At 35.8% G+C, this 144179-nt stretch overlaps 5 protein-coding genes across 14 annotated transcripts in view; 3 read left to right on the top strand and 2 right to left on the bottom strand.

Annotated features, from left to right (window-relative positions):
* LOC121410942 overlaps positions 1–6191 on the bottom strand; it is a 9091-nt gene extending 2900 nt beyond the window's left edge. The window contains exons 1-3 of one of the 2 annotated variants that reach the window (XM_041603345.1): positions 5769–6191; positions 5639–5736; positions 1–618 (exon numbers count right to left, since the gene is read on the bottom strand). The exon at positions 1–618 is cut by the window's left edge and continues 1587 nt beyond it. In XM_041603345.1, coding sequence (XP_041459279.1) covers positions 1–618; positions 5639–5736 — 716 coding nt within the window. In that variant the 5' untranslated portion in view covers positions 5769–6191. Of the gene's footprint in view, positions 619–5149; positions 5737–5768 lie in introns of those variants that run through there. The other variant, XM_041603347.1, reaches the window with a different exon arrangement.
* A 16410-nt stretch (positions 6192–22601) lies between these two features.
* Positions 22602–44974, top strand: LOC121410941 (abl interactor 2-like). 2 transcript variants are annotated; one of them, XM_041603343.1, is made up of 6 exons: positions 22602–22806; positions 29923–30090; positions 30413–31307; positions 31869–31997; positions 39329–39364; positions 42011–44974. In XM_041603343.1, exons 1-6 carry the CDS (start codon positions 22690–22692, stop codon positions 42172–42174), a joined length of 1509 nt encoding a protein of 502 aa, XP_041459277.1. In that variant the 5' UTR covers positions 22602–22689; the 3' UTR covers positions 42175–44974. The 2 variants fall into 2 exon arrangements, with proteins under 2 accessions (XP_041459277.1, XP_041459278.1); XM_041603344.1 differs by lacking the exon at positions 39329–39364 and having other exon boundaries at positions 22603–22806.
* Positions 44975–53618: 8644 nt separating this feature from the next.
* LOC121410939 (carbohydrate sulfotransferase 11-like) lies at positions 53619–79242 on the top strand. Of its 5 annotated transcripts, XM_041603342.1 has the most exons (5): positions 53619–53914; positions 60290–60421; positions 61963–62024; positions 62800–63405; positions 74735–74808. In XM_041603342.1, the coding sequence occupies exons 2-5, from the start codon at positions 60304–60306 to the stop codon at positions 74747–74749; spliced, it is 801 nt and encodes a 266-aa protein (XP_041459276.1). In that variant the 5' UTR covers positions 53619–53914; positions 60290–60303; the 3' UTR covers positions 74750–74808. The 5 variants fall into 5 exon arrangements, with proteins under 5 accessions (XP_041459276.1, XP_041459272.1, XP_041459275.1 ...); XM_041603338.1 differs by lacking the exon at positions 74735–74808 and having other exon boundaries at positions 62800–64016; XM_041603340.1 differs by lacking the exons at positions 60290–60421; positions 61963–62024; positions 62800–63405 and adding exons at positions 75271–75338; positions 77721–79242 and having other exon boundaries at positions 53623–53914; positions 74735–74924.
* On the top strand, positions 64335–74808 carry LOC121410938 (carbohydrate sulfotransferase 11-like). Its single transcript, XM_041603337.1, has 3 exons — positions 64335–65344; positions 66052–66098; positions 66883–74808. The coding sequence occupies exons 1-3, from the start codon at positions 65227–65229 to the stop codon at positions 67876–67878; spliced, it is 1161 nt and encodes a 386-aa protein (XP_041459271.1). The 5' UTR covers positions 64335–65226; the 3' UTR covers positions 67879–74808.
* A 5738-nt stretch (positions 79243–84980) lies between the features above and the next one.
* Positions 84981–143835, bottom strand: LOC121410937 (carbohydrate sulfotransferase 11-like). 4 transcript variants are annotated; one of them, XM_041603334.1, is made up of 7 exons: positions 143367–143835; positions 128665–128783; positions 119337–119445; positions 115725–115846; positions 96065–96212; positions 91915–91997; positions 84981–91479 (listed from the first exon to the last, which is right to left on the bottom strand). In XM_041603334.1, exons 5-7 carry the CDS (start codon positions 96186–96188, stop codon positions 90514–90516), a joined length of 1173 nt encoding a protein of 390 aa, XP_041459268.1. In that variant the 5' UTR covers positions 96189–96212; positions 115725–115846; positions 119337–119445; positions 128665–128783; positions 143367–143835; the 3' UTR covers positions 84981–90513. The 4 variants fall into 4 exon arrangements, with proteins under 4 accessions (XP_041459268.1, XP_041459269.1, XP_041459267.1 ...); XM_041603335.1 differs by lacking the exon at positions 128665–128783 and adding an exon at positions 104919–104987; XM_041603333.1 differs by lacking the exon at positions 128665–128783.
* Between the last annotated feature and the right edge of the window lie 344 nt (positions 143836–144179).

The following is a 144179-nucleotide window of genomic DNA, read 5'->3' as shown; positions in this document are numbered from 1 at the left end:
GATCCAGAAGATGTCATGACTGATCGTGGGCCAGACGGGTCATCATCAAGTCCTGATTGTTCATTTTTCATCCAATCGGAGTTCTGCTGAAAGCCATTCTCTGATCCTGGATGGGAGATTTGTGCCGTCTGCTGACTGGCAATTACATGCGAGGCCGTCTCTACTTCACCTTGCAAGAAACCTAGGATCTCTTTCGTAAAGCTTGTAACATCCTGGCTCTTTTCTCCATGATCCTTTACCCACTTTTCAAGAGAGGTAAACAGGGAGACTTGCTGATGTGCTGCAGAAAAGATGTCATTGATGCCCAGTTTTTCAAGGAATTGGTTGACCATACGAAGATAAATGATGGCTAGATCAAGAAGATCAGCCTTGTCAACTCTTCTGTGCCTTGGTAGTTGATGACACAGGGGAACAAGAGAACGAATAGTATCAAGGCATGTATTGATGCGGTCTCTCCTCCGCTTTTCCACATCTTTGTGACTATCTAGATATTCTCTGGACTTCTTTCTTGAGCTTAGATCGAGTGGGTTTTGGTCCAAGTTTCGGCGCTTACCGAGGATGTGTTGGATCTGTGCAAGCTCCGACTGGGTAGCCATAGTATCAGGTTTTGGCAACTTTCTGTAAAAAAAAATCAGTCAAAAATTTAATTCAATCATAATCCAAATTTCATTTTTCCCTAATCAATATTTCTACCAGCTAGGCCTATAAATCCTATAGTGTAAAGTGAAAAATGTGAAATGTAATACACTATCAAAACAGTTGAGCGAATAAATCCCAAATTTTAACCAACACTGGTCAATATACTGTTCACACAACTATTGGGAATAATTTGCCCAAATGATGCGGTATAGTCAATCAGTTTGCTACGTGGCTGGACAAACCGAATTGCCAATCAGTCGGTAACCCATCAGATTTTACCCAACTCTACAATTGCCAAACAGTTAAAGTTCAGATCATTTCCAATTAAAAAAAAAAACTATAGGGCAAGAACAAATGCTCGAGTTTCCAAATATAATTAGGCAATAGTTGTCCCTAAACTAGCTGGTTAAATCATTGTAACTTGTCTTCAGCCATTTGATCAGACTTATATACAGACTGGATAACACGAGAATATGGCCACGCCCTAGCCTAGTCTGCTGTGCAAACCCCTCAATCTATTTTACGGGTCTGAATGCAAAGCCTACAATGACTTGTGTAGTGAATGTCCTCTATGTGCTGGCCTTTGTATATGTATCGTTCCCAGGGACCTGAGCTGCATTACCACAAATGATACCTATCACGATTTTAAGTTTTAATCTTGTGAATCCTTTTTAAATATTGTGATTTTTAATGATTAATTTTAATAATATAGGATATTATATTGCGCACATATCCACCTTGTTAGGTGCTCAAGGCGCTCCTATATTACCCGGCTAAGCTAGGCGTTCATAGCGCACACAGCTTTTTAAGGAATTACTTCCTACCGGTACCCATTCACCTCACCTGGGTCGAGTGCAGCACAATGTGGATAAATTTCTTGCTGAAGGAAATTACGCCATGGCTGGGATTCGAACCCACGACCCTCTGTTTCAAAGTCCGAAGACTTTGAATAAAAACTTTAATATAAAAAAAAAGAAACGGACTATTTACGCGAGTCTTCTTTTGATGTAAACATATAAAACACCAAACCGAATCTGACCGAATACGGCCTGATTCGGATGGTTTCGGTGGATTCGAATGCTTCCGAATCTCTCCCGAATTTCACTCACGGATTCTAGGGAGGGCAGACTATTCCCGAAACCACCGAATGCGTGAATTCGGATGAATTCGCATCTGATTCGGTTCCAATGTAACCCTATAAAATAGCATTATCACGACCCAGACGTAGGCTGTTTTGGTCGGAGGTAGTCCGTCTCGACAGAGGGCACTACTCCGACCAAAACAACCTTTGTCTTGGTAGAGCAAGAGAAATATCTTTGGAATTCTAGTCCATGCATAATAGAATTTTACACCGACTCGGATCTCACGTCTGCATGATAAAGGCTATAGCCTTCGTATCCTGATTACATGCATCGTAAAGAAAAAAGAACACAGATGTTTTGACAATAGCAGCTACCAAGACGAATCTGATCATTAAAGGACAAGTCTACCCCAACAAAAAGTTGACTTGAATAAAAAGAGAAAAATCCAACAGGCATAACACTGAAATTTTCATCAAAATCGGATGTAAAATGAGTTATGACATTTTAAAGTTTTGCTTAATTTCACAAAATACTTATATGCACATCCTGGTGGATATGCTAGATAGGAGACTGATGACGTCATTAACTCACTATTTCTTTATTATGAAATAGGGAATATTCTATTTTTCTCCTCATTGTCAAGTGAAACAACGATTAATTTCTCCCTGAACATGTGGAATGAATATGATTCCGTCAAGTTGGTCGTCAATCTGAATGAAATATTGAATAATTCAAACGATAAAAAACAAAAGAAACAGTGAGTGGGGGACATCATCGACTGTCTCATTTGAGTTGTGCATATCACTGTTTTGTGGAAAATAAGCAAACCCTTAAAATGTCACAACTTTCTTGGTTTACATCCGATTTTGATAAAACCTTCAGCGTTTTGCTAGTTTGATTTTTCTCTCTTTATTGAAATCAACATTTTTCTGCATGGGGTGGACTTGACCTTTAAGAAAGGAGCATTTTCCTGGGGCCTATTGCATAAAACTTTTTACCTGAGAAAACTCTGGTAAAAACTGAAAACTAAGGTTAGCCTGATCTCTGCCATTGACTTTAACACAGGGCAAAAACTCCGGTAAAACAACCTTAGTTTTCTCAGGTAAAAAGTTTTATGCAACGGGCCCCTGGTCTTTTGCGTTTGTTGTCCATGTTGGCTGATGTCATGTTTCAGAAAATACATTTTTAACGACATGCTGCAGAAATGGAGCACAAAAATTCGGCAGCAGACAAAATATAAAATTTGTTATAATTCGATTTGCCCCGACTTGCACAAGACTGCAAACGCATAATGGCCAACGAGAGAGACACGACATCTACAAGCTATTTGTATTTTTTTCTCTGGAACCCCCCCCCCCCAAAAAAAAATGGGATTATGAATCATACCAATCACAATTCAGCCTCTACCTTGAAATTTGCATACATTTCCCCGAACAAACTCATGGAATTAGATGCAAACCAGAACTACACATTATTAATTTTCACGGATTTAAGTGATGCAACATCGATGTCTAATCATGGAAGGCTTCTGTTAATTCATGGACTAACCGACAGCGACCATGATAAAAATATATGAATATGAAGAGAATGTTTCTTCAGATGATAACGACAGTCGGTGTTCGTGAATTTATTAAATAATTCATGAATATCCATCTCTCAGAGGTCCATGGTGTGACCGTAGACACGACCAACCCTACCATCCCTAATTCGTATTCCCCAACCATAAAATCTACCATAAGTAACCCCATGTTGGTAAAACATTGTCCAATATTCGAGTGAACATATTCGCCCAATAATGTTAACAACTGGAAATGCAAAAGTAAATTGAATAATGATTGCCCGTATTTTGACCAACCAATAATTAACCAACTTTAGATGAACTAAATATAGTGAAATCTTTTAACATTCACTCAATTATTGATACGAGCACCCCTTTGACTTTCAAGAATTACGAAATTGTTCTACGGTACCTATTTACATCTATTCTACAAAATGGAAAATCACAAGTTGTCTTCCTCTGTATATGGTTAATAACTGGAGTCATGTCATCAGAAAAACAAAGTTCCCAATTTAGATGCTTTATAAATTTCCCTTGTTTTAGACCACAAATAGGCAAAATCAGGTAAGGGTTGCAGCCCCCCTCGTCGTTGCAACCCCGGGGGGGGGGGGCACTTCCATTAACGAGTGGATAAGAGACAGTGGAAACAAGTACACTCTAAAAACAAGAAATGTTAACTTAACTTTTGAAAGGTTGGAGGAGTGACAACATTTTCTAAATGTTGCATTTACCACTTTAAGTGGTTCTACCCAACATTTAAAATGTTGGATTCAGCTTTATACAAGGTTGGATTTAACATTTGGAAAAGGTTGTCACTCCTCCAACCTTTCAAATGTTGATTTAACATTCGAATTTTTAGAGTGTATTTTCCATATTCTGAAAATGCACCCCTTAAAGGTCAAGTCCACCTCAGAAAAATGTTGATTTTAATAAATAGGGAAAAATCCGACAAGCACAATGCTGAAGATTTCATCAAAATCGGATGTAAAATAAGAAAGTTATGACATTTCAAAGTTTCGCTTATTTTTAACAAAATAGTTATATGAACGAGCCAGTTACATTCAAATGAGAGAGTTGATGATGTCACTCACTCACTATTTCTTTTGTTTTTTATTGTTTGAATTAAACATATTTCAATTTTTACGAATTTGACGATTAGGACCTCCTTGCCTGAAGCACAAAATGTTAAATAATGGAATTCCACGTGTTCAGGGAGAAATGAAACTTCATTTCACATGACAATGACGAGAAAATCAAAATATTTCATATTTCAAACAATAAAAAACAAAAGAAATAGAGAGTGAATGACATCATCGACTCTCTCATTTGGATGTAGCTGGCTCGTTCATATAACTATTTTGTTAAAAATAAGCGAAACTTTGAAATGTCATAACTTTCTTATTTTACATCCGATTTTGATGAAATTTTCAGTGTTATGCTTGTTGAATTTTTCTCTTTTCATTCAAATCAAGTTTTTGTTGGGGTGGACTTGTCCTTTAACAATGCAGCCAACGTTGTAAACTTTTATTGCAAAATAGTATGAAAATTGAAAATACCTTTACGAATACATTAAGGCAGCTTGCAGTACATTTTGATGCAACTCTTGTAGGATTATGGCTACATTGACATTACATCCACAGGCGGATCCAGGGGGGCCCGACCCCCCCCCCCCCCGGCATTGGCGGGGCAAAAAAAGGAAAGAAGACAAAATGAAAGAAAGAGAGGGGAAAAGAAGAGAGGGGAGACGAGAGAAAATAAGATGTGGAGAATTGGAAAATAAAAAAATAGAATAAATAAAATGAATTAATCAATAAATAAAAACTAAAATAAAAATGTGATTTTTCATGTCATTATATGAAATTTTTCTTACCTTTCTTGATAAAGACTAGAGACACATGGACACCACTATGTTCCTTAAATATTGTCGAAGACGAAGTGATCGAGTCCCAACGATTTTTACAAATCAAGTCCTTTCTATCAAATCAAGTGATAATATTGAGACACACGAAAGACAGGCCGTGTCGTCCAATTCGCATGAGATCTGAATGATGAATGAGGATAATCTGTCGTGTAGAGTACATGCAACGATTGATGTTCAGTGTTCATGTAGAACAACAACAACAAACATGACATGGAACAGAAGTGGGCGAGTCCCCTCCCTACATCATTCTCCTGGGTCTATATGAGTGTGGCGATCAGTCTATAGGAACAGACCTTTGGTTTTCGCAATAACAGTCATAGTCTGACTGTATTTGACACAGACAGTTTTAGAGTCTATAGTCTTCACTGTAGACAGGATAAACTGGTAAAAATTGTCAAAATACGCGTGCTTGCTGACTACAAGGGAATGTTCACTAACCTTGAATATGTGCTATTTCGATCGTTGATTGGATCGATGGATGACAAGTAGGCGGTGCATCTATGATCCAGCTCTTCTAAATGTACGTTTGCACTCATCACCTCGCAAAGGTCCTGATTTTCAGGTGTATGTTATCGCTTGAACTAAGAAAAGAATGATCCAAGTGTCAAAACAAGTGCAATCGCGCCCGGGATATAGGCATATACATTTTACACTGATGTGCCTACGCTGACCCGATTTTGCATGTGTCTCGTCACGTGTATTATATAATCACAGATTCCTGTTTCATTTCTCTTTCCTTCTCTCTCATCTATTTCCAAGGTATTCAATCATATAAGCCGTCTTGAAATAATCAGTATGGTGTTCCTTTCCCTGCTTTGTCTAGATCTGGACGTTTACAATTATTGTTTGGAAAACCCGACACCATAGAGATATATTATAGGCCTACTAATACGATATGCAATGAGTGAGTGTCGGGCATAGAGAGAAGGTGAAAAAAGAGGATTTGTATATTGGTGTGTTTTCGTTATGCAATCAGTGAGTGTGTAGGGTTTTCCAAACAATTATCTACGAACGTCCAACTCTAGACTACTCTCTGCTCGGCATACAATGGGCTCACGTGGAAGCAAAATATGTCACGTGTTTTTATGCGTGAACCAGACCTACTTCGGAACAGCCGAGGACACAGCGTTTGAGCAGCTCAGCGTAGTCTACAAACGGAGGCGGTGATCAAGCTTAGCCGAGAGTTCTCAGTCTACATTCAGGATACGAATCACACAAGATTGAAAAGAAGCATTCTTATTTATGAAACTATTTGTGGTAGGGTCCACTATCACACAATTAAAAATGCGCGACTGAAAGACACCATTCTGCTAAAAAGCAGCGTCAACCCGGGCTACGCCATCCATGACTACACGCAGCCGGGGGGGGGGGGGTCCGGGCAGAAGGAAATTGATGTAGGGTCTAAAAATCGAAGCTGGCCTATATTTCGTAATCTATCCCTCTATTCTAAATGAATGAATAAAATTTGCCATCCCTTATATTACCTCAATGATGACTAGAATGATTAGTTCATTCAGTGCACAGTGGGTGGGGGCAAAAAAAAATTCGCGTGAGTCCATAATAGCCAGGCATACAGACCTTCTGATCTGAAAAAACAGGCATACCTGATTCAAACATATTTTTAAAAATATTATTTAATGTATAATATCATATCCCTTTTCCGTTTCCCAAGATCTATCTCCCCCCCCCTCACCCTTTTTAGGGGAGGGGGATAGGGAAGTCAATTGGGTGCACGAGCCCATCCCAATACATATATTCGCCATTTTACGTCAATCACTCTCCTAAAACCGCAAATCATGTAAATTTATATAGATCTTTATATAAGTGAATGGATTCTTTCTCATGAAGACTTTTGCTCTCAACTATTTGCTTTCCTTTTCAGCAAAATTTCAGAATAATATTTATTAAAAAAAAATCTGCGAGTACTTTCAGTAACATCACCTTTCTTTCGTCAAAATGGGGTGACAATTAAAAATAAGAGCACCATTTTCAAGTGTTTGCGTATGTATGTGAGAGAAGGGGTAGCCTGGATCGCTTTTTCCCCTGAATTCACACCTGATGGTATTTTTTATGATCATCATTCTTTAATAATCATTAATAATAATATCAATAATTTCAAGGTATAATCAATAATTAATTTCGCTCCCATCCTTGGATAACGCGAAGGATTTACATTAGACGAAATGGCTGTTGGACCATGGATCTAGCTCAGTCGGTAGAGCGGGGTTTCGGATTCCGATGACCCGGGTTCGATTCCCAAGTGGTACGCTAGTGTCCTTTGGTAAAGCATTTATCCTCATTACCAGGTCCCTCGGAAAGGACTTTTGGCCGTTGGTCCCCTGGTTGCTCGCTCACAGGTATTCGTGCTTTCTTAGCAGTCAGGTAAAAAATCTCGGTATAACATAACATCTAGTAGGTAGGCTCATGATTGGACCGATTGGCTATTAAACTAAATGGCTATTTGGCGATTTGGGAATTGGACAAAATGGTTCTTAGACGATTTGGTTGTTACAGACAAACTTATCATTGGACCTAATAGTTGATGGACGAAATTATAATTGGACAAAATGGCAATTGGACGAGTTGGACGATGTGGATATTGGACCAACTGAAATTGGCCGACGTGGCTATTGGACCAAAAAACGTTGGGCTAACTGATTAATGGATGATTTGGAGTAATACGAGCTTGGATTTAGACAAAATGGTCAGTGGTAGACGAAGTGGTTGTGGACGAATTGGTTTTAGAACAGCAAAATGATTAGACAAAATGGCTATTAGACAAAATGATTGCTGAACGATATGGCTGGTAGACGAAATGGTGATGGACGAAATGGCATTAGACAAAATAAAGGTAGACCATGTGGTCAGTGGACGGGAGGGTAGGAGACGAATTGGCAATTTACCATTCTGACGGGGGGGGGTGGTCATTCCGCCCCCTGCCCCAGCTATAATGATATTGGAAAGGAGCGATATCTAAAATCTGTAATAAAAATGACATCATTCTTTCTATTATATACCACTTGGAGACTTCATCTATTCTATCAATATTCAGGAAATGGCTTTCTGATAAAACGCCGATAAATGCTATACTATAGTTTCTTATACTCAAGGGCCTACTCTAACTTTTCAATTCAATTTAATGTAAATAACAGTTTAAAGTGTATTGCAATTCATTATGAGACCAAACCAAGGAAAGTGCTAACGTTGATGGTCAAGTTATGATTTTGACAAAAATGTAAAGAATTATTATGATTATACAAAAATAAATGGCTATTGGACAAAATGATGACTGAACGAAATGACTGGTAGACAAAATGCTGATGGACGAAATGACATTAGAAAATTATGAAGGTAAACCATGTGGTGAGTAAACTGGATTGTAGGAGACGGATTGGCCATATACACTCGATTGGTTACAACATTTTAGTGACAGAGTGGGACAAAATTCTATATTAAAAGCATAGGCCTATATACAATAAAATACGGTGGATAGCACATGTACATTCAGCGTGACTGGCACAGTCATGCTGGTCTTCCATGGGATCTAAAACATGTAACATTAACATATTACAACTAAACCAGATTGAAATAACAGATTCTAAACAAACATGTACAGACGATAAATGGACACAGTGACGAACATAAATGATTAAAAATACAAGTATCAACAGAAACCGGCCATTTTTAGATAAAACGCAAGAAAGCAGAAAAAATGTGAAGGGGTGCAAACCTAACAGGGAAATGGGGAGGGGGTACCGGAGTCCATGTGCTACAGATCAACAATTTTAGATTTGAAAATGCTTATACTTGGGGATGATTTAATGAGAGGAATAAGGGTATTATAAGCTATTGCGCCCTTATAGGGGTCCGACCACTTGACCGAAGGTCCGCGAGGCCGAGGGTCCGCTAGACCGAGGGTCCGCAAGACCGAGGGTCCGCGAGACCGAAGGCCCGCGAGACCGACTTTTTTCCCTTCATCGGTTGCCGCGGTCAAGTGGTTTAAAACGCCTCGTTGCAGCGGCGTAAAAGGTGCCTGTTATCGGACCAGGGGGTTAAATAATTCCCGGTAACTAAATAGAATCAGTGGCGTTGCTATGATTTCATTTTGGGGGCGGTGGTGAGCACGCGAATCGTGCGAAACACTACTGCGCGCACGAAACGTCTCTCGGGGGGGGGGGGGTGCAGGGAGGGGGTGCATGTTTCTGCTACTTACAGTATAAACTAACGATGCCTTATTTCACTGACACTACTTAATCATTAACTCTACTTATTTAACGATTTTTATGGTAATTCTGCTTCATGATCTTGTGCATTTAATGTTTAACAAGAAAACTGGAAATATTATGGAAACACAAACACCTGGAACATTGATTCTTCATTATGGGCAATCTTATCTTAGCTTTTTTTTCATTTAAACAGAATAATAAGAAGAACAAGAAGGTGAAAGTTCTAAAGAAAAGAACGTACATTAATACCTGTCCTCGGGTGAATGGTCCTTCGGGGGAGTTATCATGGGGGAGTCGCCCTCCGGAGGAGTAGTCCTCTGTGGGAGTTCTACTATAAAACCTATTTTTTATTGGTGTTGTTACTATTTTTGTTATCATGATATCAGCAGCTGCAGCAGTAGTAGAAGTAGAAGTCATAGTAGTAGTAGTTGTTGTTGTAGTAGGAGTTGTAATCATATTCGTAGAAGTAGTAGTGGTAGTAGTAGTAGTAGTATTAGCAGTTATATTATTACCGTTGTTTTTATAATCATAATTATTATTATTACTATCATTTAAATTGTTAACATTATTCGGCATTTTTGTTTTGTTTTGTTTCATTTTGTCTCCTTTATTTTATTCATCACTTTAGTTTATTCAATCAATTTTTAAAAGCGACACTCCAAATAAATGGATGAATATTTTTCTAATACCAGACAACGTTTTATAAACAGTCCTGTATGTTAAAGTTATATGTTATGATTTCGTAAGACGATAAAGTAAGAGAGGGGATGGGGTGTCCGATTGCGTAGTATTATGAAAATCATTTTTGCAAACTATTCCCAGTCTAATAATACTAATTCGGCAGAAGCTGAAATGTTATAAAATTGATATGAAAAAGGGAATCTATTAATGAATAGTTGAATAAATGAATGAATAACAAAAAATGAACAATTATATGTATTAATTGATTTCAACTTTGTAGCAAAAAAAGTCACCCCCCCAAAAAAAAAGGGGGGGAACGTGAGCGAGAAAATAGGAGAACGTAAGACGAGCGAGAGCAGACAAGGAACAATTCGAAGAAAACGTCACAGCTTCCGTGCTTCGCGCGGGAAGGGGAGACTCCCCTTATGGATCGCCCTTCGCGCGCTCATTATTAAGTAATTCTCACACTTCGCGTGCTCACCACCGCCCCTAACATGCCTAAAATGAAATCCTAGCAAAGCCACTGATTCTGGACTTTGTTACCGGGATTTTTTTTCTGCCCTCCCCCCCCCCCCGATAACAGGCACCTGTAACGCCGCTGCAACGAGGCGCCTTAAACCACTCGACCGCGCCAAACGATGAAGGGGGAAAAAGTCGGTCTCGCGGGCCTTCGGTTTCACGGACCTTCGGTCTCGCGGACCTTCGGTTTCACGGACCTTCGGTCTCGCGGACCCTCGGTCTAGCGGACTATCACCCTTTTATACTTGAAGGACCTTTTGAGGTAATTTGTTCTTGGTTTGGGTAATTTAAATTTGGTTCCAAACGGGAGAGATACGTGATGTGATACTAAAAATGATTTCTTAAATTATTTTGGGGACAGATTATTCATGATTTTATACATGAGAATAAAGAAAAGATCGTTTCTCCCTTTTTCCAACAATTGCTAATAAAGTATTAATACATTTCACCCCATTTCACGAAATCATTCATTTGACATAATATAATACAAAGAGCATTGGTCTAACAAATGAACAGTGTACTATACTGTATACCAAGCACGCGCTTAATGCGACTTGAAATGTATACAAGCTTTGGGCACAAATCATTAATTATTCACAGTTATGACGCGATGAAGTAATTCCTCAAAAAGCTGTGTGCACTGAATAGGTAGCCTAGCTTAGCCGGGTAATAACAGCAGGGCCCGCTGGGAGAACAGTTTTCGGAACTGAAGTGGCTACCCTGGGTAAATATACCTTTATTATTATTATTATAAACACAAACTATTATTTTTATTATTTCAGTGACATGCTGAAAATAAAAATAAAGGAAATCCTCGCACCAAACTCCCATTTCCCTGCACAAACAAAACCCTTCAGCAACATTATCGGTTATACAGTTACAGTTTTATCATTCATGTTCATTCCATTCGAAGACCCGGGGAAAACCCCTTTCCGAATACCTTTTGTGTAAAATAGTACAGCTGTTGCCATGAGCTACTTTTTACAATTAAATAATTGATAAAATAACACCTTATCGGTGCAGGCCTGAATGAAATTTAATCATTGATGGGGGGGGGGGGCATAATACCGAGCATGCAGGCTAGGCGTGATATTTATTATTTGTTTATGAATGAAAGACAGGGAAATTGAATAGGCCTCTACTGTGAGAAGTGAAATGGATACAAGCTTTGGCGCATACATTCGTAATTCCGAAGCTTCGTTATTCCGAAGGTTCGGATATTCCGAAGGTTCGTTATTCAGGTTCGTATTTCCGAAGGTTCGTAATTCCGAAGGCTCGTTAGTCCGAAAACGAAATAAGGTTCGTAATTCCGAAGGTTCGTTAGTCCGAAAACGTAATGATTAACGAACCTTATTTTGTTTTCGGACTAACGAACCTTCGGAACAACGAACCTTATTTCGCTTTCGGATTATTGAACCTTCGGAACAACGAACCTTATTTCGTTTTCTGACTAACGAACCTTCGGAATATCGAACCTTATTTCGTTTTCGGACTCACGAGCCTTCGGAATTACGAACCTTCGGAATATCCGAACCTTCGGAATAACGAAGCTTCGGAATTACGAATGTATGCGCCAAAGCTTGTATCCATTTCACTTCTCACAGTAGGCCTATTTAATTTTCCTATTTGCCTATTTAATGTTCGGATTAACGACCCTTTTACGTTTTCGGATTAACGAACATCGAGGTATAGGCAATTTACGTGTTTCGGAATTACGAACCTTCGGAACTACGAAGTGTAACCAAGCTTTGGATATAATTTGATTTTATGTGATTTTTGTTTTCTCCTGCATTCATAACATTCGTATATAATACATTTTTCATCACATAACAAACATGATAGATTGGTTATCGTTTTTTCCAATGAATCACAACGAAAAATGGACTAGGGCCTAAATAAAATATTTTTCTAAACAGATAACTACTACTAAAAGAATTTCAACATTTACAATTTACAGGATAAGGATCTCTCATTACAAGCAGATTGCTTGAAAAATTACAACCCCGGATTAAAACACATTTAATAAATTAATGCAATTATTAAGCAGAATGGTGATATTTGTTCATAATTTTAATGATGAAGATGGAGATGATAAGGATTAGGATGATGGTTAACGTTCGCCTTAAATGAATAAAGAGATGGAAATCTTTTTACACTCTGTATGGTAGAGAGTTTCTTAAATCGGTATCGTGGTGTCGATCTAAGTGCAATAAGCAATTAGGGGTACTAGATATAAATGACTTTATTGACATGCCCCCTCCTAATTTGACCCAGCCCTTTCCCGAAGGAAAAAAAGAAGAAAAATCGGTATTCAGACTTCGGGGGAAGAACCAAAGAGAATTATTTGGTGATAAAAATAATATTCAAGTTTTTTTCCCATTTGATATTCTGGCATGCGCACCCGGCGCAGTGGTGCAGGCCGGTGCAGGCATTCAAAGACGGTTAATCGGTTGCTGGCGATCACAACGCGGGGGTGTTCTCCATTGGCTGCACCCTCTGAATTGTTCTGATAGGTGTGGCAAAGTGGAGAATCGTTTAAAAAAATATTTTGTTTTTATATTATTTTGCTTGTCAAATTTACATTAGCACCCACCGATATATGTCTTGTAGTTATTATTCCGGGGTCATTTAGAAGTTTCTATGAGAAAAGGTGACATTCATAGGCGGATCAATAATGGGGCCGCCCCCCCCCCCCATCCTTACTGGCGGTGCATAAAGAGTATAAAAAAGGAAGGAATAGTATATAATAAGAGGAGGAAGGGAAGTGAATGAAACAATTAATAGGATTGAAGCTATACTGGAGAAAGAAAAAAAAAACTCTCGTTGCTCTTATAATTTATTATAAGGCTATATAAAACAAAATTGCTCGCACTCTCGTCACATAGAATGGTAATCTGCTCAAGGGGATTGTAAGAGGTGGGCTCAAAATATCCCCTTTTCAAGTCAATATGCATTAATAATTCTGCTCGCGATTCGAGTTTCCATCGTTTTGTTTTAAGTAGCGAGTTACACATCCTAGTCCTAATTACAAAAACTTCTGAAAAAAAAATAACTCGCACTACGCGCTCGCATTAAAGTGAAACACTTTCACGAGTTCCTGTAAACAGCTCTTCAAAAGTCCCTTTTACACTGGCGTGAATCTGGTCTGAGCGGGGCGGGGGGAGGGGGGTCGGACGATAGCAAAATCTGGGTTGAAAATTCAAAATTTTGGCGTTACTCCCGTGTCAAAGGCTATACTGGGGTACAAACGTGTAATATTACTCTCTATCACTTTTTGTGATGACGGTTAAGGCCTATCACAGTTTCTTCAATTACTATTTTAATGATAGTGACATTAACTATGCCGTTGGGCTGACTATCAATATGAATATGCGAGCGGGCGAAGCGAGCAAGCAAAATTTTTAGTAGTTGGAAGACTGAATGATGTCCAAAATGTCTTTCAAGGGGTTACTTAGTATATGAGAGAAATTCTTCAATAGAACGAGCGAGCGTGGATTCGAATAATATGCACATGTTAATAAAGGAATGATTGGGTCACTTATCAATATGAAATGATACTTCAGAAGAAGAAAAAAAGGAAATAGAAAGTGATAACGAGTAAATGAGGATTTAACTGTCTAATGAAAACTCATTTAGTCATTTGTTAGAATTGAGGTGAGATTTGAATAAGATTGGATCAAATGCAAGATGAGAATCACAGTTATCAAGAATAAGAGTGCATTATTATGACAGACCACAATATAATCATCCCGAATCGTGGAACCACCACATTGATGCAACTGAAAAAGAAAATATTGCAGAAAGAAAATATTTTGATTATCTTATCAAAATTTTGTTTATAGTTTATTGGTTTGATTCATTACTTTATCAATTTTCAACATGCCAGTAAAAAAGATAGAAAAATACAAATCAATTATGAATTTCAAAACAACAAAATATTACTATACGGAAGGCGTTGCGTGTACATGTCATGAGATCCCATACAAACCAATTGTTTATCGACGATAAAAATTTTAAAAAAATAAAAATATTATACCAATACAACCTGGGTCCATTCATGTATCAATTAAACAATAATAAAATATGCTACCAGCAATTTTTTATTCTACATTTAACAATAACAAAGCTATTCATAAAATACCCTACGCGTCAATCCGACGAATTCCATCTACCTCTACCATGTCTACCCGGACAATTCTTGCAAAATCAATATCCACTTTCGAAGGCCATAGACTTTGGAGCACTATTGATAATACTATCAAAGATTCCCCTATTATAGCCTAAATTCTATTAAAGATTCCCCTAGAAAAGGTTTCTCCAGGATACTCGTCAGTTGATTATAAACCCTTCATCACTCAAACATTATATAGCATTACGAACATTTTGTGAACGCTTTTCGTTTCCTGTTGATCCATGAGATTCACTGTGAGTGCTAGGGCAAGAAGAATCTGGAGACTTTCATTTTCTCTTTCTTTCATTTTTTTTAAAAACTTTACTTTAAGTAGATTTATGCTCGAATTCTCACCATGTTGTACTTGTTTATGTTTACACTGTTTATACGAATATTTTATTTCGAGGCTGCACTTTACAGGCTCTGCTTTTTAGCAGCCAAGAATAATCAAGCATTCTTAAAAGTAATATGAATAAATGAATACATGCTTAAATAGTATAGAAATGAATAAAAAAAAGTTAACTAACAGTCCATAGCGCTGATCCCTCGAATATGTAAAATGCACATTAGTTGAATAGAACGCAAATATTAAATCAAACAGGAATGTAAATAGGAGAGTAAGGAGTGTATAGGCATAACAAATACGGAGAGTGGATTTTTGGGGAAGTATTGTATGGTCATGGAAGATAAAAAAAATAATAGAACAATAAAGTATGGGGGTTGCTTCACGAGAAATAATGCTTCTTTTAACATTCTCAGTGTTTTCATGTCCTATAAAATTTAAATGATTTATGTAAATTCTTCTCTCTATTGAATGAAGCATCACCATAGTAACTCCTATTATTATAATCTGAAATTTTGACAATTGTGCAATATATAGCTGCGGTATTGATAGCTTTAATCCATGTGTTAAAATAAGACACCTGCCTTGAATTTAAAGCCTCTTTAAAAAGCTGTCTTATATTTTTAATCTTTCATTATGTACTGAAAAATTCCATCGGATTTGAAAATTGTAAATTACACTAATACAGAAAAAGGATGCTATTGGGAATTATATACCCATATCTGTACTTCCATATTTTTCTAATATTCTTGAGGTTGTTTATAATCGTCGAGAAATATTTTAAACTAAACATGCAATAGTGAATTCTTGCGAGTATAGTTTTGGAAAAAAAATGTATCTACTGAGATAACTCTTGTTGATTTACATACCGGTATTTATATAATATCAATGAAAAATTGCATACTCTAGGTTTATTTCATAATTTAAGCAAAGCCTTTGATTCAGTCATTATGTTTGAAACAAAATATTCATAATATACCGCACAAGAGATGGAATTGTTCAAAAGATCGAACTCAAACTGTTTATCAGACCCAATGAAGGTAAAGTGTGGTGTGGCTCAATTACTACTACTACTACTACTACTACTACTACTACTACTACTACTACTACTACTACTACTACTACTATTATACTACTACTACTACTACTACTACTACTACTACTACTACTACTACTACTACTACTACTATACTACTATACTACTACTATACTACTACTATACTACTACTACTACTACTACTACTATACTACTATACTACTACTATACTACTACTATACTACTACTACTACTACTATTACTACTACTACTACTACTATTACTACTACTACTACTACTACTATACTACTACTACTATATACTACTACTACTACTACTACTACTACTACTACTACTACTATACTACTACTACTGCTACTACTGACTATTACTACTACTACTATTACTATTACTACTACTACTACTACTACTACTACTACCACTACTACCACCACCACTACTATACTACTACTACCACTACTATACTACTACTACTACTACTACTACTGCTACTACTTCTTCTTTTTCTTCTTCTTCTACTGCTGTTGTTAATACAGCTACTACTACTACTACTATACTACTACTACTACTACTACTACTACTTCTACTACTACTACTACTACTACTAATACTAATACTAATACTACTACTACTACTACTACTACTACTTCTTCTTCTGCTGATGCTGCTGCAACTGCTGCTGCTGCTACTATACTGCTACTACTGCTGCTGCCGCTACTACTACTACTACTACTACTACTACTACTATACTACTACTACTACTACTACTGCTACTACTACTACTTCTACTACTTCTATACTACTACTATTACTACTGCTGCTGCTACTTCTACTACTGCTGCTGCTGCTACTACTACTACTACTGCTGCTGATGCTGCTGCTGCTACTACTACTACTGCTGCTGCTACTACTACTACTGCTGCTGCTGCTACTACTACTACTACTGCTGCTGCTGCTGCTGCTGCTGCTACTACTACTACTGCTGCTGCTACTACTACTACTACTACTGCAGCTGCTGCTACTACTATACTGCTGCTTCTTCTATTAAAACGAATAGGGACAGCTGATGCACAATCTATAGTAGGTTCATGCCCTAACTGATTCCAGTTCGTTGTAATTACAAAATCGAAATTACACACCCGCTGTGCAAACCCTCCACTAGAGTTAAGTGGTCTGATTACGCAGCCTACTTGTACAATGACTTGTGTACAGACACTGACAGAAGGCTCTCTCGTTCGGGAAATTGAAACAGGAAAGTTTGATGTCCTAGTCTAGTGTAAAGACCCACATGTTCATCAAAGTTTCAATCAGGGCCTGCACATTTTCTTTTCCTGCGTTACCTTTCAAAATCTCTTCTTTTTTTCTTATTCTTTCTTTTTTTTTGTCTAGTAGTGTCATTGGCCCTAATTTCGGCAGCGATGATTTACTGTTCTATATAAATGATAGTAACGAAAACAAATACCATCGTCGTCTGCCTAGGTCAGTATGCATAGCACGTGATGTTCAGCCAGAAGACACTCCAATGACCACTCTCACGTGTTTCCTCACATGTCGTGTATCAAAGCTTGACAAGAACAGAACAGAATTATCAAAAAGGACTATACGAGGAAGAATGTTATATTATTTTGTTTCATGGGGTTAGCGATGTCATCAGGCTGACTAACAGCCACACCTTACTACTGGTCGGCGACCCGATTTGGAATAAAATTTGATGCCAATATTACTTGAGACATAGAATATCTTACTGTGTACTAAATCAAGCAATCTGTGGATATTATGCTATATCATCCCTATAGAATAAAAGCAGGTTCAATATCTAGCCATAATGACGTCATAGCAATTGTACGATGGCTACGATTTGAAACTAATTTGGCCATTACTCAAAAAATAAAGGCCTGCCATTATCCAAATTGTCATATTAGTATTCTTTCAGTTGATATAAAAAAACCAAAAAAGACACCTTTCATTCGTGTTCCAAAAATCGGACAGTGGACCAATTAAGCCTTGAAATAAGCAGCTGCAGACCGGGGGCAATTTTTCAAAAAAAATTGCCCCCGGCTCACGGGCTTTTTACAGGAACCGGGGGCAATTAGATATGCTATAACGGAGGTTTACCTTGAATTCTATTATGAAATATGGCGCTTTTAACATTTTGTTGACGAAGATGGCGCTCTTTAATATTGAAGCAGGGCACACACCACTAACTATTTCCCCATAGACTCATGTGTTAATAATGAGATTTGAAAAAATCGCCAAAAATCAGTCTTGATAACGACATCATCCACACCTTCATCATTTGGTAGTTCATCCAATATCCTTCAAACGCTAAAGATATGAAAAGGTGTTTTTCAACATTTTTTCGCGCTACAGGGGCTCGAACCAAGACTACATGCAAACTTGGTTGCAGTCACAGTGCTCACAGGGTTTCTTGGGCAACTAATTAAGGTCCCATAAAATCCAGCATTGACAAATTACTGCTCTCCCATGGGACTGAACAGATCCAGTAGTAATCCCTCTCTATGCCCATATGAAAAAAATTGCCGAGATATGCACCGTTGATTTTATATGAATATTTTTCCAACCATTACGTCAGGTACGGGTCTAAAGGGGATTCCCAAAATTGCCGGATCCTATTAGTGGTGTGCGTCCTGAACGGATAGCAAATAAAAAATAATTTTAAAAATATTTAAAAAAAATCTTGCCATCCGTTGAGTACTCATTGCGTACGTGTTTCCATCGAGAATACGCTCGCCCTTTTGCAATATTGATATTGAATGATTCGGAGCACCAAGGGGATTCAAAATAGAGATTGAGTAAAGCAAACTAATTCCCTTTGAACCAATTTCGAACCCGCCAGCAGAAACTGTCAGTCGCGTACTTTGTCAGGGGCGGATCCAGGATTTTGAAATAGGGGGCGCCAGCGGCGAGGGAGCGAAGCGACCGAGCGGGGGAGGATGTGGGAGGGGGGATACCCCCCTCCCACGGCAGGACTTTTTAAAAAAATCATGTCCAAAAGTCGTATTTTGAGAGCACCTTTAGAAGAAAAATGCACACTTCACTGTAACTTCATGAATAAAAGACACATACTGACTCATTTAGGAGCTGGTTTCCAGTCACACACCGTATAAGCGGTCATTCAAAACATACATTTGGCAAAGGCTCTTCACTTGCTTGCACGAAAGTATTTTTATTCTCCCCACCCCAACCCCCACCCCCCCCCCCCCCCCGTCACATAAAATCTTCGCTCCTTACGCTGACATTATAGCTGCCTATACACAGCAAACGCGGAGTGGGGTCGACTGGTGATTGAGAATATACAATTTTGCTCCTTGATAATTCGTTGGAATGATTGCTTCGGCGAAACTTAGTTGAGGCGCCCTGGATAATATGCCTCTGAATCTACCAGAAAGTGTAAAAGTTAGTTTACATTAAATACAAATATGTCTGACCTATACATTTCAGTGAAAACGTACATGACCAAGGCAGAATGATAATGCTGCGCACGTGGCGCCCGATATAGGGCTTCATCTTTGAGTGAAGAATAATCTCGGGGATAGACATTATCATTCGCATCGTTGACACTTTCTCTCGCGATCTGTTACTTACAATTTACATGTATTTGCCATAAAGACGGACAAACGCATGTTACAAAAAACACAAAATTTCGGGAAAAAATGATATCCAATCCAACATCTTCACACTGGTCACTGCACTGCAACTCCCGATTACAAGTGGTGCAACTTTCCAACCAATCGACTTGCGCGCCCTGGAATTCCGGAATTTTCATATTGCAATACAGTATGACAGAGGTGCATTTGTGCGAACACAAAGGCCATGAGCGTAAGTTAAAATATAGTTTTGACTAGATCTAGCCCTTGAAATTGACTACATCGTACCAATCCAGTAAATATAACCATAAAAAAAATCCGGCGAAAATAGGGGGGGCGCGCGCCCGGGGCGCCCCCCTCTGGATCCGCCACTGATTTGTGGTACATCTAATTCCTTGCAAATGAGTAGACAAAAGATCCCTGCATAACTCCACACCAACAGGTCATGTAGAAATAGAAATGTGGTGATAATTAATTATTTAGCTGCATATCAGTCTGTTTATAATTATGATAGTCCATTCTTATGCTACCGTCACAACTACAAATACGAACAGCTTACGAACGATTTCATACCGTATTACATCGCCCTTTTCAGGGGGATGCGACAAGAAATGGTGCGCTATATTTTCTGAAATAATTATGGATCAAATTTACTTGACTGTAATATACACTAATCTGACATATAACGTCATTAACAAAAAGGATCGAATTTTAATTTATATTTATCAGGAGCGTCAAAATCTGGTTTCTATATTCATGATAAAGGTCAGATTCTTACCGTTTTCACTTATTAAAGGTGACTTGATATAATCTGGCAAAATATCTTAGCACAATATGGCTTGGGAAATCGTGTTTAATCATAACTTGTGATCAAATGACAGTTTGTTTATTGATACAAAAGATAAATTATATGAATACAATTATCTATTTAAAAATAGTGATTCCCGGTTTTCTCCATGAAACTGACAGCTTCGAACGGCGAACATCGAAGGCAATATAACTGCCGTAGTTTTTTTTGTTCTTCTTTTTTGTATGTTTAGAAATGAATAGCTGCTTGGATAAATTTGTTGCCAATTGGAACTCCAGTCATCAAAATTTCTTAGGTGAACGATTTGAAGAATTTCAAGGAAATGTGAAAGTTGCCTTATATTAATGTTTATTTTTTTGTGAGAAATGCATCTGCCCTCTTCTCCCTTTTCCGGTGCTGGATATAACCATATAAGGGGCCCCAATTATGTCTTATCGACATTCGGACCCATCGTTTAAACAAGAATGATCCATGCTCTCTTTAACATACACATAAACATGATAAATGCACGTTTCTATGAGGGTTGGGGGGGGCTTCTGCCCCTTGCTACTGGCGGATTGCTGAATAGTTATCATATACCCTTCAGAAAGATACAAAACTGTTGAATGCTTCATTATTATGTCAGTCTGTTCTCGTGGACGCATGGTGAAATTTCCAAGCTTTGTTTATGCATGCCCCTATAGGGTTAACATAGGCACCCCTTCCCAGATTTTTCGACGTGATGAATAACCATGTTTTTGCGAATACTAAAAAAAAAAAATATAGTCGCTACCCGACCCCCCCCCCCCTTGCCAAATCCAGGATCCGCCTATGACTATGGTCGTCTTCCCCCAACCAGAATTTCCTTTCATTGCACCTGGTTTTTCCCTAACATTGGAGGGCAGGGGCGATCCCCACCCCTTCCATAGTGCCCCTGCCTGATTAGAAGTTTTCATATAGCGATGCAATATTTTAATTCCTTGGTGAATTTGATAAGAGCCGAAACTTTGGATAATTCTTCTAATATGTTATACACATTGAGGGCACGCATGGTTAGGGGGAGCTTTGTGCATGGTTCAAGCCCCCCCCCCCCTAAAAAAATGGGGAAGGGGGTAATCTGAAAACAATGTAAAAATAAATTGACGCGTTCTGGGCGCCAAATTATAACAAAAAATTTTGTGCATGAACAGATGAAGCGCGCCGAAAAATAACAATGACAAAACCTCTTAAAATGAGAATCATAATCCACTTCAATACAGCAAACTGCCTTGCAGCTCTTTCTTTCAAATTAACCTTATTAGTTCCACCCCATTAAAGCAATTAATACTAATCCTGTAAAACTGAAGTTTTCACTCTATTTTGTGGGGCCGCCAACGTCAATATTTAAAATAAATGTTTGTTCAAAATATTTCCAAGATATGTATATACATTTACTGTTTTCTTGAAAATTCAGTGTTCTTCTCCAAGTTTGTTTTCAAAGCACAGTGTGCAAATTTCCTAAAGAAAAAAATTTCCATATTGAGGTTGATCCCGGGGGGGGGAGGGGTGATCGGATCCGGATCAATCGTTGCAAGTCGGGGCCCTGAGCACTAGCGTACCTTAGGGGGGCAGTCTGCCCCCCCCCACCCCTGACGAGCCAAAATTGGCCCCCTCTTTTGAACTTGATGACCTTTTCATTATTATTTTTTTTGCTTGTCAGTTTTTTTTTCCTGGTGCGAAATGTCCTTAATTTGCGGTTAAAGCCTTTTTTTATGCTTGTCAAGTTTTTGGCGGACGAATTTGCCCTCCCCCCCCCCCGGGCCCTTTGAAAAATCCCGGGTACGCCACTGGCCCTGAGTGTTAATTCATCAACGTTTTCGTCCGACATATTTTCAGATCTAACATCTTTCTTTGATTTTGATTGGGTGCAAAGCAATGTCACTTTGGTACTGTCGGATAAAAACCATAAAACAGGACCTGTCGGAAAAAACGTCCGACAAGTCCTTTCGCTCCGCTCCCCAAATACCGGAAGTGAGAGTGACACTCCTAGATTACCCATAATTCCATTTATGAACACGGAAGCTTCAGCGAACTTGGAGTTGGACAAAATTGTACAAAATGTCAACGTTGGAACTTCTTTTCGAAAATGAAATACCTGCTGGAAGACAGGCTTTACAAGACAGTCATCACAACTTGCAAGATGTGGCTAATTATTGCGAAGATAATTACCGGAAGGTAGATTTAGTCAATTTTATATTACCTCGGTCCCACTCGATGAATTTTAAGTTGGTCATGTTATTGTTGGTCGAAATTGAATGAATGATAGTGGTCCCCATCTAACAATTTGAGTTAAGATTTAACATGTATTTCTTTTTATTTCACAACATTTTTCAGTTGATAATTTTCATTACATCATTATGAGTTAGTGTGCCAAATATCTCATGAAAATTTGAATGGAAATAGGCCTATATCCTTTTTGAGTTTTTCTCGGGAAAAACTGCCTTGGCTTGGCTTGGGTAGTTTTAATTTCAGATTGAACAAAAAAATTGTGCCCCAGGCCATGGCCATGTCTGCGCACCCATTCACTTTGCACACGATTCATGGATTTTGATGAGAAAGGCTGCATTTTGAAGCTGTCACAAGAAATAAGACCTTATCGTCATCCAAGTCACTGGGGACAAACTTGAGACACAACTCAAACTCAAAATCAGCAATCTTTCATTCAATAGAATCCACGGTTGGAAGATTTTCAAAAGAAATCTATTGTTCGCGATGCAAAACGGTGCAAAGCTACTCACTGAGCGTGGACTTCCTACCTAGTCTTGAGGACGCAATGATGATGATTTTTTTAAATATGTCATATATTTCTTCATCATTGACGTCTTGACACTCTCCATAGTGCCTTCAGCGAACGACCAAAACAAAGATGGATTCCCAAAAAATCCATCTTTTAAACGAATTAAAGAGCATTCATTTAATTTATTAATTCTTACACCTTCCTACGCCTAATGCGTAGGAAGGTTTTAAATATTACTATTTAAAAATGTAAAAAAATGAAGATTTCTTACCTAACTGATGCCGCGTAGACCCCTCGTTCCACATGTAAACAACGGAAATACAATAGCGTCGACCCTTGAACCGCTTATGTATGACGTACTTCCGGAAAGCAATGCCGTCTTAACGAACAATTTAGAGATAACAAATCTTATTTAACAAATATTAAAATTTATTTTGTGATCATAAATAATTTATATCATATAAATTATTTATGATCACAAAATAAATTTTAATATTTGTTAAATAAGATTTTTACCACCACACATTTTCCCATTGACACAATAACTACTGACTCAGACACTTTTTCAAACGACAAAAATAGTCTTTTTCTTTTCTCTCCTGTGGCGGTATATTTCAAGTTGATGAAACAATGATGAAAAACACTAAATAAGACAAAATAAATCACACTAAAAACACTATTTAACTGTCTGAATACTCCCTGTGATCCGAGTCCCCTTCCCGTGTTGAGTTTGTCCAATTTCCCATAGGACTACGAGGGGACTTGGATAACGAGGAGTACTATTAGTCGTTATCCAAGTCCCCTCCTATGGGAAATTGGATGAACTCAACACGGCAAGGGGACTCAGATCACAAGGAGTAATTAGACACTTGAATAGTGTTTTAATGTGATTTTCATTGATTTTATTGATTTTTATTATCGAAAGTATTCATAAACCATATCTGGGAAACTGTCTAAAAGTGGCAGAGTGGTTTTGAAGAGGAGGGAAATGAGGGGTAGATGAATATCAACGGGTTAATTGCCGTTTTGTATTTTTTAGGAGAGGGGACTTGGATCACGAGTAATAGAATTTCCTAGTTATCCAAGTCTCCTATGGAAAATTCGACATTTTAACACGGGGAGGGGACTCAGATCATGAGGAGTATTTAGACAGTTAAATAGTGTTTTTAAATAAATATGATTTTCATTAATATTAATGATTCTTATCGAAAATATTCATTTCATCTCTAGGAAACTGTCTAAAAGTGGCAGAGTGGTTTTGAAGAGGAGGGAAATGAGGGGTAGATGAATATCAACGGGTTAATTGCCATTTTATTTCAGAGGGGGACTTGGATCACGAGGAGTAGTATATAGGCCTACTGTTTTAAGTCAATTCTATTGATAATTCATCATCAAAAATAGGAAACAAGTGACACAGTGGTTTAATTCTGATGAAGGGGGACTTGAATCACGAGGAGTAATTATACAGACATTTGTTTTACCTGACGAAATAAAGATATGGAGACGGATAAGAGGGAGATATGCAATTTGATTTATTTAGTAAAAACATGATAGACGAAATAAAGCATAATCATGACAAACATATATAATGAGATTTATTTATAGCATATACTGAAAAGAAGTAGACACAATTCTGATTTATTTAGGAATTATGAATCAATGAAATAAAGCGATGGAGACTGAGGAGGGATAGGGCCTATTGATTTATTTAGTAAAAACGCAGACGAAATAAAGCAAATTTTCTTTTGAGAAACATAAAAAAGATGAATATAATCCTGATTAATTTATATGAAAAGTGCTAGTTTACGAAATAAAGCAATAGAGATTGAAAAGAAGTAGATGCAATTCTGATTTATTACGCCAATAAAGTGGAGCTAGACCAAAGAGCGCCGCATACGCTGCACTTTACAATCTTTGGTGGAGACTGAAAAGAGACAAGTCACACACAACTACGAGGTAGGTTGGTAGAAACGGGTAAGACATGTTTTACGTTGTGAAAAATTGTCTGTGGATCCGAGTCCCCAACGATAATGCCAGAAATAATTATTTTTCCACCATTTTGAATCAGATTTTTTTATGAATATCTGTCTATGTATTGCATGGACATGAGTAAAGTTTGTGTTCTTTTACCATAAATACTAAAATTACGCAGATACGCGTGTGTGTAGACATATTTCTAAAGGACAAGTCCACCACAACAAAAAGTTGATTTGAATAAAAAGAGAAAATTATAACAAGTATAACACTGAAAATTTCATTAAAATCGGATGTAAAACAAGAAAGTTATGAAATTTTAAAGTTTTGCTTAATTTCACAAAACAGTTTTATGCACATCCTGTTCAATATGCAAATGAGGAGACTGATGATGTCATCAACTCACTATTTCTTTTGTATTTTAATATACGAAATATGGAATGTTCTAATTTTCTCCTCATTGTCAGGGGAAACAAAAAATTATTTCCTCCCTGAACATGTGGAATTAGCATTTCTAATACTATATGGTTCAGTCAAGTTGGTCCTTATTGTCAAATCTGTAAAAAATGAAATTTTATATAATTCAAACAATAAAAAACAAAAGAAATAGTGAGTGAGGGACATCATCGACTGTCTCATTTGCATGTTACTGAGTGATGTATATTACTGTTTTGTGAAAAATAAGCGAAACTTTAAAATGTCATAACTTTCTTATTTTACTTCTGGTTTTGATGAAGTTTTCAGTGTTATGCTTGTTGGATCTTTCTCTTTTGATTCAAATCAATGTTTTGTTGTGATGTACTTGTCCTTCGACATTTTTCGTGATAAATCCGCCGCACAAGATTTTTTTACTGCGTCGCTCACTGACTTTTTACATTCAAGTCTCACGCAACTTTTGAGGCCAAATTTGTGACCCCCGGGTACGCGGTTCCGAAATTACGCAACATTTTGTAAGTGCATGCAGACCCAAAATTGCACAAAAACATGAATTTGTGTACAAATCCAATGGAAATAGAGTATCATTATTTTTCCTTTACTGTTTGAAATCAATTAATTCCATCTTATTTATGGTCCAAATAAAGTCCCTGACAATTTCCATTGAAAAAAAAACAGAAAGTCAAAAACAAAGAAATACACAAGAAATTTAGAAAACTATAAAATACATAAGAAAATAAATGTGATTTTGAATTTTTTTTTAGTACATTTGATCAGATTCATATAAAGTGTCTGTGTACCAAAAATTAGCATTTTAGGGGCATTATTTAGTTAATTAAAGCAAAATTTTGATTTTATGAATAAATCAACATAATTAATTAGCAATGAGATTTTTCGCAGAATTTGATATTGTAGTATTGTAGATTAGGCCATGGGTAACGCGCGTGCCAAGTTTCGTCGTGATCGACGGCTGAGATCATAAGGGGGGGCTGAATCAGCCCCCCACCCCCATTCTTCTTAGGCATCGAAATAGTCCAGTCTATTTAGGTTTAAGAGTAAGAGTGCCGAAAGGCAAAATCTCATCATAAAGTGAGAAAAATATATTATTTTCTTGGAAAATCTCTGTCTACCAGTACAAGTGGCACTGGCAGTGCCCGCACCAGTTCAAATTATGAACAAAAAACTGGTGCCCCTGTCGTGTCTGCGTACCCATTCACTTTACACACAATACTGAGATTCTAATAGAAATGGCTGCATTACATGAAATGCCTTATAGTCTTTGCTTTCACCATTTTGATTCCGTTTTTTATTGAATGTCTGTTAATAAAAAATTATAAAGCGGTCATCATCTGATCGTAAATGATTAAATGAGCCGCAAATATTTCATAGATTCTATCATTCATAGATCTAATGTTGACTGCAAACTTAATGCAAGGGCACTGCACTAAATTGGCTTAGGGCACAGGTCTTAGACCCAAAAAAGCTTCAGTCTCTGTCATATATTGCACTCACACGTATTACACAATGCCAATGGATTTTTGAGTTGTCGGTTAACATCGCTTCATAACACTACAGGAATAATGTTTGCCGAACCTTGTTCCATTACTCACTGGGGCTCTTTCCGTTGAGTATCTATCCATTTTTAATTTTTTGATTATTTTTTATATAAAAAGCACATTAAAAAAGGGCAAAATTTCTTAGGTCTACACGTACCTCAGCCTGAAAAGGTGCTTCGCATGTCTCTTCCACGGAAATAAAAGAAAGCTCGATGGTGGCGCTAATACAATTCACAACCTTACATGTAATTTAGCTCTTAGGTATTTTATGATTATGTCTGAATTCATTAAATGCGCAATCCCTCTAATTGTTTGATAAAATCTAGACACCAATAAATGCAATAACTTAAAAAACATACTTTTCTATGATTATTGCTGACGATAACACTTTTTTTAAAACATTCCAAGCGATGAAACAAAAAATAGAAAATTCTACGTGCCTTGAACAAAGCGGTGTTAGCCTATATTCGTGTGTCAATAAACATTCCAACAAAGTCTATACAATAAAAAGATTGGACACTTTGCCGACTTTGTGCAATGCTTTGCATCGATTTATGTGTACAGTATGAAAAATGATTTTAGTGCCTAGTCTTTCCTTTGTATTTTCTTTGATATGGATATACATGTAAACCATGTGCCCTCTTTAGATTAAAAATTCAGAAACAGCGAGTCTTCACAATTGTCCAGACCATATTTCGTCAAGAAGAAGAAAAATGAGCAGTTAAATAAATATATTTGAGGGATGTTCATGATATGAGGGGAAAGTGACTTCACATCGTTCAGTAAGTTTCGTAGAAGGACTTGATTTTATTAAAGCTATTCTTAAATTAGTGCAAGTGTTGCATGCGCCATGCCTTCAATTTTCCTGTGCATGGGGGCATATAATGCACCCATGGGTGTTATATTGGTTGCTCTGCTGAACTGCTTGGCTCCATTCACCAGTTACAGAGACCAAAGGTCTACCGGTAACTTGATCTGTACAGTAACTCAATGGCAGAAATAAGCCAAGTTAAAACGAACCCCCACAAACAAGTATAACATTATTATTTCCAAATTACAGCATCTATTACGACGGCCATATTTACATGTATATCGTACACTTGGACTAATTTCTTCCCCTATATTCCCACCAGGAAACTGGTTAACATCAATTTCTTAATGAAATTATTACTGTTCGTTGGAATCTGGAAACTGCCATCTTGGTTCTGAATATTCGACGACAAACTCCACCCCTTGACCCTTCTGTCATTTACAGTGCCCGGATGTTTCCTTGAGTTGAACGTTTGTCGCTTGCGCATAATCAACGAGCAACCCAACCCGACAGAGGAGGAATGATGGAGGCAGCGTAGCTCAGTCAACCAGAGCGCATGTTTCGGATAAGATCATAGATCTCATCTCAATGTGAGGGATTTGGGTCCTGCTCATGCTGAAATGCATCTAACAAAAAATCTGATGCTATAGCATTGTGTTTAAGCATGCCTCACCACTGTATTCAGTACAGGTGTGAATGCAGTTGGAAAACACTCTGTCCATAGGAAAGGACCCAAATGTTGGTCCCGTGTATAGGAGAGTCACAAACTATGCATGTTAAAACTATTCGTCAAAGAGTAGGGTGTTCACCCAGTGTATTGTATCTGCCATTCCCCGGCAAAATTCAGTTCAAGTCTATCTTGGCATTCATATGACATTGACTGTGCTTACTTTCTCGCGCATAACGTTTGTTGGTTTCCAAAGATGTAATTGATATGTGGTGAACTCACTATACCTGTATGTGCAGATAAGGGCAGGGGCACTGCAGAGACATGGGGTACCATGACATGGGATTGTCAATTTGACTGGTAATTGGACTGCAGTATAATTTGTGGTGCGTGGCTGGATTATTGTCTATTATTGAGGCATGTTTCGTTTTATGGAATATAGTTCGATGGATACTAATAATGCTAAAAATGGAGTTTTCATTGATGCAATACAGATAAACCAAACATGATCAAAGCAGGCAGGCACAGTTGTAACGTCAGACCATCTCCTGTACAGGAAAGGAGTTTTAGGGTTGGATAAAGTTTATGTGAGAATGACTTCATGTATAGGTTTGACAAACAGACTCCACAATGTTCAATGAAAAAATGAAACTCAAACTGAAAATGTAAGGTTAAAACTAAGTCTAAACGAATGAACCAGTCACATAAAAATTGAAACAGGATATTAAGATAATGCCTGTGAAGTGATAAACCACCCAAGACCAAGTGATTTTAATGAAATGGTATTTTCCCTGTCTATAGAATATTATCACATTGAAAAAGACATATTTTGTCTCTGACTGTCATCTTCCCTCAAAGTGGTAATGATGTCCCCAATCTAATGTGGACTTCAAATGTACAGTAGCTCAGCCCTTTTCACGTAGGTGAAACATAGGTGAGGCGATTAGTCTCACTATTTCTATGAAAAACATTACTGAGCTTTGTTGCTTTAATTCTGAATAAGGCATCAACAAATCATAAGATTATCCCATCCCATCCCATCCCATCCTACCATACATTACCACACAAATCAATCTCATCATATATTTCCTTTTCTTTCTTTTTGATAAAGGCCTCTGATAAGAGGAGAGCACTTGAAGAAACAAAGAACTTCACCACTCAATCTCTTGCCAGTGTTGCATATCAGATCAACACACTTGCTACCAGTATGTTGCAAATGCTAGATCTTCAAGCTACACAGCTGGCCAACATGGAGTCTAGTATCAATCACATAGCACAGGTAAGCTCAATCTTTCTCCTCAGTTTCAACTTGGTAAAGACAGTGTGGAAGCAATTTAATTTCTTCTGGGTAAACTACTGTACATGTTGATTTTGATTCATTGAGAATTCACACTGTCTGATATGTTTCAGGCCCTACCCCCAACTTATTCCATTAAATTGTTATTGTTTCTTTATACACCATAGTAGTTAGTATTGGAATGATAAAATGTGTGATTGAAGGTACAGCAAATTCATTTAGCTGAGCCTGGTGGTTATTCGACTAATCTGTGGAATTGCCAAAGTACAATTTTGTAAACAAATCTCTCTTTTTTTTCTTTCAGAATGTTGCCATCCACAAGGAGAAAGTAGCACGTCGAGAGATTGGTGTGTTAACCACCAATAAGAATTGCCCTCGCACTCATAAGGTTGTCACACCACCCAATCCTGAGAAGCAGCTGAAGTATAAATCCACTCCCATTGATTTTTCAGCTCTGGATGACGTAGGTCATGGTCTCAAACTTAGTTCTCCTTCGACAACATCAGGTAGACCACGAACAGATTCACAAGCAAGCACTTCTACATCTAACAGTGGTGGTGGTGGAGCATATGAAGCATTGCCAGTTTACCAGCCACGACTGGATGACCCGTACAACTCCATGCGTAGACGAATGCCCAATCACCCACCAGTTGCACCGACTGTACCACCACAGTATATGTCTATTGGTAAAGTGGGCATGCGGGATTCTCACCACGGGGCGCCACCAAAGGAAAGGCCATCGATTCCAGGATACATGCAGGGACAACCAGACCCAAATGTACCCGCAGCCCCACCCCCTCCACCAAACATGCCAGGTACACACCCTGGTATGGCACCAGTCGGCCAAGTGCCACCTCCACCACCTGTCATGAGTGGGCCTCCACATACTAACATGGGCCAACCACCACCACCTAATATGGGACCTCCTGCCCCTCCTGCACCCCCAATAGGAGGTATGATGCCCCCAGCACCATCACCTGCACCAGCTGTACATCAGCTACCTCCAGCCTCACACCAACCACCTCCAGCAACACACCAACCGCCCCCAGCAGCCCAACAACCACCCCCGCAGCAACAGCCAAATTTTGCTGCCCAGCTGAACCAAGCTATTGGAATGAGGCCAGGTGCAGGAGAAGCGCAACGTAACTCGATTAACCCGTATGGGGATATTGGTATGCCTCCACCACCTGATATGGGAGGTAGGTTCCGGACATCTCAAGTGCTTTTGGAAGTAAAGGCCAAGAAATTCAGTCATTTCAATTCCTTTTTCACTTTAATCATGATATATGGCTGCATAAATATTTGCATGATTTATTTAATGCTCATGTATCAAGTCATATTACAATCACTTGGTGAGAATCGGGCTGCATGAAGATCATGTTAAACCAGGCACCCTCAGATATAAAATGAGGAACACTAATAATATCTAGAATCACCATTCTGTATCTTTTCCAGATGTATTTCATCACCTTGTTTATGATGATTTCCTGCACATGACAACATTCAGTACTATGGCTCTGCTTTAAAATATGTATCATCAGTGCTTTGGTTACTTTTCATTAATAGTTACTATCATGGTAATACTACTACACTTCCAATCACAATCAAGGTTTCCATGGAACTTATCATTAATTACAAAGTACTGTTGCCATCGATGATCAGTTTGTGCAACAGAGCCCTGGATGATGAAGAAACAGAATGGAATAACTCTGTTAATGTGGTTTTTTGGCACCATTTTCACCCACCCATTTTAACCACAGCCTCAGATCTGCCACCTCCCCCTATGGATTCTATGGTATATGGCCAAGACAGTGTGGCGATGCCTCCACCTCCAGAGTTTGAACAGGTGGATGATGACCAGTTTGTTCCCACGCAGTACATTGAGAAAGGTAAGTGTCACTCAGGAACTGTTAGGTCCTTTGCCAGGTTCAGATACTGATTGTATATGCTTTTTTGTAGATGTTGTGCAATCTTTCTAGTGCAAATTGTGCGTGTTGTTAACCCATTGCATACTGGAAGTAGCCAATGGGTTAACTAATCGTCAAGGAAATGGGCAGTTTATTATGAGATTCACCTCTAATCCAAGCGGAGGCTGCAGTTATATTGTCTGTGCTGTTATCCTGAATGCAAGCAATACGTCTGATGTGGCAAAGACTACAAATTGTGTATGCAAAAGCATCCACCACCTATAGACTCCTGTCTTTCTTTGGATGTTGTTTTATTATCGACAATGAAATGAAGCCTGTTTTTCATATGAAAAATTCTTATGCATATGTATGAAGAAGAAATAAAACGGACCAATCAGAAATATGTTAGGAATTAGAAGGTAAGGCATATCTACAATTATTTTAGCGATCATGGCTATTAAGATGGAAATGTCTCAAGTTGTTGAATAAACATGAATATTGATTAGGCAGATAGGAGTCTATAGGCAGTGGATGCTTCGCTTCCACAATTCGTAGTCTTTGCCACATCAGACGTATCGCTTGCATTCAGCATAACGGCAATGACAATAATTGAGGTCATGTGCATTGAAATGTCTCATTCTCATTATAACTGAAGAAACTTATGAGGGGTCAGCTGCAAATTTGGCTTTTGCATTCATGGGAGTGATGAGGATCTGATTATTCTTTGAGATAATGGGATAAAGATAAAGTTTGCAGAGGGGCAGTTCCATAAAATGTGTTTTTTCGACCTCTATGTGTGGGACCTTCATGAAATTTTCCATATCTGATTTATTGTTTTCTGACAGTCTGTAATGTATTCAAAGGACCATGATTTGGTCAGTTTATGAAGTGAAGTAAGACTTGAGAAAATGGGGGTCAGACTTACAAAAGGTTGATCATTTAATAGAATTGCTCAGAGGATGTTACATTGAAATGTCTTGTTCTTGTGATAACTATTTAAGGGATTAAATTCAAACCTGGTTTGTATCACATATTGGATGGACATTGTTATTAAACTTTGGGGTTACATGTATGACGTCAGAGGTCACTAGGGTAATTTTACATGAAATTACTGAAAATATTTCTTTGTTGTGATAACTGATAATCATTTGATTAGTCGGGTAGATATCAAAATTATTGCATGACCGTCAAGTTTGGTATGACTGCAATTTTTTTGCTGGAAGTTGTAGTATGGGTGTCTACTTCAAGAATCCAATGGGTGCCACATTGGCACCCATTGGGCATTTTTTTTAATTGATGCCATAGGCCATGCCCACTTTTTCATCTACCTTTTCAATATTTAAGGAATAAACATGTAATGTTTGATATCAAATTAAAGCCAATGATAAATCAAATCTAAATTTATCGATCAATGTACATTTAAATCACACATAGGTCAGTTAAAGTTCATTTAAGGTCATTAGGGTTCAAATTGCCTGACAAATATAAGTAATACATATGTGGAACGTATCATGTTTTAAACACAAGTTGGATATTATGTGAATTTATTGGCAAAAGTTAAGCTGAGGGTGTGCATATTAAGAATCCGACCGGTGCTACTTTGGCATCTCGAGGAATTTTATCTTAGTGACGTCATAAACCACACCAGCTTTTTTACATTCATTTTAGATATACAGCGGAATAAACATATCATGTTTAATATCATATTAAATCAAATTCAAAATGAAATCCACATAATGAATCACTATAGGCATATAAAACATTTTTCCATGGCAATTAAAGGTAGTTTTAAGGTTATAAAAGGTCAAACAGGGTCACAAATGTAATTAATGCATTATATAATGTGGAATAGCTCATGTTAGATTGAGCGTGTGTATATTAAGGATGTGATGGATTCTACCTCCTCTCCGCTTGCAATTTTCATTTTTTGATGTCACGAACCACGCTCACCTTTCACATAAGCCTGTAAGTAATTATGACAGAATGTGACACCTAACAAAATGACTTCTACAACACAAATTCACATTTTTAGACAAGTATCCAATTAGACATATTTGACATTTTACATCATCCTAACTTTACTACATTTTATATTTTTATAATACATCTTCCAGACTGATTCCCCCCTCTTTAGTCTCAACTGCATGTTCAGTTTACATATGATACACGATAAGTGGCAAATGCTTAATCTAGAGCATGGTACGCAGCCCTGATTTAAATCCACATGGATCAAGTTCTGATAATTCCTTGGGAGTACAGGAGAGACCTCCTAACTTATACTTCCCATCCATACATGGGAGGCAAGTTGCAGGGGAGTCATTTTGATCAGTTGCTCTCCAGATATAGCCCTTAAGGAAGAGCACCTTTGGTAATCATGCTCTTTTGCTGACTTGTCAGTTGGGGGTAGGCTCATGATCTGTCTTCTTGCTAAATGATGTGAAGTAGTGCTAAGTAATTTTAGAAAGACCGTATTTTGCTATATAAGTTAAGATTAAAAGTATAAATATTACACCTTTAGTTGATCCAGTCCACTTCTTCTGCATCGGACTCTATAGATTAAGATCTTATTCGAGCAGCAGGTTTAGAGTGGGAAACTTTCCCTTGCAAAATTGACAGTTTGGTATCACAGAATTATCTATGTAAAGCTAGCTTTTTTCTACAAACTCCAATGCCATACCTTTAATGTCAATTACTTTCCCATCAGTATGCAAAAGATTTGTAAACCCAAAATGAGAACACTGACAGAAATGTCAGTGTCGTCAGAGAAAATTTATATAAGCTTCTACTGCCATTACATATTCAGAAGATAGCTGATACATGTAGTACATGGAACAGGTCATTGGGCCTTCCCGTACTTGTTCATGACACAGCGGTTGTTCCCATGGAATTAAAAGAACTTCCTTGTCAATACAAGTCAGTGTCATTCTGTTCTATAGCTTTTAAGGATTAATTAATGCAGTTGCTGGTCGGCAGTCGAATCATGTATTTCACACTTCACAGTTCATACTGCAAGTGTGAATCGAAGTAACACAGCTCTGGCAGAGGCATGTAGTTGAGATAGTTGGTAAAGGGAAATCCTATGTGCATCTGATTGAAGATGAATGGTACAGAGGGTAGTTGTGAGAGCAATATAACAGGACATGGTGTAAAATGTTAAATTGGTGTAGATTATTTTAGATTATTTGAATTCACATGAAATGATTTGATATAAAATGATACGTTTGGTTTAAAGTCCTGTTTAACTTGTGCGATCATCAACCTTTCGTGCGTGTAAATGACGCAAAGGTCACCTTTACAAGTTCTTCATTTTTTTCTAACCTTGAAATGTACATTCCATTTTCCATAAGCTTTAATTTGATACCAAACATTATTTTGTACACTAGATAATAATAATTAAGAGGTTGACCAATGTGAAAAGGATGGTGTGGTTTATAATGTCAGAAAATGATGTTGCCCAAGGTTGCCAAAGAAGCCTTCGTCAGATTCGTAATCTGCACATCCTCAACATAACTTTCAGACCAAAATAGACCTACATAAATAATGCCCAACTTTTTTGTATTCCAAACATTTATATTCCACATTGTCGCATTACTTACATTTGTGACCCAATTTGACCTTTTATGACCTTAGATGACCTTTAATAATAACCCTGGACAAGTTTTAAATGCGTAGCGATTCATATTAGGATCCTACATGTATGTGGAATTGATTTTGCATTTTACTTGATGTGATTTCAAACAATTATGTTTATTCCGCTAAATAGAAAAGTCACTTAAGAAGAATGTAACTGAAAGTTGGTGTGGTTTATAACGTCAGAAAATAAAATTCTTTAAGATGCCAAGGTAGCATCCATCCGATTCTTAATATGCACACTCTCAAACTTAAAGGGGAATGAAACTTTTGGAACAAAGAGGCTTGTGTAGAAACAGAAAAATCAAAGAATAAGAATAAAGAAAGTTTGAGAAAAATCGGAAAAATAGTGAGAAAGTTATGAGCATTTGAATATTGCAATCACTAATGCTATGGAGATCCTCACATTGGCAATGCGACAAGGATGTGTGATGTCACTGATGAACAACTTTCCCTTTGGTGGATTAAAAAATACCCTCAAAATGTCTCTTTTTGCTTTTTCTTGTGATGATACAAACTCTTTATCCATGATGTATTCTTAAAAAATATGTATTACATGCCCTCATGTAGACAGCACACATAATTTATGGATAGATGTGATAAAAGAGGCAATTCAAGTGAAATATATAATAAAGTAATGGGGAGAGTTGTTCACAAGTGACATCACACATCTTTGTCGCATTGCCAATTTGCTATCTCCATAGCATTAGTGATCGCAATATTCAAATGCTCATAACTTTCTTATTATTTGTCCGATTTTTCTCAAACTTTCGTTGATCTGTTTCTTTGATTTGTCTGTTTTCACACAAGCTATCGTGTTCCAGTGGTTTCATTCTCCTTTAACCTTTGCAAAAATACATTAACACCTAACTTATTTGTATTTAAAGCATGGTATGTTCCGCATCATATGTCTTACTCACATACCTATGCTTGATTTGAATCCCCCGTAATCCAAATATTTGCATTTGATTTTTCATTGGCTTGAATTTGATACCAAACATGACATGTTAATTCCGTAAAATATGAAAATCATATTTAAGAGGTATGTGAAAAAATGGGCGTGGCTTATAACGTCAATTTAAAAAAAATGCCCAAGGGTGCCCAAGTGGCACCTGTCGGATTCTTGGAGTAGACACCCTATACTACAACTTCCAGTCAAAAAATTGCAGTCATACCCAACTTGACGGTTATCTTGGGGTTCTACTTGACTAGATGGATCATTGTCAGATTTGGATCAACAGTGTGGCTTGAAATCACAGGCGGTTTTTAAGACCATCAGTTGAATCCATGAATTATGCAGGTATTGAAAATGCCCAATGCTGAGGAGCGCTTTTCTGACGGTGCGCCAAATTGATGCCAGTTGCCGTGGTTATCCATGCTATTTTATTTATGAATCCACTGTTTTGAATTAATGAGTCCACTCTTAAAAACAGTTGACTCATGAATAAAATAGCATACATGTACTCAAACCATGGCAATTGGCATCAATTATGCGCACTATGACAACAGTGTGCATCAGCATTGAACATTTTTTAATATATGTGGTAAATAAGCATAATTTAGAAAGGAAATCTGCATAAACCATGGGTTCAAACGATGATTTGGAAAAACCACCTTTGCGAATTCGGGTCAATGTGTTCATGTAATACCCCTTTCATAAACCCAATTACTATGAATTAGGCGGCTAACAGCATTATAATTTGGTCGTAAAATTGGAGGAGGACAAGAGTTATCCGCATTACTCTGATGCTGCTATTTTCCGCATTATAGCAGCATCGGGATAAGATTTTGATTTTATGAACACATTTCCAAATAATGCGGATAATTGCCATGGTGCGGTCACAAGGTCACCCTTTTCCAACACAACCGCATCAGAGGGGGCGTGTCCAGTTGTCATGGCGATTATCCGCCTTTTTCAGGACGGGTGCTCGTAAAAATAATGCGGCTTATTTTCGGAATTTATGAATGCAATTTTTATTGAATTATCCGCATTACTCTTAGGCGGCTAATTGGAGGATAGGTTTATGAAAAGGGTATAAGTAAGGATAATCTGAATGGTTTTGGAGGTCACAATTTCAAAGTTTTATCACATGAAAATTTTAGAAGTAAGGTGTACATTCTTGAGCTTGCAATGACAGAGGCATAAATTTCAAATGCATGCTTTCGATAATCCAACATTGGTTGGATTATAGAGAGTATCCTATATCCAATCTAGGACACGTGTGGAGTGCATTTTGTAATCTTAAATCAACTTCATATTTTGGACCCACTCATTGGTTTTGAAAAACTTAGCTGATAGGAGATTGGGATGAAATCCCAGGAGTTTCAGGCCCTGAGATGGTTCTGGGTAAGCTCCCAAATCTATGCACTGTGACTGTATCCCAGCTGGAAAAAAACCCATGCATCTTCTTTTGATAGTCAAAATCCTGCCATTCGCTGATCTATTCTTCTACCCAATCCAATCCAATGGAAGTTGATATAGCGCCTTTTCCTTTCGGTTACAAAGTGCTTGCATACACAGTACTTGATGTTTGGGCCATTAAACCTATACTTCAACATGTCAGAATGATCACCTTAGACAGTCCATGCAATCTGTTGTCATCTTAGCAAAACAGATGGGTTACAATGGATTCCTTGAACTGGTCAACAGAGGAGGCCATCTGCATGTACCGGTATACCCTATGTATACCCTATGAACAAAACAATATAAGAAAGTAATAATTAACACTTGATTTGTTACCAATTTAACACAATAACAAGCACTATGTAGCATTCTCTACAGCACATGATCACCCTATAAAACTACCAACTTGGCAACCTATACTTTGGTTGGTCAGTTTATAGGGATTGTAGATAAAGGTCAAGTCTATCCCAGAAAATGTTGATTTGAATCGATAAAGAAAAATCATGGAAGCATAAATTTCATCAAAATGTGATGTAGAATAAGAAAGAACTTTACGACATTTTAAAGTTTCCCTTAATTTTCACAAAACAGTGATATGCACAACTCAGAGACATGCAAATGGAACGGTCGATGATGTCCCTCACTCACTTTTTCTTTTGTTTTCTATTGTTTGAATTTACAATATTTCATTTTTTACAGATTTGACAATAAGGACCAACTTGACTGAACCACTGAACCATATAGTATTAAACAATCATAATTACACATGTTCAGGGAGGAATTAATCATTATTTCACTTGGCAATGAGAAAAATTTGAATATTTCATATTTTATATAATAAAATACAAAAGAAATAGTGAGTGGGGGACGTCATCAGTACCCTCATTTGCATACCGAGCAGGATGTGCATATAACTGTTTTGTGCACTTAAGCGAAACTTTAAAATGTCATAACTTTCTTATTTTACATCCAATTTTGATGAAAATTTTAGTGTTATGCTTGTCGGATTTTTCTCCCTTTATTCATTTCGTTGGGGGTGGACTTGTCCTACAAAATGAGATCGAGATAGCACCCAAATCCAATGTAAAGATACGAGACTGAATTTTGATGATGAAAAATATTAGATTTTTGAAATGAATCTAACTGAATTTGTGGGAGCTGAGATATGCATTCTTGTTGGATTATTTTGCCATCAGAAATGCAAGTAAAGTAAATGTAATGCTATATGTAGATTTGGGTCAGAGTAATTTATAACTGTATGTATTCTTGACATGTTTAGATGAACAAGGAGATCCAGTTTCATTTATTGAGAAAGGTAAAGTCTAGACCCCATTTGAAATATCTGTCAACTGTTTCATTTTTATAACTGTTTTCCTACATCTACCAAAAATGTCTGTATCAAGTAAATTTTTCATCTGAATAGACCAAACATTCTCATGTATTTCAACGTTTTTTCATGAATTTTATTACAATATCCACCCAGGTACAACTTATAACTTTTAGTTTGTAAGTACAAACATGTACAAAGATATATATGTCTTCCAGTATGCATTTATTATATTTAGATCTGAGGACCATGTTACATATTTTCACCATGTAAATGCTGTATTTTATGCTCCAAATCATTGTGCACCAAAAACTCTCCATAATTAATCATGTACATGTAGCTCAACTCCATGTGCTTAAATCTTTCATCAAATACAGCTTTATTCAGAGTTCATTGGAGTGCATTGCTGTTACAAAGACAGATTTGAGAGGGAAAAGATCAAATATTAAACTATAAGAGCAAGTGCCTTTTAAAAACCCTTTAAGCTTTCAAATAGAGCTGAAATTATGTTTAAAAAAACAGGTCGAAGGGATAATTGAAGAGAAGATTGGAGGATGAAGAAGTGAAAGAGAGAGAGAATGAGAAATTGTTGTCACTGTCCCCTTTCTCGTTTTGCTATAAAAAAAAATCAAAGAAAACTTCAAATTTTTAGAAGAAAGATTGAAAATTGATGCATTTACATGTAGCAGCTTATTTTCTCATTGTTTTTAAATAACTCCCTTTATGGTAGATTTGTGTTCATTTGGAATCATTATCTGATATTTCCATTAAGTCTCCATGTCGAAATGTAAATCATCTTTTTTTTTCCTTCTCTTGCTCTCTCTCTCTCTCTTTATACAATGTACATACATGTAGCTCACGCTCTTTTAATTGAATACATGTATAGTATATTCCATATGCCCAGCCTTGCTCCTTGTGAGGAGAATAAATTTTCGTTTAAAAATGATTGAATATCTTTGCCCCTTCTTATCCTCATTTTAGTGAATCCCCTTATTACTGGTCCAAAGGCTTACAAAGACATTACCAAGCAACTTTTTTTCCCGTTGGCTACTTTGGCAACTTGCTGCCTAAATCTGCAACATGGGATAAGCTTTAACATTGTGATCAATGGAGATTTCCAGTGATCCTTTTTTTTTAGTTTCCAGGCTCTTTTTGAGCATTTTGGGGGCTTAATGGCCCCCTGCCCTCATGTAATTTTTTTCCCTGACGTGTACTATATATTTGTTCTGAATTTTGCAATCAGATTAGCAAATGGTTTGTAAATGCAAGTTTGTAGTCATGAATGATACTGGGACTCTTTTTTATTTAGGGGGGGGGGGGGGCTCTCTCTTCTGCTCCTTATGTAAAGTGTTATTCCCTTCTGTGCCATAGGGCTTATGAAATAAAATATGCTTTTGAAATTGGACTAAAGCAGTATGCACCCGACTTGGAGAGAATGTTTTAAGTGCATTGTACTTTATGAATCATTCATTTTCATCTGCAATATTCTCTTATTCTCCTAAATCAGTTTCATCGTGTAATTTCTAAAGCTGTTGTGTAAGATTCTTTCTGTCTGGATAGCCTTTGATTTTGATTTGATATAATATTTTTTTCTTTTCTTTTTTTATTTCCTTTGACAATTTACAATAAATCGCACATATAAGGAAGTAGGCAATTATTATTAAAAAGAACATTTGCTTTAAAAATTAATGAAATTTAATTTTATCATATGATAATGTATGAACCGTTTGAATATTTTCCTCCTGATATGGAAAGGTTGGTTTGACTGTTGCCTGAATAGATGAAATTACCATTGTAACTTAATACAGTTAGATAAACAAACTTCTGTATTCAATCTACAAAAATTGAAATATTTTATATTATATTTCATGTGATAACAAAAAGTTATGTGTGTGCTGTGCATGTATACAAGTATACAAATGAGTCTGCCAGAGTCAAATCTCTTACATGTACATGTAGGTCTATAGAATTATTCTCTTTGACATTGTAGAAATGCGATCAACATATATATGTTTTGCACAATCTGCTCTAAAAAAATGCCTTTGCTTGTGTATTGACTAAGAGAAGGTCAAATCATGCAGGCTTGTCTGCAATTGTTCTGTGTAAATCAAGCCAAACTCTAAAATGTCATCACTTTTATACATACATGTAAAAGATACATCTTTCATGTGCTGTATTATTTTTTTTCATCATTTTCCCCCACTTGTTCTTTTTACATTGAAATTACAATTACAGGAATCTCATTTTCTGCTCCTAGAATATTAAACAGGGTACACATGTATAAATAGACTCATTTAGTGTATGAGATCATTGTTGTAACTTTATTTTGTTTTACATTGGAGATATTTTCACAAATTGTGTTAGATTTCATATAATGGAATAAAAAAAAGATATTGGCAATGTAACATCATAAAGACCATTAATTGTAACTTATGACATGCTTACAATTATTTGACAAAAAAATAATCAATTTGACAATTCCATAACTTTGTGTAATTGTTATTTTGATGATTATTTTGTGTGTTTTGCCTGTTTGATTTAAAATACATCAAAGGGAAATATTCCCTTAAACTTAAATTTTACATTTTTAATCTCTGTAACCATCTTGTAATTTTAATTGTCATTGCCTTGCAGTTGTTGCAGTGTTTGACTACGTTGCAGACAGGGAGGATGAGCTTTCATTTGAAGAAGGAGCAATCATCTATGTCTTGAAGAAGAATGAAGATGGCTGGTATGAAGGGATCTGTCAGGGTTTAACTGGTCTCTTCCCGGGTAACTATGTTGAACTTTGTCCATAGACAGACACACTCTGCCCCAACAGAGATTCTCAACACCATTACAGAGATGGATGTATCATGTAGGGCAAACTCACAGTGGCTCCTGTTCGATTTGCTCATACTTTATTTTTCTGATGATGTACGGCCAGGGTTGTAATAGTGTTTTTCCAGAATACTGAGGAGTTTTAGATTAAAGGTTAAAGTTTATTTTGGTTTAATCATTAATGTATGAACTTTCCAGCAGGGTAGTTTTCACTTGGAAAGATGTCATGGAATCTGGGGTGTGTTTCACAAAGAGCTAAAATTGCTCTTAAATCCAAGATGTGTGTTAAAGAGATGCCCATGGATGATGAAATTACCCTTATGCGCATTGTTGATTTATACTACACTCTGTGAAACAGTCCGTAGGTGAAGGGTTGGGGACAAGGGGGGGGTAACTAATGATATATTTCATATTTCATTGTTCCCTTCTGAAGAGTCTGATTTTACAGTGTTGGCTATTTTTCTTCAAAATTATGTATACTTACATTGTAATTATTAAGGTGATGGATCATGGTTATTATGTATATATTGTATATTTAACTAAAATGTACATGTATTTAGCTAAATCAGCTCATGTGTGTCCCACATGAAGATATGCAATTTTAATAGTCCATGTATTTATCATGTACATGTACAAAAATACACATAGAGGTTGATGACTTCCTGTAGGCATGGAGTTGCAATGATCAACTGGTAGCCAGGATTTAAGTTTGGAGGGGGCGGTGAGTGCAACATGCCAACACTTACGCCTTCAAGGGGGAGTTTTTGGTAACCACAGAGTCATGTGGGGCCTTTTCTGGATACTTCTATGTCACATGTTTAAAAAAAAAGTTTTATCCCAGTACCAAGTGTATTTGAATAAAAAGATAAGATTAACAAAAATATGACACAGAAATCTTCATCAGAATAAGGAAGGTGCCTTGATCCCACTGCATATAATATCTCCACGATTATGTTCTAGTGCATATACTGTACATATATACAGCCTGGATTCTTCTGTGTACATGTATAATAATGAACTCCTGTGTTACATGTACATCCATTTTGTCATTTTGTACTATCATTAGGTGTGTTTCCTACTAGAAAATATATCATGTATACATGTAGGTCAGATCAAGCCAAACAAAGAATTTTATAGTTTATAATCGAATAGTAATAAGTTTATAGCTGTGTTTTGATTATTATATATACATGTAGTAATGTACAATATTATTCATCCTTGTAATTACATGAATAGAGAATGGCAAGACGCCATGTTTTTACCATTATGATATAGTTGCAATTCGTAATTTTATGCAAGACTGCATCAGTTAAATCTTGAAAGTAAGAGACAAGTTGGTTCATTCAGAATATTTTTGTCTGTATGTGAATACATGTGATCTGAACATTATGTAGCACTTCTTCATGTATAAACATGCTTAAAGCTCTTTATAATATAACATAATTCAGTGAATAATGCTACTCCTCAAGTTCTTGCGATATATGAAGTGGGTGTTACAGAGAAAACAGATATATATGGTTTAGCTTGTTTTGAATAGTTGTACAGAAGGATGTGAATGTATGTTTCTTGGGATATGTATGCACCTGCATCCTTTCCAGTGTGAAAATATATTGCTAGCTAAATCAAGAATCAATTATACCATTCTTTTTATAGCAGTTTTACCTTTCTGCACTTGGTGGTGTTTTATGTTGCAGCTAATTATTCAGAAAGTTTGCTATTCCAAAAGTTCTCCGAAAGTTTTTTATTCTGAAATTCCATTAGTCCAAAGGTCCATCATCCAAAATGTTTGTTATTCCAAAGTGAAATATGATATGCCATTCCACTGGTTGATAGGCAGAAAATGAAGTAAGACTTCTAATAGTTTATTAATTCTTTTTGTACCAACAAAACCTTAATTCATTTTAGGACTTACTCAACCTTTAGAATAAGAACTTTTTTTTTTTTTTTTAGTTACAAACCTGATTCCATTGTCAGGTCTACAAACTTCTGGAATAATGCCACAAATATTTGGAGTAGCAAACCCTTTTATTGTTGGACTTACATGTACAGCATCTCCAAAATACTGTATACAGATTCATAGAGCTGTGTGCAATCTAAACTGGGTTCCAAAAGAAACTTGTTAAACTTCACAAGTGCACTACACAAATTCCACTCAGTCAAAATGAACAAAATTTTGACATAGGCTAGCTCTACTAAGCATGTGTCAAAAATTAAGATCTTGGTTTAATAACAAAGAGGCTGTAGCCCCTCAAATCAATTGGCTCTGGAACCCAAAGTCACAAAGTGACAAAAGAAAGACCAATGAAAATGAGATGGAATTAAACCAAATGGTCATTCTTTGCTTGACTGCTATTCGAGTCCATTCATGCATTATGCTTTTTTGACCTCTAAAGGTGTGTTTAAAATGTTAATTTTAACTTCCTCTAACTTAGTTATTGAGGTGATCAATTAAACATGCTGATGGTCATACTGTGAACTTTAATTAACTGGTAAGATGGTTTAATCCCATCTCAGTTTCCTTGATCTTTTGCCATTTTTGTGACTTTGGACTCTGAAATCATTTTATTTGAGGGGCTACAGCCTTTTTTTTTAATTAAACGAATCTCTGAATTATTGACATTTGCTCAGTAAGGAATATTGAAGCTAGACTCTCAAAATTTTGTTAATTTTGACTGAGTGAAATTTGTGAAGTGTGCTTGTGGAGTTTGATAAGTTTCTTTTGGAAACCAGTGTACATGGCTTTTTGCACAACTGATGATCTGTTCTTGCACTGAATAAGATAACAAAAAGATCTAACAGTGAGTGAGTGAACTTCCTACAACCCAATCAAATTTTGAATACTTTTAACTATGCATCAGATGCTATGAATTTAAATCTAAAAAAATATATTTAAACATATGAAAATCGAAATGATTGAGTCTGATTTAAGAAAGGGTCATGCTGCTTGCGAAAAGTTTTTTGCCATTGCAAAGAACTTATTGAAACACTACTCAGGTTACTGATCTTAACACACTGAACTGACAGGTTTTCCCTCATTTTACTGCTTGCCATTAGGAATGCTTTTAATTTAATTGTGAATCAACTTATTGGAACATATGAATCCACCGTATGCATTAGTTTAAATATCATAATCCAAGTATAGATTAAAATTTAATCTTGTAATCTCTTCATATTCATACATATTTCTAATTGAGTGCAAGATTAATTCTACCCAAAAAGATATCATATTTGAATGAATGGGAAATGAGTTATGAGTTCCTCCTTTCATTAACATTTCCATAGTAGGTAATGTTGCAGGTTTTACAGAACACCTCTTAAAATACGTAGCAACATAGTTTTAAAGTGGTACATTGTACACTCCCTCCAAAAGTTTGGGAACACCTGCCTTCAGTGTGTGTTTTTCAAACTTTGGTAGACTTTACTGAAGTTAAGCCTCATAGTACAGCTGTATTTTTCTTTTAAAGTGAAGGCTATACACCAGCGTACATTTTATCATTGATTCAAACAAATTCAAAGGTCTTAAGAGACGTGCAGCTGCCAAAGAGGGCAGGCTACCAGTCAAGATGGCATTCTCTAAAAAAATGCTAACTTCCTTTAACATTGTTCTGTTTGTGGTTCTATTCTGAAATTCTTCCCATTATTTTGTGAATGTTACAGCAGATGTCCTCAGAATTTGTTGCTCAGTATTGTTCATAAGACAGATGAATTATGGCAATCTGATTTTTTTATCCTGGAAAACATCTGAACTTGACAAATGCCTAATCCTTATTTAAAGAAAATGCATGGAAGTGGAGTAGACATCAGTGCAATTTGAAATTCATGAATTCAAAAGTTATTCAGAGTTTTTTTTACACTTATTCCAGTGCACCTTCATTTTGCCTATTCAGTTTTTCTTAGTCAGAAGTCAGTCACAAAATTAAAATGGCTAATACAAGACAGTTTTCTTTGGAAACCCGTCAGTCAATTGTAGTTTTGAGGAAAGAAGGCTACTCCATGCGATAAATAGCCAGGAAACTCCAGATCAGTGTCCATGCTGTTCACTACAGCCTGAAACACAAATTAAGAGGCCACTGGGTCTAATGGGGACAGGAGACGAAGTGGTAGGCCAAAAACAACATCTCCTGCTGAAGATAAATACATTTGGGTGAGCAGTGTGCACAACCGTTGTCTGACTTGCCCACAGATTACAGCTGACCTCAACAACACCCATGAGATGCCTGTATGTTCTTCAACTGTTAGAAGACGTCTCTGTGTAGCAGGGCTGATGGGCCATGTGGCTTCAAGGAACCACTCTTCAAAGAAAAGAACCGGAAGAAAAGGCTTGCTTGGTCTTTGGAGCAGTGGCAGAAGGTTCTTTGGCCTGAAGAATCAAAGTTTAAGATGTTCGGCAGCAAGCGACATACCTATGTGAGACGGCGAAAGGGAGAAAAGATGATACCCCAGTGCATCAAGCCAACTGTGAAACATGGTGGTGGTAATGTCATGGTTTGGGGTTGCTTTGATGCAGGAAATGTAGGCAGCTCGCACAGAGTAGACTCGGGTATCCTCAACCAGCATGGCTATCATTCAATCCTACAGCAGAAGGCCATCCCTTCAGGGAAACGCCTGATCGGAGAAGGGTTCGTTTTCCAGCAGGACAATTACCCAAAACACACGTCAAGACTATGCAAAGACTACTTGAAGAAAAAGGAAGAGAAACAAGTCCTGGAAATCATGGATTGGCCGCCCCAGTCCCCAGATCTCAATCCCATTGAGCTGGTTTTGGAAATATAGACAGGAAGGTTCGAGAAACTCGCCCAACAAGTGAGACTCATCTGTACGTGGGAGATACTACAGAAGGCATGGCAGGGTATTTCAAGTGACTCCCTCAAGAAGTTGACCAACAGGATGCCGAGAGTGTGTCGTGCTGTTATTGCTGTCAAAGGAGGATTCTTTGATGAGAAGGCAGTCTAATTGGAACACTTTGAAAAAGAAAGACATGCCTTTAAGTTAAATTTCATTCTAGATTTTATTTTGTTAAAGTATCACAAAAACAAAAGAATAAACTGTAAAGTCTTTTTGCAATAAATGAGTTTCCATGATCAAGAATAAAAAACTGATGCCCTTTTGATTGTTATTGTGGTTATTTAAAAGAAATATATGATTTATTGTCTTTTATGTTTATTCAATAGAATTTATTTTAAAAAAAAGTTTTCCATATCAGTGACACACGTTCTTAGTTTTGTTTAATTTCATTTTTGTGTCTAACTTCTGACTAGGAAAAGGAAAAATGAATGAAGTTGCACATGTATTAGTGTAAAAGCTCTGAATAACTGCAATAACAAAAGAAGTTAGCATTTTGAGAGAATGCCATCTTGACTGGTAGCCAGCCATTTAAGAGAGTATAAATTTGTTTGAATCAATAACAAAATTTACACTGCTGTATAATCTTCACTTTAAATCAAAAATTCACCTGTGCTATGAGCCTGAATATCAATAAAGTCTACCAAGTATAGAAAAACACACACTGAATGCAGGTGTTCCCAAACTTTTGGAGGGGAGTGTACATATTATGAGTGGAAATGTGATAATATAGTGGGCTATTTCAATATTAGATCTGATATTCAAGAGAGACGCGATGCGATGCAGGTAATTTTGTTTTTTTAATTGTGTGCAGATATTGTACCTGCACTAAAAAAAGGCCCTGCATTAAAGTAAAGTGTACCTATGCACCTTATTTACACTACTGGTGTTTGTTTCTTTGCTATTTTAGAAGCTACTAAAGTAAAATCTCCAAATATGCATATGAAGAAAATGAAGTTTGGAAAACGGTAACTATAATTGAATTGATAAGTATTGCATCAATATGTGAAGATCATGTCAGATATTCTAGAAATATAAATATTAAATGATTTACTCTAAATATAGATTTATTGAAAATATTTCTTGCTTGTATTCGGAATAAATTTTTTGAAAGTTGTGCAAGCACTGAAAGAGGTCAGTCAGCTAAACCTGAGCACCTTTATTAACACCATTTTTTTATGAATATGTGCACTGTATTATATTCGAGAAAAAAAATCAGCCAGGATTTTGTTATTCCTTCTTAATAAAAATAAATGATTTCATCGTAATGTTTCCTTTTTCTTTTTTATTTTCTATGCCTGATGTAAAAAAGTTTATGCATAAATGAGCTAGAATATTTTAAATCTTGAGTTCATATCAATCAAATTGTGCAAACAAAATGGTCAGATGTGTCAACCTTGTGTAAACAATGGATAGCTCATCAGCATTTTGTAGATGTTCTCTGTGATGTTTTATTAACTAAATTAGTAAAAGCAGATTTACTTGTAAGGCGTTAATTTGTATATAGTGAGTCATGAATTTTGGTCTCAAACCAAGAGATTTTCTTTTACTATAAATGCCAAATTTGTAATAAAAATATATCAGATTATTGTCATATCTATCTTTGAAAATTGATTCAATCTTTTCTAGGACGAACTGTATAACTATCAAATCACTATTTTTATTACTAGTTCATCTTACCAATGTTTAATTTTTCCACTTAGTAATATAATGTTGTTATGGATTAGTAATCAAAGGTGTAGTTTGTTGCAGGAGAGATAGAGACATTCGGTGTGAAAGAGGTTTATATGAGGGTCATGTCACACAGTTATTTCAACTTGTAGATTCAAGCTTGATTCAGAGCACAGGGGCATATTAATTTTTCTGTTTTTCTTTTCTTTTTTTTGTTAATAAAAATAATGGGGGAAATGAAAACAAAGCTAAGGAAGAGTTGGAAATCGAGATGATTTGTTAATTTGGTTAATTGTCTAATTATTCAATACCATATTTATATTTAAAAAATGAATTAGATGCCAATTTTAACAAACTTGCCTCCCTGCCCCACTCTTCCATCTCCCATGTCAAATAACTTGACTCTGCCTATGGATTTAATGAAATGTGACAATTTTTCTTTTTAACAGATGACATTACCCTTTCAATGGTATGGTTTCAATATCTAGAAAAAAGAGCAAGATTCAACTTTTATAAAACAGATCTAAGACTAGATTATGAAATAGCTTGAGAGTTAATAAAGTTATAATTTTACTTTTAAATAAAACAAGCAAATAAAACGACAAGAGCATATGCATGAGCGGGAGTGATAATTAAGGAGAAGGGATACGATCAAGAACAATGACTTATTTTGAGATTAAACATAATTTCATATTGTACAATCTTTCCAGAAATCTGAGTATTGAACAAGGAAATGCATGATTAGTATCAGGATTTCTGAAGAGAAGAAAGATGTAAATTACAACTGTTCGCCGTCAAAAGTTCAAGGGTACTCTGCATTTAACCTAGTTTTTTCTACAAAAATGTATGAGGCAAATCATGTCAAATTCATGTCCTTAAACTATTTGGGACAGTCTATAGAGATGCCAGTCTTAAGATTTTTACTTTTTTTTAATTAAAGCAAATCCTTGCTTATGTTTAAGCCCAGAGAACTGACTGGCAACTATATCATTATACTTAGTGATATTTGAAATGTGCAATTGTTCTCATGATTTCTTGATTTGTTGTAATTTTGCTTATTTGTCCATTTGAAGTGTATTATCATTTTATTTGGGAACAATTTGTCAATCAAGTTGTCAGGCTTTGATTATGTTTAAATAAGTCTTGAACCCTGACTTTAGAGTGGAACTCAAAATTATAGGCTGATGTTGTACTGTGTATCAAGTAAAGTTCATACATGAACTTCTGATAGCTTGGTTAATGAAATGCAGGAGGAATGGACCATACATTTGAATTATACAGTGCGTATCAAAATAAAGTTTACACTTAGAAAGAATCCTGTAAAATTATACATTTGTAATATCTTGAAGATTTTTCCGCATTTTAACATTGGTACAGGTCCATTTAAGCAAATGACGATAAAACTGTCGAAAAATATTTCCGCTTGAGTGAGCACCACTTACTTTTGAAAAGTTAGTGAAAAATGATTTGCGCAGAACTTTGAAATACTTATGCGAATAAAAGTAGACCTTAATCATGAATAACACGTGGAATTTAGCTAGTAAAATTGATTTGAAGATATCTTTTACCTATTTAACTTGTTTCTTTGCCCAAACCACTTCGAGGAGTGCATTGCGCCACACCCCACTCCCCCACACACCAAGGCCATCGGGACGATATTTGCTTTACACTGAGCTGTGATTTACATGAAATGGCTTAGGCTTGATTTTCATGTTGTTAATCATTGTCAAGCTTGGAAAAGGTGTGGAGAAACAGGTATTAAATAAAAAATGAAATGTAAACCCACTTTAAATGATGAAAACTGAGTGAAAAAGAGCTAGAGATGTCTGATATAAATTTTGGTTCAGATTCAGTTATGTCCTCAAATCCAGCAGGCACAAAAAGGGTAAAAGTTGTGTATACTAAGTGATAAAATTTCAATTTGGGTGGCAAAATTGTTAGAAAATGCTTGAATGTATCCGTTTTATTTCAATTGACTAAAAGTGCAAGGGAAATGTATGAGAAATGTTTCGTAAGGTAAGTTTGATTTCACCCTTTCCTCTCGACATAACGTACAAACGGGCATTTCTGCGCAAACAGATTTCTGTGAGCTTTGCAAAAATGGAGAGTGCTCACTCAAGTGTAACATTCTTTCAAAACTTTTACTTTCATCGGATAGATGAGACCCAATCCCAGGATTGTATGTGAAAAAAATTACCCACATGTTGTATATTTTTAAATTCCCAGAGTTTTTTCAAAGAGTAAACTTTTTTTTGATACGCACTGTATATAGGCCTATATGTAGTAATGTTTACCAATAATTGTATTAAGCGTTTAGTGGGGAAATTATCATGATATAATATGTAAAGCCTGCACCTTTATTATGCTTATTATTATCGAGTTATTTTTTTTCAACCCGCGCGTTTCCATGACCACCACATGAATGCATCTATTATTTCAAAGTGTTGTCATTGTAAGTTTCGTATCCCTGAAGGAGACGCGCGGTTGCTTCGAAAATTCGGAATATTCATAGGAATAAACTTTTTTATTGGATCTTGAATGCATTATCTTGCAAAGATGTACTCTTTTATCGTGTTTGTGTCTTACATCGACATACATAAGATATGTACATTTATCAGTGATTGCGGTCTCGGATGGCCATTTCTCGGTCTCGGCTGAACCGGCCTCAGATGCAACTCCTGGTGGTGTTTCATCAATATTTTTGTCCGACAAGTTGTCAGATCTGACAACTTTCCTGGATTCTGATTGGTTGAGAAGCACTGTTACTATAGTAACTGTCGGATAAAACAGGACTTGTCGGATAAAACGTCTGACAAGTCCTTTCATGAAACGCTCCCCTGGTGTTAAAGGACAAGTCCACCCCAACAAAAAGTTGATTTGAATAAAAAGAGAATAACCCAACAAGCATAACACTGACAATTTCATCAAAATCAAGATGTAAAATAAGAAAGTTATGACATTTTAAAGTTTCGCTTAAATTAAAAAAAAAATAGTTATATGCACATCCTGGTGGTATGCAAATGAGGAGACTGATGACGTCATCCACTCACTATTTCTTTTGTATTTCATTATATGAAAAATGAAATATTCTCATTTTCTCCTCACTTTGATGTGAAACAACGATTAATTCCTCCCTGAACATATGGAATTAGCATTGTTTAATATGATAAGGTTCAGTCAAGTTGGACCTTATTGTCAAATCTGTAAAAAAATGAAATAATGTGTAATTCGAACAATAAAAATCCTAAGAAATAATGAGTGAGGGACGTCATCGACTGTCTCATTTGCATGTCACTGAGTTGTGAATGATAATTATTTTTGGAAAATTAAGTGAAACTTTAAAATGTCATAACTTTCTCATTTTACATCCGATTTTGATTAAATTTTCAGCATTTATGCTAGTTTGATTTACTCTTTTTATTCAAAGCATCATTTTTCTGGGATGGACTTGACCTTTAACATACAAATAATAATTAGTTGTAGATGTTAGTATTAGCACAATGACATTCGTAAGCAAAAAAGGGAAAAATCACAGTGCTTTTATCTTTTATGTCAGCTCCATTATTTTTTTGTCTAGTTAAAAAAGGGCTTTCTTCGAAATAACATTGAAAACTTCTGTGACTGTTCGAGGTTCCGTCTTATAAAGCATATACATGTTATCCATCACAAATTTGAATTTTTATTATAAAAAATTTGCTTTTATCCAATCAAATGCATGTAGGCCTACATTATATTTCAGTAGTATTGAACATAAATTTGTGATTGAAGACAAGCAAATTTGACCCTAGTTTGCCATCAATTTTTTATTCCCCTCCAATTTTTTATTTTTTTTATACGATGATACGAATTGACATTAATTTACATTATATATGTAATGTTATGGAGTTATATTTATTATTATGGGAGCATGATCTATATTTCAAATTAAAATAAATGATTTGAAATAAATTTATCAAGTAGAGTATACTGTGTTATATTTTCCTAACATTCTTATATTGTATGTTTCTTCTGGTGTTTCTTTTTTGTGTGTTTTATCTTCAAACCAGCAGGACTGAAGCCAGCGGGGAGGGGACCGGGCACTTACCTCGGGCGCCACTTTCAGGGGGGTGCAAATAGAGAAAAAAATGAAGAGAAAAGACAAAGGAATAAAGGCGCAGAAAAGGAACACCACTAAAGGTGATACCCCAGCATCTGCTATTATACCATGGTAATGCAGTTTAGAAAATGAATCGTGCTTGTCTCTACACAGTGATGAATATTCGTGCCAAAAATTGATGTGATATACTTATTCTCTAGAAGAATTCCAACAAAACTCCTCATAAAACATTCCTTTTTCAAATACATATTTTCTTCTGGTTTAAATTGTCAAAGCTTTTCATCACGCACTGATTAAGGGAGACAAAAATCCTCTTGATTAAATGAAATGTTGTATAATTTAAGTAATAAAAAACATAACAAATAGTGAGTGAGGGACATCATCAACTGTCTCATTTGCATGTCACTGAACTGTAAATAAAATAGAACTGTTTGCGAAAAAATATAGGAAACTTTTGAAATGTCATAACTTTCTTAGTTTACATCCGATTTTGCTGTAATTTTCAGCATTATGCTCATTTGATTTTCTCTATTTATTCAAATCAACATTTTTTCTGAGGGAGCCCCTTGCTATTCCCCATTTTCATTTAACACTTACAAAATCCTGCTTAGTCTTCGCCCAATGTGACAACCGTATACAGACATGTCAAATGCCGAGCTCGAAAAAATATATATATCGATCCTCTTATCTTCTATTGTAAGGTGTGTTGTTACGTAATCATATTCAAAGGCGTTTTAGGAAGATGCAGGCCACGCAGTGTACGCTTCGTCTATACCAGAATCACTGGAGTGAAAAATGAAAGCAATCAATCAATAGAACATTGTGTTCAGAGATAGTCAAGATATTATGAACCCACTTGTTAATCACAAGGGCATCTTGGTGAAAACTCCCTTTATATAGCTGATTGGAGATCGATAATGACAGATCCTAAAGGAGCAATATATTGTACAGGCATTTTAGTATAACACAGGCTGTGTGGTTCATTTGCTATTTTGTATCATAATAATGATAGTTTTTGGAATAGAGAGGATTCACGGAGATGCGAGTGTTTTGAAGTAATGTGAAACATGCAGGAGCTCGGACAGACTGACTTGCTGCGTGGAAATAATGTAAGTTACATGCCCTCTGAATAACTTTCATTATGATCTTTTTTTTTCAAATGACTGGGTCGATTTATTTTCCCTATGACCGAGGATAAATGGTCAAGTTCTTAGTCAGGGATGTCGATCCATTTTCCGGATGGGGGAGGGGTGAAACAATGTCTACAACTTTCCTAGCGCTCTGCGCCAAATTATAATACAGAACTTTGAACATAAAGCGCGCGAAAAAATTGGCAGGTTTGTACGTTGGTTTTAACGTGTTTTTCGATGCCCTTTTCTAAACATATTTTTGCAATCCATGAATATTATGATTCATCCAGTAATCTTGAAATAACAGTCAAAAATTGAATCATCTACTGAATTTGTTGAAAATTGAAAGTATTAACTTACAATTCTTTGTCGTCGCGACGTTTCACCAACCGCTGTTTTCATCACCAACAGCGGTTATCGCGACGAAGTTAATACTTTCAATTTTCAACAAATTCCAGTAGATGATTCAATTTTGACTGTTATATTTTTGCAATGCATGTTGCAAATTTTCAAGTTGTCAAAATTATAGGGGGGAATCGATATGTTTGCCCCCTCTTCAATATTTTCGTGACGCCCCTGCTCCCAAGATCAATGCCTCTGCTTTGAGTGATTTGACTCTATTCCCTTTACTACATTGCATAGACTAATAGTATGCCATACAGACTGCCAATCCTGTGGTCATGTTCTTTTACATCCTATCTGCATGTTGAGTATCCCATTCAGGATCTAAAAAATATGTAAATTTATTTGGAAGTTCAAAATGAAGTGCTCTACATAAGCCTACATGTTTCTGCAGTCTTGACCCCCCCCCCCTTCCCATGATGTGAATTCTCGTGCCAATCACTATCAGAACATGAGGAGTGTTATGTAGACATGGTAGATGAAATGGTTATGAAAACAGTATCGAGCATTTTGAATAGGCGATTTTTTTTTTATTTTTTTTTCTCGGTCGCCTCGATGGCATAAGCCAACCTCGAAACTTTCTCAAGACTCAAGAAGCCCCTCCAAAAATATGAGTTTAGAACTTCGCCTAACTGTGCACTCTTGTCTTAATCGACGGAATCGTTTCATTTTTTACATAGAAGATAAAACGTGCAGGGAGCAATCCTGCCAGGTTACTAATTTGCTCAAACCATGGACCTACTAACATAAAGTCCATGCCCAAACCCAATTCGTTGTGCTCGCATTGTCTGTTTGAGATAAATAAAAATAAATGGTACTAAAACGATCCGTTTTCAAGTCAATATACACCAAATATATTTCCTCACACTTCGAGCTTTTATTGTTTTATGTAGTAACATATGCTTCTTTTTCACGACTATTGAGCGCGCTTCGTGCGCCCACTAAGTGACTCAAAATGTTTATATCAATTTATTTCCATCTGTTGCTTTTTGACTTAGGGCCTACTTATACATAGCTTTATTTGATATTGCTTTAAATTCATTTATTGATTTATTTGCTTACTTCACTCTCGTAACAGCTGTGCCTAAAACGAGGCTGTTTGGTGCATTATTGCAATCTAAAAAAGACTGAGTATATTACAACCCAATATTGGGTAGAAAGGGAACATGCATACATGTATGTTTGCTGTGTACCCCCCCCCCCCTCATAATTGGCAAAATGCATGTTTTAAGGGTAAATTTCATCACAACATTGCGCAAAGTATTTGGTATCATTTTACCCAGCAAACATACATGTGCCTAAAACGAGGCTGTTTGGTGCATTATTGCAATCTAAAAAAGACTGAGTATAACAACTCAATATTGGGTAGAAAGGGAACATGCATACATGTATGTTTGCTGTGTACCCCCCCCCTCATAATTGGCAAAATGCACGTTTTAAGGGTAAATTTCATCACAACATTGCGCAGGTATCATTTTACCCAGCAAACATGGTGTTCCCATTTTACCCAGCATTGGGTAAACCTTTTTAGAGTGTGTAGAGCGCTTATAGAGACTTCTTGTAAAAGGAAAATAAGAGCTATAATAAGCAAGTATGATGGCTGTTATTGTTCATTTATTCATCCATTCATTATTGATATATTATTCATATTTTTAATCATTCCGTTCAGGATTTAATCAGTGATGGGATGCAGAAAAACTGTTCTATTTTAATTGACATTTTGCAGAAGCAAAATAAACAGGTTCTCGTTGGGAAGAAATTTCCTACATGTTTGCCCCTCAATGACAAGCAAAAAATATAATTCTGTTCCGTTTTTAATCGTTGCAATAACTGCTCATTGGCACCCCCCTCCCCATCCCTCATCCACCATTAACGAATAATGATCTGAAACACCCATCTGCATGGTGCACATAGTCAAGCTTGACATAGTACAGTGGCGTAGCTACGGGGGGGGGGGGGGCAGGGCCCCGTGCCCCCCCCCCAGGTCCCCCCCCCCTGAAAAAATTGGCGGAGCAAGAAAAAAAAGAAAAAAGGGAGAAAAAAAGAAAATAAAAAAGGAAAAGAAGAAGAAAGACAGAAGAAAAAAAAGAAGAGGAAAATAAGAGGAGGAAAACAAGTGAATGAAATAATGTGAGGGGAAGAGGGGAAGACTTGCAAAAAAAATCTTTCATGTTACTATATCAAATTTTTGCTTGCGCTTCGCGCCAGAATTGCCTGTTCGATGAGATTTATATCTTGAACAATAAGCTGATATGGAGCAAGTTTTTAAGTCAATATACAAAACATATTTTAGCTCGGATATTGAGCTTTCATTAATTTTTTCCTTTACAAATTTAAGTGCTCTGTAAAATGTACATTTTATAGTCTACATATCGGCATTTTAAGCCCACGCTGCGTGGTCACATTGTTTGATTTGCCAAGTTCATATTGTCTACGTGTATTCCATAATGTTCCATTAAACAAATGTATTCAGAATGCCCCGATTCTAGGTCTAAATCTAAAACATGCGCGATAACCTGCATGTTCTTTATGTAAAATGTACTTAAATTATCCAGTTTCACATCAGAATATCAATAATTGTCTGCACACGTTTCACGATCGCATTATTAATGATACCCAATTAACTATATCCTATTTATGATTTACAGAAATGAATAGAGTGTCCCGCTTCTAGGTCTAAAATCTAAATTTTCTTCCTCTCGCGCTTCGCATCAATTGTTTAATTACATACCTATCCCATTTATTAATACGAAAAGTGCTTAGAATTACCTTTTTTTAGGTCGAAATGTCAAAGAATATTTGCTCGCGCTTCGCGCTCGCATTATTGAAATGTATACCATCTTCGTGGGTAACTGACAGGTCCCTTTTCAATAATGCTATAGGACATTTAATAAAAATTTCTGCTCGCGCTTGGCGTTCGCAGTAAATAGCTAGTTACATACGAATCTTGTTCAGGATCACACATAACATTGCCCAGAATATTACATTTTCAGGACAAAATACATTAAAGTAAAAAAAAAATGGCTCGCACTCGCACTTTTTATAAAGCTTATGAGATTATTTCATGTTTATGTTACTTTATAAGAATAAAACTAAGAAGTGACTGATGGGGTAAAATATAGGTGAAGGTAATTTCGGGCCCCTTCCCCTATTGGCGAAAGTCGGATCCGCCCTAGTGACACATACACACCGGAAAAAATGGCTCTTGCCCCCCCCCCCCAGTGCCCCAGGAAAAAAATCCTAGCTATGCCACTGACATAGTAACAGCTTAAACAACGTAATATAAGTCTAGCTATAGTCATAAATAATTGTTTCGAAATTCGAATTTCTCTTAAATATTCTTTCATGGGATTTCAACTGAAGTTAGAGAGGGTAGCCTTAAGACACATGCATTCCGAGAAAAAAAATGAATAAAAAAATTATGGTCAAAGAGGTGTGAATGCACATCAGTGCCCATGGCCATACTGATGGCGCCGGGTCTCCTGCGTTCACAGATAACCATTATTTTTTTTAAATTATCATCATTTTATGTATATGATATTGTTAATCTTCATTTATTTATGCCAACTTTTGCTATTTTTTCTTTTCTTAATTCTGTCCATAATTTGTAACATGTTGGCAAAAAGCTATAGTGGGTAGACATGCACAAAACTGGCAACCAAGAAAAATATTTTGTCCATAGGTGAATTAGAGCTTAAAATGTTGCATGCCGTCCGGGACATTTCTGCGTCCCGTACGGCACCCAATATTTTCACCTATTTTTTTACCAATCAATTTTTTAGGATTGGTTATTATTTTTTCACATGACTACCCACTATAGCTTTATCATTGACAAAAAAATATTTTATTGTTCAAGCATTTGGCTAGGAAACTTGAAATTGTTGTCAAAATGTCCCGTACGACGCGTATGGAATCGCCCAAACGCAAGTTGTTATAATTTTTGTCGTGCTTGCCGTGAGCGGACAAAACTTTTAATAATTTAACATCACCACCCCCATGACCCCCCCCCCATGATGTGTGTATACAGTTTTGTTCACATTTGAATAGATCATACCTTATAGCGAAAAATTTGCGAACAAAGATAGAGTATAACAAGCTACCGGCGCAATTTATATGCAGATGTCTTTCCATCATCAATGTAACGATTTTTTTTTAAGTGGGGAGCACCAAATACAATCTGTTACAGAAGCAAACATTTACCACTGACAAACTGTTACACCTGTGATTAAACATACATGTGTCCTGCACGCCGTCTGAGGATTCTTATTCTTATAATCATAAAGATTTTTTTAGAGCAGCTTCGCAAATCAGTGGCGTAATAAAACAAACTAATTAAGGTGGCTGGGTAGTATGCTGCACTTTTCGCGAAAAAAATGCAAAAAGCAAAGTTAGCGAGAAAAATATATTTTTTTAATAGTAAATTAGTTTAAATTACTATTCAAAGTATTATTTGGGGCTAACCTCGATTAGCATTATGCTATTATTTTTGCCATTACGTCAGCTCCAATTACCAAATGTGTTTTGATCATTTTTTTAATTAAGTGATTTACCTTTTTCATGTAAATTTACTTGACATTGGGATTCGGTAGTGAATTCAATCTAAATGAATTCAGTCCTCGACGAATTAAATAGGTTACTTGATTACTGAAATTATCTTTAAAAAAAAAATTTTCAACAATGGCGTACTTAGATTTATTTTTGTTAATAATTGTATTGTAATTTTTCAAAACTATAAGTGTATTTTCAGCATGGAAAATTTATTGAATTTAAAGAATTTGTTTGTCGATAATACTTTTTACTGTTTTAGATAATTAAGCGACGTATTTACACTATTTAATAAAAATCAATCAATAAAACTACGCGGCAACCGATTATCACACAAATCGTGCATAAATACGCATATGAAATTTTGTTATTGTTTGAAAATATGTAAAGGAGCTATTACGGTTGAATATCATTTCTCTATTATAGCATTTCTTTTTTTCATCAATAATAATAGGGTTCATGATTTTTTTTGCATGTCCCACCCAAACTTCCAGGCTACATGTATATGTGGTAAAATGTCTTTGTAAAATAATTCCGCAATCTATTAAGCATTCCAATGTTTTGCTTTGCACATAGAAGGTTAGCGTGTTTTTCCACGTCAGATTTTTGTCAGTACATACCGAGAAATAATGTTCCTTCCTCACACTATATTAAAGTTTCCTTCCATGACAAGTGTTCTCATATGAAAATTTCGTTTACGCTACATTTATTTGTTGTTATTTTTAGCATTATTCTATATTTGTTGGCATTACACCTTGCTTTTATATATCTTTATTCAATTAAGGCGTATTTCCGATAAATCATCACAAATTAAATCATGAAATAAACTTGAGTCATCCTAAAAATTGAAATTGAAATAATATGAAGAGTTTGCTAAATCGTTTCCATACAACAGAAATAACATTTGATCCAAAACTGATTATTGTAGAATACCACATGAAATAGACCTGTATTCATTTAACATCATAATTAACAAACTGTTTGCTGTTTCGTGAATAATCAATAAACCATTCTAATGCCATACCACGATTTTTTAGCTTTAGATAAAATAACCCTTTCTAAGTCATACCTATGAGATAGTAATTTGCTATTTATGATTTGAAATTATTTTCTAAATATATTTTGATGTTGCACAATGATTGTAGAGTGACTCCCAAAACACACTTAACAGTACACCTTCCGCTCGATAACAAGTAACAGAATTAATAAATTGCAATGAATCAACGATATTGATTTAAAGCTCTCATCAATGCACATTATGGTTTATCATTCAATCTATATATTACTAACGTGTAGTATGAACATTATAAGAGTTAATACAAAGGGAACGATTGCTGATGGGAATTACATTGCACTACTGATTGTATTTCTCCTTTACTCTACCTGCTGTCCATGGATGTCTAAAAGTGTATCTTTAAAAGATGGTTGTGTTGACCATAATGTTAACGAACAAGAACACCATTGTTTTCTGCATCATCGTTTCGTTGATCATCGTCAATCTCGAGTTCGTTCTTCGGAGACTACTTGATATTCCACCAGGTGTGTATTATCATACCCCACCCACTCCCTCTCTTTCCGTGTCTGCCTCTACGATTGTCAAATTTCAAAATATAATCTTTCGATAACATAAAAAAAAACAAATTGAGAAAATCACATGATAATAATTATTGGACATAATGATTTGCCCTTTTTAAAGAATCAAACAGCATAACTTCCTTTTTCCAGTAACGGGATTACTCGGAAACGAATGTATGTTTTTGAAGGGTTTGTTGTTGTTGTTGTTTTTTATCATCCAGTGATTATTTTTATTGATATGATGGGCTTAGATTTAAGGAAAAGATTTGGGGATCTATGATAATGATGACAGTTCTAATAGTTTATCCCTACCGGAAGCGGCGGAACCGGGGGGGGCAGGGGGCACTTGCCCTTTCCCCCGATATTCCCAATAGGAAAAATAACCTTTTCCAAAATGGAAAGTGCCCCTTTTTCAAAATGAAAGTTTTTGAGGTGAAACATAATACATTTTAGGTTAGAAAATCACAAAAGTTTTGGCGTGCGCTTCGCACTCGCATCATTTATTGTTTACAAAGGTACTCAATCTGTTCTTGGTTACAAAAAGTGCTTAGAGATCTCAAGTTTTTAGGTTGTAATATCACAAATTTTCAGCTCGCGCTGAAACAGTCACTAAATGCAGTCCTTATCAGATTTTTCTGGGGCCCGTTGCATAAAAGTTACTATTATGGTAACATTGCCATCCAGTGGTAACTACCATGGAATCCTTGATTTTGATTGGCTGCTGACCATTGTAACCATGGTAGTTACTGTCGGATGACAAAGTTACTATAATAACAAGTTTTATGCAACGGGCCCCAGGTCAGTATATTAACAATTTAAGCTCGCGCTTCGCGTTAATTCTTTGATTAGATGTACATCATTTTCATGATAACAAATACGGCTCGGAATGTTTAATTTTCATGTCTTTACATGAAATGTCCACAAGTTTGAGCTCGCGATTTGCGCTCGCAACATCTCACGAGCATGTCCTTTATGAGTAATTAGCGCCAGAATTGACCAAACAAGCGAGATTCACACCTTCAGATTTGTTTTTTTTCCCAAGCCGCTTCTTCGCAGAAAAAATGAAGCCTTGATATATATCTTATCAATCAGAAATCACTTCAAAAATTCTTTGTTCAACTTAATTACTACAAAACACACATCTACTTGATGAGATGATAATCTCATGGTGACAGTATCCGTTTACACCAAAATGCCAATTTTAACATACAAGTACCCTTTTTGGCTCCCACCTCCAAAAAAGGAAAATACGTTCCGCCGCCCCTGATCCCTGCGATGATGCAATACAAGGTTGTTAGTGGCATCCTTGCCTTATTTGACTTTTATTTGATTATTTAAATCAGCTTAATATTTAGGTAGACTTGGACTTAAAACCATCATCAAAATTCATATGATATATGAGTAATATCAATCTAACAAACAATCATATTTTATGTGAAGTAGGCATGGTCTTATAGGCAAATGTTCTTATCATATACATTTGACTTTATTTCCTTCCCATACAGATCCCATTTATAAACCCAAGGTGCAGTTCCGAGAGGGAGCACAAAATGCGATACCATTCACGGTACTATCACCTACAATCTTTCAATTTTAAAGCCAGATATATAGTTCATGATGCAAGAAATGGAATGTAGATGAATCTTCAACAATAATGTCTGTTCATTAAAAACACATTGATGGATGTAACTATGGTATCAATCGATGTGACCAAAACTGATATACGTCATGAATTTATCAGTTGTTTCTATCTCTGGTGGTCTAATCAAAAGCCCCGACACTCTTACATTCTCAAGTGTGTTATGGATATTCTCCCCAAAACTATACATTAATAGAAATGAACGAACGGTTGGAAAAAACAATTCATGATAATGACTATCAAAGCAAGCATGCACAAGTAATACAGGCTTATAACAAATAATGAAATGCTTTAATTTCAACCTATTAGAGGGCAAGATGTTGTCTACTCCCATGGACCTTTTCCGGCCATATGATCACTCTTTTTTTATTAGTTAAACTTGGATTGATATTGCTATTCATATATATTTATGATTTCTTTATTTCTTCATTTATTCATTTATCTATTTATTTATTCATTCATTTATGTATTATGGTGTTTTTTTTTAATTGATTCATTCATTCATCTAATATTCACGTTTTCTTTAAAAAAAAGGAGAAGAGAGACAGGGTTGTCCAGTTCAAGCCAATTGTCCTACTTTGCATGGACTCCCTGTCGATTGTACATTATACAGTTATACATACATGTATCTTAAAACTTGGTTTGATATTGAAACTTGGTGCAATGTCGTACTTTAATTTCTTCCATCTCAATATATGCACAGATTGGGAATCTGTACAACAAATCTATGGACTTTTCAACCAAAGCGCAAAGTGACATAACGTCATCTACAATATCTTTCATGGATGAGCAAGAATCGATTCAGAATGTAAGACGAGAGCAGTTACACCAAACCTGCAGGAGATATGATCTAAGAGGAACATTTTCAGATCTCTTGAAGAGAAAAAAACATCGCCTAATTGTTGACGAGAAATACAAACTTATATACTGCTCTGTTCCGAAGATCGCTTCTACCAGTTGGAAACGAGTACTTCTTGTTCTTCGAGGAGTCATGAACGACACTTATGAGCTTTCACAGCCAGAAGTCAACAACAAGGTGGCACCGAGGAAACTCAAGTATCTTGGATTTTATCCAGAGGCAGACGTTCGCAGGATGCTCCGAGAATACACCAAGTTTGTAGTCGTTCGAGACCCCTTCTCCCGAATCCTATCAGCCTTCAGGAATAAACTAGATCCAGTGTCAGACTTTGAGAGATGTGCCTCCTGGCAAAGGAGTATCGGCATGCGTATTCTGAACAAGTACAAATCCTGGTCACTCCTTGAGCCGAAGCGTCCGGTCTTCAAAAGCCTCTCAACAAAGAAAGGAATGGTCCGCTATGACTTAAACATGGCCGATTTTGTGAAATTCTTAGTCGACCCTCTCGAGGAGTACGACAACGAGCATTGGTCAGAAATTCATAAAATGTGTTCACCCTGTTTAATTGATTACGATATCATTAGTAAATTTGAAACGTTGAGTACCGATGCTGAGTACATTCTCCGTCTCCTACATGCAGACTCAGTCGTCCAATTCCCATCATCGATTGGAAGTAGTCCAACAAATAGCTCCAATATTGCATCTATAAAGTCATACTATAACGATGTACCTAGGAGAGATTTGAATCGATTGTACAAACGCTTTCAGTTAGATTTCGAATTATTTGGTTACGAAAAACCTGATGTATGTTTACCGTAGTCATTTTAGTGAATGTATTCAAATTTCAGCACTATACTACAAAAGTTCGTTATTTCTTTGACGAGATCCCTAATTTGTCGACAAACGAGTTCATCCGTCGCGAATCGAGTCAGTCATGAGACCGTGTCTGTCCTGTTCTCTCTTTTCTTATGTCTAATTCGATGTATAAAATGCATATGTATTGTTATTTTATATACTGTTCCTTTGTTGCATTTTGTTTAATAAAGTGATGAAAAACAACATTATTACGATTAAGATTACAAGGATCGTTCATCAATGAATATTGCCTTTATTTTATTCTTCCGGAACCTGATAGGCAGGTTACGGTTATGAATTCGTCACGGGCTCATTACCAAATATTGCGTGACGTGACAAGCTTGTGACGTAATCCAATCACTTTCAAATCATAGACCATTCTTTTACTTATCCTGTAGAAAACTGTGACCGGTCCTTAGTCAACTTTTCAACAAAGTGTTGTAATGAGCCTCCAAATTACGTAAAATTCTTTTTTTTTTTAATACGAGCGAGCAAAAATGTAAACAATTTTATTATAAAGATCAAATTTTGTGATAGATTTTGACATGAGATTCAGAAAATAACATCATATTTAACGCTTTCCTTTTCATTCCTATTTCTTTTTTTTGGGGGGAGGGGGTTGGACCCCCATCTGTACGTTTTTTTGTATGTTTTTCAATGCATCATAAAATTCTGCAGTACTTTTTTTTCATATTTGTGATATTGATTTCGACTTCATGTGTAAACATGAGCACTGGAGTCTCAAGCTTAAAAACTGTAGTATGCATTCATTATCTTTTTATTGACAATGCTGTCCATTATAATAATGGACAGCATTGTCAACTCTAATTTAAAAAAATGCTTTATATGGTCAAGAGCCTTTGTTTTCGTACTATAAGTAAGATGATTCCGTTGTTTAGATGCACGGAACTTCTGAAACTGCGATGTTGATTTTTTTTTTGGGGGGGTGGTAACATCGGAATTAATATTAATAATAATATAGGCTATATTTATTGCGCACATATCCACCTTGTAAGGTGCTCAATAATTATTGACATTTTACAACTTACACATCATACTAAATGCCTAGTGACACACATATCTAATTCACCCGAAGAAACCATGTGGATGGAATCCATACTTCATCATTAGTCGTTGCTATGACTGACAATCCTATAGAACAAGCTTTACGGTTGTCAACCTTTATTCAAGAAGATAGAAACGAAATGTCAACGGACGTGATTACAATAAAAGTGCTCAGTTCATTTGAAATAGGTTCCACGAAGAATTCGTGGAAAAGGACACCTTATTTGAGCTCAAAGAAATTCAGCCGGAAAATTGAGAACTCAAATATTATATGAGTATTTAAGCGTTCTCTGATCACATGCGTTTGATGATTCTCATTTACGCCACTCTCCGCCACGCCATCACAATAGCAAGATGTTGCCACCTCACAAAGTAAAGGTTGTTCTCTGTCTAGCAGCTCTTGCTTGTATGGTAGTAGTATCAATCTTCACATCATTGACAACACCATCTGTTCAACATATGATTAAAAGCAGTAAGTTTACTTACTTTACTTTATTTATCCGATTTATTATGACAACGACTTTAGAATTTTATATATCAGAAATGGCTGCTAGTAATTGTTAGTAGTATATAGACTCACCGGTGTTTTAGGTTTGAATGATTACGTGATACTAGAAGTCAGAATATAGCTTCACATTCATATGCTGTGAAGGAAAATTAACAAGGGTAAATTGTGTACTTTCATTAACTAATCATATGTGTACTTTAATGATCCTTTTGCAGATTTGACTTTTGTTACAACCCATGACACAAAATGAGATTAGATATCGTGTATGACATGAAATCAAATCTTCCCTTTGGCTCTGGTTCTATGATATCGTTTCCTGACATATCAATTTCAGATTATACACTGATATTTTCTAAAGTGAAGAAAGGTGGCAGTCTATCCAAATTTGGTGTTTAAGGATCTGTAAAGAGTTTGGCAGAATCCAATGCAATTTTCTATTTATATATCAAAGATATCAAACTTCAGCGGTTGAATTATCATTGCCATGACTGTTATGAAAATTTTAATAACTTTTTTTCATTGATTGGATCTTAAAAATTTATCGGAAAATTCTTCTATTTTTTTTATCTCACTGTTTGAAATTCATTTCAATATTTAGATTTGAAATGTCATGATTTATGAAATCCATATATTGACGGTTGGAAGGCTTATTTCTCTATATATATTTTCAGGATATGACGCGCTTTCAAGGATACATCATCCAGTGTTTTTGAAAGGGGTAAGGGTTATTATTGCTATTATCACTAACTGTTTCAAGCGTTATATTTTGATATCTACCCATTATGGTTTCAACACAATTTCACATTTACGCATAATAGCTATAACACACTCGTTAAACAAATCAGTTAATTTGACTAGATCAGTAGCCAGCTGGGTGCATTTGATATGTCCAGTCACATTTCTGACGTATATTGTAGTCAGAATCTTTGTATTTAAACAACAACTAGAATAACAGTTGCACTCATCTGACCCGATTAATAGTCATTTTGCCTGATTTGTTTTGAGAGTGCATGCACATGGACCCGTCTTCAAAAGAGTCGCGCTATTGATTCGAATCAAATTCGTATTAAGATTGATATACAGTATTATCAATCTCGGTTTTAGTTTAGTTTGAATCCAAATCTCAACTCTTGGTAAAAATGAAAAAAAGTGCATTTATAGAGGCAAACTGCGAGGATTGTAACCTTTCTCTTACACAAATTACTCATCTTTTGTAACATACATCGATGGTATTTTTGGCCTACGTATGTGAATCTATGTTGTCAAATGTAAATGAATCGCATTATTGCTAAAAGTTTTTTTTTAATAAACATAGGTCATGTTTCTTCCATATTATTAGACCTCTCCATCATAATACCTGCACTAACAATTCAAAACAAAGAAAATAAGCGTATAATAAATGTAAGACATCTGTATATCGGTAAAGTCAATGCAATTATAATATTGATATATTTTTTTATTGCGCATCGTAATTATTTTACGTTTCACAATTCAATTCTTAGATGGCGTCATCTACAGCTCACTCGCCCGTAATTCATCCTACGAGATCGAACTCGACTATGATGCTGACATCGAACGATGAAGTTAACGCATCTGAATTCATGAACATCCAGGCCGACATTCAAAGGCGCCGTAGAAAGCATTTAGCAGATGTATGCTCTGCGAATGGTGTCCACGAGGTAGCGGGCTCCCAAGACAGTCATTTCATCGTCGATGAGAAATACAAGCTCGTCTATTGCTATGTTCCCAAGGTGGCTTGCACTAGCTGGAAGCGAGTCTTTCTTGTTTTAAATGGTGTCATGAAACGTCCTGATGATCTGCCACAAACTCAGGTCAATAATGTTATCGGACCTCGTAAACTCTCATTTCTTTCGTCTTACAACAAGAGCAAGAGAGCTGAAATCCTAAAGAGCTACACCAAATTTTTGGTGGTTCGCCACCCGTTTCATCGTGTATTATCTGCCTTTCAGAATAAATTATGGGCAGGCTCCACTTCGAAAACATCAATAATATTTCAGAAAAAAATTGGTTTGCATATCTTGGAAGGATACAGAACAAGTACTTTATTGAATAACAAGAGTGGGAGCGTCGAGCAAAAAACGATCGTCAATAAACACGGAGATGAAATCAAATATGATCTCCGATTTGATGAATTTGTGAAATTTTTAACGACGAAGACAGAGAAACCATCACTTCTCAAGAATAGTCATTGGGGTGAGATCACGCACAGATGCAAACCTTGTGACATCGACTACGACGTTATCAGCCATTTCGAGACCCTGGTTGACGACGCTCTTTACATTCTTCGTCGTGTTCATGCTGACCATGTCGTCAAGTTTCCATCTTCGAATGGGAGTAGTCCGACCAACAGTTCATCAAAGTCTCTTTACCAGTCTTACTACGCTGATATTCCTCAGGATGATTTACACAAACTTTATCAAAGATATCGTCTCGATTTTGAATTATTTGGATATGAAAAACCTGATAGTGTTTTATAAGAATAACTTTGAACATTTTGGAACACAGAATAAAACCGGTCAGCAAAAAATAAACCATATATATGTACATATTAGGCATATATATTTCTTGTTGTTTCGTCTGGCAATGCTCTGACAAGCTTTCAGCTTGTCAAAAACCAGAGTTTTAATAAAATCATAAAAATTTGTCTGTTGAACTAGACATCAACAAATATCGTGTATTGAACGGGTCTTTTCATTATTTTCACCCAAACTGTATTGATTTTCTGTTATAGTGCTGGTACTCGGATGTCTGTCGTTTGCTCTCACAGTTGGCTATTCGTAGCATCAGCAGCAGCATAATTGAATCTTAGAGACAATACGTGAATAGCTAGTAAAACCGTGCCAAATAAATTTTCTTACTCGTGAGTTTGAACTATCAAGTACGCTTTCTTTCCTTTTTATTTTTTTTTTCATTTTGTAACTTTTGGAAAAGCATAAGAGGCGATTGCCCCCTTGCCGTCGCTCATGAAGAAAAAAAATCACACTATATGGACATTACAAAGATTACCGTCGTCCCGCTGACAATGACCATTTGCATGATGGATTTAATGTGGATCTCAATGGACATTCCAATCATTCAAATCACTTTTGGCCAAAATTACTTGTCATTTTTTAATTATGATCGCTTAAACATGTTACTCTTCACCCATAATTTGTGTTTCTTTCATGCACAAAAATGATGTTAATACAAAGGTAGAAATAACCTTTATCAGAATTAGAACATTGGTAATATCTATTACCCACTTCTTCGAAATTATTAATGAAATATCAAGTAAAGCACCAAATGGATACGCCAACCCACTATATTTGATTAATTAAGACACTCATCTCTCTATATATATATCAACAATAATGATTATTCAACGCATTATGCAGGCTTCATAAACATTCATGATTGAGTAACTACACGAACAAAGCAGCGTCATGCAGTTTTCAATAAAACATCAACCAATATTTTACATGGATCATGTGTTTACAGTGTACACAGTTGATAATGAATATCATATTGTCATTCAAGCGTATTTCGCAAAGCTTCAATAATCATTACTTATTTTTCATTCTTTCCGAGAGATGAGATTATATGCTTTCGGTCAATGATTCTGACTTATTTCCTATTTTTGCGAGAGAAAAGATGATGTGTTTTCATTTGATATTCAATTCTTTTAGGATTTCAATCACTACTTGAGTTCGGATATATTTCAGAAATGAGCTTGTTTCCTTGTTTTGTACTATATCAAAGAAACCACTTCTGGGGAGTGTTGATTACATTAACATTTTTGTCTAACTGGTTGTCAGATCTGACAACTTTCCTATATTTCATTTGAATGACAAACAGCATGAACAGTCTTACTATCATTAATTGTTGGATAAAACAGACTTAGTCGGATAAAAATGCCTGACATGTTTTTCCATGAAACGGTTCCATGAACATGATGGCTCAGTGGAAGGGCGCCCGCCTCATTCATAAACAGGAGGTCATAGGATCGATCTTGCCAGGCGTTTGGCATGATATTAGTATAGAATGGAGAAGAATAATAGTGTAGTGTATAGAATTATGCAATTCTCGCTATGTGACAGATATATATATAATTCTAATATCAATGGAACCAAATATTGCACAGACTGATGTAGATAATTCTAATATTAAACAGTAGGTGTATCTTTTAAAAGGACAGAATTTGCAAAACTAGAGATATTTAATGGTTGTATGAAATTAATAATATATAACTGTGAGGCTTTATCTATGAATAGTTGTCTACCATCCCGGTCATTTAAACTTAATCATAGTCCCATGTGTAAAGTTAAATGGAAAATTAGATTGAATAATTTTTTTTCAGATTGCAGTACTCACATAAAATTTTCTTAAATGACAGTATATATAGGGTCTCGGTTTGATTATTTGGGGACTACCTTACATACAATTAAAACCCTAAATTTATCTTCACAGTCTGTCCTGAAAAGTTAGAGTAATTTTAGATTAAAACTAGAAATTTAATTCGTCATGAGGACGAAATCGGTGATCTGTCTCTTGATTCTCGCGTATTGTGATCACGATTTTCATGCAGATCAAATTTTGTTTTCGTCATTATACGCGCGCCCAAGGACAATGTTAAGATGTCTCACAATCTGAGTTTGTTCTTAATCTACATTTGCGACAATGGTGGTTCCATAATATACCCGAACTGCACAATTTGCATGATTGGGATATATTTTGTCAGAATGCCACTCCACTATAGCATATAATAACATTTTAGGTTACACAGAGCTCGTTGGAATACCAGTAAATAAAGCTACAAAGAGGAAATCTGAGATGTTATTATTGTTTTTCATCATTATTGAACGCCGACTATTCTTTGACAACTCTTTTCATAACCGTTGTATCATCAATGACAATTATATTGGAGTGTCCTTCAACAGTGGCACGAACATGTCTTTGGATTGTATTCATTATTCTGCATGTAACATCAAGATCAAATATGAAAGGAATCAGGTGAAAAGTTTGGCGATGTTAATTACATTCGACTTAAATTGATAGTTGGCCATAAAGTGGGAATAGAATTGTCATTTCTCAAAACTTGATTGACGTTTCCTGTAAACTCAAGTGTTATTTTGACAGCTCTCTGAATAGTAATTAACAGCAGTTATTAGATTGACTTTTACCAGTCTCCATATAGCCAGTTCGTTGTGAACTTACTTCTGTTATCCTGCGTGTATTGAACTACTGTAGAATATTTACATCTATATCTGAAGTACCTAACCAATCACATGACTGGATGAAAGTGAAAATGATGATGATAATAATAATAATAATAACAATGATAAGATAATGACAATGATAATAATGGTAATAATATCAATAATAATAATAATGATAAAACATGTTTGAGATTAATCCGTTTGCAGTAGATTGACAATTCTTTAAATCTCTCTGTGATAAACATCAAACTGCAATTAACCACCCTTCAGTTAAAATTGTTCTATATTTGATATGAATCTCATCACATGCACTTACTTACACAGTTCAAACGTTGATGATATTGAGATGAATCATGACTAGCGACCCTCATCTACTATTATGACCGGCGAACCTCTTCTACTATCATGACTAGCGACCCTCATCTACTATTATGACCGGCGAACCTCTTCTACTATTATGACTAGCGAACCTCATCGACTATTATGACTGTCGACCCTGTACTATAATGACTGTTATTCATCGAGATTAGTTATGCATGTAATAAACATGTTATCAAAATATTTCATCATGTTTTTGTCATGAAACTCTTTCTTTCGTATTTCGGTTCGGGGGAAATTCTGTGGACGAAGAAAAATTGAAATCAATTTGTCTAGAATGAGCTTAGATTAAAGTAAACTATCATTGTTTGGCCAAAAAAAATCTTCATGTTATTTCTTATTGATATGAGGCAAGTTCATAATAAAAAAAATGATGAAATTAATAATCTCAGTTATCTTTTACTATTTTGCTGTTTTAGATTTGTATTATTGATTGCTGCAAAAAAATGTTGTGAAGATATCATATACGATCCGGACCACCCCAAACTATCAATCTTCTAATTGATTGGTTTGACAAAGTTTCCTCTTTGAAAGTTGATAATTTTTGTATTTTTTGAGAGGCATATACCTCTTTTGAGCTTCAATCCTCAGTGTTATATAATCAACACATCTTTATCGACAATTAACGTTCCATAGCCTATAATCCATCAATCAATGCATAAGTGGCATTGGCCTATATGCAATAAGAAAAATAAATATAATAGGGGGAAATGTAAGTGCGAATGATGAATTTGGTAATTATTTAAACGACATGGAGCACTTCCCGTATAACAAGCCGACCTCATGTCAACATTTTACAAGTGTTTGTTGTGTGTGGTTTTAAGAGTGGATGGTTGAGGTGAGGAGAGAGAGAGGGGGGGGGGGGCTAGAGAATCTCCACTCCAGTTTCAAAACGGCGTCATCGTATAATCAAATTAGAGAAATGTGACGCCAATGTGAACACAAGTTCGAACTAATAACCCAACGCTTTAATTCTGCCTTCGAAAGTGGAACAGTTATACGAGGTCCCCAACATTTTAATAAATGTGAACCTGTTTTTACTCTTTTAATGAGTATAAACATTAATCAAAATCGACTTGAGATACAGTCAAACTATGAAGAAATTCCCATCAAATTGGGATGAAATTATTATTTTTGATTTCGCCGTCATTGTGTTTAATATAAGTTTAATAAAGTGAATGGAATAATCATCTAAACATAATGGCTGACAGTTTGATGAATAGATTATAGGATAAGAAGGAAAAAAAAGATTAAACTCGGCAAATTAATAATAATAATATAATAATAATGTAGCGCATAATAAACTGAAAGTTTCTATATATGCGCTTTACAATAAAGGAAACAAAATACATATGGTAAGTTTACCAACAAAGAAATAGACTTTTGAATTACAGATTTACTTAACATTTCAACTTGCACTTGTTACCAATAAAATATTTACCAATACTACACCTAGTTATGAGTTTAGGAAAATATGAGTTTTAAGTAAGGGCTTGAAAGTCGAATAATTGGATGCTTGTCTGATATGTAGGGGGTAATTTGTTCCAAAGGGTCGGTCCAGATATAGCAAATGATTTACTTCCATAAAAGCATGTATGGGTCTTGGGATTCTGCAGAAGTACTTGCTTGCTTATCGAAGGTTACGAGATGGGTTATAATCATTTAGTAAAATGGACAAGTATGATGGAGATAATAAGCCATGCTGAGCTTTAAAAACTAAACAAAGAATCTTAAATGTGATGCGCTTTTCGACAGAAAGCCAATGTAATTTCTTTAGGGTACTGGGAATGCTAGGTACGAGTTACTAGCCTAGCTGTAATATTCTGCAGCATCTATATATATATATACAATGTATGTCGTTTTGGGGAAGATCAAATAACAAGCTTTGACATGAGTCGATTCGACAAATGCACGAACCACGTTTTTGTTGCCTCTTTATTCGGAAACCTTCTTATTCGACTGATACATCTGATTGCTATCATGGCAGATTTGCAGATTCTAGCATTGGCAGCAGGAGCAACATGATTATTGCCAACCCTAACATCAATCAGACTTATTTCTGTACGAAACTTCGAAGTGAAATGTATAAGTTCAGTTTTTTCATCATTAAGAAACAGCCTATTTTTGGTTACCCAACTTCTAATATCAACGATGCATGCTATCAGGCGGGGGGGGGGGGGTCAATTGAAACTTGGAGATCACATTGATTGAAGAAAATATACATTTGTGAGTCATCTGCATATAGCATTACATCAACACCATGAGATCTAATAATGTCATTGATAGGGGTAGTGTAAGGGCAATGAAGGCAGCAATGAAAAATATCATACAAGACTGGACTTTATTTGATTTTCCTTCCAGTTAATTTAATTAATCTGCTTTCATCTGGTCATTATGCAAATAACTTAAGTGCTCTTAAGTGCCCCCGGACCTGCAACAAGTGTTATGCATACAATTCACATGCAGAAAAAAGGTCATAATTTCTGAAATTAATTCCGAGCAACTGTGTGTCGTTGTGACATTTAGTGTGAGTGTGGATGTGTATCTACTAAGCAAAAAAATATCAACAACAACACACAAACAAACAAAAAACTTTTTTTGCGTAAAGGATTACAATACCATAGTCATGATGATTTAAAACGACTCATATCCAGATATGCATACAAACATAATGAACAGGGATTTAAGTTTATAACGATATTGGTGAAATCGATTCAACAATAATGGTACTATTAAAGGAAAAATGTTATTGGGAATTCTTTTTGGAAATAATTTACCTAAAATGTGTTTGATGATATCTTGAATGCACAAGAACAATGTATTTCATCTCATTTGATAACATTTTGCGAAATTGTATCGCATTACATTTTTTTGTGGGGGGGGGACTGATCTCATGTGGATTTTAAATACTTGATTTTTCTTATCTATTTTTGCCAAATTTTTTTCTGCATTTCAGGGAGAACCTTCCCTCTGATAATATATTTCGTAAAATGCGTCGTTAAAGGTGTCCAAACAAACGACCCCACCCTACTGGTCAAAATATTGACTGAACAAGACGGGATGAGATGTACCTTTGTTCCTACCCAAGGTTTAAGGGGGAGGAGCGTCCAAGGCGTTCTAGTATCATTATTGCAGAAAATTTGCTTGGAAAATTTCAAACACTGAATTGTTAAAAGACCGCCATATCGTTCTTGCTCACAATATAAATACATCAGACGTCATAACTTAAAAAGTGTATCGAGTTCATTATCTAATAATGATTTATGTTTTATAAAACTGGTCAGCACTTAAAGGCGAGGATCACTCTGATTATAAGTTAAAACTTGAATAATAGACAGAATATTGTTTAAAGTTCCGCTAAAGAATAATTAAGATATGAATGTTTAAACTTTCTATTTGTGACGTCACAATTAAGTAACTCCTGCATATGTCTTATGATATAAATTTCCCCAAAACTGCAATTTCCTTAAAATAAAAAAATAACAATAACTTGAATTTTATGAATAAATCATCAGACACATTATTCCATACTTCATTCTATAAGAAAAATGTTTTCTTCATCATTTTCCAATAAAAATTGAGTTTACAGAATTTATGCATTACATGTGGGGGGAGCTGCTTGCAAATGACATCATAAATCAAACATTTTAATTTTTTTTACCCTCTTTAGTTTTTCGATGTATTTTCATCAAACCTTCGCGAATACTTTTGATATCATTAGTGTATACTAATGCACTGTATTTCTCTTTATGATATACAGTTGATCCTGACTTGATGAGCGTGAACATTCCACATCGTGCATGATATCATGCAATATTTAATCATGCCTAACTACAAACAATCTAAGCTACTTCTTATTGGGACAATACTCCTCGTTGCGATGGTATCTTCTTATTCCTTGATATCACCCAACCTGCTGAAAGAAATCATTATTCAGAAGTCTTCTAAAGGTACATTTGCTTCTTATTCACCTCTTCCTCCTCCTACTTTCCTTCTTCCTCTTCTTCTTCTCCTTTTCCTTCTCCTCCTCTTCTTATTCTTCTTCTTCTTTCTCTTCTTCTTCTTCTTATTATTATGTCAATATTATTATTAATATTGATATTGATATTAATATTGATATTAATATTGATATTGATGTTAATGTTTATTATTAACAATAATAATATTAGTATTATTATTGTTATTATGGTTATTATTATTTGATTATTACTATTATCTTTAGTATTATAGTTGTTCTTGTTGCTTTTCTTCTTGTAGTTATACGATGTAACCGTGATTTATTTTTCATTCTAGCAGAGCCCCCAAAGTCTAATTTCACACCAATCGCTGAAGTTGTGTCCAGAGGAAACGCTACCTTTCATTCCGTAAGTACTATTTAACATTTCATTTTTAAATTGCCGATGTAATATGAAACAGAAATTATAAGAATTATGGAATACAAACAACTAATTGAAATTTATCCAAGGGATGAACAATATACATTATAATGTGGAACATGCGCGAGTCTAACGAATGGGACCTGTTTCAGGAAACTTGTTACAATAACAAATGTGAAATAATAGTTCAATCTTACTAAAATAATTCAATTTGATTTGCTGATATTAAACTTGTTACAGAAATTATGCATTTTTTATTACGACAATTCTGTATGAAAGAGGACCATGGTGCCAATGACATATATTCGGGGCCCGTTTCGGCAATCAAGGTGATCAATGAAGGCGCTAACTTTTTCATTTAGATTCAACTGCATATCTGATTGATGACACCATGTGCTTATTTGGGATGTTTCATTTCTGGATGGTTTCTACGGAATAGGGAAAAATGACATCATGTAGGCAAAAAACAAACAGTTGAAATACTAGATGACAACTTATCGTTACCTTGTCTACTTGTCCAGTAAACTTTGCCTGACGAGTCCTAATAACTCGTCGCCTCGCCTACTTGTCCTTAACGTCATCCCGTCGAATTGTCCTTAAATGCTGTGACTTTCCTAGTTCTGGTAACTCGTCACCTCGTCGAATTGTCCTTACCACTTTCCCGTCGACTTGTCCCTAACACTTTGACCTGCCGAATTCCGATAACTCGTCACCACGTCGAATTGCCCTGTAATGCTTCACCTGCCGATTTCGGATACCTCATCAACTCGTCCACTTGACTTAACACTTTCCCGTCGACTTGTCCTTAACACTTTGAGCTGCCGAGTACTGATAAGTCGTCACCTCGTCTACTTGACATTTACACTTTGACCTGCCGAGTTTTTATAACTCGTCACCTCTTCTACTTGTCCTTAACACATTGATCTGCCGAGATCTGATGTCCCATCACCTCGTCTACCTGTCCTTAACACTTGATCTGTCGAGTTCTGATAACTCGTCACCCCGTCGACTTGTGTCTTTAAATGCTTTCACCTGCCGTGTTCTGATATTTTGTCGCCCCGTCGACTTGTCTTTAACACTTTGACCTGTCGATCTGATAAGTCGTCACCTCGTCTACTTGTCCTTAACACTTTGACCTGCCGATTTCTGATAACTCGTCACCTCCTCTACTTGTCCTTATAACATTGATCTGTCGAGTTCTGATAACCCATCACCTCGTCTACTTGTTCTTAACACTTTGATCTGCCGAGTTCTGATAACTCATCAACTCGTCTACCTGTCCTTAACACTTTGAGCTGCCGAGTTCTGATAAGTCGTCACCTCGTCTACTTGTCCTTAACACTTTGACCTGCCGAGTTCTGATAACCCGTCACCTCCTTTACTTGTCCTTATCACATTGATCTGCCAAGTTCTGATAACTCGTCACCTCTTCCATTTCTGTTTAATACTTTGGCATGCCAGGTTATGATAGCTCGTCACCTTGCGAATTGTCCTTAAATCCTTTGACCTGCCGAAATCTGATAAATCGTCACCTCGTCTACCTGTCCTTAACACTTTGACCTGTCGATCTGATAAGTCGTCACCTCGTCTACTTGTCCTTAACACTTTGACCTGCCGAGTTCTGATAACTCGTCACCTCCTCTACTTGTCCTTATAACATTGATCTGTCGAGTTCTGATAACCCATCACCTCGTCTACTTGATCTTAACACTTAATCTACCAAGTTCTGATAACTCGTCACCCCGTCGACTTGTCCTTAACACTTTGATCTGCCGAGTTCTGATAACCCATCAACTCGTTTACCTGTCCTTAACACTTTGAGCTGCCGAGTTCTGATAAGTCGTCACCTCGTCTACTTGTCCTAAACACTTTGACCTGCCGAGTTCTGATAACCCGTCACCTCCTTTACTTGTCCTTATCACATTGATCTGCCAAGTTCTGATAACTCGTCACCTCTTCCATTTCTTAAGAAAAAATTGTTTGATACCGAAGGTTAAACCCCTCGGGACCATATAGACTTTCGACATACGATCGATAAACCCGTTATGTGAATAGCTCGCATCTTGACGTTTCATAGTAAATCGAGTTGCCTAACGTTGTCCTAGAATCAAGTGAATGAATAATTCGTCTTCTCGCGCAAGATTGTCCTGACATACCAGTTTCTACTTACTAATAATATTACATGTAATCACTAATCTAATAAACTCCTGTTTGTTTATGTTGACCAGATATTTCAAATTGACTTAATGATCATGAAAAGTCTACTTGGAACGCCGATAAGAATGTATAAAGAAATTTTATCCCTAAATTTCACTTTTAATCAAATTTATAACTCCGTATTGTCTGTGATTTATCTTCCATCTCACACAGGAGGTCATTCAAGATGCATTCATCCACTCACAGAAGGTCATTCAAAAGGAGCGTCAAAATAGGATTATAAACGTGTGTGAAAAATATCATATGACATCACGAGATGACGTAATAAACAAACCTCCATTTAATATCATAGTTGACCACAATCACAAAGTAATATTTTGCTTCGTTCCGAAGGTGGCGTGTACCAGTTGGAAAAGAATATTCCTCGTTCTTAAAGGGATAATCAGCGACACTGATGAAATAAATCAACATGATATCAATCATCATGAACAGAAAAATCTTGACTTTTTCTTCCGTCAGACGAGGCAGATGAGAAGACATATTTTGGAAAGCTACACAAAGATTATGTTTGCAAGACACCCAATGTCGCGTGTACTTTCTGCATACACGAACAAACTCTCCCCGAATTCGACGTTCAGTGGAGCCAAAGGATGGCAAAGGGGGCTTGGAAATAGGATTTTGAAGCACTTTTATCCCACTTCTACACATAAGACGTATGACCTTACATTTGGAGATTTTGTGAAGTATCTTGGGGAAGAACATGAAGGAGATGGTGATTCAAAAGGCAGAGACAACAAGCATTGGAAAGAAATATATAAGATGTGTTCACCTTGCAGTATCAACTATGATATAATTGGAAAGATTGAAACGATGAGCAGGGATGTTGAATTCGTTTTGAAATCCCTCCATATCTCTGACATGGTAAAATTCCCTTCGTCGAGTGGTAGCAGCCCAACAAATAGCTCAAGTCATATCATTCCATATTACACAAAGATACCAACTGAAGACGTCATTAGGTTGTACGAACGTTATCGGCTTGATTTCGAGATGTTTGGATATGATATACCAAACGAAATACAATTAAAATGAAATCACTATTTATTTCAAACTTTTTTATATGTTTTTTTTTATTTTTATATATATATAAATGTATTCTACGATTTTCTAGGTCAGCTTTTAACTCTAAAGTAAAACGCAGACTTAAGAGGTCACCTGGCTACAGGCATTAATATGACACCCTCCCGTGCATTTGAAGGTGTTATTGCACTGTGGGTTTTATTACATTTTTAGGTGTAACAACTCCTCCCTCAAAAAAGGAGAGAATTACTAATTTTTAACGTTACAGTGCGTGACGCGCGTAACATCTGTAAAGTATAAGGGCGTATCGGGCAACGTACATTTTTGGAAATTTGTATTCCTTTTTTATTTAAGGGGGCGATAGAAGGGTGAAATAATCAAGCATGTCAAATAATTATTGAATAGGATGTGAATTTTAACAAAACGGGAAAAGGGATCATGATCGCGGGTAATTGCAGCAATGCAGTTGATCAGATATTCAATACTGAATAACTGCCATTGTGGTTATAAGAAAAAGAAGATGTTTTCGTTGTCCGAACCACTTGTAAAATTTTGATGTATTAGGAAGAGTGCAACATTATCTAAGTTTTAAGTGCAGAATACCTAAGACAATATGAAATCAATTTTTAAGCCAGTAATAAACATTTTATGAAGAACAGCAACCCTAGTCTTGTGTGTTATTTATGATTTGGGTGGGGTGTATATTGTAAAGATGTACGTGTGGGTGGGTACGTGTTTGTGAGGTTTAATTTTACACATATGCCTGTAAGATTTTGTTCTGCTTTTATCTTTGCCATGTTGTATATGCATTGAAAAGGTTTAGGGCACGGATCGGGTTCTGTGTAACAAAACCACGATTGTTCTATAGAAATCGAATCAAAATGTTAGATAAAGATGACCACCAGCTCAGCTGCAGTGATTTTTGTGAGGGGTGAGGGTTACCCGAAAAAAAAAATGTGTAAAACAGTTAACATTTTCTGATAGAAATGGAGAGAGATAGAGAGAGGGAGGGGGGGGGGGGTGAGTTATAGGCCAGGTAATGATTTGTATATTTCATGGGCCTGCAGTGGATGGAGATGGAGAAAGATGGAGACATGTTTACTGACCGTTATTTGAGAGGAAAGTGACCCGTTTGCAAATATGTGGTTACAAAAACCTTTCTGAAGGCTTTATGAAGCAATTTTGTGTTTGTGGATTTTTTAAAGTTTGATATGAAGCTATTAACGGACGTATCCCATCTTAAATTGGATGTGTTCAATTGTATATCGCTCACAAAGTTAATATATGTCTCTGGGTGAGAGATTAAAACGTAAACTTCTTGTAATTAACGCATGACTGATATCTAATTTGAACATAATACTGTCTGTCGCATTTTTGGGTAGAATGGTCATCTTCTCCCATACTTTAAGACATTAATAAAGGTCTAGTCCACCCCAGAAAATGTTGAATTTAATAAATAGAAAAAAATCAAACAAGCACAGTCATGAAAATTTCTTCAAAATCGGACGTCAAAAAGAAAGTTATGGCATTTTAAAGTTCACTTAATTTTCACAAAACAGTTATATGCACAACTCAGTGATACATAGGCGGATCCAGGGGGGGGGCGAATGAGGGGCCGCCCCCCCCCCCCCTTATTGGCGGAGTAAAAAAAAGGGAGGGGGAAGAAAAAAAGGGAAAGAAGAGGGAAAAGGAAGGGGAAATATAAGATGAGGAGAAGACTTTGAAAATAAGTTTTAAAAATCGTTCATGTCACTATATAAAACTTTCGCTCGCGCTTCGCTATCGCATTGCCTTTTAGGGTGATTTACATATCTTGCTCAGTATGGAGCTTAAAATATCAAATTTTGAAGTTAATATTCCAAACATATTTCAGCTCGGAAATCGAAATTTCATTATTTTGTTTGATTACAAATTGATTTTTTTTTAAGTGCTCTGTAAAAAGTTATCTTTTATGGTCTAAATATTAACATTTTCTGCTTGCGCTGCACGATCACAAGATTTGATTTGTCAGGTACCTATTATTCTATAAAGTTCTGTCAAAACGGACCAGATAGCGCTGCACATTCGCATTTTGGCTTGTAAGTTATGTATAAATCAATATTCATTCTATAACAAACGACTTAAAATCCCCATTTCATGACAGTTTATTTTAAAATTTCGGCTTGCGATTTGCGCTCGAATTGATTGTTGAAAATATATTAACTTATGAATCTTATTCATAATTACAAAAGTGCTTGAAATGTCTAGTTTTCAGGCCATAATACTAATAGATTTCGCGCTCTCATTAGGCTTATTAGATTAATAAATAAGATATTAATTTATTATCAAATTGGTCCTTTTTTCAGAATGGAATATCGACAAGTTTCATCTCGCGCTTACGAAGAAAAATGGGAAGATAGTCATAATTTCCATACGATGACATAATGTTTTTAGAATGTTCCGGTCGTTTTTCAAAACTCAAAGTAGTAATAATGAAACATATCAGCTCTTTTTTAAATGTGATCCAAATCCACCTCACAATTTTCCTACAAAGTGCTTGAAATGCAGAGCTTAAATTTACCCCTTTTCAGTTTGGATTATCAAATATTTTAAGCTCGCGCTTCTCATTCGCTTTATTGATTTTAATGATAAGAAAATGTATTTAGAATGCCCAGATTCTAGGTCGAAATCTGAAACCTGCGCGCATATTTATTCAGATGGGCAACTTGTTCTCTATTTAAATCATTTTCCAGTTTCAGATCACAATATCAAAAGTTTTCTGGTCGCGCTTTGCGCTAGCATTATTAATGTTGGAAGATTTACAAATACTTATATTTTCATTATTTACAAAACATAAATAGAGTGTCCATTTTTTAGTGTAAATCTCGATTTTTTTTTCCTCTTACGCTTCGCGCTCGCATCAATTGTTTAGTTATATATTTCTCACGATTACAAAAGTGTCTTCAGGTAGTAATGTCAAAATTTCGCACTCGCACACTGCCGAGAATGTTTAGACTTTAGGACAAATACATGAAATAAAAATTGTTTAGTTATATACTTATCCTTCTCATGATTACAAAAGGTTCTTAGAATTTCCATTCTTCTGGTAGATATATAAAAATTTTCAGCTCGCGCTTCGCGCTCGCATAGATTGTTGAATTATGTAACGTCTTCATGGCTAACTGCAAGCAGCCATTAACAGATCCTTTTTTGATCAGATCAAAACGTATATCAAAGAGAAGGCTGGATCAGCCCCTGATGTGCAAACGAGATTGTTATTTTTTTATATATTGTTTGAAATATACAATAAGTCATTTTTTAGCGATATGACAACAACGACCAACTTGACTGAACCATAAAATGTTTAACAATGAAAATTCTACATGATCAGGGAGGAACGAAAGTTTGTTTCACATGATAATGAAAAGAAAATTAGAATATTTCATATTTTATGTAATAAAATACAAAAAAAAATAATGAGTGGATGATATCTTCAGTCACCTTATTTGCATACTGACAAGGATGTGCATATAGCTGTTGTGTGAAATTAAGCGAAACTTCAAAATGTCATAACTTTCTAATTTTTTATCCGATTTTTATGAAATTTTCAATGTTATGCTGGTGTATTTTGGGTTGACACTGCTCTTAATAGCTTAACAGCGACCTCTGTAATCTAAACATTGCCATTACACAAGTTGGCACCACAGAGCTGTGTGAGCTCGAGTTGAAACAAAAGCAATAATACTGGGCAATAATGCCCTGTTTAAATTCGATTTCGTCATCATAGGGTCTAGGATATTGTTTAACAACGAGTTTGAACAAGTCATTTTCAAATCTAAGGAATATCGTACGAGCAGTGAAGATTTTTACATAACACTTGGAAAATAATAGGCATTCACCCTCATCCTTTCCTTTTCTCTTTTTTTCTTGGTAGTGATTTTTTTTTTTGGGGGGGGGGGCAAAACGCCCATTTCCTAACAGTAATTTCTTAGCTTTATTCTTATAAAACATAATAGTGTAATAATCTCATGAGCCCTATTTAAATAGTGCGAGCTAAACATTTTTGGAATTTCATGCATCTTGTCCTGAAAATTGAACATTCTGGGCAATATTAGTAAACCTGAACAAGATGCGTATTTAACTAGATAATTACTGCGAACGCGAGCAGAAATTTTGAATATGGGTTCTGGCTTTATCGATAAGGGACCTGTCAAGGACGTTTTGAAGTTAGCTATTGAGACGATACATATTTCAACCATTAAATAATGCGAGCGCGGGTTGAAAATTTTTGACATTCCGACATAAGAAATTACATTCTAAGCACTTTCTGTAATCATTAATTGTATAGGTAAATAACCAAACAATTGATGCGAGCGGAAAAAAAAGAGATTTCAGACCGAAAATGTGACACTCTATTCATGTTTTGTAAATTATGAAAAGGATGGGTAATTTGGTATCTTCCAACATTAATAATGCGAGTGAAAAGCGTGAGCAGAAAATTTTTGATATTCTAATCTGAAACTGGAGACTTTACGCACGTTTTGAATAAAGATCAAGCTGTGTTTTTCAATAATCATATGTGCGCGTGTTTTAGAGTTAGACAGAATCTGGGCATTCTGAATACATTTCATTTTTCATCATGAAATATAATGCGAGCGCACAGCGAAAAAAGCTGCAAATCATATTTACAACATCAAACGGAAATTCTACAGAGCACTTTAAGAAAATCAATTTGCAATCAAACAAGTCATGAAAGCTCAACGCCCGAGCTGAAACACGTTTTGGAAATTGACTTGATATTTGAAGCTACATATCAGCCTATTGAGCAAGTTGTGTATCTCATCGAACAGGCTATGCGAGCGCGAAGCGCGAGCGAAAATTTAACATAGTGACATGAAATATTAATAAAAAATCATTTCCAAGTCTTCCCCTGACCTTGTTTTATTCACTCTTCTCCCTCCTCTTATTTTTTCCTCTTCCTCCTTTCTTTTCCCTTTTTCCCTTCTTTTTTTCTTTTTTCATTTTTTTTTTTGCTCCGCCAATTGGGTTCCCGGGCCCCCTGGATCCGCCTATGTGGCACGGGCGTAAATCCCGGGGGATATCCCCCTCCCCCACTTTTCGAAGAGGGGGGGGTGGCCTGTACGATCAGCCCCCCCCCCCCTTCAAGACGAAAACAATCATATTTTCAATCATCATATAGATAATAGTACTACTGCTAATCTGTTGATTCTTCTTTAAAAGTTGCCGTTGAAGTACTTGAATTTGCCAAATATTACATTAACGCATTAACGCATAAACGCAAATTTTTCTTCTCCCGTGCTAAATCTCATATACCTCTGAATTTGGCCGTGCCAAACTGCCAAATTCCTATACGTTTGGCTTTATTGCGCAGGTTATACCGGCTGCATCACGTTGATTATACAGAATCATTTGTGATTTTGATTTTATTTCAACATCTATAGATTATACGGTTATAACTTTGATCATAAACCATTCAATATATCCTCTAAGTACACTGGCGTGGTTAATGGGGAGGGGCTATATTTGCACCTTTGGAAGGAGGGGGTCGTTTGTACAAGTAGTCAAGTATAGGCCTACCTCATGCAAGAATTAAAATTTACAACGTGATACTGATGGAAATCGCGTACAGAGAGCGAGGCTGGGTACATGGACTCCAACAAATTTCACAACGAAAAAAAGTAAAAGAAAGAAAAGTAAAGGGAAAAGGTTGAAATAAATTATGATATCAGTATCTTAAATTTCTGTCAAATCTATCGCAAAATTAGAATTTTTAAATAAAAAAAGGTCAGATATTTTTATTTCTGGCTTCGCTCACTCACAGCTTTCTTGAAATGTTGCCCCATTTTACACCATCTCTCAGCCCCTCAAATTATTTTGCTTATTACACTTATTTGACTGTTAACAATGATCAATACCATTACTAAAACACAAGAACATTAATATTTTCTGTATCTGTACGATTTAAAACAGCATTTATTACCAAAACAATCTAATAATTAATTCAAACGTGAACTTGTTTACATTTTGGCATCATCTCTGAATATAAGTTTAAAGACTGTCTAAAATATTAATTTCAGCAATATTTTCCATGTTATTTGCATCAGTCAAAGTGTTATATTCCATGTTTTGATGCCTTTTCATGCCTTTGATGTAGAATATCCCAAAATTCAGCTCAATATATTGCTATCATCCCCCCACCCCCCACCCTCAACTGTTCGAACCTGATTACACCACTGTATAAAAAAACGGATATGGGAGTTTTTATTACTTTTAAGAAAAATAGTTTAATTACAATTTCTTGTTTTCACACAGACAAGTCAACACATTTAGTTAGTAATGTATTTCCTAACTATAGTGATTATTCAGCAGACATTCCTCTTGCATTTTTTGCCATCAAACATACTTCATATCATCAAAACAGAATTACTTTTGTCACATGCATTTCAGAATAATGAAACACTAGTGTTATTGTTGAAAATTACAAAAGTGACTACACTTCATGATTACAAAATACTGCTATTTCTTCCTTCATTCTACATAGTACTTTAATCTCAGAGAGTGGATTAGTATCATAATAATAAAGTTACTCACAACAGCCAAAACAATGAGTTTGATGACAAAAAAATAACATAATACTAAAAAGAACAGCAAATGTTAATACAGGTGAATTACTGTGAACTGCCTTATTGCAAGAATCCAAGCCAAAATAAGATGAATATAAAAGGGACGTACAACAAAATCTATAAAACAGACTATAATTGTAAATTGTACATCAATCATACTTGAAAAGCCTCTAAAATACATCCGAAAACATTGTTTTCATTAAAAAAATCCATACTGATTTACACCCTTTATGAAAATTGATATTTATATCAATTTCTTAATGGCCAACTAGGAAAATTCCTATTTCAGCCAATCTAAAGAATTGGATGAAAAGTAGAAAGTCACACTAATTTTTTTTATTTAATATATATGAGATCACAAAATCTCTAGTGGCATTTTGGTTGGTAGATTGTGATAAGCAGGGTAAAATCTCATGTTTTCAAAGAAATTACTTTAATCATTCGTTTGTGGTATTCTAATTGGGAGGCTTAATCATTCCCAAATAGTAAAAGCATTGATTCAAGTCCTCCTTAAAACAATTGACAAAATATGATATATCAGTATTTTGGCAGATTTAAGAAAAGTTAATGTGTAATTAATCAACAGTTGGAGAAATCCCAAGGTAACACTCACTATTCAAGCAATATAAAATTTTCACATTTTAATGGAAAATTACACATTCGTAAAAATAATGGTTTGTCTGATTTCATTCTTTCACTATAGTACTCTTATATATTGTTTTTGTTGTTGTTTTAGCTTATAAGGCGTATCATTCAGTGGTAAATATTTGCGCCAAATATATAAGGGTTGACTTCAGTCTCAAATTCAGTCACAACAACTAATAATTACTTTACTATCAATTACATTTATCATGGTAACCTTGCTTGGTAGCCAATCAAAATGAAGGTGCCAATACAATGAAAAATTGCCACTTAACTGTCTTTTCATTCAAACATTACAACAGGTAAAGCACTCAAAAGTTCATTAGGAAAAATACATTTCAGTTTCAGATCCACAGCAATATAGGGTAAATTATTGGCTTTGATGGCATATACAGTAAATAATAGTGGAAGAAATCATGATCAATGCAACAATTTTAGAAAAATTAAGGACAATTTTTTTTCATTCTCTATGAAGGCTGTCAGGACAAAGGTGGTACATAGCTTTCACACTGGAAAGAATTTAATTAAAGCTCACAATAGACTCAATAAATGAATAAAAGAAAGCCACATGTGTACCTCTATCACATTAGCTGGATGTGAATATATGATTATTATAAATATAGTGGATTTGTTATTATGTCATAAGATCCTTTTTGGCTCTTATCTTGGTACATGCTAGTGCATGTGCGGGTTTATAAACAGCTTTATAAACATGCCACAGGTAACATATCTGCCAATTTATAGAATTTCATATCAAAAAGTTGTAACATGAATGACAACATTTCTGGAAGCAAAAATGGAATTTGCACTGGAATAGATATATTGCTTAATTTAGCAGAAAGAAAATGGCATCCAAGACATTAACTGTCACTACTCTCTGTAGGGTGCCCTCTACAAACAGATACAGAATCTAATTACACTAGTGGAGTGTATTTAATTGCCTACAAGACAGGAAGGAGGACGTAGCTTGCTCTTTGCTATTTTGAGATTGTAGTAATAGAATAATCAATACATATTGTGACAACCAGAAAACCTTTTTCACTAGATGAGACTGATGTCCAATAACTTAACTAGAAAAAAATATTTCTATTTGCTCAAGATTTGATGAAACATATGCATCAAATAGCTATAAGAATAATAATAGGTAATTGTGAAGGTTTATCATTCACAATATTGCCTGACATGTAGCTTTCAATCAATTCATGAAATATTGACTAAAAAGTTCTTAAAAATGCAGTCTTAGCCAAACAACCTGCCTGGGCATACAACAACTGGGTATATCACATAGTGTCTGACCGTAACACACATCTGAGAAATGAATAGATTTGCTTGATAGGAAATGATTAAAATATAATTTTCTCGAACTCGATTTTTGCCAACCACCAAAACAATGCAACAATTGATTTCAAATGATTTAAGTAGTTACTTTTGAAAGTGATACATCATAACCAGTACATCAAGTAAAAAAACTAGTAAAAGTACCTCATATCACAGAATCTTTACATCGGGGATTAAACAAATGACAATTAGACAAACACTACATTCTGTCAATGATACGTTATAAAATGAGGCATAATACAGGTACATGTAGTACTGAATGGTGAGCACAAAGCTTTCACTAGCCCTGTCCTCTATAAAAAGGAAAATGATAAGTGTAATTTCAATTCATACAATATTCCCTAATTCAATGTACAGGGCGCAAAAATCAAGGTATTTAGTTTAAATTTGAACTATCAAGAAAAAAGGTTACATTTCAATTATTTGCTTTTGTATACAATCAACACTTATCCTAAGAAATAATTCTTCTGCTTTAGACCATCATTGTTTCCATCAAAATTATCTGAGTATAAGACACTCATTCCAAGGCCAGGTTTGATCAGTATTTTTATCACAGCAAATTTTGTTTCAATAATACTGAAAACAAATTGAATTTCCACAATCAACTTCACATGTGCACTTTATTAACTGGTGTAGATAATAGCTGGCAACATATGCATGCCTGCAAGGTATAAACTAAAATGCATATTACTGGGTGACCTTTGTTATCACTCTGTACATTTCCTTGTTCTTATGTTACCCTCTAGTTAATGTGGTCATAACAACTAAAAGCATCTTAAAAGTTGACATTTCTTTTAGTTCTCATGCAAACATTTTTGGGATTTTTTAATACGATTTTGAGAAATTCATTTTCTGATGTCAGTTTTAATACAATTACTACAATTTTGACTCGTTACTCTACTGATCTTTATATGCCCATACAGACACAAGTATGTATTTTTTCCATTCAGTGAAAGCATATTTTATCATAAATATTTAAAGTACAGTAAACAACATAAGAGGTAGTAATCATCTCGTGGCTGGGTGATTATTGTCCTTTTACAAATTATCAAATAAAATTATTTTACTGTTATTTGGGCAAAAAAAAAAACCATGAAACAACATCTTAAATACACGTGCCCGTATTCTGAAGTCTGGTTTAACTTAGACCGTGGTCTAACTGTATGCGAAACTTATGGAATGCCAAACACCTCAATATTTTTTTACATTAAATGCTTCTCATGCTTACTGCGCTATTTCCTAATTATTCAATTATTTAAGACAACTATCTTAATTATCCTTCCCAGTCAGTTAAGAATGATCCGAGAGTCAAATTAGCTGATACATTAAAACCTCTACCATTAGGGAATTATGTCACAACTGGCTATCCATAGTTACAACACAACTTTAAACTAGATTTTGATTAAAAACCAAGTTCAGAATATGGGCCAATCAGTCTACAGGTCAATCACATTTTCAAACATAGGTCAGTAAATGGGTGTTCAAATACTCCCGCCACCTAATCTATATCAGGTGATACCAATAGGTAATATAATATACAATTATTTAAAAAGGGAAAGTTGCTGATTTTCCCTGCATTTATAACTTCACTGTGGCAAGAATGGCAACTCACTGTCATGCAAGTGTAAATATATGTGGGGGAGGGTAATAATTATTTGAAATTAAGGGGTACTGATTTCATTTAATACTGTTGCCATCAGCATTTCATCATCTCATGTATAGCTGATGGATCGACTTCAAAGAGGAAAGCATCTTTCCAACTCACTAAATGAGTTTTGTAAGAATAGGTACATAATAAGAAACACTTAAATATTGATTAATTTACATAATCTATATCAATACCTGAGCTATATCCATTAGAAACCATTTATCACACGAGGCCTGTTTCTATCCCCTTACAAGTACTTCTAAGGTCGCAAAGCCCTATAAGGGATAAAAATAGTACATGCATAGCATGCAACAATCAAACATTCACTTTGTGTTAAGGACGTTCCACAGTTCAAATGAAATCCATGTTATTTTCACCAAATTTTTCACAGAGATACTTCAGCACCTGAATATTTCAAATACACACAAAAAAAATAACATGGGCTCCTATGCTTGATTTTTTTACTATTGAGCTTTGAAGTTCACCCAATTGGAGGTTCTTGAGAATTGCGCATTCAAAAGAATTTGGCATTATTAGACCCCACAAGATCATTAGGTTGAGGTTACTCCTCTATTACTAAGTCAAAATCAATGTTAATTTCATCAAATTTTACAATATAGTTCAGAATTGTTGTATACTGGAGATAGAAAATTCATTCACATTGCTTTTAGAAATGGGTAGCAGCACCTCCTTTTCTCTAAAATGGTGTGAGAGATAACAAAAACCAAATCTAAATTATGTGAAATTTCAATAACAAACTTGAGAAGTACAATAAATGCTGCACTTTATTCAAAATCCGTGTCATTTTCACCAAACTTTGCAAAGTTGTAAAGGAAAGTTTACCCAAGAGGTGTAAACATTAAAAAGTAGGCGTTCATGCACTTGATTTCTAACTATCAGCACTTTTGTTGGAGCATGGGTCCTATTTGAAATGCTAAAATGCACCAAAGATTCTGCATCTATGAGAGAAAAAATTCCAAACCACTCTACCATTTAATCATTAATCATATAATCATATTTGTAATACTTTGCAGCACTTCAGAGTAAAGTACTATTATTTGGAAATTGAAGTAGTATTAAAAAAACATAGGTCCATTGATTATTGTCAGCTAATAAGCTTTATAAAATAACATATCTGTAATTAGAATGCAGATCATGTGAAAAATCAGCTGATATCTACAGCTGATCACCTATTCATCCATTGTGACATCACTGCGCATAGCGTAAAATATGCACAGATCATGATGCGCACACACATAATTGTGGAACGTCCTAAAGTTACTATTTCCCATTGTCCAATTATTATTTCATAAGGAGAAATCTGCAGTGATGTACAACACTGGACCTAGGCAAGTATCAAAAATATGCCACAACAAATTGAAATGATATGTCCTATCACCTTTCATCAAGAAATAAATCAACCAGGATCTTAAAATGGTGAATTTAATGTAAATTTTGCAGTGGTGTGGTACACATATCAAAAATTAAAAATACACATTTTAAATATCAAAAGTGATTCTGACAAGAGTTGCTATAACGAACTTGTTCATAAAAAGTTGTGTGTTTGACACAGTAAATGGCACATAATGAAATCTTGAAGTACAACCCAGTGCATTATCAATGTTAGTTAGTAGGTAAATGTTGTTTATATAAAAAAGAAGCTCTGATCAATCTGTTGCTACCGTACATCAAGCACATCATCCACAGTGGCATGGTAATCAAACATAAGAAAATCAATCAAGTAGCGATTATATAGATTTGTGATGTCATCATGTGGTAGAGTTGTGAAGTACTTTTGTATAAGGTAAGGATCAGAACTGTTGGTTGGTGAACTACCTTCCGCTGATGGAAATTTTACGACTTTATCTGCCCCACTTATTTTCAAGATATACCGTGCATCGTCCTCAAGTGTTTCGATCTTACCTATAACATCATAATTTATCATGCACGGAAGGCAACTTATATGTAAATCCCTCCAATGCTTATTGCCATTCTTTTGTCCTCGTGGGGTGTAGATAAACTTGACAAATTCACCAAACGAAAGGTCGTATTCACTTGAGTTAAAATTCTCCCTTGAAGCGCGAGCCTTCTCGGCATCCTCACGAAATATGCTAATAATCTTGGTGCCAATTTTCTTTTGCCACTTTCCTGCCCGAGTGAAGGTACTATCTGGTGCGAGTTTGTTCCGGTACGCCGACAGAACACGGGAAAATGGGTGTCTGGCGAACATGAATTTTGTGTAAGTCTTAAGGATGTGTCTTCGTTCTTCTTCAGGGTAGGACTGTAAAGATTTGAGACTCTTAGCCCCCTGACGATTGGTGAAAAACTGTGGAATGCTTTCTGTTGAGTTGTACTGACCACTCAATACTAAGAACACTTTCTTCCAATTAGTACAAGCAACCTTCTGAACATAGCAGTACATTAGCTTATATTTGTCATCAACAAGGATATTCCAAGGCGGATGTTTTGCCATGTCTGCCTCAGGATTTGGGTGGTATTTCTTACAAACTCGCTTCACATTAAACTGACGACGTTTCTGAATCTCTCTCTGTGCATTCATGAAAGCCACATCGTTTGAGTAAGAACTTTTCAGAAAACTGCTGGAGTTCCAGCTTGCTTCTTCCCTTGATGATCCAATGTCCACCTGCAATTTGAGAAATAAAAAGTGCATTTTGATATATCCACTAAACACAGAAGGTTTAATCCTAAATGTAATTGTACTATGCTATATCAAAGTTTACAGTTCATAATGAAAAGCATCAATTATTTTTATTAAACAAAATAAGTATCCACTTAGTAATATTGATGACAGTCAATGATATTTTTTTTAAGATCCCAAAGTACACAGTAACATCAGTGTTGATGTCTTGAAGATAAAAAAATCATTCAAACACAGGACAAGGAGTAGAACAGAAATGATTATTTTGCTAATTACAAATATGGGCAGCACAAAATGGCAACTAAATACAGGCAATTGAAGTAAAAAATACTTGTGAAAATTAACAAATTGTGGAAGTATGAGTCATTTTGTTAATGAATGTCAATTGTGTCAGCAAGAATATTGGATTGGATGTCTTACATGTACAGCTAATGATTCATTCTCATGTTCTCGTCCTTTGTTTGTTGTCTGGGATGAAAAGACTCCTTCAGGGTGTATCCGATCTATTTTGGAGAGATAAACATGTAAAGATTGGAATGGAGGATATACTAGTCACAAACAAAGTTTGAAATCGGTATTTCAAAAATATACTTTCCCAGAAAAAAACAGAACAAAGGTCAACAATTATTGAACAAATGAATCAAAGTAGGTATAAAAAGATTATAGTTTTAATTAATTCATAAATAAATCTGATACTAACCTCTAAATACATGGACACATTTTAATACAGATCAGTTGTAGCAAATAGAAGCCTCTCACTTGATATTGGATGCAAAATTATGCCATTCTGAGATGGATAATGTGATAATGTGAGGAAGAAAGCCAACCAAGCTTCACAAAAAAAATTACCATGAAGATCCTGTATAGTAGACTAGATCTGGTGCATGCATTCTCCAATTGGATGCAAATCCTATAGTAAAATTATTTTTCTTTAATTTCCTCCCTTTTAATAAATGTTCTGAGCTCTGGTCATATAATTCAAAAATTATTGTTCAAAAGATTGCCAAAGTTATTTATCCAGATTTGCATTTGATTGAGATCGTGAAATTTGACATTTGTGTGAATTCAGTGTTCAACTCGTGTCTGTATGCTCAACCTTCACATATAATTGCATTTACAGCTAAGTAATTGCACAGCCATAAAATGAATAAATCATTATTTTTACTAAAATTATAGTCTGAGAATCTTTCCCATGCCTTTCTTTCATTATGTTAATTGTATGTGTCCTTTAAATTCAGATTGATATCAGCAAACATAATTAAATGTCAGAATGAATCACTCAAACATGCTGGTACTAATGTATTAAGTTGGTAACATATGTTCGATCTCTCTCTCTCTCTTCTCTCTCTCCCCCTCTCTCTCTTTGTCTCTCCCTCTCTCTCTCTGTGCTTCCCCTCTCATTTCAATCTGATATCACTCGGAATGTATTCCTAATTTCAGTGTCTGGTGCGTGTTGTTTATTAGCAGTCTATCTTAATCTACTTGATTGAAAATAGAAAGTGCATGGCTACATGAAGCATACAAACTGAGCTGGGAAGAAATAGATTTGTTCTAAAAAGTCTTTTCCATTCAATTAAGCATTGTTTTCCAAAGGAAAATAGCAAAGAAAAAGGGAAACTGAAAGTCAAATAAAAAAAAATTACAGATTAATTTCAAGTTTATCACAGTGGAATGCCCCTGGCAGTCTCGCCTGTATCATGCATTAAATATAGTAGCAGTGTAGATTTTGTGAAATTGAAATACCAATTGAAATTAAAACATCTGAATTTCATGGAATATGAAAACAAATAAGATAAATATATTTCTCTTTAATCTAAAAGAAAATATCATAATCAAACCAATGTCATTGATCTCAAATGAGCTTTAGCCTTGAATTTGTAACCTTCATTCCTTCCATCTTATTTGTGATATCTGATGACCATCTTGCACAAGTTGCATTCGACCCATTTAAATAATTTTTAATCAATGAAAAAATGTAATTTCTCTTCACAGATGATTAATCTGTGATGGCCTTTGACCACAACCCAGTGACATGAAATTATTCTCACTGAATTGAGTTGCTGTTATCCAAAAACATTTTCATAAAATATGGACTTAAATTTTGAAATTATCATGAAAATCAAAATCTTAACCATTGGGTAATTGAATTTGATACTACAAACTGGTCAAAGTTTAGGGACCCAAAGTGACCTTTGACATTGGTCTATTGACCTGGTTTTACATTTATTATTACAAAATCTTAATATTTTGTTAATTTTTTGATGTAGCAGGGTTAAAGTAAATTGATCAAAAATGACCTTTGACCTTCATTGCATCACCTAAATATCTGACCAAAATATATATGACACTTGATTACTATTCTGGTTAATTTTGCTTGTTAATTATACTTTGAAATTTAAGATGGCACTTCAATAACCTATGATCATGGTAACCCCCCCCCCAAAAAAAAAAAAAAACCTGATGTTGAAAAAGCAGTGCCTGGCCTATATGTCTTGCTCCTGCCAGGCGAATCAAAATGAAACAGCGTGGTAATAAATCCAACCCTATTAGATAGAGGGTTAAAAAAGGGTTTCATCAATATAAAAAAAATACTAATCAAGGGCACTTTGGAATGCGTAACATGCGTTGAAATCAGATATTTTTTTCTTGAATAAGTATGTCATACTGCAAACTGAACTGGTAAAAAGGCTTGCATTTTGGGGAAGATGATAATTTCACAAGAATGATTATACGGAGTCAGCAGTCAGGGATTGCAATACCTTACTTTTTGAGTGAGATTGAAGTATCCACTAGAAAAAGAAATCCTTATTTCAACTGTCCATATACATGCACATAAATCACAACTTTAATTTTCCATAGTGGATTGGATCCAAAACTTCTGGTAATATATATTATCTGTCATAAATTGGGAGCCAAATGCACAGGAATGGCCAATATGCAGACAAAAAAAATGATTGAATTTTCTACAAAGTCATGTTCTATAAGTAATCTTTATTTACCTACTTGGTATTACAACAAAATAAAACTCCGCATATTTAGATAATACTTTAATATTAATTATCATGATTACCCTCCTAACTTAAAAAGCACATTGAGTTTGTTGCCAACACACATAATATAAGACAAGTGGAAAACCTCTGGCAGTCTCACCTGCATTACGCGATTCGATTTAATAGCAATGCTGACTGATACCCTTTTCATAAACCTATCCTTCAATTAGCCGCCTAAGAGTAATACGGATAATTCAATAAAAATTGCGTTCACAAACTCCGAAAATAAGCCGCATTATTTTTTACGAGCGCCCGTCCTGAAAAAGGCGGATAATCGTCATGACAACTGGACACGCCCCCTCCGATGCGGTTGTGTTGGGAAAGGGTGACCTTGTGACCGCACCATGGCAATAATCCGCATTATTTGGAAATGCGTTCATAAACTCAAAATCTTGTCCCGATGCTGCTATTATGCGGATAATAGCAGCATCAAAATAATGCGGATAACTCTTGTCCTCCTCCAATTTTACGACCAAATTATGCTGCTATTAGCCGCATAATTTGGTTTATGAGAGGGGTATTTGAAAACAGCTATTGAATAATTATTCACAGTAGAAAACACTCATATGCTAATCAAATACTATATCCATTGATCCATAATGACCTTGACCAAGATCATGTGACCTAATTAAAGCCCTTATGTCTACGTTACATGAACTACAAGTGTAGATTCATAAAGTTATGATGCCTATGCAACAAATACCCCGAACATGGCCAAAGTTCCTTGACCTTAAATGACCTTTGATCTTGGTCATGTGACCTTAAATGCGCACAGGATATTCAGGCATACATGATCACTCCTATGTCAAAGTTTCATGAACTAGATCCATAAACTTCTAAAGAAATGAAGACAATTCCACAAATACCCCCAACATTATCAAAGTTTGTTGACCCTAAATGGCCTTTGACCTTGGTCATGTGACCTGAAACTCGCACAGGATCTGATGCTCTATTACCCTTATGTCTAAGTTTCATGAACAAGGTCTATATACGCTTTAAGTTATGACGAAATTCCAAAAACTTAACGTTGGTTATGATTTTGATATTGATTCCCCCAACATGGTCTAAGTTCATTGACCATAAATGACCTTTGACCTCTGTCATGTGACCCGAAACTCAGGCAGGATGTTCAGTAATACTTGATTAACCTTATGGCCAAGTTTCATGAACTAGGTCCATATACTTTTAAGTTATGATGACATATCAAAAAATAAACCTTGGTTAAGATTTCAATGTTGACGACGCCGCCGACGCCGTGACCGCCGTCGGAAAAGCGGCGCCTCTAGTCTCGCTCTTATATGCAGGCGAGACAATAAAATATATTTTAAAGAGACGTGATGAAGGTCAGCCGTGCAATTATCATGCCTAATCATCATGTAACAAATTTAAAACTATTTTCTGAAGCATGTGACGAGAACATAATTATTTCTTACGATGATTCAACACAACACAAGTGTTAACTGCATCAAGCTGACTCCCATCTCGCCATTTGAACTCGTTTTGAATGAGTAAATACAAACCTGTTATTCTAGCAAGTACTGATGATTGGATGGATGGTCGTGATGGAGAGATGTAAACCAGAATGGTGAAAGTAAACATTAAAATCAAAGCACACCACAGAGCCAATTTACTAATGGAAGCCATATTGAATTCCGATATTTAATCAATCTGAAAAGAGAATAAAAATAAGCGTTGGGAGTTAAAGCTACAACTAAAAGGTGAAATAGGAATACAAACGTGTATCAGCATGATCAGTTTCATGGTTTTCAAAAGAATAACAAGCGACGGTTAATTCAAAAGATAAAACATAAACATTGGACTCAGGTGATTGGACTCCGCATTTAAAAATTAACACAAGGAATACAATCATTATTATCATCATTGTTACGTGGATTCGCGGATTTCCAATTAGGTGGAAACCCAAATGAAAAACAGTCTCCAGTTATGATTCACACAACCAATAATGAAGATGTTTCGAAAATGACGCATCTGAAAAAATGAAAACTTACAGATAATCTTATACAGCTAACAGAAATTGCACAGTTATTTCCTTAGAGCAAGAACAAACTTGCAGAAATACAATGCTTGATCATCACCGAAAAAAACCCGTTATCTTGGTCTCAAGTTATACACAAACTATGGCCATTTCGGTGAGCAAATGCAAGTAAAACAAGATCACTTCTGTAAATTCGACTATGGATAGGTCCATGATTCGACCAACTCGATATCGTTGGTTTGTGCCCTTATCTTCAAGTGAAGGACATGCCGCCTGGAGCTTCGTTTCTTATCATAGAGTATAGCTCCATGGTTTTATCGACAACTCACTTGCACGCTCGTGATCGACACTGCATCTCGCATCACCATTCTCTCGTGATTGGATGTATATCGATTAGTGGAACGCAAGACTCCTCCTTCAACATCATCCTCCGTGCATGCACGTGTTGTTCTCCCAACATTCTTCTCACTCTTCAGTCTTCACTCAATTTGTCTACCCCCCCCCCCCCCCCGGTATGCCTATACTACCACTTTCAAAACTTTCATTTTATTGGAAACCTCAAGATCTTGCTAAGATCATGTATATGAAACCGATCATTTTCTCGGTAAAAGGCCAATAGTTTGATAAATGCCAAGAGAGAATTAGTTTTTGATATTTTGAGACGTATTTTCCCCATGAATAAGGGCTTCGTCTCGAAGTTTAAACCGATGCAATGTACATGGTAACAAAAACTTAATGTGGTGTTCACGTACGTGTATCCCAGCAGTGGTAAAGGAATTATTAACGGTAATTTGATGGGTAAAATGTTCAAGTGAGTATATTAACTGCTAATGTTATTCTTCTTCATTTTTTTCTAGCAAATAAGATAATCATGTGGTCAATTTAGGGTTAATCTTAGTCAGATGTTCAGCGACAAATACCTTTTTACAACATTTACAAACACATACGTTTCTTTATGTTTCAGTTGTTATTCAAATATTCAACTGTACCTGCTTAATTTCAGGAAACTTTCTACCTAGGTTGAACTCCCCTTTAACCTTTAAGATATGATCGTATTGGTGCTCAAATCGCTTTACAATGTAGACAGGGTCGGTCCTACATGCAAAAGAACACATACCCAAGATAATGGGTTCATATCTAATGCCGATGGGATACGGCTGGAGTGTTAAGAAAGACTTTGATTTATGGGTGCATCTGAGCAAACACAATCCTCTCAAGCGTGAAATGAAGCAACCATGCAAAGAGACAGCCCCTGCATCATAAACGACCAATAGTCTACCAAGACAGCCTATCCAGATAATGGAGGAACGAAAATAAGGACGGGGTGATGAAAGGTGACTTTCGTACAGTATAGGAGCAGAAGTATATGAGGAGTTGTTGGGGAAGAAGAAGAAGGACTCAGAATCATCATCATCATGCAGAAGAAGAAGAAGAAAGAGGAAGAAGTTTAGTAGAAGCAGTATAGTAGTAGTTGTAGTAGTAGTAGTAGTAGTAGTAGTAGTAGTAGTAGCACACTGTTTAAAAACATTTAACAGAACAGGTCTGTTTAAAAAGGGGGAAATAGTGTTTTATTTAAGGAAATTTGTAAGGTTCCATACACCAAATACCAATTTCCTGTAATTTGACATGATATAATGTAAGATTATATCCGCAATATGGTAAGATGTTATCGAGACTCTGCTGCAGGAACTTTTTATTTCAAGGATAAATTTTCTTACAGTGTAGTAGTCGTAGTAGTAGTAGTAGTTGTAGTAGTAGTATAGTAGTTAAAGGGAATGCCAATATTATTCTACTCAAAACGATTCACACATCAAAAAGAAATTACTGATGTCAATATCCGAAATAATCAGATAAAAGTGACACAAGTTCTCTCTTTCCCCACTCTATGGATATATTATCGAATGATATTGAATATTCATAATTAAATCCCTCTCTGACAGCGTTCACTTCCCCGTCTCCCTCTCACCCACTCTCACTATGTTTGTATGCCCCCCCCCCCTCCCTCTCTCTCTGCATGCCCTCACAACCCTGAAGATAATGTCTGGAGTGATCTAGGTTCAATAATTACAAATAAGATAGAGCGCCACTCTCATCGATCGTTAATAAAATCGCTGGTGGGTATTCTTCCCATTTAGTCATTTCAAAAGCCAGGTGATGGCAAGATTGAATTAATAAAGGGTCTATGTGAAGAAAAAAATAGGAATCACGGAGGTTGGGGTATGTCTGCATGGGCATGTTATCATTTCCACATACATGTAGGTATTGACGAATCCAATCTCTTTTGCATTGACGTCAAGATCACAGCTCAAGCTATATGAACAATTTCCATACAGAACTCTTTAGTGAGCCTACTTTCCCAATGTTTTTTTTTTTTTGGGGGGGGGGGAATTGTTTGTTTTCTTATCTTTTGTTTGTTTACCATGTGTTGACTGGTAGATTCCTCGGGTTCCTCTACGGTAAACACATTGTTTAAAATTTATGCAACACTGTTTACTATACGAGCCTTACAGTAATAATATTGTGTAATAGTTTGAACAACCATGCATAATTTATTGAGAAATTGAAAAATATGTAATGTCATACTTTTGACTTATCAAATTAAAATCATAAAACTTTGTAAGTAGACGTGACAAATTGGAATACCCCACCAATCTCATGAAGTGGAATAGCACTTTTAGGCTTCATAACAACCCTTCTCAAAATAGAGACTACAGATTTACAACGTAAAAACACCTAGCTTGGTTAGACAAGCAACTTGGGCGTGTGATGTCAGACGCTCTAGCTTGCGAGGAAAATCCAGGCAAGCATCCTAACAAGAATGCTTCGGTGTTTCCTTCTTGGATGTTCACGTTGATGAGATTCTGATTTAATATTCCTAATTGTAAAATCCAATTAAAATAAGCGGTGAAGATGAACTGATTATCTAAGGTGATATAGGTGAACGGTAGAATGGTAACGCGAATCGTCAGCCCCCTTGGATGACTTCTTTCGACAACTCTTTTGATATTTCTGATAAATCGATGTTCAAACTATTTAAAATCTAATTGAGAAGCTTTCTTATCATCACACGATTACATGAAAACAAAGTTATACATATAGAAATTATTACAAGATTCAAAGAAATAGAAAGGTGTTGATCTTCAGCATAATAAAAGGGAATCATTATTAACAACTAAAACTTGGATAAAAAAGAGCAATCGTTTCAGAACGATGTGCATGCATTGACGCCTCTGATTTAATAGAGGGCAAGAAACAGGAGGAGATCAAGAGAAAACTCTAGATGATATACATTCTCAAAATGTTAGAGGGCGCTTTTTCTTAAAGGAATGATCACTGATGCGTAAAACACAGTTGGAGTATGTGAAATGATACAATTGGCAAACCCTGAAAACATGAGACCAAAATAAATTCAAACAAGGAAGTTATGGCAATTTAACTATTTCAAGACTTTGCAATAGAAGGCGCTATTTCTAAAGGTTACGGTCCCTAATTATGGACAGTATGTCTACCAAATCAGAATGAATTTGGATGAGAAACGGAGGCAGGAGAGGACTAACAAAAATTACATGTTAATCAAATTGGATTTTGGCAGATTTTGCTTTTCATAGGAAATTACATTCTCGAGTCAAACAAATTTCGTCCATTTTTAGACCATGTGGCCGCTGAAGAGAGAGAGAGAGAAAGACGCAGAGAGAGTAATAAAAATAAGCATACAAATTCGCTGACAATTCATCAACGTAACCCAGTGTTAAGTACATATCAGAACGATGTGCATGCATAAACTGAGTTTATCGCCTTATTGGACAAATGGCGTGCCATAGTACGTTCAGTTCGTTTTTGCGCGAAACCGATGCAATAGACACTGTGTACAATTCTGATGTTGATAATGTGTACATTGTGAGCAGTATACCATGTGTTCAGATTGACTTATCTTGAAATTTTCTGTTGTAACCTATGTCGTATTTGGTATCACTGGAAAGAGTATTCCAATGCGGTGACATTGATGCCACTTTTATTTGTGCGCAGGCAATAGACCGGAAGTAAATGCCATATAAAGAAAGACATTAAAAATGAAGGTTTTGCACAATAATTTGAAGCTGACGTCAGATTTTTGTCAGTTTCTGTTACAAAAGGTTGACGAACGGTTGAAGTATATATCAATACTCATATCAGCCAAGTTAGAAAGAATAAGCTTCAATAATAAGGAAATAAGAGCAAGTTGAAGTTGTGCTGGCATTAAAGTGCATTTTGGGGTATTTTGCTGATTTTCGGGAGCATTTTTCAGATATTTGGTCAGTTGTAAGGTATATATTTTTTTTAATGGCATGAAAGATCATATCTTGAAGACCCTAAATTCAAAAAAGGGTACGGGTTTGGCCACGCATGACGCAATGAGGAGCATTCAAAGGTAAGCGTTTTTGAAACTTTAGAGGGCGCTATTTCGATGACGGAAGGTCAATGATGCGTGAAAACTCAGTAGCTTGTATGTTATGATACCGTAATCAATTCCTGAAATAATGAGTTCAAAATGAATCAAAACAAGAAAGTTATGGCCATTTTACGATTTGTTTACTTTACATTTCAATAAATATGAAGTTTTTGAAGGAAGGCTATTTCGGATTTGAATTTAGGACATGAAGATGGCATTTTGAAGGTCAGGTTATACGTCGCAGATGATAGAGAAACTCTTTGACTATCTATAGCAATTTGTTAGAAGTCTGTAGCATGCAGGATAATTGAGATATGAAAGAATGAAGAATGATATGCAAATGGACTTGAAATGGACAAAATGGCGCCTGGATGGTCATGCATGAGTGATTTTGGAAAATGGAAGACGAGAGGCACAACTAGGGATGCTGGACAACATGTGTACCAAATTTGGATGAATTTGGATGAAGGACGGAGTCAGGGTAGAGCTAACAAAACCATGTGTTAAACAAATGGGATTTTGGTGGAAGAAGAAGAAGAAGATTACGGAATAGGAATATGGAACAAGAACAATGCATTGTCGCCATTGGGCGTCAATGCAAATAAACCTTGGATAAAAAAGAAAAAAAGAAAAATAAGTAACTGAGTGAGGACTTCTCTTTATTGTGCATGCCCAAGATTACATTCAAGTTCAAGTTTATCCAACCATACAAATGTGTAAATACAAATCATACATAATTATGCAAAAAAATATGGCTAGGACCATAAAAAAGCAAACTGCTTGTAGAGAATGGCCCCAATGATAATACAACGACAAAAATTTTTCCTTCTGATGCCATTCTACGTCGACTATTATCTTGCTTCTTTCGGATAATCATTAGAATTTCATTTTACATTAGAATTTCTCTAGCAATGCGCAAAACAAGCGGGATTAACTGAAATACATACTTGTTAGCACAGACAGGTCAATTATGCAAGGTGAAATGTCTATATTACTCGAGCGCCTATGTAATTTGACCTTTCTTCTTTTACATTCTATCTACAGCTTTTAATCATGGCGGCCACATTCGTAGGATCTAGGATATCATGAAAGAGGGCCAGTCAGTTTGGTTAATTTCCTTGGATACTTTTTACTAGTAAAACATTAAAATAAATTGATTTTTCTATATACACTACTCAAAAAAGTTAAGGACCACTTTTAAAACGTATGTAATTTTTTTTATATATATACAAGGTGTTTCTACAATCAACAACTTCCTGACAACAGCAATGCCAAGATACAGCTGTCCTGAATGCCATCAAACACACTGTAATCAATTTGGTTTCATTTGTTGCATGATGTCTCTCACATCATTGCATATCCTGAAAAGCGGGCCCATTGTGAAGTGGTACAAAAGTGGATTCAAAAGCATTTTCTGTCTTTAGTCTTTACAATCAACAAATTGCTGACAACAGTAATGCCAGGACACAGGTGTCCTGAATATCCTCAAACACAATGAAATCAATTTCAAACATGCAGTTCTTTCACAATGTTTCTCACATCATTGCAGTGGGCCCGTATAAAAGTGGCTTCCAAAGCAATTACTGTCTTTAAAATCAACAACTTGCCTACAACAGCAATGCCAAGACACCACCTAAGTGAAACAGATGTAGCCAGAGCCCTAGGGATGCTCGAAGCTGGCCTCAGTCAGCGAAGAGTAGCCAGAGTGATGGGCGTGTCACACAGTGTCATTAGCAGAGCAAGTGAAAGACACCGAGAGACAGGGCTATACTCTGAGAGACCCCGTAGTGGCCGACCAGTTTCAACAACCCCTAGAGATGATCGCTACTTGACGAATCTCAGTCTCCGCAACCGCTTTCACAGTGCACGCCGCCTCAATAATGACTTCACTGCAGCAACTGGAGTGATTGTTTCCACTCAAACAATCCGTAACCGACTTCACAGAGCAAATTTGAATGCCAGACGGCCAGCTCAGTGTGTCCCACTTACCCCTGCTCACAGAAGAATTCGTCTCAACTGGGCTCGGCAGCATGTCAGATGGACCAGACAGCAATGGCGTAGAGTTCTGTTCACAGATGAGAGCAGATTTTCCCTTGACCACAATGATGGACGTTTGAGAGTCTGGAGGCGACCAGGAGAGAGATTTGCTGACCCCTGTATTGCAGAACATGACCGTTATGGGGGAGGCAGCATCATGGTGTGGGGAGGCATCACCTATGACAACCGTACTCGTCTCTACGTGGTCCCAGGGAGAGCAATGACAGGAGTGAGGTACAGGGATGAAGTCCTCGAACCTATTGTGGTGCCATTTGCTGAAAATGTGGGTGAAAACTTCATTTTGATGGATGACAATGCCCGTCCCCACCGAGCTAGGGTGGTGACCGAGTTCCTTGAGGGCCATGGAATTGAGCGTATGGAGTGGCCAGCGAGGTCCCCGGACTTGAACCCGATAGAGCACGTCTGGGACATGATGGGGAGAAGTATCCAGCAGCTCAAAGCCCATCCACTTGGACTGCAGCAGCTGGGTGTGGCTCTGGAGGCTGCATGGGATGCACTGGTCGTCAGAGACATTAATCACCTCATTAGCTCCATGAGACAGCGCTGTGAAGCCGTTATTGCTGCAGGAGGAGGTCATACGCGATACTAGGCTGCCTGAAAGACACTCAGACATTCGTTTTTTCCTCTTCATGTCGATAGTTGATACCCCTGTGAACCCACTTTTCAGGATGTGCAGTGATGAGAGCGACAGTGTGCAACAACTGAAACCACCCATGCGTGAAATTGATTACAGTGTGTTTAAGGACATTCAAGACAGTTGTACTGAGGTATTTCCAGAAATAAAACACCTTGTATAAAAAAATTATATACGTTTTAAAAAGTGGTCCTTAACTTTTTTTGAGTAGTGTATATATATATATATATATATATATATATACACACACACACACGTCAAAAGAGTGCCATGATGATTTTTTTTAAATGGGTTCATGTGCTGTCCACTGAATCTATGTTTGCGGTTCCATTTTGAGAGCGACATTATTTTTTTTTTTTTTAAAAGACGATGCATACTTCTTCCCTTTTTTCTTATTCTTGAGTTTAATGAAATAAAAAAATTACATATGTTATTCATTTTCCCTCTTTCCATTGTAACCCTTCTCCTCACCTTTCTCTTCTATGTATATAAATCTCTCTCTCTCTTTACCTCACAATATACTTTTCTACTAATCCGTCTCTCTTGTTCTAACGTAGTTGGCTGACCATCAAGGCACGCATGCCAACTATTTTGAAGATATATTACCAATCGGAGGAAAAGACTGTCGTAAGATAATGCATTTTACATGATTATCTCTACTGATCTATGCAAACACCGATCCATTTTATGAGACAGCAATGAATCGTAACTCAATCCGAAGAAAAGTGGTACCATGACTTGAAAAAATACTTTCTTTTTCGACAGCGTTATAGCGCGCCAATGTTGTGGTGCTTCATCTCAACCATGGACCTATTATGTTTCAACCAACCTAATATTGTAATGAATGAATAAAAATGAAACTTTATTCGTTACATACATGAGGATGTGCCGACTGTAAACCAGGTTTGTAAGTGGAACGTCTCTGGTCTAGCAGTCTCGCCTTCATTACGCAATTCGATGTAGAAGCAGTGCTGACTTTGAAAACAGCTACACTCTCAGCTGCATGATATGAAAACGACTACATAACCGTTAAATTATCAATTTCACTTTAATATGATATTTATGTAAGCAAAAACACCAGAGACGTGAGTGTCGTGTGTGCAATGGTATAGATTGAGAGACTACTCATGTGTAGAATGGTATTAAAGAATATAATTTAATTGTAAATCTCAAAAAAGGCATCCCATTATCATTTATTTCATCATTAATAAACACTAAAGATAACGCTCATATCTGTTAAAGTTATTATTCACTCACGTCATATTCCTTCCTGTGTGCAGTGAACTTTGGCATCCATATCCTGCAATCTAACTGAAAAGGAGATTGCTGAAATAAAGAGAGTCAAAAAAGCAATATATGGGCCTTGGTTGTTCTTGCCAAAAGTACAAGTCTCATTTTTAATAGCCGATAATTTGATATAGGCAACGTCATGTCAAAATGATTCAACTACACTTATATTAATGTTTAATAGTGGATTTATCTCATAATATTTGAAAAACTCACCATTCAAACTATCATTTCCATATAAAACACTGACAAGTAATTTGGCAGTCTATTAATGTTACAGGCTATACACGTTTAAATTCAAAAGCAATGTCCACCTCAATAACAACTTGATTTGAATAATATAGAAAAATCAAATAAGCAAAACAGTGGATTCAATCGAAATCCAAACAGAATAAGGGCGTTAAATTATAACAAGTGCATGTTGCTTCCTAATTTACCATACGCACAACATTTGGGTATTTAAATTTCAGGGGAATGTGATTATGTAATACTCATCATATTTGTGATTATTGTGATCATTTTGAAATCTTCTTGATTATCAATTCTATTCATTTCATCGGTAAAGTACTAAAGTATAACAATACAACATAAATTGTAAATGTGTTAACTACAATTGACTCCCTGTATATCACTCTTTCGATGAAAAAAGCCAACCTTATTAGAAAATGCAATATCATCTTCTTGTTTAATATCCGAGCAGATGGAATTTTCATTATTTTTATCATCTGATTTTACTTAATTCATTTATATCAATTATTTGGACTTGGCCTTTAATCTTGATATGGACCATGGTGAAGATTGAAGGTATTCTGTACCGATGCTCTAATTTCTCAGGATGCGACGTCTCAGGTAAAGTTTACTATCCATCGCATTTCACTTAACTTGCTTAACAAAATGCACCGAAAAAACCCAGATGCATCTCAAAATTAAACAAAATGAGAAGAGAAAAAAAAAGAGAAAAGTAATGGAAGGGGGTACAGGGGAAATTAAGAAAATGAGAGCAGCGAAAAAAAGGAGAAAGATGTTGGATTGAGTGATTGAAAGGAGAAATGCATAATGAGAGAAGACACGAACCCAGTATAGATGGACAGTGAAAGGAATATTGATCTATGTCATCGCCTACGATCGAGCTTTACAAACAAGATAGTGGTCGTAAAGACCTTGTCACACTCGTTAGGAATCAGAAACAATCCAGTTGAATTGGATAAAACAAGTTTGGTTTCTTAATTCAGTCAATATGGTGAGGACCTTTTTTATGCGTGGTATTTCCTAATAATCCTAACATGAGATTAAAATGTGTAATTATTGTCATTGCGGATGTTGATGGAATTGTCGACGTACAAAATGATAAAAATATTTTATATTCAGACTGATTTTTTTTAAATGTCGTTTTTCATGTTATATATTATTACCTAGCTCAAAAGCTATTATTGTTCATATCAGGCTCATGCAGTAACCAGCCAAGGCATCCGAAATGAACTGAGAATTTATGATTATTTAGAACATGTACATTGAATACAAGAGAGTGTACCTAAAGGTAAAAAATCCGTCCGCACTACCACTAATTCTGCTTGTAGTGTGACTAGGGTATTAGATTATGGATGGGACTAGTCGGGGGGTGATCGAGTGAAGTGCCCGGGCAGGAAGCACCTGTCTCCATGCATACTAAATAAGATGCAAAGTGAGTCCCGGTGTCAATTTGGGAACCAATTTTCCAAACTAAAAGGAGTCGTTATTCAACCATTTAAAAGCTCGATGCGACACCTCATGTCGATATGGATTGATTTATACTCTGACATCTATGCGACCAGGAGACCAAGTATTATCACCCAATCTTCAGTTAAGTACTGTAAAGTCCCGTTTATGTGAACATATCCACATTTTCTATTTAAATAATAAAAAAATAATTAATAATTGCATACAGTATAAAGACCGATAGTTTTATCAATAAAAAAATACCTGCACTCTAAAAAATATTGGGTAAAAGTGCTCCATGAGGGTAATTATGTGTCCAACCAACATTGGGCATTTCTTTTACGCATTTTTATTTATCCGGTGTGATGAATTTTTTTCCCATTCTAAAGTAATTGCTGCTTATTTTTTAACCTTAGTGGACAATATGCTTCCCGATTGGGTATAGTACTGCCCAAAATTGGTTGGACACATAAGTACCCTCATGGCGGTGAAAATTTTACCCAATATTTTTTACAGTGTGGATATCAATTCATTATAAGCTTTTCATCTAATTATCAAAACTGTTATCATTTCATCTATTGTATTTTTTAATATCATATCATTTATCGTTATCTAATAATGGGAATTGGAGGGCGTGAAAAACTGAAAATATTAAATGTTTTATATATTCTGAACTCTGAACTAACAATCCTTGCATTTGAACTTTGCACGTATTGCAGAAAAATGCGAAAAATACAAATATAACCACGAAACAAAATATCTGTGTAAATTGAATTTTTCATCTGTGTAATTTGATGTTTTCAAATTTCACAGTCTAGTACATGCATGTATAAAGAAAGAAAAGCTAAAAAAAGAACACGTTTTCCCTCAGTGGAAAGGGGCGGTATTTCTTCGTTAATTTCACCCATCAAAATTTCATACAAATACCCCTGACAGGTCATGGACTAAAAATCATTTTACGTTGCAGCCCGGGTAAACCATTCGCAAAGCGCTAATCCAGCTCCAGTTCTGTGATAATTGCAGACAAAGCCCATCGTTTTATATTGCATTATGTCTAGAGTTTGAGAATAGCCCAGAGCTCTTTTGTCAGTATAGATTAGTGTCAGTGGATAGAGGCCCCTATCACCTAGTCGTTAAATCATGTATAGAGCCTGCAGGGATTGTATAATCTTACTGAGATGTAGACACATCGTATAACGCAATGGCCGTCAGTTTAAGAGATGGTGATAGGAGTGAAGTCGATATGCAGGGAATTAAATCTAATACTTATATACAAACATGACCTCTTTGTTTGTTTTTGTTTTCATGAACTACGACGGAAAAAGAATGTTCTGTTATGAAACACATCCTGTTTTTGACGAATACTTCACCAATTCTGTTTTCGAGATTTTTTTTAAAGTAGTCTTCAAGAATCTAAAAGGGAAATTGGTTTAATTTTCGAAAGATAGTCGCACATTGTGCTATAGGAATAGCACCTTTCAATATTTCCCTCTTAAGATACTGCGGAGCACAAAGAGTATACAAGGCTCATTTTGTTCGCAAGTTTGCGCGGGAAACGACATCTCATCCCATGAGAGATGGTGCATAAAGAAATCTTGCGGTAGAACAACAAAAGAGGAGTAACTTATCCTCCATGGGGAGACAGCGTTCGCGTCGTCTGCTCAAACAAGCGAGGCGTGACATAAACCGTGACACCAAAACCCCGCCAAATTCACCACGTTGAACGTGTAGGTGTCGGTTTACTCGTCGTTCTCCCCTAAAGGGCAGTGCTGGGATAATCGCAACCCTTGATTAAAGAGCTTCAAAATGGTAAATGCGTGTATGCAAGGTTCTGTGACGCATGAAATAAAAAGTAACTTTATCCAGGAACAAAATTTGCAGCTCAGTTGGTCATCCTCGAATCTAAATATCCTCCACCCCTTTTTAAAATCCTCGTTCTCTTCCTCCAACTCTCTCTTTTATCAAACACACATAATACAAAACTTTAAAACATTTAAAATCTCATGACCATATGAAATATTAGAAACTTGCAATTGTTCCCTAATTGATGCTTCATTCAGAAGATAGACACGCCCCCCCCCCATTGAAATAAAATGAATAGATAAATAGATAAAAATAAGAGGTGAAATCAACACCCAGTAATGCATACTTCATGTTTTATTCGCACTTTGTACAAAAGGGTAGTAAATATAGTGCCTGGTTTCCATCTACAATTTTTTTATTATTTACTTTTCTCCGTCTTTACCTTTCATGCCTTTCTGCTTCTAATTGAATGGTGAAGACGCCGCCCCAATTACAGATTGATATCCACACCTATACAATCATAACATGGACGAGGCAAATGTCAAGCATTGTCTGTATCTTAGAATTTAATACCCCCTTTACACCAACGCTTCATCCATGTATAGTTCTCGCTACGTACGTCAACGAAAAATGACTACGAATCAGGACGGAGAGCATAACGAGAACTGTTATTGACGTGACAGAGTCTGCATGATCTCCGGAGACCCTTTTCCGCTTACTGCGTCTAAAGTCCACATAGCAGGGTGTCGTCTGAACAGTGCGTAGTAATAACGTAGGACTGACGCAGTAAGGACCTACAGCTCCAACAGCTCCAACGACGTTGCATAGGCGTTGTAGAACGGAAAGAACGTAGGGCCTATACCATACAGTGCGTATAAAAAGAGTTTACACTTTGAATAAGCACTGGGAATTTAAAAATATATAACATGTGGGTAATTTTCCAATCTTGAGTTTGGGTCTCATCTATCCAATGAAAGTAAAAGTTTTGTCAGAATGTTACACTTGAGTGAGCACTGTCCATTTTTGTAAAGCTCGCAGAATATCTGTTTGTGCAGAAATGCTCGTTTTCACGCTGTATCAAGGGGAAATGGCGAAATCAAACTTATCCTGTGAAACATTTCTCATACATTTCCCTTGCACTTTTAGTCAATTGAAATAAAACGGATACATTCAAGCATTTAGTAACAATTTTGCCACCCAAATTGAAATTTCAACACTTATTAAGCACAACCTTTACCCTTTTTGTGCCAGCTGGATCTGAGGTCATAACTAAATCTGAACAAAAGTTTATATATCAGACATCTCCAGCATTTTTTCACTAAGTTTTTATCATTGAATGTGGGTTTACATTTCCTTTTTCATTTAATACTTGTTTCTCCACACTTTTCCCAAGCTTGGCAATGATTAACAAAATGAATATCAGGTTTAAGCCATTCCATGTAAATCACAGCTCAGTGTAAAGCAAATATCGTCATAATGGCCTAAGTGTGTGGGGGAGTGGGGTGGGGCAAAATGCACTCTTTGAAGTGTTTTGGGCAAGGAAACAAATCAAAAAAGGTAAGAGATATCTTCAAGTCAATTTAACTAGCTACTTTTATTCGCATAACTATTTCAAAGTTCTGCACAAATCATTTTTCACTAACTTTCCAAAGGTAAGTGGTGCTCACACAAGCGGAAATATTTTTGACAGTTATATCATCATTTGCTTAAATAGATCTGCACCAATGTTAAAATGTGGAAAAATCTTCAGGATATTACAAATGTATAATTTTACAGGATTTTTTCAAAGTGTAAACTTTTTTTTATACGCACTGTATAGCAAAAACTGTCTATGTCTACTGCACGGTTGCTACGCATATTATATTGTCGCAATAGCTTCGTCCTTTACACCAAATGAAGTTCCCACTACGATATCGAAATTAAGAAGATAACCTATGACGCGGCGTGAAATTGTCCAGTACATGCTACGTCTGCGCCAGCACGTCCTTGTGAAGTTCAAGTTTCCACTACGTTTATTCTGCGCGCAGAAGCGATACATGCTGCGTCAAAACGGTTCCAGCTATACGCTCTGGGGCCCGTTGCAGAAAGAGTTGCAATCAATCGCAACTATAAAAATCATGCGCAACTTGATTTTCAACCAATCAACAGCGCGCATTTGGGACTTGCGATTGATTTTTTGACTTGCGTTTAAACGCAACTCTTTCTGCAACGGACCCCTGATCACATCCAGCAGATTGCGTGACTTGCTGTGCCTTCGTCTATTTGGACGTAGCGTCAACTGAGTGTGCGTAGTGGCCGCGTAGTTTTCGCGTACTGCAGTACAGTATACATGGAATATTCACTTTTAGCAGATTTTTTTTTATCTTATTCTTCCGTCGATGCCATTATTTGTATTTTCGAACTGGGTTGATCCATCTTAAATGCAAAACCAGGCTGTTTACGGTTTCGTTCATTAACATTTTATTCAGTTTCAAGACGAGATGCAGCAGGGAGGTCATGTTCTTCATTTATTTTGTAATTGTAGCGTATATATATGTTGGGTTTTTTTTCATTAAGGCATTTCAACTTTGACTTTTGAATAATAATAATAATAAACACATCATTTATTATGCGCCATTTATCTATAGTAAACTATTCCGAGGCGCAGAGGAATGGAGGGATTACGGGAAAAAAAATACATTAACATATTTTAAAAAAAGTAAGAAGAAAACAGAAATGATTTTAAATACTTTTTAAATGCTTTAAGCGATTCAATTGTTCGGATCCTCGGTAGAAGAGCATTCCAGAATGATGGAGCTGAAGAGGCAAAGGCATTTTCTCCTAATTTGTTCTCTGTACATTTATTTAGCTGTTTGTTAGTGGAGGAACGGAGATTTCTTGCGGGGGTGTATTTTCAAATGAGATTGTGAAGGTATATAGGAAACAGGCCATGCAATACCTTCCATGTGTGGAGTAAGATTTGACAAAATTAGTCTCACTTTTAATAGCAGATAATTTGATATAGGAAACGTCATGTCAAAATGATTCAACTACACTTATATTAATATGTTTAATAGTGGATTTGTTGTTATTGTCGACTGAAATAGTGATGCATATAGTTTCGCTCGGCAGGCGATGCCAATCAAACATTAACATCAATAGTTATATGCATGTAAGGTATTTTGTAATGACCATGATGATGGTAAAAGCGCACCAGCCGTTGCATAATAAAATACAAAAATCCATGAAAATACTTTGCTCTGCATAAGGCTCCTACGGGAAGGCCACGTCACATAATGCCACTTTTCTGAGAAACAAGGTGCGTACATATTAAGACATTTACCTCTTTTAAATTGTTTTCATTTGGTATTACGATAGACGTCGACAGACGGCACTAACCATTTAAATTTTGGATGTGATGTCTAGGCTGTCTAACAGCAATCTGCCTTATCTGACCAAAATTAGTTGTCTCGAGTTTCCATCGCATATGACGGGGCATATAACCAGATATAATGACCTAGATGGGAATTAAAAAATAAATGATGTGGGAAGATAAGTTAAGTGCCGAAGCGAAAATAATTGAACATGTTGCCGTGGGCTCATTATCCTTTGTTGTCCTGCCTAAAAGCACCGTATACAGACCGACATAAAGACTTTGTATCTTTACATTGTCGTCCTAATGGCGACATTTTGGATGACGGCGTTTGATTAACGCTAAAATGACTTGAGAGCTGCGAGATGAAAAGTTCTCTTTGGAACAAGCTACCCTCTTACATTTATAATACCAAGTCCGTTAGTCAGTTCAAGACCCTACTCAAATCCTACCTGTTTCATAGATGATTTACAGTGGAAGATTGGTCAATTGGAGGTACACATCAGTTTTGACTGGTAGTATAGTATTTAATTTGTAACGTCAGCACTCATTTAATTTTGCAAAATCAATAAAGCAAAATAGATACTTAGACAGCATGAGCTCTGAACTTCAAGCAAGATTCAAAGTAGTAACACAAACAGAAATGTAGTTTATCTGTTACTCTTTTTATGGTGCCGGTGTTCTTATGGGAAATACAGAAGATTTCATTCTCATGCACCACGCAGACCTTAGAATAAAATCTTCTCTAAGAAGCACACAATATTGATTTATATATACTACTTTGTTTCTCTTTGTTGTTTGTGCCTTGAAGCTATTGAAGGTCCCGCTGGAGCGCAGAAAGTGACCTTATCTTTTTCTTTTGCAACAACCTTCATTATGGCGGTTTTCTCCCTTCAAATTTAGAACGAAATGACGCGTAAATTGGAAAAATTGATAAAAGTAAACTGCCCTAGCTTTTCATTTTTCCCTTCCTGCATGCTGCACAAACAGTCATCTTTTCTTTTTCTTAAATTTTTTTCATCGAAAGCCAGTCGAATGTATACATCTACTTCTGTTCAAGTCGATACTACTATACGAATGCTTTTATTACAGAAAGGTTGCTATGGTAATAGTACATTCTGGGGCACATGAACTCTATAGCTGGAGCCTGGAAGGTACATTTAGTTTCAAGTAGATTCACGATAGAAAGAAATGCCTCTAGACAGGCGGTAATAAAGACGACGAAAAGACAATTTCACCTCTTATCTCTTCATCGGCCAAGTGATACCATCTGAAAGGGAAGATAACCAAAAAAAAAGTCGCCATAAAAACCCAATCAATGGCCATGATGGGGAAAACTCGTGGTGTATTTAGGCATTATGAAGCCTATATGGAATTAAAGTTGCACCCTTTCTTCCCGATTTGACTAACATATCGCCATTATGGTAAAAGCAAGACAGGGAAGCAATATAGAGCGTCGAAATCTAAATGAGTAAAACGCTACTTCTTGCGCATTTTGCCCCAGTAAATAAAAAGAGGAGAAATACAGTGAAATTGAATGATAGTGACGATCAATAACTTAACGTTAACTGTTTTCTGTTTTCTTACTTTTAAAAATGTGGAGTAAAGTTAACGAAATCCTTATTTATAATTAAATAAACGAAATAATCGAGGCCTATTTTGTTAGCGATGGTAACAAACCTTTAAATGCTGTAAATCCTTCGGGATCCTAAATGAAAAAAAAATCGTGCTAAGGAGTAAAGTGACCGCGCATTTGTATGTTGAGCAAAATAAAAGGTAAAAAAAGTGTGCTATGTAGGCCTATTTTTTTTCATCTAGCATCGTGTTACTTTACCTATATCGCATGCCACCTCTTCATTAAATAGGGCCTATGGGTAAACTTCATAAGAGACTGTCGACTCGGTCTCATATAAGTAAAATAATTTCACGTCACAAATACTAATTCATAAATCATTGTAATTATTCAAAATTAATCTTGATGGTTTTCACACATTTGCGAAAGTAAAATCAAATGAGAAATTCCAGTTAAGCTATTTTCATAAAAGAAAAGTTTTGTGTATCATGATTATTGTCATTGCCATATTGTAAAATCATTATCGTGTCGCGTCTTCAAAAAAAATGTTCTTGTCGACGAAAAGACTCGACCATGGAGGTAAATTATTGATCGACATTTGCCGCTTCAAAAAATACAGGTTTTCACCGAGTCCAAATATGTCGACAGTTATACCATTACGAGGGTGACCACCGCAGGCCCCGAGTAGGTATAGGCCCTAAGCATAAAATCTTTCTCAATTACCAAATATTCTTCTGTTCAGAAATCCATTATATCACAGAAAATTCTGTATTGGAAATCAAGTGATAGCCAATAACCTCGCCAGGTTTAGGTGAGTTGATGGGATTGATTGGTTTCCACGACAGCGTACTTTTCACCCTTTCAAGCACAAGTGAGCATGTAGAAATCTGCATCCAAAGCTCGTGAAAAATTGACAAAAACTGAGGACTCTCAATGTATTTGCAACTGACTGATCGACGGACCGACCAACCTACAGATCAATCACAACCTGCATGTTACATGACACTATCTCACGCTGTCACTTGAGTACAAAATAGTAAATATCTTCAACACGCAACATCCACGATTGCCAATGGTACATCTGAGACATGCATTATCTAAAAGAGAAAATGAAAACAACGCATGAATAAAGAGACAGATGCCTCAAAACTTACACACTAGGGGGTCGTCAACGCAACAAGTTAAGCCCTGAAGTAAAGTACAAACAGCATTCAACTGGGTTCAGCAACTGTGGCAGGTGAAGAAACAGGAATATACATTTGTTGACCAGTTTATGACGCCATGTTGTGACCATGGAAAGAGCGCTATATATTAGCACCCGGGGTGTAGAGGGGGAGGTTGAAGAGGTCTAACAAACAACAGACTTGGAGGAGAGGAATAGGAAAAGGGAAGTCCAAGAAGTTTGGATTTCTCCCCATGACTCATTGCAATGCAGACGCAGGAGGGAGAGCAAGCTAGGGGACGTAAAGAAATCAGAATCATGGGCTAGTCAAATCGGGACGTCTGCATTTGCTTTCAAGACGTCAAGGCCAACTAAGATGACCTGGGATCCACTGGATCGATGACCGGATTCTCTTTCCGGTTGCAATGATCTAGATTCCTTTCAACTTCTCAAGAAAGATAGCGTCTTCAAAATAAAGACAAAACATGCGAATGGGTGATGATGAATGTGGAGTTATCTTGCGAGTTCGGATATCCCAGTCAAGATCCAAGCCACGTTGCTTATACTGATCAGAAACATCCGGTAAATTTCCCCTGGTATATGCAAGGGATTACGGTAGAAAAAAAAATACAATGTAACGACGGCATTACGTTACCATTACATGCCCAGATTTGGTAAAGCGAAGGGGCCACGAGTCGAAATTAGATCAGTAGGCCAATAGGGTTTCTGTTGTAAAACTGCTCTGGGTATTATAAACCCAAGAGCATGAAAATTTAAGTAAAAGAGGCATATCTAGGAAAAACATGTCAGGTGCACTCATGCCCTTTTAAAAAATTTTGACGCCGCCGGGAACTATCCCTGAAATCGAACCGCCAGTATCTGACGCTGGGTTTTAACGTTGTAACGCGCCCCTTCCAAAATCTGAGCAGCTGAAAGTGCGCTCTTTTCAACCTTTCATTGTGGTGGATTCATAGGATTTAATATTAATCTTTCAAAGGGTGGGGGGGTCTCCTCATTCTGTTCCTGGCTTATTTCTTTTTTCCGTTTAATGTGACATTTTTCTTTTTCACAGTTACTACTTTTTTGCATCCCCTCGAAGTGATCGATTAAAGCGCCCCTGCCCCCTCCACTGCTTACCAATGATTCCTCATCAATGAAGTCCCTGTATATTCATTGGAGATATACACTCACCTCTACGACTTGGATTTCTCCCTCTAGCCACTGTCGAAGCTTATCTCATTGAGTTATGAACCAGACATGTCACTTTGTATAAGATGAATAACCTCTAGTTTCCATGGCGATCACATCTTGATCTGCAAGGTAAATTCAAAAGAAATAAAACGAAAGAAAAAGAGAAAGAAAGAAAATAAGAAAGAAAGAAAGAAAGAAAGGGGATAAGAAATTACTCAGGCATGGCGGTAAATGACACAAGAGCATCCGAATGGAATTTACCTCACACTTTTTCATTGCGGTGTTTTGTCTCGGATATTGAACATTACTTACATGTATATTGTTATTTGGGTCCACCCCCCCCCCCAAAAAAAAAAAAGTTCGAATAAAACAAGTGGAGAGCTTTTGGCTGTCTCGCCTACATTACGCGATCCAATATAGTAGCAGTGCTGACTTTGAAAATAACTATCAAATAATTATTCACAAAAATACAATTCATATAATAATATAATACTACGTTTATTGACCCTACATGACATTTGACCTTGATCATGGTTGACCTAAGACTTGTGCAAGATAATCAGTGATATTTGATTACCCCATTGTCCACACTTCATGAACTATATGCTAAAACTTTCAAAGTCATGGTGGCAATTCAACGATTACCCCCAACATGGCCAAAGTTCAGTGACCCTAAATGACCTTTGACATGGTCATGTGTCCTGAAACTCAGGCAGGATGTTATATTTTACTTCATTACAATTATGTCTAAATTTCATGAACTAGGTCCATATACTTTCAAGATCTTTACTCGTGACTTTTGAGATAATTTGCGCGACACGCCATGTTTTGGTCCCTCAATTTTAGAACTAATATACACCACTGTTGAAACTTGGCACAGGTGGTTGTTTATGATATTAGGAACAATCACCGCGAGAGATGCAAGAGATGCTTTACATTATCAATTAGCGCTCGTTGAATCTCCATCAAAACACATGTAATTTGGGTGTGTAATAATGTCAAGACAAAAGCATTTGTTAACAACAGACAATTAAAAACAAACGACAACATTGTACGAAAAGGTGGACTGACAAAGTTCTCAGAAAAATTGACGTTTTTGCTTGATATCATGCTCCCTCAATGCATGCGTATGAAATAATTTTTATTACATGAACTTACATAATATGTATTCACCAAGAGCCAAGAAAAACAATAAGGAAAGGGACACTCGGATGAATATCAATGAAACTTTATGCATAAAATAGTAACGAAAAGGATTAATTCAAATAAACAGAGAAATATCAAAGGTTGAATGCAATGATTGCAGAATGAAAATTTATAATATTTGATAAAATTCATTCAAAGTGATAACATACATCATCGACTGCCTCAATTGCATACCACCAAAGATGTAAAAATCACTGTTTTGTGAAAATTCGACATGTAATAATTTTCTTATATTACATCCAATTAATGAGATGTTCAATGGTACGTTAAATTGTTAGTTCTTCTCTACTTTGTTTGGTTATTCTCTTCTTGAATACGCTGACCAGTGCATGAAACTAAAATGGAATTAAATTTTGTCTGTGAATTTCTTGGAAAACAAATAAAATGTTTCGCTTTTCTGTTTATAATTATCTATTTTTCCCCTATACGGTTTGGTGCCCATTTCCATTGGTATCATCATTATACAGCAAAAAGTTTGGGTGTTACAACATGAACCCTACCATGCATGTTTACACCATTCATCAATCTCTAAAATAAGTCTATCTTCTCTGGTGTAAATATTGATTCCGGGTTATAGTGATGGATTGACACCCTAGTTTTTTTCAGTGTTTTTCTGTATCATATAAGTTGTTTACAAAGCCTACCAGTTCGAAATAGTTAATATCAGGTTCCACAGCAGGAAGGAAAAAGTGAAAAACAATTCCGTATCCAGAACCGCATTATACCAAACGACCATACTATAATTATCAATAGGAAAGTGAAGTAATCACACCTTGAACACACGAAGGATAGCATAATGGAGTCAATTCTCTCATTAAAAAAACACACCTCAAACTTTTCTCCTTAACATAGGGTAACATTGTTTATTGCATGCTTATGCCAAGGAGTTGCCAGCACTCCTTACTTATAACATGGACCCTACTTATTCATTTAAGTGTGTGTATATACGTACATTGCGGTGTTGTTAATACCATGAAGACAGGAAAATTCTTTCCATATATATATATATGTATAGTCAATACAGTGTAAACTCAAGGGTCATAGGTTCAAGTCTAGAAATGACACAACCACGCCCACAAATTCAGAATAAAAACGTGATTTTACAATATCAAATTTCCAATACTGTGTGAAAATGAATGAACATATTCTTCATGCATTCTAAAACCTAAAAAAACATGTCTAAGCCCAAAATAATATTGCGGAACATTCAAAAGCTATTATAAATCAATTAGAATGTATTCCATGTAAAACGAAATGATATAGTTACTACTCTCACAAAAGTTGATTTTCATGATCCACGAGAGAGTTAAATCATAACGAGCGCATGATCTCGAGTCATGATATCAAAAGTGGAAGTCTGTTTCCGGTGAGAATAATCACAATCACTACACCATACAGTATACCATGCGATGATTTATCTTTAAAAAAAAATCTTAATTAACTTACCAAGTAGAAAAGGATAGCTTTGCATCACTCAATTCGAACAAAAATTTGATCCGATTCAAGCAACAACATTGATCATGACAGACTAGTATCTGCCTTTATCATCGATATAGGCATTGATTGACGTGAACTTATATACAAAATGAGTGTTGTCATTTTCATTTCACGTTAGAGTACGTACGGCTTGATATGCGTATTACAACTCAAAAAGCATGTTCGTGAGCCAAGTCAACGCGAATATGCAAAAATGATCAGTATATACTTTCTTTGCACACGTGGTGAAGTGTTTGCTCAAAAGCTCAAAATCGAAACAGAAAACAGTCCGATGATTATATCAACAATGTCGTCCGGTACGAGCTATTTCCAGTTCAACAAACTAGTCTTCTACTGTCTTATCCTACCTCTTCTTCTTGTGCTTTGTCATCATCTTCATCATCCTCGTCTTCACTCGATGGATTCTGGATAATGCGCAGTCTATTTTATGCCTCCGCTATTTCAAGACCTAAAATGACTTCGGTAAATCCTTAATCGACATACCATGCACCTTTTAAAGCCTAGAATTAGGTGCTAAGTCAAGTTTGAGTTTATTTCATGGGGAAATTATCCTTTTCTAGTTTGCCCTGAATACTGAAATTTCAGAAACCTTTGTCATGATAAACATTGAAAGAGAAAATCGTCTGAAGACGATATAGGCGGCGTTTTACTTGATGTGTATGAAAAATCGTAAGATCTTATTTAATGAACACTTTCTTTGTCAGAAGTCATAGCGCTCTTCAATACTACTAGTATAATGCCCGGTAGTAATGCAGCAATAACAAACCAAAAATCAACTCTTTTTTCTAACGAAGATCTTGGCGTTCTTACGAAATTCGTTGTAGAATGCCTATGTCTCTACGAACTCTAAAATTTGTACAAACACGAATGCTATAGGATGAACATATTTTGTCACAGTATATATATTACCATAGGATGGGCATCCACTTGTCGAACCGGCTCCGGATTGATCTGACAGGTTCCTTCTGAAAAATCAAATGCATCCGTGAACAGCTCCTAAACGAAAAAGCTTCAGGGTCTGTATGCATCAAAAGACAAAATAAATCGAAACGATGGTGCATGACTCAAGATCAATTTAAAAAATGCGCCAATTATTTTAATGAGAACTTTCTCGTGTCAGGAACTCATGATGATAGGTGCTGGGGAGAATTATACTCAGTCTATACTCTATCACCGATGACAGTCAACTACATGTCAAATGAGCCCATCTTCAGCAAACACTCTCGAAATCTAGGTAATAATTAACCAGGAATGTATCCAGTGCTATAACATACTTTCATTGTTAGTTTTTGTTTGTTTGCCTTTTGAGTGATTTTAATTTCCATAATCTGTACTTGAAAAAGCATATACTTTGAATTTCTTTCAAACATTCGTTGTATTATTTTTTTTATTAAATCTATAACATTATCGGATCTTTTATAGCAAAAAAGTAAAATCGAAAGAATCAATAGATTGTGCCATCAGTAGTTGGACGTTTGTCTTTCGAGTATTATCAAAGCACTTAATTTTCATTTCAAACTAACCAGGGCAAATTGCTAAAACCCGACCTTTATTGTATAGAAGACACCTTCGCAGTTCTTTCATCCATGATTATTATTTTTTTTTGGGGGGGGGTTATTGGTCCTCAGGTATACAGATAAGTCAACTATATACCCGACGACAAGAGAGTTTCATATCGAGGGCCAGATCTATAGGTCTGTAGTGTAATAGCTGTATAGGGGAAGGCGGGGTAAGTTGTGACAGTTTTTGCTTTTTGCATGTTAGAATTGAAATGATTAATAATCTTATCGAAATAAGTACCTTGCCTTGAAATTAAATTCTTCTGAAATATTTTCCACCTATATATAACTTTCTATCCCCACACTGAAAGTCATCGTGACCTTTGAAAAAAACGATGTCAAATGGCTCAACTTGCCCCATATATGGGGTAAGTTTGAGCCACCTTCTGGGGTAAGTTGAGCCACAAAAACTATGTAGGGGAAGGCGGGGTAAGTTGTGACAGTTTTTGCTTTTTTCATGTTAGAATTGATATGATTAATAATCTTGTCGAAATAAGTACCTTGCCTTGAAATTTAATTCTTCTGAAATATTTTCCACCTGTATATAACTTTCTATCCCCACACTGAAAGTCATCGTGACCTTTGAAAAAAACGATGTCAAATGGCTCAACTTGCCCCATATATGGGGTAAGTTTGAGCCAACTTCTGGGGTAAGTTGAGCCACAAAAACTATGTACAAAATGTATGCATGTCAATTTTTTGTTTAAAGTCTTTTCACTTGCTAATTCTCTATAAATACTAACATCCTTTAAAAGGAAAAGAGCAGTCATGTATATTTGCTCCTTTCAGCCAGCATTTCAATCGATTTTTATGTTTTTTTTTGTTTTTTAAGACACATTACCATAGGAATTACCATGGCTCAACTTGCCCCATGCTGTTTGGCTCAACTCACCCCAGTCCGAACTTAGTGCGATAATTTTGTATCCACACATTTATTATGCATCCATCATATAAAAGACTATGACAAGAATGAAGATCCATACCTGGACTAATAATGTTGTTATCATGTCTTTATCATATTTAAAGACGTGTGTGTTTATAAAGCACTTATCTATTTCACACTCTTTTTTACTTTTTTGGCTGAAATTCATATTTTTCCCTCTAAAAAACTACTTTTTGTTTCAAAGTTGAAAACAATATGGTGGGGTTAGGGGTTATGCTATGGGTCATCAATACATGACACCACCACAATGTCTGACTCATTCATTATTGGCCTGGGGCTGGTGGCTCAACTTGCCCCTATGCTCAACTTACCCCGCCTTCCCCTACAAAATGTATGAGGGGGGAACCAGCATGTCAATTTTTCGTTTTAAGTCTTTTCACTTGCTAATTCTCTATAAATACTAACATCCTTTAAAAGGAAAAGAGCAGTCATGTAAATTTGCTCCTTTCAGCCAGCATTTCAATCGATTTTTATGGTTTGTTTGTTTTTTAAGATACATTACCATAAGAATTACCATGGCTCAACTTGCCCCATGCTGTTTGGCTCAACTTACCCCAGTCTGAACTTAGTGCGATAATTTTTTATCCACACATTTATTATGCATCCATCCTATAAAAGACTATGACAAGAATGAAGATCTATACCTGGACTAATAATGTTGTTATCATGTCTTTATTATATTTAAAGACGTGTGTGTTTATAAAGCACTTATCTATTTCACACTCTTTTTTACTTTTTTGGCTGAAATTCACATTTTTCCCTCTAAAAAACTACTTTTTGTTTCAAAGTTGAAAACAATGTGGTGGGGTGAGGGGTTAAGCTATGGGTCATCAATACATGACACCACCACATTGTCTGACTCATTCATTATTGGCCTGGGGCTGGTGGCTCAACTTGCCCCTATGCTCAACTTACCCCGCCTTCCCCTAATATATGAGAGTTGTCGGTTAAAATTTTTGGATATTTGGGTGTCGGGAGAAAAATGATATTTTATATGCAATCCTATTCTTTCACACAAACATGCCAAAGAACTCAGATTTATTATTTGTGTTCGTGTTATATCTATGGCAACATGGTAAACCAAACAACCAGGCGTGAGAGAAGATAAGAGCAGCATACCCATTATCATGAAATATTCAGTGATATATCTTTAAAATATCAATGTATAGAAATCATCTGCTACAATAATTATGTGCATGAGATAGGATGTGGGCACGTTGTGGGAACCATCTATGCATCTTCATTGATTTACTCCCCCCCCCCATCCCCCCTTTCTATCTAAATCATGTCATTTTTTATCTCCAAGGAAAATACTCGACTACAAATAAAAATCGTCTCATACTTTCGAATGGCAGAAGGAAAAAACGTTGCCCCCCCCGATATAGAGTCTAAAAACGTGTCGAGTTTCAAGAATGGTGCGAATAATTACCCCTCTATGATCATAATTTAGATTTCCGTCCATGCTGACTACCAAAAATCATGGGCTAAGTTTTCAAAGTTACACGGCTTTAAGTTTATTTCCTTATTTCATACCTCAGATTCCCTTTAACTGTTTAAGTCTCCTGATTGTTGTTTTGAGTTTCTGAGTGAAATATCAGGAAACATTCACTCACTCGTAATCGAAATTGACATTTTTAATATTATTAAATTTCAAATCCTCCGTCTCGCATGCCATGACGTGCTACGCAAGATCGATCAATGATGTCAATTGGCAAGCATGTAGTGAAACAGATTCTTCCCTATATTCAGTTATGAGGGGGTGCACAAGCACAGAACTCATCCGGAAGCAGGGAAGATGGAACAATCAAGTAACTAATATTATCTTATACGAATGACAGTTTCAATAAATACAAATAATAATTCAATATAGTATCTCTATGCGCATATACAGACCAAACTGCATTCCCCACTCCTGTGTAGTAGTAGTTCATCATGCAGTCTTTAAATTATTTGTCATCGTTTCTTTATTCTATATATCCAATTTCGGGGAATGGGTGTAAGTCGAACATCATTACTGCCAAGTCCATGATTAGCTATCGGAATATGCAGGGTAAAGAATCGTTTCCTATTATTTTTTCACCATCACCACCACCACCATCATCATCACCACCACCACCACCATCATCATCACCACCACTACCATCATCATCTTTATTTTCACCATGATCATTGTTTTTATAGCAAATGTTGGTTTGTTTGATTTTCTTTTTTTAATACTTAATTGATATTGTGATAATTCTATTTTATCAATTTTGCTCATTATAATTGTAAATGTGATTAATTATGTTTCGGTTTGTCATATTTTCAAGCATGTTATAAGCTTACAATGGCAATCCATCTTCTGCTACTGATATGTTCAATGATTAATGCATGATTATTTTATTGTCAAAATATATGTTATATTTATGTTACATTATTATCGTTATGTAACTTGACCTATGTTATATTATATTGTTATATACCTTGAACCTTGAAGAGTAATCCCTTTCAGCAGCTTCAAAGCTGCCGAAATGTAGAAGAAAAATAAATGAATGTAAATCAAATTGTATTTCAAATCCTCAATAATTTGAATCTAGGTTTGATGGTGCTTTGGTAATCTGAAGTCGATTTTGGAAAAAAAATTCAATTGATTAAACACCCCCTAAATAACCCCCAGATTCGTATATCAATTTGCATAAGAAGAACTATATCGTTAGATTACAGTGCTCTGAAATGAAATATTCTTTCTCGTGAGATAGTCTAATACTCTAATCCATATACTAACACGATCAACTTGATCAAAACAATCATTACAGACTTCTCGTTAATAAGCAGAATTCACCAGTAAAACTAATTTTGTATCAAATAACACATCAAATCTGGTAGAGCTTTCTATACCATGGGCATGATGGATTTCATTTGTATACTGTAAACTTTACAATTACAATCCATTTTGATATTCAAGAATAATGAAAATCTTTAAAATGCGATAACTTTGTTATTCCTGGTCCGATTTCGATCAAATTTTCAGTGTTTTCTTTGTTTGATTTTCCTTTACCTTTTTAAATCCTAATATTTTCAGCCTGGAGCATTCCTATTATTAGGGCTCTGAGGCTGCAAATTCACATCACTCTCTGAGAACGTTTCGTGAAAGGATTAAGCGGATGTTTCTTCTTACAAAGTATGTTTTTAATATCCGACAGTAACCATGGTAACCATATGAACTTTGCTTCTCAGCCAATCAAACTCGAGGAATGTTGTTGGATCTGACAACATGTCGGACCAAAATAATGATGAAACGCCCCCTGATCGTGTTCATCTTTCTCTCAATCCCCCCCCCCCTCTCTCTCTCTCTCTCTCTCGATTTTCTTGAATGTATGGAGATTTAATCAGTTGTGAAGAGAAGGTATATGAGATGAGTTTATGGTTAGCGGGTGAGGCTGAACTTTTGCGATCAAACGTAAGATAATGACGAATACACAGTATATCAGCGGAATTATGGTATTCATTTTGCACATAATAATTGATGTTGACATGCTATTGAGTGCTTCGGTAATCCAATATGCAATGGCTTGAAACTAAGGACACGTGACGTGTGTACACAATGTCAAAGCTGGCAAAACATCAACATGTCAAAAGAGCCAATTTTTACTTTGTATCCACAAAGTTCAGGTTTAAATACACTGAAAAGAGACAAAATAGTGAACAAATTAATCGCAGATTTCACGCTCGACCTAAACTCACGCCCGCCGTTCAATGTCCTAAAATAATACATGGAGTTCGTACAAAATGAAGAAATTCCTGAATTTGCCGTGTTTGTCAGAACGCGTAAAAACAACTTTCAACATGCAGGGCCAAAATTATGGAATCTCAAAGGTGTACAACAGGCTCAAAATACAGGGACTGTATAGAATACCGTAAAATAAACGAGCAAAACCCTTAACGTTTATGCAATAAAGGACTTCAAACAGCAATACATGAGATGACAATCATCGCTCGCTCATTGCAACCCTAACCTAACACTAACCCTACATCTTGAACGGGGCGATTGTCACAGGAGCAAAATAACATCGTGTTCACCTATTCAAGAAAACAGACCTGTTTCACTTGAATAATGTACACTTTTTAAATGACGTGACTTTGTTATTCCTGTCCGCTTTTTGATGAAATGTGCATGGTTTTATTTTGTATGATACCATTTTCACCCTAAAGTATCCTTTTAAACCTCTAGTTGGAGTTGTACTAGAATTCTTTCAAGGCCAAATCGTTGATTGAAGAGTCGACAAGGTCTTTGTCCGTATATAATTTCAGAAAATAAAAGAAATTGTTTCATAAAGATGATGGCTTCAACATCGAAGGAGTTTATTGTGATTACTGTCAGTTGTCAATTACAAAAGAGATGTTTCATATAATTCCAGCAGACAAGGAAAGAAAGTCAAGGAAGTGAGGGTGATATTGATTACAGGGATCTCAAAGATCACGGAACTACGAACCATTCTAGTTTCCGTAAATGCTATCATCATTTACAGCTGACAAAACGAACAATGACGTGCACGAAAAGAGCGAGAGTACTGTTGTAAAACCCCGGCGTAACGCTACACATGCTACAGGTATTCCGTAGTTCATGATCATGCTGGGAGAGAATGATTTCGTCCATTGCCATGAATAAGGATGAAATTATACTTTTGCAATTTCAACTGTACTTACAATACCTAACATTTTGTTTTCAACTAACAAATAACTTTTGTTTTAGCAAACAGCAGAAAGCAAGAAAAGTTGGCTGTGAAGCTGTATGAATGGAAATTCGCATGACTTCTTCCCGGATCGTCTCCCTCCACCCCCCCCCCCCCCCCCTCCCTCACACACACAAACATTCTTTGTAAGTCCTATCTCCCTCTCATGTCCCTGCTCTGATAAAAAAATTATCATCAAAATGTCAAAATGGCAGCCCTCGTTACAGCACTTCTAAATCAATGAATACCACAGCCCAATTCAAGAAGGACAGACATCATCGCCTCCTCCTTTCATTCCAATAATCACAGTCGCTACTCATTGAAAGCTGACGATCTGTATATGGCCCTACAACCTCTCTAGGCTTAGTAGCTCCATGATTGAACCATGCACAGTCGGTTTCATCAACTTTACCTTGACCCGTTTTACCTCACAGCATCGTGGACTTGAGCTCAACATTATTGAATTATGCTATTCAAAACGTTGTGCGTATCATCGTCTTGGGCAGCAGACATTACTTCGAATGATTGGAGTTGAACCATCGACAACCATTTTTGTGTTTGACATTTGACTGTGTTACATTGTGATTCTCCATCTCCTCACAATCCAGAGAAGCATTCCAAGGAAGGGTTAAATTCTGGGATTTAGAAGTGGAAGAGACGTGCACTGATTCTTCCATTTCAGGGTTTGTGTTTTAAATTTCCAATTCACATTGTGAAAAGAAAAAAAGCACGTGCAAACGTACGGAAAATCTGGCAGAAACTCATAAAGGCTAGTGCAATCGATACGCGATCGATAAAGGGAAGTTCCCCATGACGATTGACCAACTGGTACTTCCCATTAATATACCGCTCAATAATAAAATCGTTACCTTATGAGTTTCAAAGGAAACAAATATTGAAATAGGAAAGAGAACCAAATTAGGACGATTTCACTGCTACTTCATTGTTCATTATGTTTTTGTGTTTAACAAGGGGGCATTAACTTCAAGTCACTTACGTTTTACAACGAAACCTTCACATACAATTTCATTTGACCAAAAATTTCTTTTATATATAATGTGTCTTTTATTTTGGTGCATTTCGAATGTTCGAGGGGCAGCATCCCATTCCCCTTACCAATAGACGAGCTGTTCATGATACATGTATTTACACTACAAACAATGATGGTTAAAAAGATGACTTTTCCTTACCAACGTAAATACTCTGTTGAACATACGAAACAAACATAGGGGAAAACTTGTGAGCAAAATTTTGTTGGTATAATTTTAAAAATATGTTGATCAAAACGCCAATCAATGTTTAGTCAAAATTGAGAGTTTGCCTCATTATTGAGCTAACTTGAGGCAAGACCAGTTTGCCAAACAAAACATACAAAACAAAATATCGATTTTTTTGGGGGCAGTTAATATATGGGTCTAAACGCCTGTCTCAATCATACATGTATACCCATTTCCATTTACGCTCAATTTTATACTGATTTTAAGGAAGTAAGAATGTTCATCTGTAAAACTGTATCTGATTTATATTAATATATATTATGTTTTGAATGGAAATGGAATAAAGAATTGAATTGAAAATTTAATTGAATAGATTGTGAATTGAAAAAACATGTTGACATGAGTTCTTGTGTATAGTAATTAGAATTTAGAAAATCAAGCATAGTATTAACAGTCTGTTTTATTTTGTACACGAGTCTTTTTGCAAAACGGTAAACCCGATAGTCTATAATTATATACCTTCATGTATACCTTCATGGTATCACGCTCAGTGTCCTTCTTTCCGTCCGTCCGTCCGTTAACTTTTTCCTTAAACACGATAACTTCAGTTAACTTAACCTAGGTTCGTATGATACTAGCATGGATCCCAGGAAGCCTATTGATTTTGAGGTGAAAAGGTCAAAGGTCAAGATCACAGTGACATGCTTTCATCTTACCTTTCTGAAGTCCTTTATTGTAAAAGCGATAACTTTAACCTAGCCTAGGCTCATATAATTTGGTGTGTATGATACTAGCATGGATGCAGGTATTCTATTGATTTTGAGGCCAAAAGGTCGAATGTCAAGTCGCCACCTTCCACTTTTTTTAGCTTGACCAATAACTCAATTTTCCGCGTTAGCGGGCGTGTAATGCAGCGACACTCTTGTTTTAATTATTATTGTTCGACATCATTACCTTGAGTTTAAACAATTTCTCTCGAATTAAAGTTCAGTACGACTACTCGAGTTAAAAGGCCCATACAACCCAAAGATTAAGTTCAATTAACTTCATAATTTTCTCAGATAAAGAAATGAGAACGTTATGACCGTCAATTTCAAATGTTGCTTGCATGGTTTCACCATGTGTATAGGTCCATGGACACAATGCACAACAAGGACAACATCTGACATGCAAAATGAAGCATGGAGCCGATAACGTTTTTAATTTTACCATGGTTTTACACTAGCTGTTTCATTCTGTATTTTATTAGGCATATTGTGAAAAATAGCAATTCAAATTCTACAAAAATCTGACTTACGGATAAGCTTTTGATTGAATCATGTTACAATATGCCTATTCAAGGAGAATATACAAATCACGTTAACAGCTATGGGAGAACAATATTTTATACATTGTACTTCATTTCAAAAAATATCCCACAAAAGAAAATATATTGAAAGTGACACCATCAACTCCTGCATGTATTCAAAGGTCAAGTCCACCTCAGTGCATGTATGCAAACGGAAGAGTAGATGATGTTCTTTACTCCTTTATTTTGTTTTTTATTGTTTGAATTATACAATTTTTCATTTTTTGAAGATTTGACAATAAGGACCAACTAAATGTTAAAACAATGGTTACATATCACATGTTCAAGGAAGAATAAAAATTTCTTTCACATAACAATGAAGAGAAAATTTGAATATTATGTCGGTGAAGGTTTTTTTCTCAGTGTTACGCTTTATCCCTTTTTCCCTCCATTAACTTGGTTTAACCATGTAAATTTGCAAACCATCCTGTTCAGAGATAACTAATATGGAGACCTACCGCTTTTCTCGATATGCTACATGGCGGAAATTCCATCAGTCTGCTTATAGATGGTGGTGAAGGGTCTAGCAATCCTAACATATCATCACCTTTGACATCTTTAGATTATGGATAACTTCCTATATATGTGACGAAGTGTCTAGCAATTATATCATCACCTTTGACATCTTTAGATTATGGATAACTTCCTATATGAGGCAATAAATAGAATGCATATTACTCGAAATATAGGGGTAAATGAAATATCGTTTGGGAAAAATGTACAAAATATAACGCGCATGCATGCACGTATGCTGCAATGCAAATGAAAATGAAAGCAAAAATCTAATATGGCCGACAATTTTACCAATCTTTAGTGTTTGTAATTTGGTTGTCCTATATAGTCAATCGTTCATTCCATCGGTGTGGGTTTAAAATCGAGACAAACAACTGTAAAAACTAACAAGAACAAAACGACTCAATAATAGATTTGACTATACACAAAACGCTCAAACTTCAGAAGAAGATATAGGTGTCGAAAATTTATTGCTACCCGACTCTTCTTGTTGTTGATTTGACACAGAAGTTGGTGACATTCGACCCAGTAATTCAACTAGTGTATTACACCGCATGGATTTGATTTGACATCGATGGAGTTAAGTATATAAAAAAATTACTAGTCCGGTGTGGAACCTATATAGCTGGAGCGGTGTTATTATGATTAAGGTTTTTTTTGGGGGGGGGGTTGTCAATTTGATGTCAAATTGATAAATTTTTGATGATTTTTTTAATATTATAAATAAATCATCGAAATTTGATGATATTTTTGTTGTTGTCAGTGAATCTCCATTTAATACCAAAAATGATTACTGAAAAATAAACCCCACCTTGGTGTTGATGAGTCAACACCCGACATTTGCCAGCGCATATAAACAGTATAAACATATTTTTGGTTCAATCGTGATAAGAGGAGACCGTTCTCATGTCGGAGTAGTAAATTACAGAAAGGTACACTGTGTCATAGAAAAAAATTAAACACGTTTTTCAGAGAAAGATATCACAAATTTAGTTCAATTTCAAATCTGATAATAGTAATAGTGAGAGAAAACTATATATTCAATGACCAAAATACTGTAAGCACATGACTGTGCGCAATAACCATGGTAACAAATGAGGCTTGACAGGAACAATTACATGTACTACCTGTATATACTCAATTTCTCTTACTGAGTAAATATCACTCTTTTTTCAGAGATTTCGGTGCAAGAAACACTACAAAATAACCTACAAATATGAACTTTCTATTTATGTATTTCTCACGGCACCAAATGATAAAATTCGAACTTTGCTACGGAAAAAAATGTAGATAAAGTATATAAATAATTCGCTTATGCCAGGACAAAATAAATGAAAATCTCGTGAGGATTTTTTTTATGGGATATTGTATAAACATGAAGAATGGTATACTACGGAGGTAATCATTAAAGGCAACAAAACAGTATAGATGCCGAAAGGCAATTAATGTAAGGACAAATGAATCCATATATTTATCATTGTGTTTCAGGTAAAATGAGATGAGCACGGTAACGGGGAGTCAATTCAAATATGACAATGGAGCTAGCAAGTAGCTGCATGGATAATGAATTGTTATGTATATGTGCGCTGATACGTATAGTTCTAGGCTTGGTTCGCCATGCCTATAATGAATTAGGCATAAATACTTCTTATACAAATTCATCCCTCAAATTCACTGTGTTAAGTTGGGCGGGAAAAAATTGATTAATTTTGAAGGAGAAAAGTCATTATGACCAGTAGCTCCAAGATAATAGCTATAAAACGGTTGGCTATATCATGTACAGGGTGGTTCTTGGACTATATAGGCCCTATATATACAGTCTCAGTATAAGGAAACTGTCTCTTATCATATCCTGAAAATTTTAGGATATGATCTTTGTCATTAGTTTTTTACTATCAAATTGCTATATCAATGCTCAAACAGCCATTTCAAATAAAAATACAAACATTATACAGAGTGAGGGCTACATATTTCAAAACGGCCGGATGGCTAATGCGCTTTTGTATAAAAGTTAATTTGGTACGGTTCACAGCCCCATATCCTAAGAACAAGGCCTTACAACGGGCGGCCGTTTCATAAAGCTGTTCGTAAGTTAAGAGCGACTTTAAGAACGACTGGTGATCCTTTCTTAGCGCTAAACCATCACCAATGAATTTACCATTTACCACAAGAAAGGATCACCAGTCGTTCTTAAAGTCGCTCTTAAATTACGAACAGTTTTATGAATCACCTTACAACTGGACAGCTAAAGTCTGTCTGCTAGGAGTTTGAAACATTTTTTTTTTACTTTTTAAAAAGTGAACAATTACAAGACGCATTGTCAAGTGGAAGTTGAACAACCTACGAACAAAGACCATGGACCGATACATACAAAGACTGACACTTTCATGCTATTTTATGGTTCCTATATTTTCCTGTAAACTATAATATTTCATTATGCTTCTTTGATGTACTGTTTTTATGCTGTAATTGTTTTTTGGATAAAAAAATTCAAGTTACTTCAAGTTCAAGATCACATGATCTTTACCATTAGGTGCAGTAATTTTATCAAAAATCAATTTAAATAATAATCTTATAAAGCACTTTTCATGGAATTCTTATCAAACTGTTGTACAGTATAGAAAAGAGAAAAAATGAAATACAAAAACAAATCATGAAATGGACATTACGTTTTGAATAAAAGAGAACAAGTAATGTCATACATGCTTGGTTTGGCCATGCTATACAAAGTCATGTACATGATTTGGCTCAGTTAGGAAAGGCATGGTAGGCACATGGATCCTAGTATTGGGTCGCCGAGAAAATGCACCTGACCTGGAAATGCTGCAAGGCTTCCGCTTTGATGTGAAAAATATGGACCTATACTAAAGCCTTTAGTATATTTTTCACATCAAAGCGGAAAGGCCTAGGCATTTGGCAGTATATAGTTCAGTGGTGATAGATAATATTGGAAGGATGTCTGTCCGGATGATGAGATAGGGATGACGACTGGTAAGACCATGGTAAGATAGTACCTAGCACTGGGTGATCGTTTCCATGAAGGTGTGTGCAGGGTTAGTCTGTCCATAGAGCTATTAACAGTTAGCTCCATGGTCTGTCCATGGACCTACCACTCTGACAGGTCCACGGTCTGTCATGGGAAAGAGTCTTGCCTGCATGGCCAAATAGACGTTGAACCGGCCACTATTTTTTTTACGACGAAGGTTAGCTTTTGGCCAGCAGGTCGATCCAAATGGGAACGGGGTAAGTTTCCATTTCCAAACTTGTTCCCAACTCCCTGATTAAATGCATCTAGTAAGATCCCAGAATCACCGAGGACAATTCCCAAACATATCACGCCCCCATGGCCCAATAGTCCCATTACCACCCTTTGTATATAATCAAAAGGCAATAATTATGCCCTAAGTAAAACCAAAATGGATAAAACGAATGGATAATGACTCCATCCAATGATCTACGGTCATGACTGTAGCCCGCGAGCAAGCATGATTGGGTCATCGGTAAAGGACATCCTACAAATTGAATTAATCTAATGAGTTTTTCGGTGCTCCGATTAAAATACCAGATGGGATACATGTACATGTAGGCATGCATTACCATGGATACTTGGGAAATTCATTATCACAGAATTTCTCTCACGTACATTGATTAGACGTCCCGAGAAAATTAAGATGCGATTTAATTAATAACGCGTATACCGTCATCGTGTATGAGCCCTATACTGTCACGATGAACCTGTTTACAGATGAACCAATGATTATTTCCCTATCATGCAATGATTTTACAAATAAAATTACGCATGTGATTATGATTTCTCATATCGCAAGGGGCAGGGGCGCGTGGGAGGGCGCCCCAATAATAACATCCACAATGCACCCCCTCTGATCATTGAAGACTGCACACTTGTTAGTGGTGGTATCTCTAGACCTGTTTTTCTCTACTATTGTCCAGAGTCTGTGAGAGAATGAAACAAATCTTTACTTCATGAGAAAAAACAAATCGGATGGCAAGATTCGTTTCCATTTTACATCCTCTCTGCATCCGTAAGTGCAGTGGGACCAAGCCTTAAAAAACAGATATGACACAAAATATGCCTAATTATTTGCTTCATGTCCAATAAACATAAGTTACCGAAGTAATATTGATTTCGTGTGTAATGATTAAGGTAGCGGCAATCAACATCGAGAAAAAACAGTAATGATTACCAGATAAAACCCTCGAGAATGTCCGTCTGGAAATGCCGTATCGGGGAAATAAATTATCCTTCATTTCAATGAAAACAATATGGGAAAATCCACATCACAGAAAAAAAACAGTCAACTCACTCCCGATTGTATTTCGGCAAAATGCGAAGTTACATTCATGACACTGATAGCTATCCCGGGATAGTATACAGAAGATAATCCTTAATCCTATCCTGCCGATAGAAAAAAAAATCGCTCACCAGTTAATGCTGGCAAACAAGATGCATAAATGAAGTAATTTCGACAGAAACAGTGATCGAACATGTTTTACTAGGCTACAAATGTAGACCCACATCTGCAATGTGTGTACCTCAGCTGATTCAACGAGTCTGCATAGCAGACTAGGTCTACTGAGGCAGCAGAAGTGGGTCTACAACTTGTTTGAGCCACATCCACGAAACGTGGATGTGAGGCGGAGCTTGCTGAAACCCTCCGTTGCCAGTAGATACCATGATTGACAGCAGATTTGTGGAAGTAGGGGCAAGAGAGGGATTAGGATCCAGCTGTTATGACCATTTCTTATCTTGTGGAATGTATACAAGTAGGGCCATTCTCTTTCACATTCTGGGCTTGCTACATGTATATAGGTCCATGGCTATACATAACATACATGGGTAGATACATATGTGTTATACTTTGAAATATCAAGGAGTGAGATGATATCTCCTTGGAAATATCTTCTATAACGGTCCATGCAGAGAGGAACGTGTATACAGAATATGAATATGTAGAAGATCACCCCCCGTCATGTAATTGGGCCTAATAAGTGACATAAAAATAAACATTGCCCTTCCTTTCTTTCTTCTTTTTCGTTTTCCTTTTTTTCCCTTTGATTCTTCTTGATTTTTTCTTTTCCTCTTTCTTTCTTCTCTTCTGTTTTCTTTCTTTTTTTCTCTTTTTTTCCTGTGACCCCCTTTCTTTCTTTTTCTTTCTTTCTTTCTTTCTTTCTTTCTTTCACCCTTTCCTTCTTTTTTTTTCCATTTTTTCTCTTTCTCTCTCTTTTACTCTTTCATTCTTTCCTTTCCTTCTTTCTTATTTTTATTTTCGTTTTATCTTTCACTTGCTCTCTCATTCTTCTTCCCTTCCTTAAATATCCTGTTTTTAAATGATGTATCTTTATCATTTCTACATTATAATGGAACCGATTGATTAATGTACAGAACCGTTTTCTATACTGGACCTACCAATCAAAAATGCAGAGCGCTAGCTCATATGCCTACTTTTTCACAATCAGACACCTCAGAAGGGATATTTTGAAACTTTAATGTAATACACAAAGACAATATGTACAGTACTTGACAAATTACATAATGCGAACGCACAGCGAAAGCTGAAAATGTTGATATTCACACCATAAAACGGACATTTTACAAAGCACTTATGAAAAAAAATCATTTGTAAAACAAAATAATGAAAGCTCGATGTCCGAACTGAAATAAGATATGTATCTCATCGAACAGGCAATGTCAGCGCGAAGCGGGAGCGAAAATTTTACATATTTTTGTTATTTTCCCGGAGTTCCCCTGACCTTATCTTATTCTCTTGTCTTTCTTCTCTTTTTTATCTTCTTCCTCTCCCTTCTTTTTCTTTTTTATTTCCGCCTTTTTCCTTCTTTTAGTTCTGCCAATATAAGGGGGGCGGACACTTCGGGCCCACCCTGGATCCGCCTATGAAATGATATAAATAGCATACACTACAGCCAATATAACCGATAAGCACATATTTAACAGACAACAAAGATCTTACCTACTTTCCACAATTCAAATCCAACAAATTAATATTTGGAAACGAAATAATTATCCTTCAAACCAATGGGGCACATACATGTAAGCAGTTTGCACTAGTAAACAGGTAATTAAAAAACATCAAGGCATATACATGTAGCTCCCGGGCATAACTAATAACTATATGCAACTTTCACATCTTTGGCATCGACATTGCATGTGTTGACAAAGCTAATTGTTTTCATATTCAGTTCATTCAGCAGGATTGGCTGATTTAAATCACTATGATGATTATTTTTTCAAATCATTGCTTTAAAGGTCATATCCACCCCAGAAAAAAAGTTTAATTGAATAAAAATAGAGAAAAATCAAAGAATAACGCTGGAAACTACATCAAAATTGACTGTAAAATAGGATAGTAATAAAACATCTTAAAGTTTCGCTTATTTTTCACAAACCGGTGGGTGTTTAATAAAGCTGTTCGTATAAGAGCGACTTTAAGAACGATTGGTGATCCTTTCTTGTGGTAAATAGTATATATATTGGCGATGATTTATCGCGTAAGAGAGGATCATTAGTCGTTCTTAAAGGTCAAGTCCACCTCAGAAAAATGTTGATTTGAATCAACAGAGAAAAATCAGACAAGCACAATGCTAAAGATTTCATCAAAATCGGATGTAAAATAAGAAAGTTATTACATTTCAAAGTTTCGCTTATTTTTAACAAAATAGTTACATGAACGAGCCAGTGTTACATCCAAATGAGAGAGTCGATGATGTCACTCACTCACTATTTCTTTTGTTTTTTATTGTTTGAATTATACAATATTTCAATTTTTACGAATTTGATGATTAGGACCTCCTTGCCTGAAGCACAAAATGTTAGAATAATGGAATTCCATGTGTTCAGGGAGGAATGAAACTTCATTTCACATGACAATGACGAGAAAATCAAAATATTTCATATTTCAAACAATAAAAAAAAGAAATAGTGAGTGAGTGACATCATCGACTCTCTCATTTGGATGTTACTGGCTCTTTCATATAACTGTTTTGTTAAAAATAAGCGAAACTTTGAAATGTCATAACTTTCTTATTTTATTATTTTATTATTTTGATGAAATTTTTAGTGTTATGATTGTTGAATTTTTCTCTTTGTATTCAAATCAAGTTTTTGTTGGGGTGGATATGTCCTTTAAAATCGCCCTTAACTTATTAACAGCTTTATGAAAAGGCCCTTAGTTATATGGACAATTCAGTGATATGGAAATCATAGAGTCGACGATGTCACTCACTCACTATTTCTTTTGTATTTGTACTGTTTGAATAATACAACATTTCAATTTTCAAGAATGTAAAAAAATAGGACCCTCTTGTTTAAACTACAAAATGTTAAAACAATGTAATCCCACATGTTCAGGGGGGGATTTTTTTTTGTTCATAAAAATATTTCACATTTCACATAATAAAATACAAAATGAATAGAGAGTGATGTCATCGGTCCCCTCATTTGCATACCGACAAGGATTTGCATATAAATACAACTGTTCTTTTTAAATTAAGCAAAATTTTAAAATGTCATTACTTTCTTCTTTTAGATTGGATTTTGATGAAATTTTCAGTGTTATGCTTGTCTGATTTTCTCTTACTATTCAACATGTTCAAAGCAGCTTTTTGTTGGGGTGCATGACTTGTCCTTTAAATCACTTCCATTGGAACATCTACAAATTTGGGATTTTTTTTAATTTATTGTTTGTGGCAGTTTTACTTTTTAAATTCAAAAGAGTAAGATTTTACCAACTTTATATCATGAGAAAAGGAATAAACCCTTTATATCTACTCATAACAATTGAAATCAAATCAATAAAATCAACTTAATCAAGTCAATCTTGCAAAACCAAAGATGTACATGTAGCCTATATGGGACCCCTACTCGACTTGTATGTATGAGTGGACTTTGTTGATAGTAAAACAGTTCTTATTTCTTTATGTCAAACTTCAGAAGTGTTTTAGAGGACAGTTTTCAAGAAAGAAAAGTACAGGAACTCTGAACTTATTAGGCTGAATCTCAACATAAATTTTGCCAGGATGGGTTATAACCTTGGATCCTACTAGAAAAAGCCTGTTCAGACATTCTGAGTGAGATTGTGCTTCATTCAGCCACTTCACTGAAAAAGATTCAGTAAAATGTACATTTTTATTTTAAAAATGGATGAATGTTCTTGGCAAAGGGCACTAACATGACTAAATCACAGCAACTATACATTTTAGTGCCCTTCGCCAAAAGGATTTATGTTTGTACATTTTTTAGTGAATGTTTTGAATGGAGTACAATAAAAGTAAAATTCTGCAATGTCCCTGGTGACCCATTAGACCAATAGTTTATCATTTAATTCTTTTATATGTCTTATTCAAATAAATAAGCCGACACAGTAGTATAAGGGAACCCGTTTTCTTATTTTTTGCAAAACTTCTAACAACTGCCAAATACTGCAGGTATTCAAGTTTATTGTGAAAGAAATCATTTAAATCAACTTGCAAGTTTGTCAAAAATTTGCAAGCAAATGCTTTGAAATAGTCCAATAGTTCCAACTATGGCTCAAAGAAGAACTTAAAGGAATTGTCCAGGCTGGAGAAATTTATATCTCGCTGATTAATAGAGTAAAATTCAAAATGCTGAAAATGTGATCAAAATCGCATAACAAATAACAAAGTTATTGAATTTTAAAGATTTATTTTCCATCTTTCCGGTGAAACTAGGCATGTCTTCATGAATATCCATTAGTTGGGCTGATGGTGGCATATCTCCACTTGTTCTTTTTATCATAATTATATGATATTAGGTTTATTAAAAAAAGAATTTACCAAGAACTAAAAAAATTGATTTTAGAACTAATTAAGTACATTAGTTATTTATTGCCGCAACTTATTTCATCATAATGGAGACACATTATTTACACATGTATGAAAAAATGAAATAATTATGATTTCGTGTTATAATAAAAAGGAAAGATGGGATGTGAAATCATTAACCCACCAAATGAATATTCATGACGATGTAAATATAACTGTTTTTCACAAAATACAATAACCTCGTTATTTGTCATCAAATTTTTGTGAAATTTTCATCATTTTACTCTATTTATCTAGACGTGAACATTTTCAGCCTGGTCCATTTCTTTAAGTTTGAATGCAGTCGGTCAAAGTTTTGCAAGCCAATGCTTTGAAACAGTTGTTCCAATTTGGCTCAAAGAACAACTTGGGGTTGAAACAAACAAAAGATAAGTGCAGTTTTCTTTAACATTATGATCTTCAATCATGGGCTTGAAAATAAGATTTTAAAAATGTTTCTCTTTGGAAAATTTGAATCTCTGAGTCATGGAATTCTTCCAAATAAACTGATTCTCATTAAATGTTCAGAGTTTTAAAATGAACACCAACTTTGCAGCATTAGCTGTACCAAGACAGTTCCTTTGAACCAATCAGTAGAAGCTCTCGACATTCACTTTAGACACAGCAGAAAATGTCAGCCTATATTCATGGCTTTAATATTTTCTGTAAATTATATTTTGACTGGATTTGATTATGAAATATAGTTAAGAATATTCTTAGTGGTGAAATGTATGATCTTAAAATTGATGTCAGTGTAAAGGGTTAAATTTTGGGTGTTTGCGCTTTGTTTTAAAAAAAAATCTGGTGGAAAAAAATCATATTAAATATAAAAAATCTTATTTAAATCAAATAAATCCGATTTAAGTTTATATAAAAAAATGCCAACATTGTCATTCAGCATACTTATGAACCAGATTTGTCACATACATAACTGTACGTCTTTACCACTGGTATTATGGCTGGCATAAAAGCACTTTCAATACAAAGGTGAACGAATGTTGCTGGGCATGACAACTTAAATGATGCTGATTAAAGCTAATTAATATCAAACCGAGCTGTAAACATAACAGTAAAACAGGTTGAATACAGTAGCATGCATGGAGAAGTGAATATACATACAAGGTCCCAGGTCCAATCAACAAACTGTGGTTAGAAGTTAATTCCAAACAGGAACAAAATAATAATAAATAAATAATAACAAAATAATAAAAGCTATCCTGATTGATTTAAAGTATGATAGTTTACAAACTTACAATCTTGAAATTTAAGATTTTCATTTTGTAAACTATCTATTATTCAAGTTCTGAACTCTATGGTGTTTTTGAGTTGGATAATATTTCGAGTTTAAGTACCATTATGATACATGTTTTAAGGAATACTGGTTTAATTTACTAACTTAAGCGTAGTTTGCTTCATAAAAATCTGATAACTTTATACCATTCCATGATTCGCTCTTATTTAAAATATTGCAATACCAATGTAACCTCATATGAATTTGGACTCAATATTCAAAATTCAAAAGAAACTTAAGAATAATCACCAATTTCCATTACCTACATGTAGCACCATCCGCGCATTTATTTAAAGGACAAGTCCACCTCAAGAAAAACTTGATTTGAACAAAATGAGAAAATTTCAACAAGCATAACACTGAAAATTTCATCAAACTTGGATGTAAAATAAGAAAGTTATGGCATTTTAAAGTTTCGCTTCATTTCACAAAACAGTTATATGCACATCTCGGTCGGTATGAAAATGAGGAACTGATGACATCACTCACTATTTCTTTTGTATTTTATTATATGAAATACGAAATATTTTCATTTTCTTGTCATTGTCATGTGAAATGAAGTTTCATTCCTCCCTGAACACGTGGAATTCCATTATTTTAACATTTTGTGCTTCAGGCAAGGATGTCATAATCGTCAAATTCGTAAAAATTGAAATATTCTATAATTCAAACAATAAAAAACAAAAGAAATAGCGAATAAGTGACATCATTGACTCTCTCATTTGGATGTAACTGGCTCGTTCATATAACTATTTTGTTAAAAATAAGCGAAACTTTGAAATGTCATAACTTTCTTATTTTACATCCGATTTTGATGAAATTTTCAGCATTTGTGCTTGTCTGATTTTTCTCCATTGATCCAAATCAACATTTTTCTGAGGTGGACTTGACCTTTAAAGGACAAGTCCACCCGAACAAAAAGGTTGATTTGAATAAAAAGAGAAAAATCCAACAAGCATAACACTGAAAATTTCATCAAAATCGGATGTAAAATAAAAGAGTCTTGACATTTCAAAGTTTCGCTTAATTTAAATTATGTGCACATCCTAGCTGGTATGCAAATGAGGAGACTATGACGTCATCCACTCACTATTTATTTTAGCGAATGAGTGACATCATTGACTCTCTCATTTGGATGTAACTGGCTCGTTCATATAACTATTTTGTTAAAAATAAGCGAAACTTTGAAATGTCATAACTTTCTTATTTTACATTCGATTTTGATGAAATTTTTTGCACTATATGCTAGTTTGATTTTTCAGTATTTATTCAAGTCAGCATTTTCCCATTTTCCTGGGATGGTCTTGAACTTTAAGAAACTGTCCTTATGATATTAATAAGCAAGAACTCACAATATTTATGTATACGTACAAGCAGAGGTTGCTACCCATGTAGAGTTTTCAGATCTTTTTTCAATACAGTAATCAAGTTCATAACCATAATGCCCGTTCTTCCAATAAATTTCATTTATGGTCTATCAGGTCTAGTCACGAAGCTGGGTTATGTAGGTCCCAAACAATGGAATGAGATTCCCCAAATAACTAATTCACAATTTTCATCTCCCTTTAGAAAACAGTATACAAATTTTCTAGGAAATGATTATTAATTCTCGCAGTTGATATCGATGCATACTTGTACTGTATAGACCCCTCAACTCGTGTTCTTTGTAATGTGTTGTTGTTTTTTCCTCCCTTTTCCTGCACTAATTATTATAATGATATGACATTTTGTTTTGTATTAATGTTGTGTTTTTTACTATGTTTTGGTGATCCAGCCTCACAGGTTTCTTATTACCTTCATTGGAAGCCACGGAATTTATTTTTATTATCTAATCGCATTATTTGATGTTTCCTTGTATTTTTATACTATTTGTGAAATAAAGATTGAATTGAATTGAATGAGTTAGATATGATGAAAAGTGTTTGATAATGATAATACCATAATAGAGCTATCCACTACCATGCATACACAATATGTATTGGTTTGGGCAATGGAGCCATACATGCAGCTGCTCAGTGGAATGTCATATGTAAACACTTTCTGATGGCCTGAGCCAGGGTATTATATAATAACCCTGCTCGTGGCTCTGTGGTTAAAGTAGGGGATTATCTATACTCCTCAGGGGTCCTAAAATTTGGTTGATAGACAGATGAAGTTATCCAATGAAAGCTCTCTGAAATTTTGGGTGGGTGGGACTTATTTTGACCGTGGGAACCAGATTTCCAAAGAAGAAGCAGACTCTGAAATGGCTCGCTTCGCTCACCCTTTCAGGCTGGTTTGCTTCGCAAACCAGTAGCAGATCCCACCTCACGAGCCATTCAGAGTCTGCATAGCAGACTAATGTTTTACCATGGGCTTTATCATGCTTAGTACATTAATAATATCTACTCCCATGCAAGTTCCCACTCGCTGCGCTATAAAGCATGAACTCACGCTTAAGTGGATGAGGTGCATAATAAATCGTAATGATGGCAAATTATTTCACTTAATCGCCGGTAAAAAATTAAAACAGTGATATGTTTTAATCCACAAAGTGCCAAAAGAAAACCATTTCCGGAAGAAGTAACACTTCAAATCTAATATATATATATATATATATATATCCTAGGCTAAAGATACAATGATTAACACTTCAACGAAAAAAAACATCGCTCCCTGCACTATAACTCGTATATCGACTGATTTTGTAAAGCAAACGAATTCAATAAATGAGGTGAATAATAAATCCACATAACAATAGAATAAGTATTCTTTTTTTAACAAAAAAAATGTGACAATAAACTAAGGAACATGAAACTGTGTATCGCAAGACTGTATTTAAAAAAAAATCATCCAAACTATACAAATGAAATGGTATACAGGCCTGATGATATCGGAAAACAAGCAAATCTTGTCAGTTTGGAGACTGAATGTGCATGACATTTCTAAATATCTTAAGGCCATTTGGTGTATTTTTATAATGGAATTAGATGTTAAAAAGGGGAACACAAACTTTCCCTCACTTGTTGCTTGCACCCGGCTATGGCTCCTTGCACGGGTTTAATTCCTTATTCAATGTCTCTCTTCAATATAGCAAATCCTTTTTTAAATATTACCGGTACACATAAAACAAATAATTGAATTCATAACATTAATAAAGCATAAGAGAGCAAAAGAAAACAAATGGAGAGAATATTTGTTTGTGATTCCAGTATTATTTATCTTTGTTTGAGATGGTGAATAAAGCAAAATACGAGGCTGTATTGATTTGTTTACAAAAATCTCTTTAGAGTCCTGATAACTCCCGAGTCCTTGTATACTTGAAGTTGAAAGGTTACTTTAAATATTACAATGAACCTACAAGCCAAGTGATTTCTGGCTTAAAGTCCCCGATGATTGTCTGATCTTTCTTCCTGTAACCAACACAAAGGGGAACTCCGTAACCTGAGAGGTGTATCTTCGTACTCATTCTCTTGTTCATAGACAGGTGAAGATCGTATAGCTGACGGGTTGAAACAATGAAAGTCCGAAGCAGAAGCGACAAGGGGAATGAATTTCAAGTAAAGAGAGAAGATGACCTTTGATTCGTCTTGTGTCATTGTCTGATTTCCCCCACCCCACATACAAGCTACAAGCTATAGACAATCATGCTGATTGTCTAGACAGGAGAATGGGTATTAAGTAGGTACCCCTGTACCCTCTCCAGCTTCATCCTCCAAAACAGCCAGGATACTTACTTGTCAATGCATGATCTTGCCTGATCAGGTAATAGGTCCATGATCAGATGCAGTCCTACATTTTTATTGTTATTGTCAGATTGGCGTTTGCCACTGTACAGTTAAAAGGATACTTTAACTTAATTGAAGATTCATGTCAAATTGAATAGTCTATTTGTTAATTTAAAGAAACTTTATCATTTTCAGTTATTCCGGAAAATGATGAATGATTTTTTTTCAATAAAGGATCTTCATGACTTCATCACATCACAATAATAATCTTGTTCCATGAGGAATTTTGCACCTTTAGTATAAAAAAAAATCTTTGTTAGGGTAGACCAACCTTTATCATGTTTATAATGGCAATTTTTTAACAACTAGAAAGTGGGTTCAAAATGGGAAAATATCAAATTTTGTGTACAATAAACCCATACTCATCCATGACATCCCCTTAAAATAGCTACAGAAAACTTTCGAACTATTGCAATGGCTACTCAAATGAAGTTAATGAATAATTTTGATTAGCACATGCACACGTCTATGTTAAATACGGTAGAAGTCTGGTAGGGCATCCCGTATAATTGAGAATGAGATGTAGAAACATGTATCTACCGGAGCTCTCTGAGATGAGATGCATGAAGAGAAAGTGGCAAAACATCACTTATCATGAAATTTAATACGAAAATACAAAGAACTTTTAAAGATAGTTTTGAATTCTAAACATTCAATTTCAAGTCATTAAGATTACACTCATAAACACAATATATTAAACGAAACTATAGTATAAGTATGAATGACGTACCAGCTGCGGGTCAGATTCTACGGGTATGGACGATGTAGCGGTAGGTTGTCGCTGGCCCTCTGGCTGGCGGAAGCAAGATGTCCGGTCTGGAGCTTTACACAGCGTCCAGCCTCCAGTTTTGAAATACTCCAAACGTGACCAAAATACAAACAAATCGTGAAAGATAATGGTCGAGGATTCACTCGCAGAGCTTGAGACTAATTTGTAAAAACATAATCTGTTGTATGCTTCTCAGGTAGATGTTACATATTACACCCCATGCGGCGTATACTGACTGTGTATCTTTCCGTGGATTCCCGAGATATCCATTCACTGTACTGTACCAACGTCTAGGCTGCGAGCTCGCTCAGCTGCGCCTACGCCTGCAGTATACGAGGGCAATGATCAACCCTACGTACTGGCATACCGGTAGATAAAAATGTAAACACAACGTAGGTGCGATCTAGTCTGCGGTGCAAACCCTTCACTCGAGTTAAGTTGAGAGTCCGAATGTCGGCAGCCTATACTAGTAATGCATTGTGTGGGATTGTGTGCTGAAGGCCATTTGAAATATAAAGTTTTATGATTATGTGATAGTCTTTGCGTGGAGACCCACTTGTTGATCAAAGTGTCAATCAGGGTATGTGCCTGCAGACTAGGCACAATCTGTGCTCAGATTATTCTTCTGATTTACATGAGTTTCTTGGAGGTTACGAGTTTTTCAAGGACTTACGCAGCCTGAGTAGGATGCCTTTATGACAACACTTTACATATTTTTTTCTTTTTTTTTATTATTTTCTTTGGGGGGGGGGGCAAGCGGCAGGCAACGATCCC

Source organism: Lytechinus variegatus, chromosome 3, assembly GCF_018143015.1.
Source record: "Lytechinus variegatus isolate NC3 chromosome 3, Lvar_3.0, whole genome shotgun sequence".
Taxonomy (NCBI): Eukaryota; Metazoa; Echinodermata; class Echinoidea; order Temnopleuroida; family Toxopneustidae; genus Lytechinus; species Lytechinus variegatus.
Note: the sequence above shows the minus strand (reverse complement) of the source record. Positions and strands in the feature narration are given on the sequence as shown.

Excerpts from the sequence above, each read along its gene's own strand:
- LOC121410941 (XM_041603343.1), top strand. The coding sequence starts at position 22,690 with ATGTCAACGTTGGAACTTCTTTTCGAAAATGAAATACCTGCTGGAAGA. Across the intron at positions 22,807-29,922 it reads GCGAAGATAATTACCGGAAG|GCCTCTGATAAGAGGAGAGC; the intron begins GTAGATTTAGTC and ends TTTTTGATAAAG. Across the intron at positions 31,308-31,868 it reads TCCACCACCTGATATGGGAG|CCTCAGATCTGCCACCTCCC; the intron begins GTAGGTTCCGGA and ends TTTTAACCACAG.
- LOC121410939 (XM_041603338.1), top strand. The coding sequence starts at position 60,304 with ATGGTTGTGTTGACCATAATGTTAACGAACAAGAACACCATTGTTTTC. Across the intron at positions 60,422-61,962 it reads ACTACTTGATATTCCACCAG|ATCCCATTTATAAACCCAAG; the intron begins GTGTGTATTATC and ends CTTCCCATACAG. Across the intron at positions 62,025-62,799 it reads AAAATGCGATACCATTCACG|ATTGGGAATCTGTACAACAA; the intron begins GTACTATCACCT and ends ATATATGCACAG.
- LOC121410938 (XM_041603337.1), top strand. The coding sequence starts at position 65,227 with ATGTTGCCACCTCACAAAGTAAAGGTTGTTCTCTGTCTAGCAGCTCTT. Across the intron at positions 65,345-66,051 it reads TCAACATATGATTAAAAGCA|GATATGACGCGCTTTCAAGG; the intron begins GTAAGTTTACTT and ends ATATATTTTCAG. Across the intron at positions 66,099-66,882 it reads ATCCAGTGTTTTTGAAAGGG|ATGGCGTCATCTACAGCTCA; the intron begins GTAAGGGTTATT and ends TTCAATTCTTAG.
- LOC121410937 (XM_041603334.1), bottom strand. The coding sequence starts at position 96,188 with ATGGCTTCCATTAGTAAATTGGCTCTGTGGTGTGCTTTGATTTTAATG. Across the intron at positions 91,998-96,064 it reads AGTACTTGCTAGAATAACAG|ATCGGATACACCCTGAAGGA; the intron begins GTTTGTATTTAC and ends TCTCCAAAATAG. Across the intron at positions 91,480-91,914 it reads ATGAATCATTAGCTGTACAT|GTGGACATTGGATCATCAAG; the intron begins GTAAGACATCCA and ends CTCAAATTGCAG.